This window comes from Bombina bombina, chromosome 4, assembly GCF_027579735.1.
Source record: "Bombina bombina isolate aBomBom1 chromosome 4, aBomBom1.pri, whole genome shotgun sequence".
In the NCBI taxonomy this organism is placed as follows: Eukaryota; Metazoa; Chordata; class Amphibia; order Anura; family Bombinatoridae; genus Bombina; species Bombina bombina.
The window spans coordinates 190,483,529-190,627,707 of record NC_069502.1 but is presented as its reverse complement, the minus strand read 5'-3'; positions in this window follow the sequence as shown (position 1 = coordinate 190,627,707).

Sequence of the window (144,179 nt, the reverse complement as noted above, 5' to 3'; positions counted from 1 at the left end):
CTTCACTGGCTTCCTCTTGCCTCCAGGATTAAGCACAAAATTCTCACTCTCACATACAAAGCCCTCAACTGCACTGCTCCCCCCATATCTCAGACCTTGTCTCCAAATACTCTCCCTCCCGACCCCTTCGCTCTGCTCATGACCTCCTACTCTTCTCCTCTCTTGTTACCTCCTCACACTCCCGCTTACAGGACTTCTCCAGACTGGCTCCCATCTTGTGGAACTCTCTGCCTCGCTCCACAAGACTCTCCTCTAGTTTTGAAAACTTCAAGCGCTCCCTAAAGACTCTACTGTTCAGGGATGCATCCAACCTACACTAACCTTTCTTTATACCGTTTCCTCTCCTCCATTGCTATCCCCTTGAACCCCCTAAGCATGTAAGCCTAAGAGCCATGCTGTTTGTAGATCACCTTCTTTAGAGCTGACTACAACAATGCGACTCTTGGCAGGGCCCTCTACCCGTCTGCTTCCTATAAATGTTTCCTTGTATTCCGCCTATGTTTACAGCGCTGCGGAATCTTTTCGCGCTCTACAAATAACCGATAATAATAATAAATAATAATAGATAGATAGATAGATAGACAGATGTATTGACCATACAACATGTGACCTATTAAAACCCCTCTGTAATGGATGTGTCAGCAAATCTCATCAGCAAAACCTAATAGCTCATCCATCTTTGTATGGCTGTAACTGGTCATATACTGTATGCAGTAAAGTGTTTCAGAAATAAAAAGCTACTATAAAAAAAAAAGAATCTAGAGACATCTTTAAATTAATCTAAGAAGTATAGGGCTGCAAATTCTGGCAAGATACTGATGTTTGCCTTATATTTATATTTCAAGTAAAAAAGCATGGACAAATATCAATACAGCTTTACAGGTAGAGAAGAAGTGTTCTAGTCCATTCAGTATTATGCATAGATAAAAGCCTGATTTCTTACTTGTCTGCTGCAATATTTTACTTGTCAGGGACTAGTAGACAGGAATTATTTCTCAGTAGTACAATAATATAATCAAATTTTTGTAATTTACCATATGCATAGATATTCAGTATGTCACTCAACAACTGCAAATCTTAAAGGTTAAAATGTTATCATTGAAAACAATTAAGCTGTACATGCCTCACATCAAATTATGAATTTTATAAATTAAACTCATAAGGTATTGAGTTCTTAAGATTTCCAGAGATACTTTTGTATTCAATTTTGTATTTCCTCTCAAGCTAACATATGCCTAAAGTATTGGGATTCCTTTCCAAATTGGTGAGGATGGTTATTGTTAGGTTCAAATTAATAAGAAAGTCTGATGTTGTTTTTAGGAAATATTCAATTGTAATTACAGGACTAAGGGGAACCCCCCCAAAAAAATTTTTTTTGTGTTCTACCATTGGATCCCCATCTGAAACTTAGATGATAAAATACATATTATTGTTTGATCTCCTTGACATCCCCTCTTTAAAAGTTGGAGTATCAAAAACTTGAGTAAGGAAAGAGAGTCAGTTCTAGGAGAATTTTGTATAGTGATCAGGATTTCAAGACAGGAAGAGCAGTATTTGGTTGGAGTGAGATTAAACATAGGAATGGTGAGTGGTTTGTTACAAGCACAAAAGCGTCAATAGTATGTTACAACCCCAGCATAATTTACATTGCAATATAAAGTATATGTTTTAGCCTTTTTTTTTTTTACCTTAGAGATCAACCCCCAGATCTCAGAGTACACTAATAATCACTAGTGCTCATGCTCTCATACATGAGGTTAATTTGCAGGCAAGCAAACCCACAGTGTGTACACACAACCTGTATAGGATTGAATACTGGGCCAGGTGTACGTACAAATTGCTTATCTTAGAGTTTTTTGTTTTTTTTTAAAACAAACAGTAAAGTCAAAATTAAACTTTCATGATTCAGATACAGGGCCCATGTTTCTGGTGAGCCTTCAGACTCACCAGAAACAGCAGTTATGAAGCAGCGCCATAACCCTGTCCGACTGCTGAGCAGGCGGACAGGAATTGCCGGAAATCAACCCGATCGAGTACGATCAGGTTGATTGACACCTCCCTGCTGGCGGCCCATTGGCCTCAGGCATAGTACCCCAGAACTGGCGTTAAACTGATGTGGAACCAGTCTTTGAAAAGGGAAGCAGGGCTAATCCAGGAAGCTTTAGACCAGTTAGTCTGACATCTATAGTGGGGAAGATACTTGAAGGGATTATAAGGGATTATATTAATGAGTATATTTGTGTAAACAATATTATGAGTTCAAATCAGCATGATTTTGTGAGAAATAGATCACGTAAAACTAATCTAATTCGATTCTACGTGGAAGTAAGTAAAAATATAGATAAAGAGAAGTCAGTTGATGTGATATACTTTGATTTTGCAAAGATGTTTGATAAAGTGCCACATGAGATATTAAAGTACAAAATTAAGGGACTGGGAATAGCTGCAAATGTTAGCTCATGGATAAATAATGAGATAAAAGATAGGGAGCAACGAGTTGTAGTAAACAGATCATACTCAGATTGGACAAAAGTAATCAGTGGAGTCCCCAGGGATCTGTACTGGGCCCTGTTCTTTTTAATATTTTTTATTAATAGCTTGGAGCAAGGATTAATTTTCAACATCTCTATTTCTTTCATGTAATTAGCAAGAGTCCATGAGCTAGTGACGTATGGGATATACATTCCTACCAGGAGGGGCAAAGTTTCCCAAACCTCAAAATGCCTACAAATACACCCCTCACCACACCCTCAATTCAGTTTTACAAACTTTGCCTCCTGTGGAGGTGGTGAAGTAAGTTTGTGCTAGATTCTACGTTGATATGCGCTCCGCAGCAGGTTGGAGCCCGGTTTTCCTCTCAGCGTGCAGTGAATGTCAGAGGGATGTGAGGAGAGTATTGCCTATTTGAATTCAATGATCTCCTTCTACGGGGTCTATTTCATAGGTTCTCTGTTATCGGTCGTAGTGATTCATCTCTTACCTCCCTTTTCAAATTGACGATATACTCTTATATGTATACCATTACCTCTGCTGATTTTCGTTTCAGTACTGGTTTGGCTTTCTACAACATGTAGATGAGTGTCCTGGGGTAAGTAAGTCTTATTTTCTGTGACACTCTAAGCTATGGTTGGGCACTTTTTTATAAAGTTCTAAATATATGTATTCAAACATTTATTTGCCTTGACTCAGGATGTTCAACATTCCTTATTTCAGACAGTCAGTTTCATATTTGGGATAATGCATTTGAATCAATCATTTTTTTCTTACCTTAAAAATTTGACTTTTTCCCTGTGGGCTGTTAGGCTCGCGGGGGCTGAAAATGCTTCATTTTATTGCGTCATTCTTGGCGCAGACTTTTTTGGCGCAAATTTTTTTTCCTGTTTCCGGCATCATACGTGTCGCCGGAAGTTGCGTCATTTTCGACGTTCTTTTGCGCCAAAAGTGTCGGCGTTCCGGATGTGGCATCATTTTTGGCGCCAAAAGCATTTAGGCGCCAAATAATGTGGGCGTCTTATTTGGCGCTAAAAAAATATGGGCGTCACTTTTGTCTCCACATTATTTAAGTCTCATTATTTATTGCTTCTGGTTGCTAGAAGCTTGTTCACTGGCATTTTTTCCCATTCCTGAAACTGTCATTTAAGGAATTTGATCAATTTTGCTTTTTATGTTGTTTTTTCTATTACATATTGCAAGATGTCCCACGTTGCAACTGAGTCAGAAGATACTTCTGGAAAATCGCTGCCTGGTGCTGGAGCTACCAAAGCTAAGTGTATCTGCTGTAAACTTTTGGTAGCTGTTCCTCCAGCTGTTGTTTGTATTGAATGTCATGACAAACTTGTTAATGCAGATAATATTTCCTTTAGTAAAGTTCCATTACCTGTTGCTGTTCCGTCAACATCTAATACTCAGAGTGTTCCTGATAACATAAGAGATTTTGTTTCTGAATCCATTAAGAAGGCTATGTCTGTTATTCCTTTTTCTAGTAAACATAAAAAGTCTTTTAAAACTTCTCATTGTCCAGATGAATTTTTAAATGAACATCATCATTCTGATTCTGATAATGGTTCTTCTGGTTCAGAAGATTCTGTCTCAGAGGTTGATGCTGATAAATCTTCATATTTATTTAAAATGGAATTTATTCGTTCTTTACTTAAAGAAGTCCTAATTGCATTAGAAATTGAGGATTCTGGTCCTCTTGATACTAAATCTAAACGTTTAGATAAGGGTTTTTAAATCTCCTGTAGTTATTCCAGAAGTTTTTCCTGTTCCTGGTGCTATTTCTGAAGTAATTTCCAGGGAATGGAATAATTTGGGTAATTCATTTACTCCTTCTAAACGTTTTAAGCAATTATATCCTGTGCCATATGACAGATTAGAGTTTTGGGACAAAATCCCTAAAGTTGATGGGGCTGTCTCTACTCTTGCTAAGCGTACTACTATTCCTACGGCAGATGGTACTTCCTTTAAGGATCCTTTAGATAGGAAAATTGAATCCTTTCTAAGAAAAGCTTATTTGTGTTCAGGTAATCTTCTTAGACCTGCTATATCTTTGGCGGATGTTGCTGCAGCTTCAACTTTTTGGTTGGAAGCTTTAGCGCAACAAGTATCAGATCATAATTCTCATAGCATTATTATTCTTCTTCAACATGCTAATAATTTTATCTGTGATGCCATCTTTGATATCATTAGAGTTGATGTCAGGTATATGTCTCTAGCTATTTTAGCTAGAAGAGCTTTATGGCTTAAAACTTGGAATGCTGATATGTCTTCTAAGTCTACTCTGCTTTCCCTTTCTTTCCAGGGTAATAAATTATTTGGTTCTCAGTTGGATTCTATTATCTCAACTGTTACTGGAGGGAAAGGAACTTTTTTACCACAGGATAAAAAATCTAAAGGTAAATTCAGGTCTAATAATCGTTTTCGTTCCTTTCGTCACAACAAGGAACAAAAGCCTGATCCTTCATCCTCAGGAGCGGTATCAGTTTGGAAACCATCTCCAGTCTGGAATAAATCCAATCCTTTTAGAAAATCAAAGCCAGCTCCTAAGTTCTTATGAAGGTGCGGCCCTCATTCCAGCTCAGCTGGTAGGGGGCAGATTTCGTTTTTTCAAAGAAATTTGGATCAATTCCGTTCACAATCTTTGGATTCAGAACATTGTTTCAGAAGGGTACAGAATTGGCTTCAAGATAAGACCTCCTGCAAAGAGATTTTTTCTTTCCCGTGTCCCAGTAAATCCAACGAAGGCTCAAGCATTTCTGAGATGTGTTTCAGATCTAGAGTTGGCTGGAGTAATTATGCCAGTTCCAGTTCTGGAACAGGGGCTGGGGTTTTATTCAAATCTCTTCATTGTACCAAAGAAGGAGAATTCCTTCAGACCAGTTCTGGGTCTAAAAATATTGAATCGTTATGTAAGGATACCAACATTCAAAATGGTAACTGTAAGGACTATCCTGCCTTTTGTTCAGCAAGGGCATTATATGTCTACAATAGATTTTCAGGATGCATATCTGCATATTCCGATTCATCCAGATCACTTTCAGTTTCTGAGATTCTCTTTCCTAGACAAGCATTACCAGTTGTGGCTCTGCCGTTTGGCCTAGCAACAGCTCCAAGAATTTTTACAAAGGTTCTCTGTGCCCTTCTGTCTGTAATCAGAGAACAGGGTATTGTGGTATTTCCTTATTTGGACGATATCTTGGTACTTGCTCAGTCTTCACATTTAGCAGAATCTCATACGAATCGACTTGTATTGTTTCTTCAAGATCATGGTTGGAGGATCAATTTACTAAAAAGTTCATTGATTCCTCAGACAAGGGTAACCTTTTTGGGTTTCCAGATAGATTCAGTGTCCATGACTCTATCTTTGACAGACAAGAGACGTCTAAAATTGATATCAGCTTGTCGAAACCTTCAGTCACAATCATTCCCTTCGGTAGCCTTATGCATGGAAATTCTAGGTCTTATGACTGCTGCATCAGACGCGATCCCCTTTGCTCGCTTTCACATGCGACCTCTTCAGCTCTGTATGCTGAACCAATGGTGCAGGGATTACACAAAGATATCTCAATTAATATCTTTAAAACCGATTGTACGACACTCTCTGACGTGGTGGACAGATCACCATCGTTTAGTTCAGGGGGCTTCTTTTGTTCTTCCGACCTGGACTGTAATTTCACCAGATGCAAGTCTTACAGGTTGGGGAGCTGTGTGGGGGTCTCTGACGGCACAAGGGGTTTGGGAATCTCAGGAGGTGAGATTACCGATCAATATTTTGGAACTCCGTGCAATTTTCAGAGCTCTTCAGTCTTGGCCTCTTCTAAAGAGAGAATCGTTCATTTGTTTTCAGACAGACAATGTCACAACTGTGGCATACATCAATCATCAAGGAGGGACTCACAGTCCTCTAGCCATGAAAGAAGTATCTCGAATTCTGGTTTGGGCGGAATTCAGCTCCTGTCTAGTTTCTGCGGTTCATATCCCAGGTATAGAGGTATTTCTTCAGATTGTTCAAATGTGGGGACTTCCAGAAATAGATCTGATGGCATCTCATCTAAACAAGAAACTTCCCAGGTATCTGTCCAGATCCAGGGATCCTCAAGCGGAAGCAGTGGATGCATTGTCACTTCCTTGGAAGTATCATCCTGCCTATATCTTTCCGCCCCTAGTTCTTCTTCCAAGAGTGATCTCCAAGATTCTGAAGGAATGCTCGTTTGTTCTGCTGGTAGCTCCAGCATGGCCTCACAGGTTTTGGTATGCGGATCTTGTCCGGATGGCTTCTTGCCAACCGTGGACTCTTCCGTTAAGACCAGACCTTCTGTCGCAAGGTCCTTTTTTCCATCAGGATCTCAAATCCTTAAATTTAAAGGTATGGAGATTGAACGCTTGATTCTTAGTCAAAGAGGTTTCTCTGACCCTGTGATTAATACTATGTTACAGGCTCGTAAATCTGTATCTAGGAAGATATATTATAGAGTCTGGAAGACTTATATTTCTTGGTGTCTTTTTCATCATTTTTCCTGGCATTCTTTTAGAATTCCAAGGATTTTACAGTTTCTTCAGGATGGTTTGGATAAAGGTTTGTTTGCAAGTTCCTTGAAAGGAGAAATCTCTGCTCTTTTCTGTTCTTTTTCACAGAAAGATTGCTAAACTTCCTGATATTCATTGTTTTGTACAAGCTTTGGTTCGTATAAAACCTGTTATTAAGTCAATTTCTCCTCCTTGGAGTTTGAATTTGGTTCTGGGGGCTCTTCAAGCTCCTCAGTTTGAACCTATGCATTCATTGGACATTAAATTACTTTCTTGGAAAGTTTTGTTCCTTTTGGCCATCTCTTCTGCCAGAAGAGTTTCTGAATTATCTGCTCTTTCTTGTGAGTCTCTTTTTCTGATTTTTCACCAGGATAAGGCGGTGTTGCGAACTTCTTTTGAATTTTTACCTAAGGTTGTGAATTCCAACAACATTAGTAGAGAAATTGTGGTTCCTTCATTATGTCCTAATCCTAAGAATTCTAAGTAGAAATCATTGCATTCTTTGGATGTAGTTAGAGCTTTGAAATATTATGTTGAAGCTACTAAGACTTTCCGAAAGATTTCTAGTCTATTTGTTATCTTTTCCGGTTCTAGGAAAGGTCAGAAGGCCTCTGCCATTTCTTTGGCATCTTGGTTGAAATCTTTAATTCATCATGCTTATGTCGAGTCGGGTAAAACTCCGCCTCAAAGGATTACAGCTCATTCTACTAGGTCAGTTTCTACTTCCTGGGCGTTTAGGAATGAAGCTTCAGTTGATCAGATTTGCAAAGCAGCAACTTGGTCTTCTTTGCATACTTTTACTAAATTCTACCATTTTGATGTATTTTCTTCTTCTGAAGCTGTTTTTGGTAGAAAAGTACTTCAGGCAGCTGTTTCAGTTTGAATCTTCTGCTTATATTTCAGTTTTTTTCATTATAAATTTAAACTTTATTTTGGGTGTGGATTATTTTTCAGCGGAATTGGCTGTCTTTATTTTATCCCTCCCTCTCTAGTGACTCTTGCGTGGAAAGATCCACATCTTGGGTAGTCATTATCCCATACGTCACTAGCTCATGGACTCTTGCTAATTACATGAAAGAAAACATAATTTATGTAAGAACTTACCTGATAAATTCATTTCTTTCATATTAGCAAGAGTCCATGAGGCCCACCCTTTTTGTGGTGGTTATGATTTTTTTGTATAAAGCACAATTATTCCAATTCCTTATTTTTTATGCTTTCGCACTTTTTTCTTATCACCCACTTCTTGGCTATTCGTTAAACTGATTTGTGGGTGTGGTGAGGGGTGTATTTGTAGGCATTTTGAGGTTTGGGAAACTTTGCCCCTCCTGGTAGGAATGTATATCCCATACGTCACTAGCTCATGGACTCTTGCTAATATGAAAGAAATGAATTTATCAGGTAAGTTCTTACATAAATTATGGTTTTTGCAGATGATACAAAGTTGTGGAAGGTCATTAGGTCAGGGCAGGATGAATTTGCTTTACAAGGGTAGCTGCAAAAATTGGAAGAATGGGCAGGTAAATGGAAAATGAGATTTAATACTGGAAAATGCAAGGTTCTACATTTTGGAAGTAAAAATAAGCAGGCAATCTACTATTTAAATGGGAGTAGACTTAGCCAAACAGAGGAAAAGGGATTTGGGAGTTGTAATATGTAACAAGCAAAATGGGCACACCATGCAGGGCAGTGGCTTCTAAGGCTAATAAGATACTAGCATGTATTAAAAGAGGCATTGATGCAAGGGAGTAAAGCATAATTCTGTCACTATATAAATCCCGGTAAGACCTCACCTTGAGTATGGAGTGCAGATCTGGGGACCGATCTCAAAAAAAGAAATTGCATACTTAGAAAAAGTTCAGAGAAGGGCCACAAAGCTAATAAGAGGAATAGGGAATTTAAGCTATGAGGAGAGGTTAGCCAAACTGGGCCTGTTTTCTCTAGAAAAAAGGTGTTTGAGAGGTGACATGATTACTTTATATAAATATATTCAAGGCCCATATACATAAATGGCAGAAACTCTGTTTATTCCAAGAAAATTGTTTGTGACAAGAGGTCACAATTTAAGGCTGGAGGAAAGAAGTTGTAATCTCCTGCAACGTAAACATTTTTTCACGGTAAGAGCAATAAAATTGTGGAACTCATTACCTGAGGAGGTAGTAAATGCCAATACTTTAGATACAATTAAAATAGTTTAGATGCATTTCTTGCTAGAAACATAATTTAGGAATATTATTGCTTGGTTAAATGGGTCAACTTTTTAATGGGATTAATTTACGCTCAACTGGAGCTTTTTTTTTGTAAGTATATTAGATTTGTATAGGTTGAACTCGATGGACTTCTATTTTTTTTAATCTCATCTACTATGTTACTATATTTTAAATATGCAGTTCAGCTTTGCTTTTCTATGCAATGCTACATTTACTTTCAACTAATGGGTTACTATAAATTATTTATGAGACTTCCTTGTACGGTGCCAGGAAACTGATGAAGTCCAGTTCGAGGTAATATAGGAGGAGGCAGGACTCAATAGACAAAATACTGTACATCATGCTCCTTGCTGTACCAACCACTGAACAGGAGGGTTGCCAGGTGTCCCGTATTTAACCAGACAGTCCAGTGTCATAACTGGCTGTCCATTAAAATGTAAGCAAAAAAGGGACACTTAAATGATTGAATTTCATTTGAAATTGTATGTGTTAGGAGTCTACTTTTCTTTAATCTCACAATACTTTCCCTGATTTATATTTTTAAACATAAAATATAAGCAGAGGTACAATCAGGGGGAAAATTGTAACATTTCAGCAGCATGATTGGCAAGCTAACTGCCATAAGGCCAGATGTAGAATTTGCTTTGAAGCATCTCATCCTGCATGCCATTTTGGGCTCCCAACAGAGATGTAAAATGGACTCAGTTGGAAGGCAAAGGCTTATAGATAAATTTACAGAAGAGGGGCCTGGTCCATAGCTTGGCACAGCGAGTAAGTGTTTGTCTGAAATTTGCATACCAAATGAGTCCTGTTTCAGCTTGCACCGATACTGAGACTTACTTATCTAAATCATTGTTTTGCATTGCAGGAGACTGGTGCTAACATAAAATGTATGCATTTGCCCAGAGGTATTCTGCTGTTCTGGTTAAATCTAAATTCTGTGGAATGATAATGTGTTGACACAGTGTGTGATGCTGGGATGAAATTTAGTTTGTTGAAACTGCTAGCACCGTGGTTATGTAACTAATTTGACAACAGAAATGATTCAATGCTACATTCATTTAGTTGTATCCTTATATAAAAAGGGCAATCCCAGGAGGCATTGGCTCAACACTGGCTCTTTGGGAAATAGCTAACCAGATAGCTTTGAAACTAGTTATAGATTTACTTATACATTTTTAGAAAAAAGTCTGTTTTGATGAAAGAAACAATGTAGACATATTTGATCTAATATATTAAATGATAACACAGGAAAAAAACACAAGCATCATGTTTTTAACAATAGAATACTCTATAATCCTAATTTAAAAAGATGAACCCCAACATTATTCTTTCATTATTTAGATAGAGCATGCAGTTTAAACAACTTTCTAATTTACTTCCATTATCAAATTGCCTTGTTCTCTTCGTATCTTTTGTTGAAAAGCAGGGCCGTAAGTTCAGAAGTGTGCACATATCTATACAGCAGCAGTTTTGCAAGAATGTTATCCATTTGCAAGCACTATTTCCTGCTCCAGGCACGTACCTAGGTATCTCTTCAAGAACCACTACCCAGGGAACAAAGCAAATTTGATAAAATAAGTCATTTGGAAACTTTAAAAAAAATTGTATGTTCTGTCTGAATCACAAACGATTTTTTGGAGTTTCTTATGCCTTTAATTTATAAATAGCCAGAGATAATATGAAGCCAGTTTTATTTTATTCACTAAAAAACAAACAATTGTTCTTTCTGTATACAATCTGACAATATCAAAATCAAATTATTGGCAAATAATCTATTGTTAAAAATGCATTAATGGTTGATTTATTTGAAATTAAAAAAGCACCATTTTTAACATCAAATACTATGTAAAATAAATTTCATACATATTAAAAATTTAAACAAATATTATAGATAGTGTAATAGATAGATAGATAGATAGATATTCTATGGATTATTTAGTTTACAGTATCTATAATAATTTTCAATAATTATGAATAGTTTTTAATATTTTATATTTAATATTTCAAGAATGCGCTTTTAGACCTAAAACTTATAGAAAAACATTCAATATTTATTATTAAATATATATTTATATATATATATATATGTATACAGTACATATATATATATATGATTATTTTTAATTTAAAATAGGTATCAGATATAGGATATAGGAATATATATATATATTTACAATAAAAATAACATTGTCCTGGTAAATGGAAAATACACAGTAACATACATACACACACACATATATATATATATATATATATATATACACACACATATTTAAATTTTAAATCAGATAATGTTTAAATGATTGTAATTGTAATTTTCAATATATTTATGTAGTTTTAAGTACAGCTTATTTTTAATGCACTACCCTTTACGCAAGGTTTTTAGTCGTGCAAACTCGATGAGCGTAAAATGAGATTGTGCTCTCGCTATCGCATTTACTTTCAACGTGTGATATGAGTGCTCTTTCTATTGTGCACAAAAATCCAGAATCGCTGGTGCGCATATGTTAGAGCACCACTTGTAATCTAGCCCCATCTTCCAAAAGTGCCTCTAGTTTACAGAAAAACCCAAGCAACAAAAAAAAAACAAAAAAAAACAGAATGAGTGAAAGTGATTTCTGGTGTTTTATTGTTGTGCCTAGGTTCTGACATTTTGTTTCAATGGCAATTTATTTTGGTAATACAAACCTGTACTTAATTATGTGAGCCCATCATTTTATCATAAAACAAAAAAAAAAACTTTCTGCCACTTTAATAATACTGTTCTAGAAGTCTTCTCCTCTTAAGCACACAGCAATAAGCTCTCATGGATATCCTCACTATATTCTGGTTCTTCTAAGGGCACACTCCTTTATTTTTACAAAACAAATTGCAATCCTGATTGGTTAATAAGGCTTACCAATCAAATTTGTGGATGGATGGGCTAACTGTAGAACTAGCGCTAACCAATATTTCTGAACTGTTAATAGGAAGACTGGAAGACGGAACATCCTTCAAAAGGCTTAAGGATAAAAAAAATCTTTACAGCATATAACAAAGGATAATCCAGACAGTGCTTCCTTGTTAAAAATTAGCTTTTATTGATACGTCATAAAAACAGCATAAATTCTCTCAGAGTCCAGGGTAAAAAACAGGGGCAATGCAGTCAGGCTGACGCGTTTCAGCTCAGCAGAGCCGTACTCATAGACCTCTGATGCATTGCCCTAATGATCACCTTATATACACAGATCCTAAGGTTCAATTAAAAACATGTAGTTCCAATCCTGTAATTAACCCTATACTTAATAGCTAATTACTACATTAAATCTTGCTATTCTGCTATGTATTAAATATTATACCATATATACTCTGTCTCGTTGTTATATATACATGCAAAAAGGTGTGGAATAAGAATGCTTATTCTTAAATTCACATGTGTCTATAGTACAACATATATGTCTGTATATTACAAATGCAGACTCATCCCACCAAATACTTAAATTACATGTGAATTATATAGTGCAAACAGACCTTGAAATATACCCTGCTTACTTCTCACGGCTATAAACCTGCTACATATCTGTCCTTATTTGGCTTTAACTGATAACAACAGCAAAACCATTCACTTTATACTAAATTTCCAACTGTAGCTACCCTTGTTGTCTGCAGATTAAAGCCCAGATTTGTGCCTCCAAATAAGGCAAATGGTGTGTGGAGTTTGGCTTCTGAAAATAATGGCAGAAAAAAGGATCTTAATTTGTTTTAAAAACAATAAAGGGACATTAAACACCAAGTCCATTTTATAAGCATAGTATTGAGGATATACCCCTTCTCCCACAATCTTAAAATTTGCCTTTCATTGAATTCCAATGCTGAAGTGTTTCCACTTATGCAGCAAACCTTCTTCAAATACCTGTAGTTCCAAAATAGCGACACCTATGATTAGAGGGACAGGGTTTTAGTGTCCTTTTAAGACTTGGCTGATATGTTATTATATAGCAACACAGCAGAAATGTCTTATAATTACAAGGTGTTTCCCTTTAATTAAAATAATAATCTGAAAGTAGAGAATACAAAATATAATGGTACATCTTTTAAATCCATTAATAAACCTAAAAAAGAAAAAATAGACTACATTTATCCAATGTGTCCATAACCTTTAGCAGATCTAGGATCAAATTGCTTTGCTCAGATAGATATGTAGACACTTCCTAACATTTTGTAAAAGAGACAAACAACATTTTTGTAAACATAGCAGCCTTCTAGGTGATGTTAACTTTGTCTGTCCTTCAGTAATCAATGCTTAAATGCAAAACACACTTGGGACTCTAAATCAGACTTAAGAAGATTAATTGCTTTGGTAGAGCTGGCATGTAAATGAATGCATCCATGCCTATAATATTAAACATTTGCCAGAGTACAGGTAAACATAGAATACATTTGTTTGAAAACGTATGTAATATTCTACTCTGCACTATGTGCGTGTGAATATTTATAGTCCATAACGTTCTCCTCTTACCCGATTTCTATACCATCTTACAATAAAGAAGATTTTAAAAATGCCCCAGTTTTTCTTTCAGTTAAACTGATATATTAAACAGACCTTTGCTTTCCTAAGCCCAAATAGATTTACATTAAATTAAAGGGCTATGAAACCCACTTTTTTTTCTTTCATGATTCCGAAACATTTAAAAATAACTTTCCAATTTACTTCTATTATAGATTTTGCTTCATTTTCATGGTATCCTTTCTTGAAGAAGCAGCAATGCACTACTGGGACCTAGGTGAACACATCAGTAAGCCAATCACAAAAGGCATAAATGTGCAGCCACCAATCAGCAGCTAGATCCCAGCTCCAGAGCCTAACTATGTATGCTTTTTGACAAAGGATACAAAAATAACAAAGTAAATTAGATAAAATAAGTATACAGTATTGGAAAGTTGTTTGAAATTATATGCTCTATCAGAATCATGAAAGAAAAAAATTGGTTTCATGTAAAATAGTACTCCAATTATGGAGAACAAGAGACTGTTCAGCATGGTGTAAAATGTATTTGTAATTATGTTGTGTGTAAGCATGTATTGTATTTGCTTTTGTGAGTATGTGTCCCTAAGTAAACCTTAACTACCATCTCACTTAAGCTGACAGGAGACAGGTGACTGCTATGATCCAATGAAACTGAAACATGGAACCATCGGTTGGATAATTTTATCCAATAGAAAATGGTAGCTGGTTATTTTAAAATGGCACAGTTGTGTTAACTTCTTAATTTGAAGATTTTTGATCGCTATTACCCTTTTTAACTGTATATTGTGAATACATTTTAAAATGAATACAGTTTTTTACTGTCATAAAATGAGTGCACTTGCAGCTTACTTACTGGATTGGATTTGACTAAACATTTACATAAATTATGTTAAAAGATCAAATTGTTCATTTAAAAAGATAATAAGTATTAAACTCTGAAAGGTAAGATTACACTTTAACAAGTAAAATTATGCAGACTACAATAATATTTCTTTAGAGACACCTCTGATGCTTTAACTTATGAGTGTTTTTTATGGATAGGAAATCGAACAATAGGTCCTCGTGCTATGAAATCACCTTTCTCATAATAAAATGTTTTATATTTTTTTTGCAGAACTGGCAGATTAAGAGAACCCGCTTAACAATTTTAAAATAATATTATTTTGTCATTTAAAAGTTTATACTGTAAGCAGTTGACAAGAGATAGGTCACTAGACTGCATTCCCATCAAGTGATGATTTCAGGTATAAGACACTATGGGGTCAACTTATTAAGGGCCGATTGGCCCCTAATGCTGCTGTTTTCGCATGTGCCTTCAGGTTCACCGGAAACAGGAGTTAAGAAGCAGCGGTCTTAAGACCGCTGCTCCTTAACTTGCCTGCTGCCTCTGAGGCACGATCGGGTTGATTGACACCCCCTGCTAGTGGCCCTGCAGGGGCGACATTGCACAAGCAGTTCTCCAGAACTACTTGTGCAGTGTTAAATGCCGATAGCGTATGCTGTCGGCATTCAGCGATGTCTGGTGGACATGATCCACTACAGCTCTGATATTCAAAACCTCTCTGCTCAGGTGAGATATTCTAAAATGATCCTCCATACAAGACTAAGGACTTCACATAGGCAGACTCACTGAATTTTCTAAGAAAAGGGGAGGAACCTGTTAATCCAAGAGGGATGAGAGATACCTTCTATAGAAATTAACAAAGCTCTCTTGGATACAAAATTTCACATGGGAGAGAAAAGGTAACTGGAGAACCCTTGGGGCTGATATAAATGGCCCCATGTATAAAGTGGCATGCAGACAAGCTTCTCAACTTAAGAAGTTGTCAGCACGCCTTCACTGCATACGGGAAGTGGATATGTTCGTCCGCTGGCCTGTATGCACTCCAATGAGGGTGTAATACCCACCCCTTCTCTCACACGGTCAGTTGTGCAAGAGAAGGATCTGTCAATCACCCCGATAAAACAGTGTAAAAAGCAGTGGTCTAATAACTGCTGCTATTTACATAGCAGGAAGCAGGTTCGCATGTGCGAACCTGGCCCTCAAGGGCTCCGGAGAAGCTTACACTGCTTTGCACATGTTTACATTAATTCCAAATTAAATACACAAAAATAAAATTATTAACCTGTTAAAACACAAACCATAATAAGTCAAACAAAAAACAATGTGTTAGTGCAAAAAAGGATATGTCCAAAAAAGTAAATTGAAGATTAAGTGACAACAACTACAAATGTGCATACGTGATCCAAGGATTACTTCTCAGTGGAAACAAATGCTGCAGTCAAACTCCAAGGGTTAACATCAAATAAAACAGTTAATTCACATGCAAGTTGTATACTCACATACTGCAGAGCTTCACATCAAGTTCTAGATATAAACACAATGGGAGACTCCAGCAGGAGCAGATAGAAGTGAACTCAGATGAATGTTTAAACAATTTATGAAAATGTGTTAAAATCACAGGGGTTTACAGAGAACAACCACAGCTAGAACAGACTGTGTATTGTAAACAATGTCTATGATTACGGTTTGCAGTTCAGAAGGTTGGTCTCCGCCCACAACGTGACATCACATGCTCAAATCCAACGATCGTAACACCAAATAATCTCTTGGCTTTTTCAAGGATCCGTACATTTCAGTCTGCGAAATATACGGATGTTCTAGTTGTGGTTGTTCTCTGTAAACCCCTGTGATTTTAACACGTTTTAATAAATTGTTTTAACATTCATCTGAGTTCACTTCTATCTGCTCCTGTTGGAGTCTCCCATTGTGTTTATATCTAGAGCTTGATGTGAAGCTCTGCAGGATGTGAGTATATAACTTACATGTGAATTAACCCTGTAGTCTCACAGGACTTCACTATTGGCAGCATCTGTTTTATTTGAGGTTAACCCTTGGAGTTCAACTGCAGCATTTGTTTCCACTGAGAAGTAATCCCCGGGATCACTTAAGCACATTTGGAGTTGTCACTTAATCTCCAATTGACTTTTTTTGGACATATCCTTTTTGCACTAACACATTAATTCCAAATTAAACTGAAATGTTTTCGCTTCAATATAACTTGCTTTTGTCTAAATGTTAGTATATATTACTTTTCTGTTTGTTAAAATAAGTCTATAGTGAATTTTGAGCAAACTTCACCTGTATACAGCTGGCGAGACAAATCAGTGAGACCAGCTTGTTTAAAATGCTTAGAATTTGTGAGAGTTTTAGACATACCCTGGGAACTACCCTGTTCAGTCCAAGGAACTGCCCTTTCATTACCACTTTCTGAAAGTGTCGATTTTAGTTTGCAATGCAGCAAATTCAAGGTGCAATGTAATTTGTATATTTAAACAGAAATACACAAAGTATAATCCTAATTTGTTAATGTGACACAGAAGTGTAACAAAACTCTCATATCACACAGTGCTGTATTGTACTGGTCTTGTGTCTCTTTCATATACAGAAAACATAATTTATGTAAGAATTTACCTGATAAATTCATTTCTTTCATATTGGCAAGAGTCCATGAGCTAGTGACGTATGGGATATACATTCCTACCAGGAGGGGCAAAGTTTCCCAAACCTCAAAATGCCTATAGATACACCCCCCACCACACCCACAATTCAGTTTAATGAATAGCCAAGAAGTGGGGTGATAAGAAAGGAGCGAAAGCATCAACAAGGAATTGGAAAAATTGTGCTTTATACAAAAAAATCATAACCACCACAAAATGGGTGGGCCTCATGGACTCTTGCCAATATGAAAGAAATGAATTTATCAGGTAAGTTCTTACATAAATTATGTTTTCTTTCATGTAATTGGCAAGAGTCCATGAGCTAGTGACGTATGGGATAGCAAATACCCAAGATGTGGAACTCCACGCAAGAGTCACTAGAGAGGGAGGGATAAAAATAAAGACAGCCAATTCCGCTGAAAAAATAATCCACAACCCAAATCAAAAAGTTTTAATCTTATAATGAAAAAAACTGAAATTATAAGCAGAAGAATCAAACTGAAACAGCTGCCTGAAGAACATTTCTACCAAAAACTGCTTCTGAAGAAGAAAAACATCAAAATGGTAGAATTTAGTAAAAGTATGCAAAGAAGACCAAGTTGCTGCTTTGCAAATCTGATCAACAGAAGCTTCATTCTTAAAACCTCAGGAAGTAGAAACTGACCTAGTAGAATGAGCCGTAATCCTCTGAGGCGGGGATTTACCCGACTCCACATAAGCATGGTGAATCAAAAGTTTTAACCAAGAAGCCAAAGAAATAGCAGAAGCTTTCTGACCTTTCTTAGGACCAGAAAAGATAACAAATAGACTAGAAGTCTTTCTGAAATCTTTAGTAGCTTCAACATAATATTTTCAAAGCTCTTACCACATCCAAAGAATGCAAAGATTTTTCCAAAGAATTCTTAGGATTAGGACACAATGAAGGGACAACACTTTATCTACTAATGTTGTTGGAATTCAAAACCTTAGGTAAAAATTTAAATGAAGTCCGCAAAACCGCCTTATCCTGATGAAAAATCAGAAAAGGAGACTCACAAGAAAGAGCAGATAATTCAGAAACTCTTCTAGCAGAAGAGATAGCCAAAAGAAACAATACTTTCCAAGAAAGTAACTTAATATCCAGAGAATGCATAGGCTCAAACTGAAGGAGCCTGTAAAGCTCTCAAAACCAAATTAAGACTCCAAGGAGGAGAGATTGACTTGATACGAACCAAAGCCTGTACAAAACAACGAATGTCAGGAAGATTAGCAATTTTTCTGTGAAACAGAACAGAAAGCTCAGAGATTTGTCCTTTCAAGGAACTTGCAGACAAACCCTTATCCAAACCATCCTGAAGAAACTGTAAAATTCTAGGAATTCTAAAAGAATGCCAAGAGAACTTATGAGAGAAACACCATGAAATGTAAGTCTTCCAAACTCAGTAATAAATCTTTCTGGACACAGATTTACGAGGCTGCAACATAGTATTGATCACTGAGTCAGAGAAACCTCTATGACTAGGCACTAAGCGTTCAATCTCCATACCTTCAAATTTAATGATTTGAGATCCTGATGGAAAAACGGACCTTGAGATAGAAGGTCTGATCTTAACGGAAGTGGCCAAGGTTGGCAACTGGACATCCGAACAAGATCCACATACCAAAACCTGTGTGGCCATGCTGGAGCCACCAGCAGTACAAACAAATGTTCCATTAGGATTTTGGAAATCACTCTTGGAAGAAGAACTAGAGGTGGAAAGATATAAGCAGGTTGATAATTCCAAGGAAGTGACAACGCATCCACTGCTTTTGCCTGAGGATCCCTGGATCTGGACATATACCTGGGAAGTTTCCTGTTTAGATGAGAAGCCATCAGATCTATTTCTGGAAGCCCCCATATCTGAACAATCTGAAGAAACACATCTGGGTGAAGAGACCATTCTCCCAGATGTAAAGTCTGGCGACTGAGATAATCCGCTTCCCAATTGTCTATACCTGGGATATAAACCGCTGAAATTAGACAGGAGCTGGATTCCGCCCATGCAAGTATCCGAGATACTTCTTTCATAGACTGAGGACTGTGAGTCCCACCTTGATGATTGACATATGCCACGGTCGTGACATTGTCTGTTTGAAAACAAATAAACGATTCTCTCTTCAGAAGAGGCCAGAACTGAAGAGCTCTGAAAATCGCACGGAGTTCCAAAATATTGATTGGTAATCTCGCCTCTTGAGATTTCCAAACCCCCTGCACTGTCAGAGATCCCCAGACAGCTCCCCAACCTGAAAGACTCGCATCTGTTGAAATCACAGTCCAGATTGGACGAAGAAAAGAGGCCCCTTGAACTAAACGCTGGTGATTTAACCACCACGTCAGAGAGTGTTGAACATTGGGATTTAAGGATATTAATTGTGATATCTTTGTATAATCCCAGCACCATTGATTCAGCATGCAAAGCTGAAGAGGTCTCATGTGAAAACGAGCAAAGGGGATCGCGTCCGATGCTGCAGTCATGAGACCTAAAACTTCCATGCACATAGCTACTGAAGGGAATGATTGAGACTGAAGGTTCCGACAAGCTGAAACCAATTTCAGACGTCTTTTGTCTGTTAAAGACAAAGTCATGGATACTGAATCTATTTGGAATCCTAAAAAGGTTACCCTTGTCTGAGGAATCAAGGAACTTTTTGGTAAATTGATCCTCCAACCATGTTCTTGAAGAAACAACACAAGTTGATTCATGTGAGATTCTGCAGAAGACTGAGCAAGTACCAAGATATCGTCCAAATAAGGAAACACCGCAATACCCCACTCTCTGATTACAGAGAGAAGGGCACCAAGAACCTTTGAGAAGATCCTTGGAGCTGTTGCTAGGCCAAAAGGAAGAGCAACAAATTGGTAATGCTTGTCTAGAAAAGAGAATCTCAGGAACTGATAGTGATCTGGATGAATTGGAATATGAAGATAAGCATCCTGTAAATCTATTGTGGACATATAATGCCCTTGCAGAACAAAAGGCAAAATAGTCCTTATAGTCACCATCTTGAATGTTGGTACTCTTACATAACGATTCAAAATTTTTAGATCCAGAACTGGTCTGAAAGAATTCTCTTTCTTTGGTACAATGAACAGATTTGAATAAAACCCCAGACCCCGTTCCAGATATGGAACTGGCAGAATTACCCCAGAAACACACTTCAGGAAAGCCTGAGCCTTTACTGGGTTTATTGGAATGCATGAAAGAAAGAACCTTCTCACAGGCGGTCTTACCTTGAAACCTATTCTGTACCCTTGAGAAACAATGTTCTGAATCCAATGATTTTGGACTGAATTGATCCAAACATCTTTGAAAAATCGTAGCCTGCCCCCTAACAGCTGTGCTGGAATGAGGGCCACACCTTCATGTGGTCTTCGGGGCTGGTTTTGATTTTCTAAAAGGCTTGGATTTATTCCAGACTGGAGAAGGCTTCAAATTGGAAGCCGTTCCTTTAGGGGAAGGGTCAGGCTTCTGTTCCTTATTCTGACAAAAGGAACGAAAACGGTAAGCAGCCCTAAATTTACCCTTAGATTTTTTATCCTGAGGCAAAAAAGCTCCCTTCCCCCCAGTGACAGTTGAAATTATAGAATCCAACTGAGAACCAAATAATTTATTACCTTGGAAAGTAAGAGATAGCAACGTTGACTTAGAAGTCATATCTGCATTCCAAGATTTAAGCCATAAAGCTCTTCTAGCTAAAATAGCTAAAGACATATACCTGACATCAATTCTAATTATATCAAAAATGGCATCACAAAGTGAAATTATTAGCATGTTGAAGAAGCTTAACAATGCTATACACATTATGATTTGGTACTTGTTGCGCTAAAGCCTCCAACCAAAAAGTTGAAGCTGCAGCAACATCAGCCAAAGAAATAGCAGGCCTAAGAAGATTACCTGAACATAAATAAGCCTTCCTTAGAAAAGATTCAAGCTTCCTATCTAAAGGATCTTTAAAAGAAGTACTATCTGCCGTAGGAATAGTAGTACATTTAGCAAATAGCATCAGGAACTGGAAAAACCTCTGGAATAACTACATGAGGTTTAAAAAACGAATTTAAACATTTACTGGTTTTAATATCAAGAGGACTAGACTCCTCCATATCTAATGCAATCAACACCTCTTTAAGTAAAGAACGAATAAACTCCATCTTAAATAAATATGAAGATTTGTCAGTGTCAATATCTGAGGCAGAATCTTCTGAACCAGATAGATCCTCATCAGAGATAGATAAATCAGAATGTTGGCGGTCATTTAAAAATTCATCTAATTTATGAGAAGTTTTAAAAGACCTTTTACATTTATTAGAAGGTGGTATAACAGACAGGGCCTTCTGAATAGAATTAGAAACAAATTCTCTTACATTAACAGGAATATCCTGAACATTAGATGTTGAAGGAACAACAACAAGTAATGGACTACTACTAATGGAAATATTGTCTGCTTTTGAAAGTTTATCATGACAACTAACACAAACTACAGCCGGAGGAACAGTTACCACAAGTTTACAACAAATGCACTTAGCTTTGGTAGAACCGACATCAGGCAGCAGCTTTCCAGAAGTAGATTCTGATACAGGGTCAGATTGCGACATCTTGCAATATGTAATAGAAAAAAACAACATATAAAGCAAAATTATCAAATTCCTTAAATGACAGTTTCAGGAATGGGAAAAAATGCAAACAGAATAAGCCTCTGGAAACCATAAGCAAAACGAAACAAAGACTTAAATAATGTAAAAAAACCTGGCGCCAAGTATGACGCCCACATTTGACAAAAAATTTTGGCGCCAAAAACGTCTGCAACAAACAAGAGCTTCATAGATGACGCAACTACGTGAAAACTCTCTGCATCAACTACGACGCCGGAAATGACGTCATTAACATCAACAAACGTAATTTTCGCGCCCAAAAAGTCTTGCACCAAAAATGACGCAATAAATTCTAGCATTTTTTGCACCGCGAGCCTAACAGCCCGCAATTTAGAAAGAAAAGTCAATTTGAAAAATTTTCAGGTAAGGAAAATATTTATTCATATGCATTTCCCAAAAATTAAACTGACAGTCTGTAAGAAGGAAATATACTGATTAACCTGAATCATGGCAAATATAAGTATAAAACATATATTTAGAACTTTACATTTAAAGTGCCAAACCATAGCTGAGAGTGTCATAAATAAAATAAGACATACTTACCAAAAGACACTCATCTACATATAGTAGATAGCCAAACCAGTACTGAAACGAGAATCAGCAGAGGTAATGGTATATAAGAGTATATCGTCGATCTGAAAAGGGAGGTAGGAGAAGAATCTCTACGACCGATAACAGAGAACCTATGAAATAGATCGCCGATAGGATGACCACTCATTCAATAGGCAATACTTCCTTCACATCCCTCTGTCATTCACTGCACTCTGAGAGGAAAACCGGGCTTCAGCATGCTGCGAAGCGCATATCAACGTAGAAATCTAGCACAAACTTACTTCACCACCTCCATAGGAGGCAAAGTTTGTAAAACTGAATTGTGGGTGTGGTGGGGGGTGTATTTATAGGCATTTTGAGGTTTGGGAAACTTTGCGCCCCTCCTGGTAGGAATGTATCTCCCATGCGTCACTAGCTCATGGACTCTTGCCAATTACATGAAAGAAATGAGAGCTCACAGTGCTGGAGAGTTCCACCCTTTTTTTTAATATTCAGTGAGTTCAGCCTCTGTGAAGTCTGAACTGCAATTTCTCTCCAAGCTGGAGAACCTCTGAATATCAGGGCCTTTGTTAGCTGACCCAATAATCCTTTTATTTTGTGACAGACCATAATTCTTAGTATTTCCTAACATTTGGAGCACTAAACAATAAAAGTATTCCCAGTGATGTTGCGTCAGGCATCGCACGTTAGGTAACAAATAGTGCAGATAAAATCTAATTTACAATTTATCAGATATTATGTGATCTAGTACAATACATTTATATAGGCTTTGCAGTGAAAATACAAATATGAATACAATATCCTTAAGCTACTATTGCAAGTTGGATAATGTTGCTGAAAGCTTACAGGAAAGTGATTAGTTTAAAGAGATAGGAAATCCAAACATTTTCTTTTGTGATTCAGTCTTGTTCTTTTTTTTTAGGTCATGCCAAACTTGAACTCTGCTTTTACAAGCAAAATGTAAATATTGTAAACAAAACTATATTTGTATGTTGTATACTGTAAATGACAATATAGTGTATGAGAAATTGTGCCAATCATGTCTACTTTTAAGTGACATATGGTTTAGTAGTGGTGAGGAAGGAATCACTTTGCAATAAGTTAAACTCACATGTGTAAATGAGCATTTCCCTTAAGCAGTGAACAATAGGGTTAATTCAAGAGCACTTTATTGTAACCTTAAGGGCTATTGCATATGTCAGTTTCGGATGACTTCCCAGGTTCTTTCCCGATAACAAGTACTTAACAAACAATAAGGCCTTTTTAAGAACTTTTCTTTTGAAAAGACATTGGCAACTGCAGGCTTTTAACGCATGGATACATTTTGCATTGTGACCAATTTTTCCAGAAAGGAAATAAACATTTGGGGAGAGAATCACAAATTGTGATCAACCCCATAATTTGAAAAGTCAGCCCTGTGTTTCAATAGCCACAACATTAGTACAATAATTTTTGTTCCTGAAATGTTAAAGGGACAGTCTACACCAGAATTTTTATTGTTTTAAAAGATAGATAATCCCTTTATTACCCATTCCCCAGTTTTGCATAACCAATACAGTTATAATAATATACGTTTAACCTCTGTGATTATCTTGTATCTAAGTCTCTGCAAACTGCCCCTTTTTCAGTTCTTTTGACAGACTTGCAGTCTAGTCAATCAGTGCCTGCTCCCAGATAACTTCACGTGCACGAGCACAGTGTTATCTATATGAAATACGTGAACTAACACCCTCTAGTGGTGAAAAACTGTTAAAATGCAATCTGAAAAGAGGTGGGCTTCAAGGTCTAAGAAATTAGCATATGAACCTCCTAGGTTAAGCTTTCAACTAAGAATACCTAGAGAACAAAGCAAAATTGGTGATAAAAGTAAATTGGAAAATTGTTTAAAATTACATGCTCTATCTGAATCATGAAAGTTTATTTTGGCCTAGACTGTCCCTTTAAGTAAAAGCATTTTACGTTGAAACTAATGCTGAAGTATTGTTTTTGTTCATTTGTTTCCTATGAACCCGTGGTGGCCAATATGGACAGCTTCCTCTGTTTTAGTAGAGGAGAGGGATAGACTTTTTGCAAATGTGATTAGAAAACTAGTTTATTCAGGACATAAACAAAATGTATTTTTGTTTTATTTTTTTTTGTTCACTAAAATAAAAAACTGAAATACATTTTCATAGGTCTTTTTTTATGAAATATAGAAGAGGGTGACTGCTTTCAATTGCATCCAAAAAATATACAAGTTTAGATTTATATCTTTAATATTCAAGTCCTCACTGGGACATAAAACATGTATAACCGCAATCATCATCACTAGCAGTTAATTATCATCACTTATACTGGAATCATATTGTGAGCAAGGGAATAGTTAGTCATTCACAGGTGGATTCCCTGAAAACTGCCATCATTCTCGCATAAAGGCGAACACAGATCCATGAATAATCTCTTCTTCACAAAATAATAAAGAAAACAGTAGATTAAAATGTCATTGCTAATGTCCACTGTAGTTAAATAATACTTAGTGCTCGGCCTTCAAATTAAGCACAGGATACAGAGGGCTTATGGATGCTGCCGACCTTTAGATTCCTCAAAGATTTCTCTATCCAGATACTCCATACCCCAGTACAGCTGATCCTCAAACTAAACTGCTAATGTAAACAACTATAGCAATGAAGTGGTAAGTCAATACTTATTAAATTGCTGAAACCACTGTTAAGGAACATCAAATTCCAGGACTATAAATAAATTGCTTATTGGCTACAACGTCGATCTATTATAATTATTATTACTATAATTATTATTATTTTAAACCCTTCAGGATGGGGCAAGTGTGTGATATCAGAATAAAGTTTCAAAGTAAACATTTGAAGGAAACAGGAAACTCCAACCTTGGGATTGACTTCTGGGGGACCGCCTACAATGTTAGGCACTTCCTGTAGTTGGATTTTTCATTTCCTCAAAGCAGGAGGGAGCAATAGGCTGCAAATTTTAGGATGTTTCATGCCGTCCTAATGGTGTAAAAGCCCAGTGCTGTTAGGATGGAATGGAGTGTCCGAATGGCGTCAAGAGGTTAATTTTGTACAGTCAATTTTTTGCATAATTTTTGTGTATTTTACTTCTGAACATTGCGCTTTCTCTTCTCCCCCACCCCACCCTAGAAAGAGGCAGCAGTCCATACTGCATTCTTAAATAAGCTGCAGTTAATCTGACCTAGATATATTCTACACACCAATTGATCAGTACAGGAGTTCATTTACATTTGGCCTCTGATTGGCCAAAGCAAAAGAAAACCAGATCAAGATACGTAAGAGCATATTCAGTGGGTGTATCCTAGTACTACTCTGGCATTCCAGCTTTTTCTAACAAAATGACAGCTGTAAAAGCTATTAAAACATTTAGTTTATTTGCTAATATTTAACAATGCAGTGCTTAAAGGGACACTGAACCCAATTTTTTTTCTTTCGTGATTCAGATAGAGCATGCAATTTTAAGCAAATTTCTAATTTACTCCTATTATCAAATTTTCTTCATTCTCTTGGTATCTTTATTTGAAATGCAACAATGTAAGTTTAGATGCCGGCCCATTTTTGGTGAATAACCTGGGTTATTCTTGTGATTGGTGGATAAATTCATCCACCAATAAAAAAGTGCTGTCCATAGTCTGAACCAAAAAAAATCAAATAAAGAAAGCAAGTGAACGAAGACAAATTGATAATAGGAGTAAATTAGAAAGTTGCTTAAAATTGCATGCTCTGTCTGAATCATGAAAGAAAAAATTTGGTTTCAGTGTCTCTTTAAATTATAATAAACACTCTCCATGAATATAAAAAAATCACATGCAGTAATTTAGAATTTATAAATGAATAACTAATAAACGGCTAGATTACGAGTTTTGCGGTATAGGGGAAAAAGCAGCGCTAAGGCTCTTTTTCACTATCGCTGGTATTACGAGTCTTGCAGGTATTTCTGTACCGCACACTTTTTTGGCCGTAACGCAGCGTAACTACTGCAGCTTTATAGCGCCGGTATTACGAGTCTGCCTGGGAGGCCAAAAAGTGAGCGGTACAGCCAATACCACCAAGCTCCGTACTGTAAATTGAAAGTCAGTAGTTATGGGTTTTGCGCTACAAAGCTGTAGCATAAAACTCATAACTAAATTGCTAAAAAGTACACTAACACCCATAAACTACCTATTAACCCCTAAACCGAGGCCCTCCCGCATCGCAAAAACTAAAATAAAATTATTAACCCCTAATCTGCCGCTCCCGACATCGCCACCATTATAATAAACATATTAACCCCTAAACGGCCGCACTCCCGCATTGCAAACACTAGTTAAATATTATTAACCCCTAATCTGCTGTCCCTAACATTGCTGCAACCTACATTACTGTTATTAACCCCTAATCTGCTGCCCCCAAAATCGCCCCCACTTTACTAAAGTTATAAACCCCTAAACCTAACCCTAAGTCTAACCCTAACATCCCCTAATTTAATATAATTAAAATAAATCTAATAAAAACTTCCTATCATTAACTAAATAATTCCTATTTTAAACTAAATATTTACCTGTAAAATAAACCCTAAACTAGCTACAATATAACTAATAGTTACATTGTAGCGTGTTTAGGTTTTATTTTTATTTCACAGCTAAGTTTGTATTTATTTTAACTAGGTAGACTAGTTAGTAAATAGTTATTAACTATTTACTAACTATCTAGCTAAAATAAATACACATTTACCTGTAAAATAAAACCTAAACTGTCTTACACTAACATCTAACCTTACACTACAATTAAATAAATCACATTAATTAAATCCAATTAACTAAAATACAAAAAAACAAACAAACACTAAATTACACAAAATAAAAAAATTATCAGATATTTAAACTAATTACACCTAATTTAATAGCTCTATCAAAATTAAAAAGCCCCCCCAAAATAAAAAAAACCCTAGCCTACAATAAACTACCAATGGCCCTTAAAAGGGCATTTTGCGGGGCATTGCCCCAAAGAAATCAGCTCTTTTACCTGTAAAAAAAAATACAAACAACCCCCAACGGTAAAACCCACCACCTACACAACAAACGCTCTAAATAAAATCCTACCTAAATAACATATGCTCCCCATTGCCCTGAAAAGGGCATTTGTATGGGCATTGCCCTTAAAAGGGCATTTAGCTCCTTTTCCGCCCAAACCCTAGTCTAAAAATAAAACCCACCCAATAAACCCTTAAAAAAAACCTAACACTAACCCCCGAAGGTCCACTTACAGTTTTTGAAGACCCGACATCCATCCTCAACGAAGCCGGCAGAAGTCCTCAACAAAGTGGCAGAAGTCTTCATCCAAGCGGGCCGAAGTCTTCATCCAAGCCGGCAGAAGTCTTCATCCAGACGGCATCTTCTATCTTCATCCATTCGGCGAGGAGCGGTTCCATCTTCAAGACATTCGGCGTGGAGCATCCTCTTCTTACGACGGCTCTTCTCTAATGAAGGTTCCTTTAAGTGATGTCATCCAAGATGGTGTACCTTGAATTCCGATTGGCTGATAGAATTCTATCATCTTGGGGCATATTTATCAAAGTGCGAGCGGACATAATACGATGTAGCGTATCATGTCCACTGCACATCGATGAATGCTGACAGCATACGCTGTCGGGATTGATCATTGCACAAGCAGTTCACCAGAACTGCTTGTGCAATATTGCCCCCTGCAGATTTGCAGCCAATCAGCCGCTAGCAGGGGGTGTCAATCAACCCGATCGTATTCGATCGGATTGATTTCTGTCCGCCTGCTCTGAGGTCTTTAGACTGCTGCTTCATAACTTGTGTTTCCGGAGAGCCTGAAGGCTCACGTGGAAACAGGGGCATCAAGCTCCATACGGAGTTTGATAAATCGCCCCCAATATCTTTGACACTATGAAAAGCTAGAGAAAAGATTGTTCCTACCTAGACTAAGTTGTAAGAAACCACTGATGTTCCTTGTTGTACTTCATAAACTTCATATGTAATTCACAAAACTAATTCAACTCTATTGTATTGGAATGAGATAGAAAAATAAAAAAAAGAGAAGAGTGTGCAGCTAGATGTAGTTTGTTTATATATTTAGTAAATCATTTGACACTATAACACACAACAACAAACTCATAAACTGTGTCACCATTGATCTAGACTCAAAAATAGTTATTGGTTTAAAATTAGCTAAAGAAAAGTAAGCAGAGTGTTTTAAATTTATCAAGGATGGGGCAAGTCACAGTTATGTGCTTGTGCTTTTTTTGTTTTATCATATTTATCTATTACATCAATAGTGGGTTACAAATGGACGTCTATTTCTTTTTACAGCTGCTGAACATTTCCTTTTTGGATGTCCAACAGGCTGGAAGGCCAAGCAGTCTCAGTTTTCAAGTGACAACCGATTGTCATGCTAACGGTGGGCTTCCAGCTTCTGCTTTCATATGGTAGCGGGCCACAATCGGTTTGGGAGGGATTAGGGAAATAGGAGATGTCAGGTGGGTGGGTAATCTATACCCTTACCAGCTAACTAATTAACCCCTTCACTGCTGGGAATTTAGAAGTGGGGTGCACAGCTGCAATTAATGGCCTTCTAATTACCAAAAAGCAATGACAGAACCATGCATGTCTTGCTATTTCTGAACAAAGGGGATCCTAGAGAAGCCTTTTACAAGTTATGATTGCGCAAGCAGAATGTAAATAATTTCAGGTTAGAAATTCAAAGTTTTGTGAAAAAGTTAACTTTTTTTTTTTAATGTTATCTCATTTGGCAGCGAAATGAAATGGGGGGCATGAAATATACCAAATGGGCCTAGTCTTGGGTTGTCCACTTAAAATATATATATAGTTTTGATAGGTAAATAAAAAAGGCTCTATTTCTGTTTAAATTGAGTGATAGCAAAAAAGTTTTCTCTAAAATCCTAGTTCGCGAAGGGGTACATTTGAAATAAATGGTAGAGTATGTGTCATTGCGCCTGGGGGGGGGGGGGGGAATTGTATGTAAATCTGTTATAGATGATTTGTGGAAGATATAACTATGATCACAAGATGGCAGTAGGTACTTGTCTACAAACAAATTGTTTTAAAGGGGACATAATCTACGTGGTCTAAATGGACCAAATCCTAATTAATCTGTCCGTTTGAATATACAGTGTACAATTATAAAAAATAAAAATAAAATAATTAAAAAAATCTTTCCAGTTTATTTCAATTTTCAAATGTGCTTCTTTTTTGTTGTTGAAACTCAACTTCATTTCCATGAGTTTTCCCTGAAATTACTAGTAGCGAAGGGGTAACTTTGAAATAAATAGATTATGTGTCACAAGGGGGGGGGGGGGGGGTTGTATGTAAATCTGTTATCAATGTTTTGTGGAAGATATAACTATGACCACTAGATGGCAGTATGTACTTGTCTAAATGCATATTCTTTAAAGGGACATCATCTATGTGGTCTAAATGGTCCCAGTCATAAATAATCTGTTAGGTTAAGGATACAGTTTACAAAAAAAAAAAACAACAACAAACAATGTGCTTCTTTCTCTTGGTTTTCTTTGTTAAAACTTAGCTTGTTTCCATGAGTACATACTGTAATAGGCTCAAGAGCATGCATGCGTTGCAAATATGTGTCTTGAATACTATGGCTTAGATTACAAGTGGAGCAGTAGTTTGCGCTCGCGATTCACGCTCATATTACGAGTTAAAAGTAAAAAGTTTGTGCTCTCGCGTTCACAAAGTCGTAGTAGCAAATAGACTTTGAGAATTTGCAAAGGTAAAATCGCATTCCCCCATAGACTTCAATAAAGCCGAAAAAGTAAAAAAAGAACTAACACCACAAGTCTGCAAACACGATCACAGTTATTTAAAAGTGCAACATAAGAAGATAATATTGTATATTTCATAATCCAGTGTTTTGCACATAGCAGAGATAGGTACTATTTATTCATAAAGAGATTTTTGAATATATATCCGAAGGATTTTTGCACAAATATATGTTTATACCTATATATATATATATATATATATATATATACAGTATCTCACAAAAGTGAGTACAGCCCTCACATTTTTGCAAATATTTTATTATATCTTTTCATGTGACAACCAAGAAGAAATTACACTTTGCTACAATGTAATGTAGTGAGTGTACAGCCTGTATAACAGTGTAAATTTGCTGTCCCCTCAAAATAACTCAATACACAGCCATTAATGTCTAAACCGATGGCAACAAAAGTAAGTACACCCCTAAGTGGAAATGTCCAAATTGGGACAAAAGTGTCAATATTTTGTGTGGTCACCATTATTTTCCAGCACTGCCTTAACCCTCTTGGACATGGAATTCACCAGAGCTTAATAGGTTGCCACTGGAGTCCTTTTCCACTCCTCCATGACAACATCACAGAGCTGGTGGATGTTAGAGACCTTGCGCTCCCCCACCTTCCATTTGAGGATGCCCCACAGATGCTCAATAGGGTTTAGGTCTGGAGACATGCTTGGCCAGTCCATCACCTTTACCCTCAGCTTCTTTAGCAAGGCAGTGGTCATCTTGGAGGTGTGTTTGGGGTTGTTATCATGTTGGAATACTGCCCTGTGGCCCAGTCTCCGAAGGGAGGGGATCATGCTCTGCTTCAGTATGTCACAGTACATGTTGGCATTCATGGTTCCCTCAATGAACTGTAGCTCCCCAGTGCCGGCAGCACTCATGCAGGCCCAGACCATGACACTCCCACCACCATGCTTGACTGTAGGCAAGACACACTTGTCTTTGTACTCCTCACCTGGTTGCCGCCACACACGCTTGACACCATCTGAACCAAATAAGTTTATCTTGGTCTCATCGGACCACAGGACAGGTTCCAGTAATTCATATACTTAGTCTGCTTGTCTTCAGCAAACTGTTTGCGGGCTTACTAGTGCATCATCTTTAGAAAAGGCTTCCTTCTGGGACGACAGCCATGCAGACCAATTTGATGCGTATGGTCTGAGCACTTAGAGGATGACCCCTTTAACCTCTGCAGCAATGCTGGCAGCACTCATATGTCTATTTCCCAAAGGCAACCTCTGGATGACGCTGAGCACGTGCACTCAGCTCAGCTGAGTGTAACCTATCCTGTGAAACTGTTGTATGGTCTTGCCCACCGTGCTGCATCTCAGTTTCAGGGTCTTGGCAATCTTTTTATAGTCTAGGCCATCTTTATGTTGAGCAACAATTATTTTTTTCAGATCCTCAGAGAGTTCTTTGCCATGAGGTGCCATGTTGAACTTCCAGTGACCAGAGAGTGTGAGAGCAATAACACCAAATTTAACACACCTGCTCCCCATTCACACCTGAGACCTTGTAACACTAAAGAGTCACATGACACCGGGGAGGGAAAATGGCTAATTGGGCCCAATTTGGACATTTCCACTCACTTTTGTTGCCAACGGTTTAGACATGAATGGCTGTGTGTTGAGTTACTTTGAGGGGACAGCAAATTTACACTGTTATACAGGCTGTACACTCACTACTTTACATTGTAGCAAAATGCCATTTCTTTAGTGTTGTCACATGAAAAGATATAATCAAATATTTACAAAAATGTGAGCGGTGTACTCACTTTTACAAGATACGTTATATATATATTGGGAACTTTGCAGCTGTCTGTCAGTGTTCAGGGCTGTAGAGTTAACAGTGGCTTAGGATGTGTACCCAGTCCAGTCTGTGAGTGCGGTCCATTTCTGTGTTTTTGTATTTACATAGGGGAGATTACAAAAGCCTGTGTCACCCTGGGAGGTTCCCAGTTGGTTTGTTTGAAAGTATGCATTTTGTGGGTGCTGGTTTAGGGTCCCAGGAAGGGGGAGACTTTGATGTGGTCCTGGGCTTGATCCTTTGGCGCCAAATGTAACTGACTTCGCCCAGTTTTGCTTTTAAACATTACTGAGTATCTGCTGGTGAGTGCCAGGTTTTCTGTGTGTTGTGTTTATAATGTTTGTAATGCTTCCCTGCGGCCCGTCACCCAGGCTGTTCAGGGGTTAACTGCCTGGGTTGCTGGGAATTGTGCAGCTGTCTGTCAGTGTTTAGGGCTGTGGAGTTAACAGTGGCTTAGGATGTGTACCCAGTCTAGTCTGTGAGTGCGGTCCGTTCCTGTGTTTTATATACTGTATATATATATATATATATATATATACACATGATTATATATTGGTATACATATATATATATATATATATATATATACAGTATATATATATATATATATATATATATATATATATATATATATATATATATATATATATACAATATATATATATATATATATATATATATATATATATATATACAATATATATATACAATATATATATATATATATATATATATATATATATGAATAGCTTTTTAAAAATAAATAAAACATATTCCCCTATGTGTGAAGAACATTGAAATGGGAATTATTTACAGTAAATACATAGTTAAACACTTTATTGAATATGAATATTGTATAAATGTGATTTTTCATGTTTTCATCTACTTGACTGCAAAGGGCTCCAATGCATATATATATATATATATATATATATATATATATATTTTTTTTTATATATATCTGTGTGTGTGTGTACATATGTATGTATGTGTTTATATCTGTATTTATGTCTGTAAACACATATATACACATATAAATACATATCTATACACACACATAAATATGTATATATACAGGGAGTGCAGAATTATTAGGCAAATGAGTATTTTGACCACATCATCCTCTTTATGCATGTTGTCTTACTCCAAGCTGTATAGGCTCGAAAGCCTACTACCAATTAAGCATATTAGGCGATGTGCATCTCTGTAATGAGAAGGGGTGTGGTCTAATGACATCAACACCCTATATCAGGTGTGCATAATTATTAGGCAACTTCCTTTCCTTTGGCAAAATGGGTCAAAAGAAGGACTTGACAGGCTCAGAAAAGTCAAAAATAGTGAGATATCTTGCAGAGGGATGCAGCACTCTGAAAATTGCAAAGCTTCTGAAGTGTGATCATCGAACAATCAAGCGTTTCATTCAAAATAGTCAACAGGGTCGCAAGAAGCGTGTGGAAAAACCAAGGCGCAAAATAACTGCCCATGAACTGAGAAAAGTCAAGCGTGCAGCTGCCAAGATGCCACTTGCCACCAGTTTGGCCATATTTCAGAGCTGCAACATCACTGGAGTGCCCAAAAGCACAAGGTGTGCAATACTCAGAGACATGGCCAAGGTAAGAAAGGCTGAAAGACGACCACCACTGAACAAGACACACAAGCTGAAACGTCAAGACTGGGCCAAGAAATATCTCAAGACTGATTTTTCTAAGGTTTTATGGACTGATGAAATGAGAGTGAGTCTTGATGGGCCAGATGGATGGGCCCGTGGCTGGATTGGTAAAGGGCAGAGAGCTCCAGTCCGACTCAGACGCCAGCAAGGTGGAGGTGGAGTACTGGTTTGGGCTGGTATCATCAAAGATGAGCTTGTGGGGCCTTTTCGGGTTGAGGATGGAGTCAAGCTCAACTCCCAGTCCTACTGCCAGTTTCTGGAAGACACCTTCTTCAAGCAGTGGTACAGGAAGAAGTCTGCATCCTTCAAGAAAAACATGATTTTCATGCAGGACAATGCTCCATCACACGCGTCCAAGTACTCCACAGCGTGGCTGGCAAGAAAGGGTATAAAAGAAGAAAATCTAATGACATGGCCTCCTTGTTCACCTGATCTGAACCCCATTGAGAACCTGTGGTCCATCATCAAATGTGAGATTTACAAGGAGGGAAAACAGTACACCTCTCTGAACAGTGTCTGGGAGGCTGTGGTTGCTGCTGCACGCAATGTTGATGGTGAACAGATCAAAACACTGACAGAATCCATGGATGGCAGGCTTTTGAGTGTCCTTGCAAAGAAAGGTGGCTATATTGGTCACTGATTTGTTTTTGTTTTGTTTTTGAATGTCAGAAATGTATATTTGTGAATGTTGAGATGTTATATTGGTTTCACTGGTAAAAATAAATAATTGAAATGGGTATATATTTGTTTTTTGTTAAGTTGCCTAATAATTATGCACAGTAATAGTCACCTGCACACACAGATATCCCCCTAAAATAGCTAAAAGTAAAAACAAACTAAAAACTACTTCCAAAAATATTCAGCTTTGATATTAATGAGTTTTTTGGGTTCATTGAGAACATGGTTGTTGTTCAATAATAAAATTAATCCTCAAAAATACAACTTGCCTAATAATTCTGCACTCCCTGTATATATATATATATATATATATATATATATATACATACACATAGATATACATATTTAGACATATATATGTATGTATCTCTATGTTAAAGCCCTTTGCAGCCCTTTTTAAAAAAAAAATGTTTTTATTAGATAGTGTTATTATGAGTGTAATTGTACTTTTAAATGTATTTTTGATGTGTTTTTGTGACACTTGTTTGACTCGCATAACAGTTAACCAGAGCTCTGAAGTTGGGGTAATCATTCTAGCGTAAATCGTGTTCGCATTTACTTTTAACGTGTAATAGGGGTGGAATTTAACTTGTGCGCAAACGGCCTTGAAAACCCAATATCGCTTGCACGCAAATCCTAGCGTGCAATTTGGAATCCAGCCCTATGTGTATAACATTGTTATAAACATTTTCAACACCCCAACCATATAGGATCAGATTATAAGTGAAGAGTTAATTAACGTCCTCACTCGAGCATTAACTGTGCTCATATAACAAGTTGAAGGTAAAAAGTTACTGTTTGTCGTGACCTATGTGATTACAGACCCTCCGAGTGATATATATGCTGTTATTAAATATTTAGAGGAAAGTGTTGAGCTCAACATGTATATTGTAAGTGTAATTAAAAATAAGTGCGCATACAAGCAGCAATAATAAGTTAACTGACAATTTAACGTATGATTGAAATGAGTAAACCGGGGTATGGCATGTTTAGTTGGCATAGCTCATAGCATAAAATGATAATTCAGAGGTGCCCCAGGCAATTCTTAAATTAGTAATTTCATAAACAGAATGTATAACACAAACAATAAGGCAAGAAGTTTTTTTCGCTACAATTTGTTAACCACCAGTGAAACTGTAATTGAGATTTATTGACCGTTTGGGGCTATAAAGTTTGTTCAATTCTTTTAGAAACATCATCCTAAATTGCTGCCAGAAAATATCCCAAAACTGTCCACAAATTGAATATAGTTAATTAACAGATAATTAACAGATAAGAATTGCACCATCCTATTCAGACAGTTTATTGGTCTGTATATGCTTTTTTTGTTCATTGCCCCATTTAGCAAAAGGCAAACGAACCTGTCTGAGGCAAGCAGGCAGCATATGCTGCCATAAATTAATATTGCACAAGTGTCTGCTTCTGCAATGCTGCCCCCTGCTTGAACTCAGCCAATCACACACAAGCAGGCGCTGTCAATTATCCAGGTCCAACTAGTCTGGCGTGAATTTCAAACGCCAGCTCGGAGTTGGCGTCCAAGTTAGGAATCAGCAGGTCATTGCTGCTTCTTAACTATCCGCTGCAAGCACGCTCATGTGAGCCTGCACTTAACGCACTCCAAAGCTTTATCCACTGCTTGATAAATAGAGCCCTTTGTGAATACTTATTGCGCAGTACCAAAATGATTGGTCTGAGTTATATTAAAGGAATATCCATTGAGAGTTCAAGAAAGCCTCTTTCTATCTGATTAAGGGCTAGATTATTATTGGCACGCTAACTGCTAGACAAAAAAGTTATAAGGGCTCAAAGTGAAAGATATGAGGTTTCAGGATTTAAAAAAAAAAAAAAGACAGGCAAAGTGCTTTAACATTGAGATACATACATATGCATCCCTATATATATATATATATATATATATATATATATATATATATATATATATATATATATATATATAATATATATATGGATTTATATGTGCATATATGTATTTAAAGACACATATACATATATAAACACATAAATACATATGTCCACATACATAGACATATACACTCACCGGTCACTTTATTAGTTACACCTGTTCAATTGCTTGTTAACACAAACTGCTAATCAGCCAATCACATGGCAGCAGCTCAATGCATATAGGCATCTAGACGTGGTGAAGACGACTTGCTGAAGTTCAAACCAAGCATCAGAATGGGGAAGAAAGGGGATTTAAGTGACTTTGAACATGGCATGGTTGTTGGTGCCAGACAGGTTGGTCTGAGTATTTCAAAAATTGCTGCTCTACTGGGATTTTCATGTACAACCATCTCTAGGGTATAATGTGAATTGTGCAAAAAAAGAGAAAGCCTTGTTGATGTCAGAGGTGAGAGGAGAATGAGCAGACTGGTTCAAGATGATAGAAAGGGAACAGTAACTCAAATAAGCACTCGTTACAACCAAGGTATTTAGAATGCCATCTCTGAATATACAACACGTCGAACCTTTAAGCAGATGGGCTACAGCAGCAGAAGACCACACCGGGTGCCTCTTCTGACATCTAAGAGCAGGAAACAGAGGCTACAATTCACATAGGCTTACCAAAATTGGACAATAGAAGATTGGAAAAATGTTGCCTGGTCTGATAAGTCTCAATTTCAGCTGCAACATTCAGATGGTAGGGTCAGAATTTGGCATGACCAACATGAAAGCATGGATCCATCCTGCTTTGTATCAACGGTTCAGACTGCTGGTGGTGGTGTAATGGGTTGGGGGATATTTTGTTTGGCACACTTTGGGCCCCTTAGTACCAATTGAGCATCATTTAAATTCCATGGTCTACCTGAGTATTGTTGCTGACCATGTCCATCCCTTTATGACTACAGTGTACCCATCTTCTGATGGCTACTTCCAGCAGGATAATGCATCATGTCACAAAGCTCAAATCATCTCAAACTGGTTTCTTGACAATGAGTTCAATGTACTCCAATGGCCTCCATATTTACCAGATCATAAAACAATAGAGCACCTTTGGTATGTGGTGGAATGGGAGATTCGCATCATGGATGTGCAGCCGACAAATCTGCAGCAAATGCGTGATGTTATCATATCAATATGGACCAAAATGTCTGAGGAATGTTCCCAACACCTTGTTGAATCTATGCAACGAAGAATTAAGGCAGTTCTGAAGGCTACCTGAAGGCTGAAACTTGGTTGTAGCAAGGAGTAAATAAAGTGGCCGGTGAGTGTATATATAAGTGCATTGGAGCTCTTTGCAGTTAAGTAGATGAAAACATGTAAAAGCATATTTATTCAATATTCAAATTTAATAAAATGTTATACTGTGTGTACTGTAAATATTTCACATTCCCATGTTCTTCACATAGGGGATTATATTTTTAAAAAGATATTCCTATATACAGTATATCTGTATATATCTATACCTATATATAATCATGCATATATATATATATATGTATATGGGCCGGTGAGTATATGGGCCCATGTACTAAGAGACGGGCGGACAGCTTCTCAACTTGCAAAGCTGTCGGCCCACCTTCGCTTCTTATGGGCAGCGGATCTGTTTGTCCGCTGGCCCGTATGTATCATTACTCATCACAGTGTGTAATGCCCGTCCCTTCATTTGCGTGATCAATCGCGCAACTAAAGGGGATGTCAATCATCAAGAGCAAGCAAGCTCTCTGTGATTTTCCCTCTAATCACCACTGCTTCTTACATTGCGGGAAGCAGGCTCACATATGCAAACCTGCCCTGCATGTGCTCTGGAGCAGCTCTCACTGCTTCGTACATGGAGCCCTAAATATATATTTTACCAAAATACCATCACATATATATATAGAAATGTATATTTAATAATAAATAGATAATATTCTTCTGTGTGAAGAACATTAGAATGGGAAATATTCATTATTTCATGATGGGTTAGCACACTTGCAAATATGCGATCAGGTTAGCGTTCAAGTAGGATGTTAGTTTTCTTTTCCCACTATTTTTTTCTCCATTGATTTCTATGGGGAAAAGGTTATCATGTGCGCAATATTCTAAGTATAATTTTTTTCCAAAGTGTGGGGTTAGCGCCCGAGCAAAGACTGTTTACTTTCAACTTGTTATATGAGCACAGCCCGTTGCACGCAAAAAACTTACTTCTAGCGCAGTTCACGCATTAAGTAGCGCTCCACTTCTAATCTGGTCCTAAATGTCTATTTGCTGCTGTCTGTTGTGGTCTTTTGTCTTTTTTAAGGTAATTCCTGTGCTAACTGAAACAATGTTTTTGTCTACTAATAGTTTTGTGGGATTGTCCTTTATAAGTCGAAAGGATTTAATCACATGGGCTGCCCACAGGCATGCATTTCCTGTTAGTTTGACAATCAAATTAAGCAGCTAAATTTTAATCATTTTCTTGCAAACTACATGTTTAAATTGTGTTTTTTAAGGCATGTTTAAAATGTCTTAAGTTTAATGTTCCTTTAAACAGTACTTTAGATACACTTTGTTCACTAAAACATGATTTATTCCACTTCTTAGTGAATTATTTCCGTAAGGTAAAATAGAAAATAGAGATACATCAATACCGATTGTAGATACTTGATAAGGGAGTCTGAAGTGTTTTGAATATTTAATATAGTATTTCTGAATGTTATAGAAAAGTATTGAGGCTACTAATGCATTGAATGTATTGATAACCCATCAGTAACAGAAATTCATTTTTTGTTGTAAGTTCTGGTAACCTTTGTTGAAAAGTGATTGCCTTTCAAACAATGGGTCCGGTGGGTTTATAAAGCTTAATAGAGCTGAGACCAAGGTGTTTGAATAATTACCTCACCAGCAGCAAAGGGGTTAAACAGATTTTGCACCAAGTTGATACAGTTTAAAATTGGATGTTTACAAAATAAAAAATCAGTAATGCTGGCTGTTTAAGGATTAAGTCCAGCAGGGTCACATGATATAAGCACATAATATACAATGCACTAGCAGAAACTGCTTTTATAAGCATTAGCATATTGTATATAGGGTTGCACTCTTTAGAGCATCTATGTGACATAAAAAGCCTTATGTAATTTTAGGTCTACAACTGAGGTTTCATCCATGTACCATGTGTCATAATTACCCTACATACTACTTCCGTAGGCGCTCAATAATATTGTTCTGTTCCTTAGGCTATACACGTGAGACTAAAGGTTGACTTTTCAAACTACTTTGAATTTTACTGAGCTGACTTAGAGAAATGTATCCAAGTTAGTTATTCTAACCCATGTTAGTTCATAGTTGTGCATACTCATACAGCTATAAATAGATTACAGCAGTTTCAGAAGAGAGAGAACAGCACTCCTGAGATACAACAAAAGCTAGAATATCTTCCATGCCTGTTCATTTCTATTGCAACTCATGGTGCGTTTTTTTTAGCACCACCTATGCCTTTCACAGAGAAAAAATATCCTGTAGCATATCATTCTGACCCTGCCCAATGACAGTCCAGTGCCGAAAGTACCAGGCAAATACCAGGCAATTATTCTCTTGAACAAGAGAAACAACAACCCCAAGACGATCGTTTCGGCCTTCCGCTGCTCTCTCTCTTCTGAGATTACACAGTTTGTCTGGCCAAATAAAAAAGTCAAACCTCACTTGTAAAATGTTTTATTATTTTGATAATGTGGGTTTTAGTAGAAAATGTAATTTGCATTGTACATACTTAGTGCATTCTAATACATGAAAAAGCACCTTAAGGAACATTAAAGGCTTCAGAAACCTGCAATGCACTACTCAGAGCTAGCTGCTGACTGGTGCTGCACGTATATGCCTGTTGCATTGTCTTGTCAATATTTTCAGTTTTATTTTATTTTTTCAGTTTTTATTTAAATAAAGTTTTATATTGTGTATTTATTGTAGAATTATTTCACATTCCAATGTTCTTCACATAGCAGAATATGTTCTATTTATTTATAAATATGAATTCCTATATATATATAATATATATATATATGTATATATCTATACCTATATGTAATCATGTATATATAGTATATATATATATAGGTAGTAGAAAAAAGGATGTACTTGCCAGATTTTAAAATCGTTACCTTTATTTTCTTGTAACGCTTCGGGGTGTTAACCCCTTCATCAGACACCAACAAAAATAACAACCATCTACTTACCCGCAACAACCATCTACTTACCCACAAGTGCTCCAGAACCGAGCAGCAATCAGAGGTGCCACTCCCACCGGCTGACATCATCAGACAGCAACCGGTAACCAGACTCCCTAGTGTCAATAAACAACCCAACTTATGTGACTAACAAGGTTTTAAAGTACTATAAGCACCAACAACCCAAACAGGCATGGAAACAAACATGAAACAAACTTAGGAATATGCCCCACACTGGATCGTCACCAGATCAGGGTGATTGACTCTACCTGCCAAGACAGCATAATATAGCTTTGTCATGGCAACCCTCATATAAACAACCCCCACGATCATAGGATCATCTGCACGGGGTAGTGGCTAGAGCAGCCAATCCATCCTAATCAGGTCCGGTCCTCAGATGCAAAAAGATCTCCAAGCTAAGGCAAGAAACATAAGGGCATCGACAACAAACAAATATAGTTAAAGCTACAAAAAGCAAGAAATAAATTTAACAATAAAATAATTAAAATAACAAACTGAACGAGGCTCCAAAATCATAACAGAAGGTCAATGATTGTACTAAGCATAGCAGCACTTAAGAAATACAGTCAAAATTCATGCAAAGTGACAATCAAAAATGTGCACAAAATTCACCGATATTCACTAGTGGGCTATTCTGCAGAATACAATGCAGACACAGGGACATCATGCCAAACCCTATGCCCATAAACCAACTAACCACTAGCATAACTTTACACAAAGAGAGGAAAAAGGGGAAAGAACAAAAACACAAACAGGAGCAAAAACTAATAATACAAATAGCAAAATAAAGCAAAAAAACAAAAAATGGGCCCCATCGTACGCCAATCTATACATGGCCGAGTTTGAGACCAGTGATGACAGCCTCTTCAGGGACAAGCATGTGATATTCTTTAAACGCTACATTGATGACCTGATATTGGTCTGGGAGAGGGGAACAGGGAGTCATTGGATGAATGGTTTCAGTAATTTAAATCTGTGAACCAAGCACTTAAGTTAAAATTGGAAAGCTGACAAATTAAAAATCCATTTTTTGGACATCTGCCTATACAAAGAAGGACCTTACTTACACCAGTGGACATCTGCCATCACTCATTACCCAAGTCTCAATTCAAGAGGGTGTATCGCAACAACTCTGATGAGGACTAAGGCTGCAGCCCAGATGATTAGATGTATATGAGTTCCACAAAGTGGGTATCCATCGGGGATTTTGGGATCAACAGGTTTCAAACTGACAATGATCAAAACCAAGACACAGCAGGAGCAACTCACTTTTGTCACCACATTTACGAGTGACAAGAAAGACATAAGAATGACCTTGGACAAGCATTGGGACATAGTGAAAAGTGATCCTACCCTTCCGTTTGGGACAGATAAGAGCACCGCAAATAGGATATAGAAGAGCAAGATCACTGCGTGATATGTTAGTGAAAACAGATCCTAGGTCCAGCTACCAGAAGAAGACCTGGCTGGACACTTGAAACCTAGCTGCTTTAGTGCCTTGGGATGCAGCACCTGCAGTGCTCTGCAGACGTACCAATATTTTACACATCCAACCAAGAAAATGAGGTACAAGACTTACCTGCACTACCACACATTGGGTTTATCTTCTACATTGTCCATGAAGCTTCTTCAACGTAGGGAAAACCACAGATGATTTGAGGACTAGAATGGCCAATCATAGGTCGGCCATAAGATTGGCAATACAGAAAGGGACCTCAGACCAACCGGGTGGCCAGACATTTTGTCCAGAAATGGACATATGCTGGTTAACCTTAAGTATACCATTTATTGACCATGCCCCGCACCTACCACAAAGGGGAGGATTGGGGTAAGGTCCTGCTTCAGAAGGAAGACAGATGGACGTACAGGTAGAGAACTATGACACCGAATGGCATGAATTCACACCTGGATTAGCATTGCTTCCTTTGAGGACATATTGTAAATTGTGTCCTTGAGTGGATACTCCACTATCTAAGGCCTGCCTGCTGTTGTGGTTGTTGTGGGATTTTATATATTTATTTATTTATTTTTATGAATTTTTTTGTCTTTTGTCTTTTGGCTTTATTTTGGTATTTGTATTATTACTTTTCTCCACTACCTATACTTTGATCTTGGAAGCACCCTGGGTGGATGTTTGGTAACCGTGAGTGCTGGCCCTTTGCTTACTTATATATATATATATATATATATATATATAAATATATATATATATATATCTGTATAAATATATATTGTACGAAAAAACATCAGATATATGTAGAAATATTTATTTATGAATATATAGAAAATATTCTGTTATGTGAAGAACATTAAAATGTAATATATTCATCTTTTCATGTCGGGTTAATGGGGGAATACTTGAACACGCAAGCGATAATCTAAGTTCGTCTTTTTTGTGCTTTGTCGAGTTAGCAGAAAAGCAAACAGTTTTCTTTCAACTTATAATAAGAGCGCAACCCGACTAGAGCCAAAAAGCTTACATCTAGCGCAGTTAATGCTCGAGCGGGAGTGTTAATTAGCGCTCCACTTGTAATCTGGCCCTTTGGGTTTTATGTTTCTTTAAATGAGCTAATGCTGTTCATAATAATTACTTAAGGATAGTATTCTTACATGATCTGTGCTTGTTAAAAAAGGCACTCAAAAGTTGTAATGCAATCAAATAATTGCAACAGTTTTGGATAGGAGTGTAATTCAACTTAGGAGTGTCTCTTAAATTTTTGTAAATGATTCTACAAGTATAAAATATGTAAATCCTAATAATATTCATTCAAAGGTTTTGCCAGGTTGAAGCTTGAGCCACTCAGCACTACATAAATATAGAAAATAAACCAAAAATAGATTGTGTGCTACTTTAAACACTGAACATCATTATGATATGTAGAGGTTTTTTTTTGTTTTTTTTTACAGTGCCAATTATCCACGTCTATCTGCATCTGGTTATTTGTATAAAATGAGAATTCAAGCGCACAATGCATTATTGTTCTATTTAGTTGAATATAAGTTGTAATTGTGCTAGTGTGTTTGCCAGATGGGCCAGCAATTAGCAACACAGAGGTTAAAAGAAAAATACAGAACTGTAAATCACGTGTGACTGGAATCGAAAAAATTCCCAGCAAGGCACTGTGAAGAGAACCCAGCGCATAATTACTGTGAACCCAGACTAGAGTTTACCTGTAGTGCAAGTCAGTTCAATCAAGCAGCTGCAGTATCTTTTAGAGCACGAGAAGAGAAGAAATGAATCAGAAAAGCTTGGCGCAGGAATCATGCCAATACATTATAGATTGTTATTTTTATTAATTAGTTAGCAACATCCTAGCATCAAACATGAAATGTACAATATTAACATCAAAATAATTTGTGAAAGAGACATTAAAGTAATTTGTATATGTATAGTTTATATGAGCAATTAAAGGGACAGTTAACACCTTGAGATTGAAATATAAACTGTTTAGTTATGTGTCGTAAACAAAATATACATTTATTTTTCCCCATTTTCATGTAATGTAGCTCTGAAAATTGTAGATTTGTCAGTTTTAGAGTTGTCAATGCACCCTGCAGACCTCTCAAGGATAACTCCACTACAATTATTTAGCTTATTGTCTTTAGCGGATAACAGACTAAAGAAGATTCCACTTTATACTAACTAATGAAATGGATAGACTTGTTGTCTTCAGACTCAAGCATACATCATCTCTTTCAAATATAACAAGTGGTGTGTTGAGTTTGGCTATTGAGAAACAATTGCAGCAGACAAGAAGATAATTTGTTTCAAAAATGTTTAGACGTGGCTGATATGTTATTCTAAACTACAGAACTGTCTTGTAATTACAAGGGCCAAGATTACAAGTGTCTTGCAAATTATAGCTCATATATGTCTAAATATGTGTACAGTATGTGTGTGTGTGTGTGTGTTTGTGAGTGATAAAAAATTAGCAAACGACTTGTAATCTGGCCCTTACTCATTATCTCATGATTAGAAGTTTAGTTACAATAAAAAGCTATGTTTAAATTGCGGACTACCTAAAACCTAAAAGTTTAACTTAGGCTTCCACATTATTCTCATTGATATAACAACCATACTCAAAGCAGTTTTGTACCACTTTCTTTACCTACAATTGCAAACTATTGAATAAAAGTAAGGTACACATGCCTACAGTTTGCCAAAGTGTAAATATCTAAGTAATATAAAAGATCACTTCACTAAACTAAGACATCAATCATTCTTTTAGAAAATGGTTAATAGGGCTTTGTTATCATATGAAAAGCACTTATTAATATTGACAATGACCATAATCAAATTTAGTAAACAAACTTTCTTCTAATGCTCATTACATAGATGGGTTTGATACACAGAGTTCATTAGTTACTAAAATAGGAGGAGAGTTGTCAGAAAGGTGGAGGGATGTTGGTTAATAGGCATGTGCATTCAGCAATTTGTTTCTCAAACAAACGCTGAATATGTGTAGCAGCATTCAGCTCTTTTTGGTGCAGGATTTATTTGTGAGGAAGTGCAACACGCTAAGATCTGTATAAATTCAGGTCTTTGTCTGTTGCACTTTCACACTAATAAATAAGCTATCGGACACCTTCTAGAATGTAAGTTCCTATACGAATAGGGCCCTCAATTCCTCCTTTATTTACATTTTGTCCTGTCTCTTAAAAATATTATATCATCATGGTACTTTTTTCTTTTGCACCCTTTGACAGTCTTGCAGAATTTTTTTTTTGGCGATTTTATAAATAAAATATATTATAATAATAATGATAGGACTTATAATAATAATGATAGGACCATAGCTGTAGAGTTTAACAATAGAACAGTCAGAAGGTTCCATTATGGAAAGTGCTTGTATTCTGGATAAACTATAACCTCAAACTCTGGCACAAGAACAATATTATTAATTCAAATTATTGCTTCAGCTAGAAGCAATGCATTTGGTATTAACTTGTACAAGGAAAACTATGTATTGATGTATCAAGCAAGAAGCAGGAAATGAATTGCAGACTTGTCATTTCAATCAATAATGTTAAGAGCATGTTATATTAGGTTCATTCTACCTGAAATTTCTTGATGTTATAATTTCTCTTTAGTCCACTCTTCACAACTGGAGACTATCGACACAGTGATATTTCCAAGTTGTCTCTAATTCAAAATGTTTCCACCAAGTTCATTTTCTGAAAAATAAAATGATGATATTTAGTGACAGTGTGCAAAATTAGATATTTTATACTAGTGACCCATAACTGATTAGGTAAAATGTTATCAATGATAAAAGGTAGATCAGATCATAGCGTTAGATGCTAAACCAGGCATTTTATAGATACAGTTTATTTTCAAGAAAGTCAGCCAGTTGTTATGGTTTTGTATATGTTAAATATTCCCTTAGCTGCTAAGTCTATGATTAATTTACCATGGGTTGGCAATTGCCAAACTTTTCACATTCAAATAGTAGTATGAATGTAGCCCATAAAATTTGTTATGCCATTTAAATTTTTCTATAGAAAAATTACATTACGTTTGAACATTGATTCCCATAGACTTACAATGAAGTCTATAATAATTAAGATCCACATTTAAAATACTTATATAAGGGTTAAGTACAAATATATTGAGTAAAGACATTATCAAGTTACAAGTGTATTAGAAGAAGGCATAAATCCATTGGCAAAACAAATAACATGAATAATGCATAGGTGATTGAGTGGTTTAATGACTAAGTATGAGGAAAATAGTTGTAAACTTTTGAAAGTTAAAACCACTAAAGTCAGACACAATGTTGAAGTTCAGCAGACATACATTTGGAACAAATTTGCTACTTATTAAATGGATATTAAACTGATGGGTACATCTTCCCTAGAATAGTTACTACTCATTATGTTATTGTTTTCTCTCCTGCTTTGTTGCTAACTTAACCCCTGAAATTTTGTCCAATGGTGACACTTCACCTCTTTGTACTGGGGGCTGCCATCTTGGAGCACAGATATCCTCACACACTTTGACTAAAGTAGTATGCATTTACATATCGATGAGGTTGTCAACTTTGACAACTGCATAATGTTCCTCAGTTTAGAGTGTATGCTACAGAGCAGAAGCTGTATATTTTTGCAGTCGCTGCTTTTCTCCATATTATTGTTGAGTGTTTTTTTTAAATATATTTTGTGTAACTGTAAAGATTTGTAAAATATGCAAAAATGTAAAGCTCACATGATTTATCATACGCACTAACGTCAAGTAAATGATAAAGCTGTATCATTAAGCTGTAAAAAGTGGCCAATATTCCTGATCTGTGAGTTTGCACTGCTTTTGTCACAGGCTGTGAGAATACTTGAGCTTTAAGATGGCGCCACCCAGTATGAGGAAGCAGAGCTTCAGTATCTGGTACCTTTAAGCTATTAAAACAGGGAAACTGATTTGAAAAGAGCTGCAGAAACAGGATAACATGCAATAATATAGTGAGTAGTTACTATTATTTTGTAGTTGTGCACAGCAGTTTAGTGTCCATTTAAATATGTAAGTACAATTTATGTATATTGACATTGCAATTCTGACCCTCTTTGCATCTTAAAAAATTGACTGAATTGTTTAATACAACAAAAGTGGATCAGACTTGAGCAAACATTCTATTTTTAAAATCACAGGGAAGTCAGAATGAAGATTTCATGATTCAGACTGAACATACAGCTTTACAATTTCCTTCTATTCTGTGATAGCATACCCAAGTAGGTTAAGGAGTGTGCATGTGTTTTGAGTATTATATGACAATGTTTCTAACAATTGCCTTGTTTCGTAGTGGCTTATGAAATTCATCAGGGGCATTACTGTGAAGACAAGATAATACTTGAAATTTATTGAGCTTTGCTGCACCAATATTTCCCATAGATTTGTTAGTGCTTACTCCATCCTTTAACATCATAGTTGTGTGAGGTACCCAATACATGAAAGCTCTTGCTAAGTGGAAAAATAGGTTGCAACCGCAACTTTATCAGAAAGATTCTTGAAACACAGGAAATGTAAATATTTGTACAGTAGTACAGTAGTAGCTTTGTTAGGGGAAAGTAGTCTCATTGGATAGAATAACAAGTGTCTTGAAGATCTTCTAGACATAAATGAAGGGTTGGACATTTGCATTCTATGATGTTTTATGCTTGTGCCCCCATAGGCCCCCATTTAGCAAATACTGGGAGGACAAGGTTTGCTCCTGAGATCCTGTCCTCTCAACATTGCAGCAAGTGGGAAGTAGGGATGGGCGAATGTGTTTATATCCGAATTCGAATGTTAGAATGAATGTTATTGTAGAAATTCGATTTGCATAATAGAATGTTGATAACAACTAATATTCTTAAAAAGTCAATTTTCGAATGTTATTTACAGTTTTCAAATGTCACATTCGAATTCGAATGTCACATTCGAATTCGAATGTCACATTCGAATATCACATTCAAATTAGAATATTACATTTATAAAACACAATTGTAGACTAGAAACACTATTTCTATTTTGAATGTCACATTCAAATCTGATATCACATTTGAATCGAATGTCACATTCAAATTTGAATATTACATTTATAAAACACAGTATTAGACTAGAAATACTATTTTGAATTCGAATGTGACATTCGAATTTGAATGTAGCATTCGAATATTACATTTATTAAACACAGCTGTAGACTAGAAATACTATTTCAAATTTGAATGTCACATTCGAATTCGAATGAGACATTCGAATTGGAATATTACATTTAGAAATTGAATGAATACATAGCTAAACATTCTATTATTCGAACGAATATTTTAAAATTTTATTGAAAAATTTGAAAACAAAAATTTGAAAATAGAATGTTAGAATGTTATATAAACATTCGAAATTCGATTCGAACGAACGAATGTATCAAAATTCATTTTAAATTCGAATTTTTAGAAACATTTGTCCATCCCTAGTGGGAAGCCATATCTCTTGACTTCACACAACCAATTGTGTGAGAGCAGTGCTTGTCAATCATCCAGGTCAGATTTAACTCCATCACTTTGTGTGGTATCCAGGTTCTTTCTATGTGCCAAGCACTGAAAGTTAAAATTATAGATGCTTCTCCATTGATTTTAGTGGTGAGTGAAAATTTGCAAATGGGTTTTATTGAATGTAGGCCTTTGATATACATCTATTGCTCAAGACACATGCACGTTCCTTAGCCTACCTCAGCATGCCCTCATAGATAATAGTCTTAGAAAAGGATACCAAAGTAAATTTCATAATAGAATTAAAATTGATTTTTCTTTCTGAATCATGAAAGATTAATGTTGACTTCTATTTTCCTTTAATTCAGTTTTTTCAAATGATTATAACTATTGAACAGTTAAGAGTTTCTTTGTTGTTTTTTTTGCTGACATTTAAATGGAACTTACAATTTGAAGCAAATCTATTTGAATTTTTGAGTTATGAGGAAAAGGAAAATGTTTTGGTGTGTTAATATGAAGCTTTTATTCATTAGTACAGCCAAAACTGCAGTGTCAATATTTAGGAGATTTGATAGGGAAATAATAATTTAGGGTTTCTTCATTTATTCATTGAATATTTGTTATGTAGATGTGGCAATATAAAGCTTCAAAGTTACCTTACAGTTATTTAGATGTATGTAGTAGAAAACATAACCAGCAACATTCCCTGTTGCCTGCAAGTGCATAAGGGCTTTTTGCTTTTCATTACCATATTCTTTAGGTACTATTGAATTATGAAATATGATCAGTTTAGGGACAAAACTTACTCTGATTCTTAAGCTGCAGATGGGGAATTTTAAATCTGATATATCAGCCCCATTTTAACTTACAGAGACATGAGACCCCTTATTTGAAACAATGGAGTTGAAATGTTTTTGATTTCTTTTTACTTACCTCTATTTATGCTAGAGGTACAAGTGACCCTCATTTAAAGGGAGAAACCCCCCACAAAGATATATGTGATTACTATTAAAAATGATGACTACCTGTTCCACTAAACACCCGGTAATTTCCCTTTGATTTAGGTGTGAGACCCTGTTTGGACAGAGGGGGTCACTTTACAGATCTGTTACTAGTGTATAGGGATGAGAATTTGCTCTCCACATAACGTAAACCAAATATGGAAAGCAAGGAACAAATTGAGCTAGAAATATGTTTATTTATGTGGTTAGTATTTAATAGAATCATAATTATTTTTTTGTAATGATTTTTCTAAATATTAAAGGACTCCTGTATTTGTTGTTGGATTTAGGAAAAAAATAATAATTTTAAAAAGATATATTCTAGAATATAAGGATATATAGAATCTGCTGACCAGATGGTTTATCCAAGATGTGCAATATAATTACTTGACGTGTCTGGGAATATTTTTAAATGTGGGTTTCACAAGGAAAAGAATAAAAAAAATAACATTAAATATTTATGAGAAAATGGCCAGACATTGCCTTCAATTTCAGTCACATCAGGTGGGAAAGAGAGTGGATGTTCAGAACTATGAAATGTGTAATACTGGGGACCATTGTAATCTGCTAGATGAGCCAAGTGTTTAGTGTAGTTTTAAAATTCAAGGCCATTGCAGATTATTAGAAAACCATTATAAACCCTGGTCAGATGTTTCCTAGTGGCGTTACAGTGCCTTAACTTCATCAATACTTTGCATTGAGGAATCAGAAAACACCTTTCAAGAAGATTTTTTGGGTGGTTAGTTGAAGAATTTGTCTCTATATAGGGAATAGACTTTTAAGGAAAAGGCTATAGGAAAATATTACTCAGCACGTTCCCAATTTGTTGTTATCCGTATTATGTCCACATTCTATTAAATACATCAACTAAGATTTCAATCTCCATTATTGCAGGAACACTGCCTCTTAATGTGTCATTTATGTCTCTAATTTTGCTTGCTTCCTATTTGGCTACGTGTACATTAAGATAACTGTCATCATAACGTCCAATGAATGTCTTGCATTCGTATCCCAGGTCACATGACTGTTTATTAGCCAATCCTGAGCGCTTTATGTTACATTTTATCAAGACCTTACTATTGTTACTCTTTGAAAAAATTGTTATCTTGGATTTAAAAATAAAGATTTATAACATTTTCTTTTGTTAAGTTGTCTATTTTAGCCTCTGCAATGTACAGCTCTTTTTCCCATATAACAATGTTACCCCCCTTATCCGAAAGTTTTATCAGGACATCATCCCAGGTATAAATTTCATTAAGGGCTGTTATTTCATCCTGATTCAAATTGGAAAGTTGTCTATCCTCCATTTTTAGTAAATAATCTTTGACTACTTTTAGAAAAACTTCTATTTGTGAAGATTTATTTAGGCGTGGCATGAAGTGAGATTTCAGTTTCAGCTTCTTATTTAAAAATGCTCTTGGTTAAGAAGGGGTTAATCCTTTGATGCCACAGGGTATTTAGCGTTTCAATTTCTATTTCTATGGGACCCTAATGTTTCATATACATTTTTTTAAGAGCTAATTTTCTACAGAACATATGTTAATCCTTAATTAACTCAAATGTATCTACATGTGGAGTTGGGGGAAAAAAATAAACCTCTAGATAACACCTTATCATGATTGGTTGTAAGTTCCCTTGAAGATAAATGTATAACCTGTAATTCATCCTTTCTAATTATCATCTGGGTCTTTTTGACCAATCGTCATTCCTCCTGTATCTGTTTTAACGTTTATTACTAAAGGTTACATTTTATTTTGGGTCATTGTCGTCATTTGAGTGATATAGAATCAACAAGTGAGTGTTCTGTAAGTGCTTCTTTTCTTTTTTCTGAATATATTTATATTTCTACCTACGGTATTTTGGTACAATATATATCTATACCTATATATATATATATATCATGATTATATATTTGTGAAGGTATATACAGAAATAAATTGGAAGCTATTTAAAAATTTAATTCTCTATCTGAATCATGAAAGAAAAAATGTGGGTTTCATGTCCCTTATAAATACTGCTTCCTCATGGGAGGACAATGTTAAATGTATTATTATTTTTTTCCCAAAATTTTTTTATTGAGGTTTTCTTCAATTACAATTGTGAACTAATGTACATCAAATACAAGGAATGGCACATTGATGATAATTACAATGTAAGGATATCTTAACAATAAGAAACTTTTAAAACCGTAGAGAGTTTGTAGTACATATGAGAACGTGAACCTCTTTTAAACCAATGTACTGTCCTCCACTACCAAGAATGGTTAATTATCAACCTAGTAGAGTGTAAATACTGTAGTGGAGGGATGTTTTCCTATATATGAGTAATATGATGAACTATATTGATATGTTGCGGTGATTTAAACAGAAGCTAAAATTTAACATGGGAAAAGAAAAATGATAGGCTATCTTGCAAAGCTGGAGAGGGAAAACAAAGTCAATAATGAGGTATGCTGCAAGATTAGCTAATGAAAAGTATAAATAAGGTGCGGCATAGGCTAGATGAGCCGCATATTTAACCCTCCTTGCATAGGGGGTATATTATATGTGTGTGTGTGTGTGGGGGGGGGGAGGTGGTAATTTAAATAAAATAGTACACACGAGTTTCAATAAAACCAGGCAGTATATCTATGTGGGAGGTCTTACGGGCAAATGGGTCACTGAGGCATATATGGAACTGGGTCAATTGCGTGTCGAATCATTGTTGTACCTGGCACAGAAAGGACTAAAACTCTAAGACAAAAGATCTAACATGGGTTATGAGGCACAGCAGTGGTATTATGAGGAGAGAGGTTATATACGGTGGCAATAGTGCAGGTCCAGCCCACATTAAAATAACATATTGAATACTGAGATGGAGTGCAGCGCATCATAAGACAGGGATGGTCAGAATTACCAGTAGGTAGCTTAACACATAGTGAATATAAAAATAAAGGGACCTGCACATGCACATATATGTGTACACGTGCTGTCTGACCTGCCACTACATTCACAGAGTTTTCAAAGTATCATACTAAGCACTAAGAGTCAACAGGTATTTGGAGCTATCCACAGAGGTATAATCACCTAGTAAAAAGTAAACATTTTTAATCCTAGTTTGCCACGAGGTCCCCCTACAGCTTACATGCTAGAAACTTGGAAGGCTCAGACATCTCGGCCGCAGATATCCAAGCCTCCAGTAACATTCAACATAGTAGGGAACATCATAGTAAAAATCCTCTTAGAAGGGTATGCATATCAGGCTAGCACATATAGCAAACATGAACATAAACTAGTAGGATTTGGTAAATAATACAGCATTCATGCAAGATAAATTATCCTGAAGTATCAGGAAACAAAGTAAATATATATAAACCTTACTTTAGAATTTTAAAGTAATAAGAAAAATAACATTAGGAGCATAAGGCATCCGGTATAAAACAAACCAGTTTATAAACTATAATATAAGCATTCTGTTCATGGAATGAATAAAAGAATGTAACCCCGTGATAGTTTGATATATGTCCACATTTATTGCTGCACTATCTACTTAAGTGAGCCTCCAGTGACTGCATACTTCAGGGTAGTCACCCTACACCCAATAGCCAAAGTGAGGAAAGTCTGCCCCCAGGATCGTGAACTAACTCCAGACTTATCTTCAGGTAGCGTCTAGGTGTTTGGCCAGAAGGATAGCTATGCATAGTCAATGTCTCTTGGTATCTGAGCTGTGAAGCATGTGCCCCCATCGAGATCAGCTCACATATAGGAGTGCTAGATACTTGCGTATTCATGGCCTGCGGCAAGTGAGTAGCGAGGAAGCTGCACAAAAAAGGTTTGGACTCTGGCACCCAGCCTTCAGCTCCATCTTCGTGGGACCTACACTGATCAGGCGACTGGTCTCCAGCGGCTGTCACAGCTATTAAGTCTGAAAATATTTGAGGATCCACACCACCTAGTTTAGTCAAGCGTACCTTTTGGGGAGCATTGTCTCCAGGATAATATATTGGAACAGCATTTGTTGCCAAAAGCTTCTTTACTGTACGGTCGTTTTTTTGGAGTATCCCATACCCAGACGGTTTCGTTGAGATTTTTAATGCATGCAATGAATGCTGGGGCCTCAAAGCATCACCGCCATTGTTACTGTTGTCGGCTGGGCTTAGAGGTACCTCCTCTCGCAATCCATCGATATCCGCATGCTCCTGGGCTCTGTCCAAGACTGGAGCAATAGTAGGTCTATAAGATACCAGGAGTTTGTTCAGTTCGGCCAAAATCCACCATCCACCATCCACCATCCTAGATGTAGAGGTTTGTGAACAGACTTCTCCTCTCTGGAGTATGGTATAAATCTTAGTTTTTTCTTTCTTGAAAGGCTTCTCCTCTCTGGAATATGGTATAAACTTTATGTGTGGAACTCAGTTTACACACAATTAAAGTGGTTGTGGGCGTTCTCTGCAGCAAATCTGCCCAGATGGGAGACAAATGGTTTGGAAGAGATGCAATGAAACTGGTGTAAAATCCGTAGAAACCGGAACAAATAGTTGCAAGAGCTGATGTAAGTACAGCTAACTGAAACAGGTGTAAAATCCGTGGAAACCGGAACAAATAGTTGCAAGAGCTGATGTAAGTTCAGCTAAATGTTGAGTCCAAATAGTTTTTAGAGCTCTGGGTAGCTCACAAAGTCCAGATGGCTGTGGATTGAAAAGCCTGTCAGTGACAGGGTCCGATATTGAAGATAGGAACACGGTCTCGCTGGACTGGAAGTGACGTCAAAAGTGGGCGTGCCCTTACGCATTTCGTGAACAGCGTTCACTTAATCAGAGGGTATGCCCACATAGCAGTGAGGAGCGATTATATAGCGTTTCAGAGCTGTTAATTGATCTTAATTGAATTAAAATGTACAAGTTTATTGAAAAGCTAATATCTGTTTTCATTTTAAATCCGAACTTGCTAATTTCGGTTTTTGTTTGAAACCTATACCCTAACTCAAAAATGAGTATTTAGAAACTTTAATAAGAACTTTAACTGTTTGGAATCCTTAAATAGATACTTAAATTCTTTGGTAATAGTGAACTTATTTAACACATCGCTACAAAGATTTACCTATGTGTTAAATCATAAGTTAGAAAAACACTATATGTTATTTTCAGTGGAAGTGTTTGAATTGTACAAATATCTTTGATGTGTAATGCAGAACCCGATTCTCTGTGGCCGGTAAAACTGTTTTGCCTGGGAGTTATATAGATTTACCTATGTTTTTATTCATGTATAAAAAAAGGCACTAAATGTTAGTTTCAGTGTGGATACCTGAATAATACAAAACAATTAAGATGCCTATTGCAGAACATTGTTCTTTGATACCGGTAAAGCTATTTTTTACCTGGGTGATATATAAATTTACCTATGTGTTTATCTGTATGGGGCTATGTTTGATGCCTATTTCATCTGTATCACGTGAAAGAATGCATAGAGGAAGGAAATGTATCATATTAAAAAAAAAGGAAGTTGATAAATTGCCAACTTAAAGTAAATACATTTCCACAAATTCTGTATTGGAAATGCTATGTACTTATAGTGAATGCTTTTAGAACATACGGTAAATGTTTTATACAGAATATTAATCTGTGTGTAATTCATAGAAAAGTACTTCTCAGAAATAATTTTTTAAAAATCTGAAAAAAGTGTAAAAGAGTACTCTTAGAAATTAGAGAAATGCAGCCAGGTCTATGCAGCCAGGTACGAAAGAAGCTTGATGGCCCGTGTTTCACAAAGACCGCTGCTCCATAAGCTGTCCACCTGCTCTGAGCAGGCGGACAGACATCGCCGTAAATCAACCCGATCGAGTATGATCGGGTTGATTGACACCCCCTGCTGGTGGCCCATTGGCCGCGAGGCTGCAGGGGGCGGCGTTGCACCAGCAGCTCTTGTGAGGTGCTGGTGCAATGCTGAATACGGAGAGTGTATTGCTCTCCGTATTCAGCGAGGTCTGGCGGACCTGATCCGCACTGTCGGATCAGGTCCGCCAGACCTTGTTAAATAGAGGCCAGTGTCTTTATTAAGACCTATTGGATGTAATTACATCCAATGTTCTGCAACAGGCATCTTAATTGTTTGTATTATTCAGGTATCCACACTGAAACTAACATTTAGTGCCTTTTTTATACATGAATAAAAACATAGGTAAATCTATATAACGCCCAGGCAAAAAAGTTTTACCGGCCACAGAGAATCAGGTTCTGCATCACACATCAAAGATATTTATACAATTTAAACACTTCCACTGAAAATAACATATAGTGTTTTTCTATTTAAAGATTCCAAACTGTTAAAGTTCCTATTAAAGTTTCTAAATACTCATTTTTGAGTTAGGGTATAGGTTTCAAACAAAAAACGAAATTAGCAAGTTGGGATTTAAAATGAAAACAGAAATTAGCTTTTCAATAAACTTGTACATTTTAATTTAATCAAGATCAATTAACAGCTCTGAAACGCTATATAAGGGCTCCTCACTGCTATGTGCACGGGCATACCCTCTGATTAAGTGAACGCTGTTCACGAAACGCGTAAGGGCACGCCCATTTTTGACGTCACTTCTGGTCTGGCGAGACCGTGTTCCTATCTTCAATATCGGACCCTGTCACTGACAGGCTTTTCAATCCACAGCCATCTGGACTTTGTGAGCTATCCAGAGCTCTAAAACTATCTGGACTCAACATTTAGCTGAACTTACATCAGCTCTTGCAACTATTTGTTCCGGTTTCCACGGATTTTACAGCAGTTTCATTGCATCTCTTCCAAACCGTTTGTCTCCCATCTGGGCAAATCCAGGAGGATTTTATTTTAATATATACTTTTTAGGATATAGAAATAAAGCTGTTTTTTATCAGTTATACATTGTGTCCCTGAAGCATCATTTTAAAGCATTGCAGATTTGCTCCAGAGAAAGCCCACAACCACTTTAATTGTGTGTAAACTGGGTTCCACACATAAAGTTTATACTATACTCCAGAGAGGAGAAGCCTTTCAAGAAAGAAAAAACAAAGATTTATACCATACTTCAGAAAGGAGAAGTCTGCTCACAACACTGCTCCACGGATCCCAAAAAGAGAAAGTTTCTTGCCAAGAGGGACTACTCATCAGTCAAAAACAGCTTTACCACAGATAGGGATTATATCCCCTCCACGCTTCCAACATACCTCACATGTTTGAGGTCATAAAAGGTGAGCAAGTCTTATCTCTCTTTTTTGCCTTGTTGCCTCAGTGCTGACATACTGCACCATAATTTGTTTTTTTTGTTTTCTCCCTTCTATGAGCGCTGAATTCTGAAACCCCAATCTTCACCCCCATATATACTGTATATATATAAATTTATATATATATATATATATATATATATATATATATATATATATATATATATATATATAATCATGTTTATATATATATATATATATATATATATATATATACAGTATATAGTTACAGATATATATTGTACCAAAAAAACATCATATATATGTAGAAATATTTATTTAAGAATAAATAGAATATATTCTTCTACGTGAAGAACATTGGACTGTGAAATATTCATATTTTAATGAAAATGAGAATATGTGATCGGGTTTTTGAGAGAGTGGGGTGTTAGGTTTTTTCCACTTTTTTTGCTCTATTGAATTCTAGGGGGGAATAAGTGGATGCGCATGCAATATTCTAAGCTTGGCTTTTATCTCTCGTCGGGTTAGGGTGAGAGCACAAACATTTAACTTTCAACTCATAATGCGACCTCAACCCAATGAGAAAAAACAGCTTACTTCTAGCGCAGTTAACGCTCGAGTGGAAGCGTTTATTAGCACTCCACTTGTAACCTGGCCCTTAATATTATTAGAGATGTATTTTAGAACTGTGAAATATATCCATTGTATATACCAATGGTGTGCAAATTAAAATGCCTGATAAAAAATAATTGTGCTTTGGTATGACAACAATACTAAAAAATGTAATGGAAAATGTAAAAACAAATATTCATTGCATAATATTTACATTTTGGGTTAGGATTCTCTTGTCAGCATTTTACTCAAAGAGGCTAACAGATTTTGCATGTGTAACATTAGTTTGTGTGGGAGTTATTATATAACAAAGTAAATCAGTGTGATGAAGCATAGAAAACTGCATGATGGCTGAACCTTGCTAAGTGTCACAATAAGCGCTTGATAAGGTGTCTACGGAATGCTGCAGGCCATGTTTGACACCTTAGATTCTTACAGCAAAATACTAAATATATAACAATCACGTGCATATATACAGTTTCCCAATACATTGCAGGATGAGTGCTATTTTTTCCCTATATATTTGTGTGAATACTACTACATCTGTGTATTTGTAATTTAGACACCAGGCAATATTTTGCTGTGATGGTTTTCAAGAAATCTGCCTAAACATTTAGGGCTAGATTACAAGTGGCGTGTTATTAACTTGCACGTGTATTAGAAGTTAAAGGTTTGCTTGAGCACAGACAAAATAAGAACACGAATGGAGAATTAGCATAGTTGTTAGAAAAAAAATAATGTGCACCAAACACAACATAAATACATTAAAATAAAGTGTTACACTCATATATACACTTTCTGATAAAAAAAAAAAAACATTCATATAAATATAAAAAAGGGTTAAAAGGTATATCTTATATGACAAGGTTTTTGAATGGAAAATGCTATATATATATATATATATATATATATATAAAATATAATATATATTATATATATATATATATATATATATATATATATATTATATTATATTATATTATATTATATATAAGGCTAATACCCTTCCACAAAGACCATTCCTGATCAAGATTTTTGGAACGGAAAGATCGTTCAACTATGAAGCTAAGCGAAAAGAGAAAATGATGGGATAGCGCTATGAATAGCTGAGAGGTGAAAAAATTTGATAATATAATAAATATTATAAATAATATCAATATTAAAAAGTGTGTAAGTGGCTGAAACGCGTAGAATTTGCTTACTGACCTTGGATACTTATTAATTCAACCACCGGTGTGGTATTGTTAGTAGATAGGACAGGTACATTGAGCAGTTATGAAACTTTATCCTGAGCTGTCTCTGTATGTGTAATCCCTTTCCCAGGACCTACTTATACGGAACAACCTTGTTTGATCATTTGTCTGAATACCGGGTTAAAATAAAGCCTCAAAAAAAAAAATAAAGCCTCAAGAATAGAGGTTTATCTGAATGGAACTATTTTGAACTCTAACCCGGATTCGATTTCACCACAGCGAGGAACATTGTTCTAACCGTTTGCCTAAAACGCTGAATACTCATTGTGCTGGACGGACCACAGTGCAGGAACAGGTTTACGGAGAAAGTATCAGTTTTTCACATCAGTTCCACATTCATTGTTTTACCATCAGGAACCAGAGAATAAATTTGAACCTGTATACGGATCATCTTACTGCTATACAACATTGTTGCGAAAACCATAAAAGATACAGGTTTCCAACATATGTGTTAACATCCCATTTGATACATTAACTGGTTACTTTTGTATTTACACCCTGCCTTATTTTATTAACTTCATTGCCTTCTGTCTAGTATTGATTATACACGGTTTATTAATAATTTATCATTGTTTTTATCCTTGTAGTTTAGAATACGTATTTTATTGATGCCGGCATCACACTTTTAATTTATCTAGTATTAATTTATCTAGTATTAATTGTTAGAATATTCGTAAATTGATTGTCATTTAATAATTTTATTACATGATCCAATATATCCAATTCATTCTTTGAGCTCCACTGGCATTATCGGATGGTTTATGGTAGTGATCATTTTATCATCTTGAGAGATATTGTAGAATATTATCTATTTTCTTTTTAAACAAATTTTTTTTGTTCGTCTCTTTAAACATATTTTCTATTGCTGTCCTTTGTGGCGCTTACACACTTTTTAATATTGATAGTATTTATAATATTTATTATATTATCACATTTATTCACCTCTCAGCTATTCATAGCGCTATCCCATCATTTTCTCTTTTCGCTTAGTTTATGGGTGGACCTTTGAGGTTGGTTCATTTTTATTGGGATTAGCTTTTGAGAGATAGAGTGTAGCATCTTTTAATCACACCCCTGCACCCATCCCTATGAAGCTGCCAGATGCTAAGCTAGATCCCTGCAGGATGTCTTTCGGTCTCTCAAAGAAGAAACTCTCCTGATTCTTCAAATTTCTTTGCTTGAATACCACATCTTGAGTATCCAGTTTGTTTGCTGCTTACCTTTTTAAGAGCAGCCTTGCTGGTACTAAAGTATGATTTTATGTCTGTCATGTTCTGTGATCTTTAGCATTTTGAATGGAATGATGTGATTGAAAGTTGGTCTTATTAGCAAGAGTCCAATTAATTAAATTCATACCACATGTGTATGTAATGCTCAAGCATGTCTTGCACAAACCTGGTGTAATAGACCTTTTTCACCGTAGTCATTTTGACATGAAATAGTAGGACAAATACAGATGTTAGCAATGATATTAACCCCTTAGTGACCAGAACAATTTTCTTACCATTAAGGACCAGCGCTATTTTTACATTTCTGCGGTGTTTGTGTTTAGCTGTAATTTTCCTCTTACTTATTTACTGCACCCACACATATTATATACCATTTTTCTCACCATTAAATGGACTTTCTAAAGATACCATTATTTTCATCATATCAATCATATCATTTACTATAAAAAAAATATAAAATATGATGAAAAAATTGAAAAAAACACACTTTTTCTATTTTTGACCCCCAAAATCTTTTACACATCTACAACCACCAAAAAACACCCATGCTAAATAGTTTTTACATTTTTCATGAGTTTCGAAATATCCAATGGCACGAAGTATAAGTAGCACTTCCAAACCATTTTTTTTTTCAAAATTAGCGATAGTTACATTGTAACACTGATAGCTGTCAGGAATCCCTTAATAACCCTTCACATGTATATATTTTTTTAGTAGACAAACCAAATTATTGATCTAGGCCCATTTTGGTATATTTCATGCCACCATTTCACTGCCAAATGCGATCAAATAAAAAAAATTACTTTTTCAGAATTTTAGGTTTCTCACTGAAATTATTTACAAACAGTTAGTGCAATCTTGGCACAAATGGTTGTAAATGCTTCTCTGGAATCCCCTTTGTTCATAAATAACAGACATATATGGCTTTGGCATTGCTTTTTGGTAATTAGAAGGCCGCTAAATGCTGCTGCGCACCACACTTGTATTATGCCCAGGAGTAAGAGGTTAAATAGGTAGCTTGTAGAGTTTTAGCTTTAGTGTAGAAATAAGCCTCCCACCTGACACAGAGTGGCTCTCTCAGCATCAGTGGCTAAAAAATGGTAATGTAGGATGCCTCAATATTGAGGCATCACTACAATAACCTGAAAGCGCCTGGAAGCGATCAGGATCGCTTCCAGCGCTTGAAACCCCAGAAGACGTGTCAGGCACATCCTTGATCATTAAGGGGTTAATTAGGGTTCCATTCCATTTAGGTTTATGAGAGCCAGGTTCCTGATATTGCTCAAGTGTAAGGGGAGGTTACACTAAATACTTGTCACTTTAGCCTATAGAAGCTGGGGGTTTGTTTTGGGTTTTTTCAGTTTTTTTAATTCTGCATACAAATATCCTATATTTTCTGTTTTTATTCTGAGAAATAATGATATATGGTCATCATACCATTGCTAAAACAACAAATCTAATGGTGGCCTAAGACTTTTTCACAGCAGTATATATATATATATATATATATATATATATACAGTATCTTACAAAAATGAGTACAACCATCAAATTTTTGTAAATATTTTATTATATATATTCATGTGACAACACTGAATAAATGACACTTTTCTACAATGTAAAGTAGTGAGTGTACAGCCTGTATAACAGAGTAAATTTGCTGTCCCCTCAAAATAACTCAACACACAGCCATTAATGTCTAAGCCGTTAGCAGCAAAAGTGAGTACACCCCTAAGTGGAAATGTCCAAATTGGGCCCAATAAGCCATTTTCCCTCCCCGGTGTCATGTGACTTGTTATGGTTACAAGGTTTCAGGTGTGAATGGGGAGCAGGGGTGTTAAATTTGGTGTTATCGCTGAGTGCTGCCAGCATTGCTGCAGAGGTTGAAGGGGTGGAGGGTCAGCCTGTCAGTGCTCAGACCATACACTGCACACTGCATCAAATTGGTCTGCATGGCTGTCATCACAAAAGGTAGCCTCTTCTTAAGACGATGCACAAGAAAGGAAAAGCAGACTAAGGACATGGATTACTGGAACCATGTCCTGTGGTCTGATGAGACCAAGATAAACTTATTTGGTTCAGATGGTGTCAAGCATGTGTCGCAGCAATCCTGTGTGTCTTGCCTACAGTCAAGCATGGTAGTGGGAGTGTCATGGTCTGGGCTTGGATGAGTGCTGCCGGAACTGGGGAGCTACAGTTCATTGAGGAAACCATGAATGCCAACATGTACTGTGACATACTGAAGCAGAGCATGATCCCCTCCCATCTGAGACTGGGCCGCAGTGCAGTATTCCAACATGATAACGACCCCAAACACACCTCCAAGACGACCACTGCCTTGCTAAAGAAGCTGCAGGTAAAGGTGATGGACTGGCCAAGCATGTCTCCAGACCTAAACCCTATTGAGCAACTGTGGGGCATCCTCAAATGGAAGGTAGGGGAGCGCAAAGGTCTCTAACATCCACCAGCTCTGTGATGTCGTCATGGAGGAGTGGAAGAGGACTCCAGTGGCAACCTGTGAAGCTCTGGTGAACTCCTTGCCCAAGAGGGTTAAGGCAGTGCTGGAAAATAATGGTGGCCACACAAAATATTGACACTTTGGGCCCAATTCGGACATTTCCACTTAGGGGTGTACTCACTTTTGTTGCCAACGGTTTAGACAATAATGACTGTGTGTTGAGTTATTTTGAGGGGACAGCAAATTTACCAATGTACACAGACTGTACATTTACTACTTTACATTGTAGCAAAGTGTCATTTCTTCAGTGTTGTCACATGAAAAGATATAATAAAATATTTACAAGAATGTGAGGGGTGTACTCCCTTTTGTGAGATACTATAAATATATATATATATATATATATATATATATATATATATATATATATATATATATATATATATATATTCTAAAAGTCTACTGATCTTCTGATTTGCTGGCTACTAGCCTACAAAGTGTCATAAGTACCACATAATTATCTGCTGCTAATATCCCGCTCTATACATCCAAGCACCCTGCTTTACTATGGCATTGTTTACCAAGTCCCCTTCCTCTTTTGTTGGTGTTAATAAATGGCCATTGTGCCAATAATTTGGTTAAAAGTATACTTTTCAGTTTGTGATGACCACTACTATTACCACTCATGAATATGTTAAATATGCCCCTGTTTTTAAACAAATTATATTAAGAGAACGAAGAAAATTGCTAATAAAAGTATATTAAGAAGTTATTTAAAATTCTGTTATCTATCTGAATCATGAAAGACAAAATGTTGTTTTCATATCCCTTTAAATGAGTTTTCATTTATTTTTTCAGCACTGAAGTCAAACTCATAGGCCTAAAGTTACTAGAGATATCGGTACTGTCATTTTTATCAAGAGGTATTGCATTAAAATTCTCTAATCATCTAGAACAACGAATGCCAACATTGATTTATTAAACCTCAGCTAGTGAAAATAAATGTTCACTTAAATCCCCTGAATGAATATTTTCTTTGCCCAGATTTATCTACTTTTTATCTACTTTTTATAATGTCAATAAATTACAATCTCCTGTATATAGAGAAGTTTTAGCAACATTACCATTTGTAGTAGCATATTTTTTTTATACAGTGAACTAAAGTAATCATTAAGGAAGTCTAGTTTTTCCATTATCTTCTTCTTCTTCTTCTTCAAATCTTTGCATGATTGGTCCTTGTCATTTCTAAATAACTGTTTAGCCTGTTTAAAGGAATCTCCATATTTTCACTTGACTGAGTTTGTCTGTTTTTTGTATGAGCAATCTTTGTTTGTCTTTACAATATGACACTTCCCTGGAGAATAAGGTTGGTTTGTTTTTGATTTTTTACTTTGAGGAACATGCCTAATGCAGTGTACAGCTGGATCTAAAATAGCTTTGTTCAAATATTATTATTGTTCCTGTGCTCCCTCATTTTAGCCTTGTGTGTCTATTAAAAGATTTGCTAAGGTATTTCCTCATGTAACAAAAACACATCTTTCTAAAACCTAAAAGGTTGTTGTTTTTTTTTAGTATAATTGAACAATGCCTTTACTATCTATTAATTGGGTTCTTGTAAAGCGCGGCTATTCACCCGTAAGAGTCTCAAGGCACTGTAACTGGACAATAAACCATATATGATGATAATAAACAGACTCTTAGCCCTAACCAACAGACACATGATTCTACATCACTGTTTGTAAGGATAAAACCTAATATTGCCTTTTCACCAGCTGAAATTGTACCAAAATTGCTCAAGTGATTCTTCCTGCAAATATTCAAAATGATACCCAGCATTGCCTGCTGTTAAATGATCTTGCAACAGGTACCTTAGTATATGGCCACCATATATCAAGTTCCAGGTGCACAATGTTCACAGCTAGGGAACCTGTTCGCTTAGATTCTATTCAAGCAAACAGCATCAGCTGTCCATATTTAAGATTATACAAATGTTTGTGTAGTCACGCCCCTGCTGTCGTGCAACCAATCATACTAGAGAAGGCCTTATCAATCATCCTGCACGGATGAGGCGGCAGAAAGATTATAAAGCACCACTGTGTCTTAACTTTCATTTTGCATGATTGAATGAGCAAGACTGCCCTGCAAAGGCTCCAAGCAGAATTTGTACTGTAGCCTTATAAATGAAGCCCTGTATCTATTATATTGAAGTATCCCAGAAATATAACTTTGTCATTCATATTCATTTAGTTACTTTTAATTTTTAAAAAAAATCTAACACTTCACCCTGCACTGAACACCTCAATATGCCTTTTATTCTAAAACCATGCTTTTCTCTGTTTTCTACAGTGGCTAAAATAATTTCTGTATTACCAATAGTTTAAAGAATTTCAGTCGCCTTTACAATTGCATCTTCTCCCAAAATTTAAACAGATATAATAACTTTATATACCAGTTAATGTTACAGCTACAAAATCCATATTTTCACTAATCATTATGAAAATAAGGTCATGTTACACATTAAACAAAGAATATTGCTCCTACTAATATATTATTTTAATTTGTCTGTGCGTCTCTGCTTTTTATAATATTTGACTTGCTACTATGCAATATATGGTTCTTATTGTTATACAACTAAGGGGTTTCAAATACAAAGAATCCATCTTCTATCCCAATATTTATGTGTTTTGAAATCAGAAATTGTATTGATTTATCTTCAAAGATTTCATTGACATGTTCAAAAATAGCATTCTTATGTTGTTACATCTATTCTATTTTTTTACAAAGAATTTTAAGAAAATCCCCATTGTAAGTTCAGAGCAGATATGTCATTACCAATGACATGTTCAGGATTGGCAAGATTAATAATTAAAACAGCCAGTTCCTTCCAGATGTTGATTGAAAATGAAGGAGAAAAAATGCACCTTATAATAAGTCAAGGAAAAAAATAGAATAAATAAAAGATGAACATACTCATATCCCTATTGGAAAAAATATTCTATTAAAAAATATTAAATAAAAAAAATTCATACAAAAAAAGTTTCTAGTTGAACACCTTTTTACACATCCCTTGTAGTGACCCTGTTTATAAACCTGTGATTAGATATAAATGTGTGCATGTTTCCCTAGTCAAGCATTTTTTTTCTTTAGCACGCTCTACACTCTTATTTATAGCCAACGCCAAACTCAGGTGAAACTCAGGCAAAAAATTCTCAAAAATATCCATCAGTGCTATGAGGACTTTCACTGAACTCTCTAAATGCAAATTTTACTGTGATAGATGTGTATCTGACTAAACGGAGTAACCTACATTTCTGTTGACACTTATACATTACAGTATAGCACTCAATTAAACATCAAATTGAAATTGAAAGTACTATGTAAAAATTAAAGCACACATTTAAAAAATTATCGGCTAGATTACGAGTTTCGCGTTATAGTGAAAAAGCAGCATTATCAGGTTATAACGCTGCTTTTTCACTACCGCTGCTATTACGAGCAAATTGCGTATAGTCTTTTTTCTATGGGACTTCCATAGCGCCGGTATTACGAGCTTGTCCTGGGAGGCCAAAGAGTGAGCGGTGCACCCTATCCTGTCAAGATTCGTACCGCATTTTAAAGTCAGTAGTTATGAGTTTTACACTACAACGCTGTAGCATAAAACTCATAACTAAAGTTCTAAAAAGTAAACTAACACCCATAAACTACCTATTAACCCCTAAACTGAGGCCCTCCTGCATCGCAAACACTAAAATTAAATTATTAATACCTAATCTGCCGCTCCGGACATCGCCGCCACTATAATAAACATATTAACCCCTAAACCGCCGCACTCCTGCCTCGCAAACACTATTTAAATATTATTAACCCCTAATCTGCTGTCCCTAACATTGGAGGACCACTTCTGCCGGCTTTGTTGAGGACATCTTGCCGCTTGGATGAAGATTTCTTCCGGTAATTGGATCTTCGGGGGTTAGTGTTAGGATTTTTTGAGTGTATTGGGTGGGTTTTATTTTTAGGTTAGGGCTTTGGGCCGCAATGCCCATTCAAATGCCCTTTTCAGGGCAATGGGGAGCTCAGGTTTTTTAGTTAGGGTTTTATTTGGGGGGTTGGTTGTGTGGTGTGTTTTACTGTTGGGGGATGTGTGTATTTTTTTTTACAGGTAAAAGAGCTGATTTCTTTGGGGCAATGCCCCGCAAAAGGTCCTTTTAAAGGCTATGGGTAGTTTAGTTTAGGCTAGGTTTTTTTTATTTTGGATGGGCTTTTTTTATTTTGATAGGGCTCTTAGATTAGGTGTAATTAGTTTAAAGATCTTGTAATTTGTTTTTTATTTTCTGTAATTTAGTGTTTTTTTTGTAATTTAGCTAATTGTTTTGAATTCAGTTAATTGTATTTAATTTAGGGAATTTATTTAATTGTAGGGTTAGGTTAGGTGTTAGTGTAACTTAGGTTAGGTTTTATTTTACAGGCAAATTTGTATTTATTTTAGCTAGGTAGTTAGTAAATAGTTAATAACTTTTTAGTAACTAGTCTACCTAATTAAAATAAATACAAACTTGCCTGTAAAATAAAAATAAACCCTAAGCTAGCTACAATGTAACTATTAGTTATATTGTAGCTAGCTTAGGGTTTATTTTACAGGTAAGTATTTAGTTTTAAATAGGAATTATTTAGGTAATGATAGTAAGTTTTATTTAGATTTATTTTACTTATATTTAAGTTAGGGGGTGTTAGGTAGGGATGGGCGAATGTGTTTATATTCGAATTCGAATGTTAGAACGAATGTTAATGTAGAAATTCTATTTACATAATAGAATGTTGATAAGAACGAATATTCTTAAAAATTTGATTTTCGAATGTTATTTACAGTTTTCGAATGTCACATTCGAATTCGAATATTACATTTATAAAACACAGTATTAGACTAGAAATACTATTTCGAATTCGAATGTCACATTCGAATCGAATATCACATTCGAATCGAATATCACATTCGAACAGAATATTACATTTAAAAAACACAGTATTAGACTAGAAATACTATTTCAAATTCGAATGTGACATTCAAATTCGAATGTAGCATTCAAATTCGAATATTACATTTATTAAACACAGTTGTAGGCTAGAAATAATATTTCGAATTTGAATGTCACATTTGAATTTGAATATTACATTTCGAAATCAAATGAATACATAGCTAAACATTCTATTATTCAAACGAATATTTTCGAATTTTATTGAAAAATTCAAAAACAAAAATTCGAAAATAGAATGTTAGAATGTTATATAAACATTCGAAATTCGATTGGAACGAACGAATGTATCAAAATTTGTTTTAAATTTCGAATTAGGATTAGGGTTAGACTTAGATTTAGGGGTTAATAAATTTAATATAGTGGCGGCGACGTTGGGGGCAGCAGATTAGGGGTTAATAAATGAAGGTAGGTGGCGGCGATGTTAGGGACGGCAGATTAGGGGTTAATATGTTTATTATAGTGGCGGCGACATTAGGGGCGGCAGATTAGGGGTTAATAAATTTAGGTAGGTTGCGGCGACATTGGGGATGGGAGGTTAGGGGTTAATAAATATAATGTAGGTGTCGACGATGTCTAGAGCAGCAGATTAGGGGTTAATAATATTTAACTAATGTTTGTGATGCGGGAGTGCGGCAGTTTAGGGGTTAATATGTTTATTCTAGTTGTGCGCGATGTCTGGAGTGGCAGATTAGGGGTTAATAAATATAATGTAGGTGTCGGCGATGTTGGGGCGGCAGATTATGGGTTAATAAGGGTAAGATTAGGGGTGTTTAGACTCGGGGTTCATGTTAGGGTATTAGGTGTAAACATAAATTTAGTTTCCCCATAGAAATCAATGGGGCTGCGTTACTGAGCTTTACGCTGCTTTATTGCAGGTGTTAGACTTTTTCTCAGCCGGCTCTCCCCATTGATGTCTATGGGGAAATCGTGCACGAGCACGTATAACCAGCGCTGGTATTGGAGTCCGGTATGGAGCACAATTTTGCTCTACGTTCACTTCTTGCCTGTTAACGCCGGGTTTGTAAAAACCTGTAATACCAGCGCTGTAGGTAAGTGAGTGGTGACAATAACGTGCAAATTAGTACCACACCCCTCATAACGCAAAACTCATAATCTAGCCGTATATTAATAGAATGCATTACATTTTTATAACAATAACAAACATCAAAGTGTGAATTTATATTATGCAGTATAATTCTTATTTAAAGTACATAGGGGTAATCTTATTTAAAGTACACTATAAAAATTGTATTTAACATATAATATAGTTTCAAAATATAAAATTAACCCCTTCAGTATCGGGAATTTCAGAGAAGAACAAACTACCAGAGAATTGTTAGCATTTTTGCTATCAATCCATTAAAACAAAAATAAAGTCTTGTTTTATTTATTTACCTGTTAAAACTATATATTTTTAAGTAGACAACCCAAGGTATTGATCTAGGCCCATTTTGGTATATTTTGTGCCACCATTTTACCACCAAATGTAATCATTAAAAAAAAAAGTTAACTTTTTCACAAACTTTAGGTTTCTCACTGAAATTGTTTACATATCACTTGTGCAATCATGACACAAATTATTTTTAAAGCTTCTCTGGGATCCTGTTTCTTCACAAATAGCAGACATATGTGGCTTTGCCATTGTTTTTTGGTAATTAGAATGCCGCTAATTGCAACTGCGCACCACACTTTTTATTATTCCCTGCAGTGAAGGGGTGTATCAGGTAGCTTGTAAGATTAATTTTATCTGTAATGTAGATCCCTCCCAAAAAACTCATCCCCCCCACCCATGCACACTCATCCCAACCATCTTTGGTACTGGCAGTTTGTTTTTGTTATTAATATTTTATATATTTTTTTTTTCTGCAGTGAAGTGATCATGCTCAACCCTCCCACCTCCCTGATCCCCCCAAATAGCTCACTAACCCTTCCCCTCCCACTAATGACGGCATTCTTTAGTACTGGCAGCTGTCTGCCAGTACAAAATACACACACACACACATTTTTTCTATTTTTTTTATTTTTTTATTTATTTTTCTTTAGTGCAGTGGTCCCCACACTTTCCCCCTCCTATAGGGCATTGTATGTCTCTTTAAATATATGTCTAGAATGATTACATAATAGCTATATCTGGAAGTAGGTATTGTGATCTGTTTTATGCCATGCACATTGACCTGCACTATCTACTTAATCAAGTAAAGGAATTATCAACACACACTGTTATTTTTCTTAAAGGGCCATGATACCCAAATGTTGAAGCATTTGAATGTGATACAGCATAGCTGTAAAAAGCTGACTAGAAAACATCACCTGAACAACCTTATGTAAAAAAGGAAGATAGTTTACCTTGAAATTTCTTCAGTAGCTACATCCCATTGTAAAGTAACTTTAAGCAGCCAATCAGAATGCTAGTCCCAGAACCTACAAGGGAGCGTGCATCTGGCATGTGCAGGTCATGTTATTTTCCTATTCAGTTAAGGAATTTTACTATGAACTCTCACAAGGTTTCAGTGAAATCTCATGAGATCACAGAAAAGCAAAGCATGACCTCAGCATTAATAATGATAATTGGCTGTTGTTTTTTTGTTCATAGTGCACTTAATCTGGTGAGCTGAAGCCATTTTGATGTAAAATTTCTTTCTTTTTACATAGAGATGTTAAGGTGATATTTTTCCCCCCAGCTTTTTACAGTTATACTGCCTCACTTTCAAGTGATTTAGCACGTGGGTATTATGTAATTTTAACACACAAGTATTTGATATATATACTATAAATAAGGGACACTCAAACTATTGCCTACAGGTAATTTTCTAATTGATTAAACAATTCACACATCATTAGTCTTGAAAATTTGAGTAGTGTATATGTAACATCTAATTTCCAATGAATTTTAATTAAAATATGATTATACTCTCATTTTATTTTCAGATGTTTTCTTTAGCATAAGTGTGGGTATAACGTAAGGCATAACATGTGCAAAAAAAGAAGAATCACAGTAACGAGTCCAGCAGGGTTAAAAAAATTTTTTATTAGAGAACATACAAAGTTACAGGGTCCAGTGACCCCCCGGGTTAAAACTGGGTGAATAGTAGAGAAATAAAATACTGGCTGGCATGTTTCGGCTCACATGCTGTACTCCAAGCCACGTGTAAAACTTTTTACGTCGCAATCGGTTAAAATACCTTCCCTACATTCTCATTGGCCTGCAGGTTCACACCTACATTCTACAGGCCAATCACGTCTCCAGTAGTATCTGTGGTTCCCATTGGACCAATGGATCACACCTACTATTCTCTGAACCAATCGGATACTATTGGAGAACAGAACCTAAACAGATTGTGCTTATGCACTATGGACTCATAGAAAGAACAGTGTGTACTTAGTTACAAAAACATTTTCGAGCATAATATCAAGTGATCTCCTCATATCGAGTAATCTTAATGAATTTGTCCTGCCCCAGGATCACATTAATTTCAATAATAATGGGGGAACCATTAAGAATTAGCCCTTTCTTCTATTAGCCAAATAGACCTCAGTAGTTAAATTGGCTTCTCTTTGTAATGAGAAATACCAAAGGTTAAAGTACAGGTCGTGTAACAGAATACCTGCTCATAAATAAGGCATATGTATTTAACCCTGTATCTACTAGTACTATATTCAATTTACTAAAAACAATAAAAACATTGATTGTACTAGATGTTGGGTTGTCAGGGACTTATAGCTGCTCATAAAGCAATGTACTTAACCCTATGTTTACTAGTGCTCTGTTAAATTTTCTGAAAACAATTAAACCATTGGTTATACTCAGTAGTGGGTTGCCAGGGACTCGTGATGGTGAATAGCAACAGCTAGACTCATAATAAGTTGTAAAGAATTTCTGATAGAAATATGGTGATATTAAAGAATTGCACTACGTCAAATTTTAGGTCAAATTTCTTATTAAACCATTGACATCCAATAGAGTTGGATGTCAATGGTTTAATAAGAAATTTGACAGTCCAAAAATTCTTTGATTCTCAAAGATATGGAACATCAGATGAGAGACATGATACCATTCCACTAGAGTCAGAACTTGAGTCTATTAGGGATCCTGTAGAGAGTAAATCATTAGATTTTCATGAGTATTGTGATGCAAGAGTTATAGAGTCATTACAAGACTCAGCACTCACAACAGGGTCAGATAGACCCAACAAACCAAGTATGAGATTGAAGTCACGTTTTTACCCAGTTCAGAGTAGAGGTTATCTACTAGAAAAGTTTCAGAAAAGGATTGAGGAATATCTTGTGAAGTTACAATACACCACTATAAGGGACCATAACCAAAACATAAATAAGTTAAAGAGAGCAGCAATAAAGAGTCTTGGAGATAATGAGGAAATCGTGATAAGGGCTGCAGATAAAGGAGGTGCCATAGTGGTGCTAAACAAGGGAGATTTAATCAGTGAAGCACATAGACAGCTCAAGAATTAAAAGGATTATACACAGTTAAGGGGAGACCCAATGAGAGCATTCCAAAAACAGTTGGCCTCCCTGGTGGATGATGGAGTGGAGTTGGGATTGATTGATCAAGATACTAAATTGTATTTGCTGGTGGAGAATCCATCCATTCTAACTTTCAACCATCTACCAAAAGTGCACAAGTCCACATTAAATGTACAGGGTAGGACAATTGTCAGTGGAATTGGTTCCCTCCTGGAACATCTCTCAGAATGGCTGGACCGTATACTGCAGCCATTGGTAAACAAGCTCTGGAGTTACCTTTCTGACACCAAACATGTTCTCAACCTATTAGGGGATTTGGTGTGGCAGGAATAGTATAGGTGGCTCGCTGTTGACGTTAGATCACTATATTCTACAATACCTCATGACAAGGACCTTGAGGCAATCAAGTATTTTATTGACATGGAATATGGAGAGGATCAAGGGTATGTTGAGTATGTGATCAACGTCACAACATTCTTGTTAACCCACAATTATTTCGAATTTGGTGGGGTTTTCTACCTCCAGAGACGTGGGACGGCAATGGGGGCCAAGTTTGTCTCATCCTACGCGAACCTGTTCATGGGTTGGTGGGAGCTCTCCCACGTCTTTGGGGGTGGGAACCCCTTCAGAAACTAGATATTGTGGTATAGACGGTATATTGATGACCTCCTCTTCATTTGGAGGGGCTCAGAGATTGGTATGAAACAGTTTGTTCAGTTTCTAAATCCCAATGAAGTAGGCATTAGCTTTACCTCTGAGTCCCATAAAGATGAAATTAACTTTTTGGATCTCAGGTTAACAGGTATAACTAATAGGCCTGTTGAGACGAGAGTCTTTTGTAAGCCAATATCTGGTAACTCTCTCCTTCATGCCTCCAGTATCCACCCACAGAGAGTTTTTAAGGGTGTGGCTAAGGATCAGTTCATATGCCTCAAAAGAAATTGTAGTTCTGAAGAGGAGTTTGAAAGACAAGCGAACAACCTTACTGAGAGACTGAAGGAGAGAGGTTACAGAGCATCTACCATCTTGGGAGCCAGATGAAAAGTAAAATTACTGGACAGGAAACAACTTCTGTAAAAGAATTCATCCAAAAAAAATAATGACAACACAAAAGAGAACAAAGTTGTTTTTATTACTGAATATTCCCAACAATATCCCCAAATATGCAGTATTATTAGGAGACATCTTCCCCTCCTATCAGCCGATGATGGGCTACTCAATATGGTAAAGAAAGGAATTAGATTTGCATATAAGAGGAGTAAAACAGTGGGTTACATGATGGCTCCCACAAGGTTGGGAAGAAACACTAGTAATACATCATCTTGGTTAAATTTCAATGGAATGTATCACTGTAATTACCTTACCTGTGTGGCATGCACTAAAGCTCAACTAGGAGATAGTTTTGAGTGCTTAGCAACAGGCGAAAGATAAATAAAATTGTGCCTGAACTGTCGATCAACATTCATAGTCTATGTGATCTCCTGTACCCAATGTGCACTCCAGTATGTAGGCCTAAGTACAAGGGAGGCACGGGTCAGAATAAAGGAGCACTTGGCCGACATAAGAGTGGGTACCCTTACAACACCATTGATTAATCACTTTTCACATTTTCACAATAAAGATGTGAGCCACTTTAAATGGAACATCATAGAGAGGGTTCTCCCTGTAAAAAGTGGTGAGAACAGGGCCAGGAAATTGGCAGAGAGGGAGGCCTTCTGGATATTCAAATTAAAGACTAGAATTCCAGGAGGACTTAATTCCAAATTTGATATAATTAATTTCTGGCAATTTGTCATTAGGTTTAATATTAGTGGCTACTTTTCTTCAGATAACAGTAGTACTCTTGACATTTGAATACTGTATTTGACCTAGTGCAATTCTTTAATATCACCATATTTCAATCAGAAATTCTTTACAACTTATTATGAGTCTAGCTGTTGCTATTCACCATCACGAGTCCCTGGCAACCCACTAATGAGTATAACCAATGGTTTAATTGTTTTCAGAAAATTTAACAGAGCACTAGTAGACACAGGGTTAAGTACATTGCTTTATGAGCAACCCAACATCTAGCACAATCAATGGTTTTATTGTTTTTAGTAAATTGAATATAGTACTAGTAGATACAGGGTTAAATACATATGCCTTATTTATGAGCAGGTATTCTGTTACACGACCTGTACTGAAACCTTTGGTATTTCTCATTACAAAGAGAAGCCAATTTAACTACTGAGGTCTATTTGGCTAATAGAAGAAAGGGCTAATTCTTAATGGTTCCCCCATTATTATTGAAATTAATGTGATCTGGGGCAGGACAAATTCATTAAGATTACTCGATTTACCTTAGCCTGTTTCTACTTATATGAGGAGATCACTTGATATTATGCTCAAAAATGTTTTTGTACCTAAGTACACACTGTTCTTTCTATGAGTCCGTAGTGCATAAGCGCAATCTGTTTAGGTTCTGTTCTCCAATAGTATCCGATTGGTTCAGAGAATAGTAGGTGTGATCCATTGGTCCAATGGGAACCACAGATACTACTGGAGATGTGATTGGCCTGTGGAATGTAGGTGTGAACCTGCAGGCCAATGAGAATGTAGGGAAGGTATTTTAACCGATTGCGATGTAAAAAGTTTTACACGTGGCTTGGAGTATGGCGTGTGAGCCGACACATGCCAGCCAGTATTTTATTTCTCTACTATTCACCCAGTTTTAACCCCGGGGGTCACTGGACCCTGTAACTTTGTATGTTCTCTAATAAAATAGTTTTTTAACCCTGCTGGACTCAGTGCTCTGATTCTTCTTTATTTGCACAGTGAATTTTTGGCCATTTTTGTGAGCACGAGTTCCAACAGGCACCCATTAAGATCCTGCAAAGGGGGGAAGTACTAAACCGCAGTGGGCGACCTGGATTGAACCCTCTATCTGGTGGTGTGAACACACTGGGGAGTGGAGAGTGACTGGAGCGGTGATGTCGGAGGTAGCTGCGTCAGGAAGATAACGTCTTTGGCTACAGGAATGAATTAACCACTGTCACTACATGAACAGACAGAAACCAGATGTATGTAATACAGCCAGTGAGCTGTTACATTATACTGTTCGTTTCTTCCACTGTTGCCTATTGGATAAATTGTGTATTTATGTAATGGACTGCAATTCTTTGTTTTTTTGCCTCTTTGTGTTATCCAATTGAGAAATTCTGGCTTCTTGGCTTTTAAGCACTGACTACACAAAAAGGGATTTTAACATATCCAAAGTGAGTTGAATACAGAGTGGGATGCTCTAGTGACATAGGATTATATATTCTCATTATGTCTACAAGCAAAGTTTGCATTGTTCATTTTTGTATATGCGGTCTTGGGATCTGAGGTTTGTTACACCATACATCCTTTTGTGATCTTCTTTAAGGCATAACATGACCAATCCCACCGTTAGTGACCTGCTCACATATAAAAAAAAAAACAAAAAAAAAATATTAAGGCTTAACTGTGACAAAAAATATTTTGTGCAACAGATAAACACATATAAGGCCAGATAACGAGTGGAGCGCAAACGTTTGCACCAGAGCGATAAGGGGTTTATCACAGGGGTTTACGCTCATCTGCTGGTATTACAAGTTGAAAGTAAACGCGAGCGCTTGAGTGCAATCATGATTTACGCTAAAATGATTACCGCAACTTCAGAACACAAAAGTTGCACAAAACACATCAAAAATACATTACAAGGTAAAATTACACTCACAATAACACTATCTAATAAAAATTATTAGAATAAAATATTACTTACAAAATGTATAATGGCTCAAAGATATGCATATGTTAGAAAAAAAGGCAGGCAAAGGGCTTTAACATAGACATACATACATATATATCTTTAAAAAATATATATGTATGTGTATACATTTGTCTATATATGTGTACATATGTATTTATATGTATATATGTATTTAACAACATATATACACATATAAACACAGAAATACATAAATATACATATATAGACATACAAATAAGTGCATTGGAGCCCTTTGCAGTTAAAGGAATACTAACCCCAATTTTTTTCTTTAATTATTCAGAAAGAGCATGCCATTTTAAGCAACTTTCTAATTTACTCCAATTATTCATTTTTTATTCATTCTCTTGCTATTTTTATTTAAAAAATAGGAATGTAAAGATTAGGAGCCAGCCCGTTTTAGGTTCAGCACCCTGGATAGCGCTTACATATTAGAGGCTACAGTTAGCAAACCAATAAGCAAGAACAACCCAGGTTCTGAACCAAAAATGCTCCTAAAGTTTACATTCTTGCTTTTTAAATAAAGATAGCAAGAGAACAAATAAAAATTGATAATAGGCCTAAATTAGAAAGTTACTTAAAATTGCATGCTCTATCTGAATCATTAAAGAAAAAAATGGGTTTAGTATCCCCTTAAGTAGATGAAAACATGTTAAAGCATATATATGCAATATTAATTTTAATAAAGCTTTTAACTATGTATTTACTGTGTATATTTAACATTCCAATGTTCCGCACATAGCAGAATATGTTCCAAGTATTTATAAATATATATTCCTATATATATCTGTATATACAGGTATCTGTATATATCTATACCTATATATCATCATGTGTATATAGAAAAAGATATATATTGTACCAAAAAAACATCATATATATATGTAGAAATATGCATTTATGAATAAATAGATCATATTCTTGTATGTTAAGAACATTGGAATGAGAAATATTCCTATTTTCATGTTGTGTTAGCGCACATGAGAATATGCAATCGAGTTTGCGCAAGAGTGGGGTGTTAGTTTATTTTTTCCACTTTTTTTCTCCATTGACTTTTGTGGGGAGATACATGAACGCAAACACTATATTCAAACTTTGCCTTTTTGAGCTTGTTGGGGTAGTGCGCTAGCAAAATCAGTTTACTTTCAACTCGTAAGCTGAGCGCAACCTGACAAATGCAAAAAGCCAAACTTCTAGCGCAGTTAACGCTCCACTTGTAATCTGGCCTATAATGTTGTAATTGCAAGTGATCCTAAGAAAGGCCTAGATTACACGTGGAGTGCAACAATATTAGTGCTATTGTGTATTAAAGGGACAGTCAAGTCTAAAAAAACTTTTTTTACTTTTATCACCTATTTTACTTTGTACTCTTTGTATTCTTAGTTGAAAGCTAAACTTAGGGAGGATCATATGATCATTTATAACATGTTTTTTTATTTGCTTTTCACAACAGGGGAGAGCTAGTTCATGTGAGTCATATAGATAACATTGTGATCACGCCCATGGCTTGTGGCAGACACTGCACTAATTGTCTAAAATGAAAGTCAATAGATAATAAATAAAATGTCATGTGATCGGGGGTGTGTGTCAGAAGATGCTTAGATACAAGGTAATCACAGAGGTAAAAAGTATATTAATATAACCGTGTTGGTTATAGGGATGGGCGAATGTTTCTAAAAATTCGAAATTTAAAACGAATTTTGATACATTCGTTCATTCGAATCGAATTTCGAATGTTTATATAACATTCTAACATTCTATTTTCGAATTTTGGTTTTTGAATTTTTCAATAAAATTCGAAAATATTCATTCGAATAATAGAATGTTTAGCTATGTATTCATTCAATTTCGAAATGTAATATTCGAATTTGAAAGTGACATTCAAATTTGAAATAGTATTTTTAGTCTAATACTGTGTTTTAAATGTGATATTTGATTAGAATATGTCATTCGATTCGAATGTGACATTCAAATTCGAAATAGTATTTCTAGTCTAATACTGTGTTTTATAAATGTAATATTCAAATTCGAATGTGACATTTGAATGTAACATTCAAATTCGAATGTGACATTCAAAAACTGTAAACAACATTCGAAAATAGAATTTTTAAGAATATTCGTTCTTATCAACATTCTATTATGTAAATCAAATTTCTACAATAACATTCGTTCTAACATTCGAATTCGGATATAAACACATTCGCCCATCCCTAGTTGGTTATGCAAAACTGGGGAATGGGTAATAAAGGGATTATCTATCTTTTTAAACAACAAAAATTCTGGTGTTGACTGTCCCTTTAATATCACTTGAGTGTAGTTCTTCATGTAGTTCTGTGCTAAACAATTACATACCTAGATTTGTTTGGTCTGTTATGTTTTTGTATCTTATCACACATATTTGTCCTTGTATACCCCTATCTCTTTATCCAGTGTGATGAAATTTATACAAATACATGAAAATAATAATAATACCTCCCAACATTTGTGGCTGGTATCAGGGGACGGGATTGTGCGTGTGTCCGGGTAGTCAGTGGGTGTGTCAGGGCAGTTTGTGGGCAACATCTGGGTGTTCCTTGGTTGGGAGGTCTGATATTAATAATAATGGTTTATTTCAGGTGTTCGCTAAATTTTACAGTGGTAATTTGGATTACACTCTAGTTCAACACTTAACTCATTATTTGCAATATGAGCACAATGAGCTTGCTAATTTCGAAACCCTGAGCTATCCATTACAAGTATAAGGCACACTGAAAAAGTTTAGCTCAAGTGAAGATGCTCAGGTTTAAAATTTTTGCCATCCAATTAGCACAAGACTGAGGGTAAGATAACAAACCCTGCACTATCTATTGTGCTCCACTTGTAATATAGATCAAAATATTTAAATATGTTTAGTAATTACTCTTGCAATGTCCTTTACTATAATTCTGTAATTTAACTCTTAAAATGGTGCAACATGCTACACTGTGATTGTTTGATCTGTGTAGAACCTTGTTCACATTTGTCCCTTATTTCCAACTGCACAACAGATAAGATACCCATTCTATTTTCAAGGCATATGTCACTGGACTTTAAAATAAAGCACACTTTGATTACAAAATGTGTTTTAAATATGATTCATAGCATTTATTGTTTTGTATAATGAGGGTTTACAAGATTATGCTAACACTTCATAAAAAGGATGCATTTATCTAAAAATATATATATATATTTTCCCTTTAAGTAAATATGTTCTTTTTAACACAGCATATTAAAAATAGACATATCTTTCAAAAATGTCTAAATCTTTCATGAACTATTAAAATAACAGGAAGCACATCTTTTTTTTAAGCAAATGTCAAATGAAAATCTCTGATATTTGGTTGTGGACTTCTACCTTTCACACAAGCATTTCCTAAATCCATGTTTGATGAGCTTTTTCTACTATAAATTCTGTAAATTCCCTCTAGTCTGGAGCAGCACAGAGTGTGCTTCATGAAAATGTCATCTGCCAGTGGTGCAATTACTCACACTCCAGCAATCATGTGCACAATGCAGAATGGGTCGAATTCAGGTGAGAATGAGAACCAGCAATCAAGCCTCTGGAATTGAGAACAAAGCCATTTTCTTTCATTTGCCATCAACACAACCATCAGGACCTTAATTACAAGGCAAGTGTCAAGCCCAGCTGCTGAAAGGTGTATTATTATACAGCTCAGCTTTAAATCAGCTTTGTATTGATGAACTGCAGAAAGGGGGAAACCAAACTAGGAAAGAGACTAGGTGACAGAGTGGGTCACAGAAAAAAGGGAGCAGAACAGCACATTTTAACACTGCTGAATTTATTTCTAATACATTTTTTTTAAGAGAAACTTCTTTTAAAAAAATTTTATTCCCCCCCCCCCCCCCACAAAAGTAAAATTGCACTAGACAGGGTTTAACCATGGAAATAATCTTGTTTTAAACATCAGTACTTTTTCTTTTGTAATGCTATGAAACAATCTTTTTTTTTTTTTGCAGGTAAAGCAATTATATATAGTAAATTATAATATGCTTTGCATTTTATAAAGATGATTCAATATGCAGAAGAACCATTTCTGAGTTCTTAAAGTGAACCTGCACATTTTGTTTTTTCATCATTCATATGAAAAAGGAGCATTCAACCCTTTGATGACAAGGTTAATTTGTCTACATCGGAACAATAAGAATTCAATGATGGGATCGGGTCAGGGGGGCGTCCCTATGATGCTAGGCACGCCCTCCACGGTTAGGAAGGAATAGAACGCCATAACAGCGTTATAAGGTTAAACTTTTTTTTGCATGAAAAGAATTGTGAGATAAATGTTGTTTACTTTTGACTTAAAACGTATATGGGTGTATCATCTCCATACTTCCTGCTAAGGCTCATTGGCTGTTAGATAAAAATGCTCGTGGTCAGCCAAAGGAGTCTATCAGCCAATAAACATTAACAAGAAATACCTATCAGCCAATGAGGATTGGCCGCAGATAATGTGCTGGTTTTAGTCAGAAGGAAATATTACTCATACTTTTTACATCATTTAAAGGGACATGAAACCCAATTTTTTATTTCATGATTTAGAAAGAACGTGCAATTTTAAACAACTTTCTAATTTCCTTCTATTATCTAATTTGCTTCATTCGCTTTATATCATTTGCTGAAAAGCATATCTAGATATGCTCAGTAGCTGCTGATTGCTGGCTGCACATAGATGTCTTGTGTGATTGGCTCACCCATATGCATTGCTATTTCTTCAACAAAGTTATAAATAGTTTATAGAGTGAAGAGGCGAGCGCCACAATAGGCTGAGGTGATAAGGTAAATGGCTACGAGATGGTCTAGACTACTAGACAATTAAAATATATAATTTAATACATATCAAGCAAATAAAATACAGTACAACTCATGGATCCATGTATAACAAAAAAATATAAAAACACATATAAAAACACATATAGACCAATATGTCTTGGTATAATCAGAAAGTTGCAGTCCTGTGTGATAAGGATACCAGAGGTTCCTAATATAAATACACCAATAAAAATAGAAGTCCAAATGATAGTCCAAATCAACAGTCCCAAAAAAGTCTTATCCTGAGTGTCCGTGAATGCAAATTGCAGTATCCAATGAAATGGTGAAAAAATGGTGAGAAAATTGTGAAGTGAACATTGGAAAAAACTTAGAAAAAACTGAGAAAAAACTTCCCTAAAAATCGTTCATGAAAAAATATATAAAAATGATACATATGTGATGAAAATATATATATGTGAAAAAACAAGGTGAGAAAAAAAATATATATGTGATGTCAGAGTATAGTGGTAAGTTCCTTAATCCATTAAGGTCCGTGAATGTCTCCAATAAGTAGCTCAAGATTTTGCAAGCCACTTCAACAACAAAATTGACTCCATCAGAAGTGAAATCAGCTCTCAACATACTTCCAATCTCCCACCCCCTCAAAAGCTCACCATCACCCAAAACCCAAATATCCAAAAATGCAGCTCTTTTGCCCCTGTTAATGAGGATGAAGTTTCTGCCCTTATACTGTCCTCCCACATCACTACCTGTCCCCTCGACCCCATCCCCTCACAGCTACTCCCCTCCCTCTCTTCTACCCTCACCCCCATACTCACACACATTTTCAACCTCTCCCTCAGCACTGGTATATTTCCCTCATCTCTAAAACATGCACTGGTCACACCTATCCTCAAAAAACCTTCCCTTGATCCAACCTCCCCTTCCAATTACCGCCCTATTTCCCTACTCCCTCTTGCCTCAAAGCTCCTCGAAAAGCTGGTTTACGCATGTCTATCCCATTTCCTTACACTAAACTCTCTTCTTGACCCACTGCAATCTGGATTTCGGTCCCATCACTCTACAGAGACAGCAATTGTCAAGGTTACCAATGACCTACTTACAGCAAAATCCAAAGGCCACTTCTCTCTGCTTATCCTCCTTGACCTGTCTGCAGCCTTTTACACTGTTGACCACCCTCTTCTGCTCCAAACCCTCCAATCCTTCGGCATCTGTGACACGGCTCTCTCGTGGGTCTCTTCCTATCTGACTAACCGTACATTTAGTGTAGCCTTCTCCGGAGCATCCTCTGCCCCGTTACCACTTTCTGTTGGGGTACCTCAAGGCTCTGTCCTTGGTCCCCTTCTCTTCTCAATCTAAATGTTGTCACTAGGTTCTTTAATAAAGTCCCATGGGTTTCAATACCATTTGTATGCCGATGACACCCAAATCTACCTCTCTGCACCAGACCTACCTCCTTCCTTACTAACCCGTGTCACTAACTGTATTTCTCACATCTCATCTTGTATGTCCTCTCACTGCCTTAAGCTAAATCTCTCCAAAACTGAACTCCTTATTTTTCCCCCTTCTTCCAATGTCTGCACCCCCTAAATTTCTATAATTGTTGATAATTCCATCATTACCGCTACCCCGCATGCCCGATGTCTTGGGGTCACACTTGACTCAGATCTTTCCTTCACTCCTCACATTCAGTCCTTGGCTAAAGCCTGCCGCTTCCACCTTAAAAACATCGCTAAAATTAGACATTTCCTTACACAAGATACAACCAAGATTTTAATCCACTCTCTCATCCTTTCCCGCCTCGACTACTGCAATTCCGTCCTCTCTGGTCTACCTAGCTGCCGCATAGCTCCTTTACAATCTATTATGAATGCCTCTGCCAGGCTCATCTTCCTTACTCGTCGCTCTTCATCTGCTGCACCTCTCTTCCAATCCCTTCACTGGCTTCCTCTTGCCTCTAGGATTAAACATAAAATCCTCACCCTGACATATAAAGCTCTCAACTGCACTGATCCCCCCTACATCTCAGAACTTGTCTCTAGATACTCTCCCTCCCGTCCCCTTTGATCAGCTCAGGATCTCCTCCTCTCCTCCTCTCTTGTTACTTCCTCACATTCACGTTTACAGGATTTCTCCAGACTGGCCCCCATCTTGTGGAATTCCCTGCCTCGCTCCATAAGACTCTCCCCTAGTTTTTACAGCTTCAAGCACTCCCTAAAAATTCTACTATTCAGGGATGCATACAACCAACACTAACCTTCCCTAACGCCATTGCTTTCCCCTTGAACCCCTTAGAATGTAAGCCTATGGGCCCAGCTGTTTACAGATCACTTTATAAGAGCTGACTACAACAGTGAAACTTTCGGCAGGGCCCTCTACCCACTTGACCCCTACCTGTACACTGACTATGTTTACAGCGCTGCGGAATTTGTTGGCGCTCTACAAATACCTGATAATAATAATAATAATAAGTATGCAAAATTTTCCTTAAATAACCTAGGAAAAAAACACAAAAACAGTGCTAATAAAGCCATGTATTGGTAATAACCTTACTTTGGTTATGTCGACGTGTTTCGGCCTCTGAATAGACCTTTATCAAGACTAAATAAGCAAGGTAAGTGTGTGATATATAAGTAGTATTTTGACCAATCATTGAGTGTCAATTTTGGCGCCGTTATTTGGCTCCGCCCACTTCCTGTAGGGAGTATTCTGGGTATGGGCATACTTTCTAATAGCCCTTCTTTGGATAATTTTAAGGGGTATATGTAATGCCTTCATGTCTCTATATAGTTATGCAAAGAAATAAGCTTTAACTTGATCTTCAAAGTTGTTTTGTGTGTACAATTATACATCCGGTATTATGGTCTGTGACGTCACTTCCAGAATGTGCCTTCTGGTTTCGGGTAGATGAGTGGCGTCACTTCCGGGATAAACATTTCCGGTTTAGTTTCTAACCGGATGTTATAATATGGGAGGCAAGATTGAAAACACTATCAACACTCATTGTAGCTATACTATAATCGCTACAATATTGTGAGTCTAAACAGTAAGATCAAACTAAGTGGAATGTGAAGGGGAAAACTAGTATCGGACAAACTATAAACATTTCCGGTTTTGTTTCTAATTGGATGTTATGATTTGGGAGACCATATGAGTTAGACTGATGTAAGCCAAAGGAGTCTTAGCAGGAAGTGCCTATCAGCCAATAAACATTAACAAGAAATACCTATCAGCCAATAGGATTGGCAGCAGATAATGTGCTGGTTTTAGTCAGAAGAAAATATTACTCATACTTTTTCCATCATTTAAAGGGACATGAAACCCAATTTTTTTCTTTCATGATTTAGAAAGAATGTGCAATTTTAAACAACTTTCTAATTTACTTCTATTATCTAATTTTCTTCATTCACTTTATATCCTTTGCTGAAAAGCATATATAGATATGCTCAGTAGCTGCTGATTGATGGCTGCACATAGATGTCTCATGTGATTGACTCACCCATATGCATTGCTATTTCTTCAACAAAGGATATCTAAAGAATGAAGCAAATTAGATAATAGACGTAAATTGGAATGTTGTTTAAAATTGTATTTTTTACCTGAATAGATAGAATAGAGAAAATTCCCGAGTATCACATTTAGGTGATAAATAAATGTTCTAATATTGTTGTCTTTTCCCTATTTTCTGTTTAGTGTGACACAGGATGAATCTTCCAAATTTAGCTGCACTCTAAATTTTAAATTAATTTAAGGTTATAGTTAACCTTTTAGTTGAAAATGTTATTATTCCTATAATTTATTATTATTATTATTATTATTGTTATTATTATTATTGCTAATAATAATAATAATAATAATAATAATGTTATATCCTAATTTAAACATTTAAATTAGATTTAGTAATGCAACTATTACCTTTCAAATGGCTTAATAGTAAATATATACTCTAATTTCTTTCTGTTGATTTAAATTTGGTTACAGTAAAAATATGAAATGCAAGTCTATATATAATAACAGATATGAATTTTATTAAACAGGTTAACAAATAGTATGAGAACATCCAATAATAATTCAAAGCAGGCTAGAGGTATACCAATGTGAAACCCTTTACGTATATATAGTCCAGATAATTAAATAGCAACTTTTTGCAGGAAAAAGTAAAATAGAGCTATTTAGTAACGTGACAAAGAAACAACAGCAAACAATAATACACAGTTGTAATGGTCTATATTATGTTGCCATTTACCGAACATGCAGTCAGCCCTAAAACTGTAACATGTTTCTAATAACTAGAAAGATGTCTCGTATTAGGTGAAGTCTCAAAGACAGAACAGTTGTCTTTTATTAGTAAGTCATCCATGCAATGCTAGTAAAATCTAAATAGAAAATAAGCCATACTTAAAGGGATACTAAACCCACATTTGTTTCTTTTATGATTCAGATAGAGCATGCAATTTTAAGCAACTTTCTAATTTACTCCTATTATCAATTTACTCCTATTATCAATTACCAATAAACAAGCGTAATCCAGGTTCTGAACCAAAAATGTGCGGCTTCTAAGCTTTACATTCCTGCTTTTAAAATCAAGATAGCAAGAAAACGAAGAAAATATGATAATAGGAGTAAATTAGAAAGTGGCTTAAAAAGGCATGCTCTATCTGAATCATTAAAGAAAAAAAATGGGTTTAGTTTCCCTTTAAAGAGAATTTGCGATGTAAAGTCTTCTGTGCTCTAGAATGATTGGCTAAGGAATTTAAAATATGGCGTATTTAAAAGTAAATAAATAGTGCTGCTTAGGCAAAAAAAAAAGGCAAACACCCCCGAAAACGTGGTACTTGTCTGCACCAATCAAGTGCTTAGAATACTCCAAGATCAGAATCTAGGATGAACTTCTGTACCAATCTTGGAGTTCAAAATAAGCGTAATCAGTAAGTAGTGAATTTATTGAACATTTCTTCTGTACATTAAAGGGATAGTATACACCAATTTTCATATAACTGCATGTAACACACAATATTATAAAGAAGAATATGCACAGACACTGATATACAAATCCAGTATAAAACCTTTTAAAACATACTTAGAATCTCCTAGTTTAGCACTGTTGATGAGGTTAGGCTGGGTCCCCAACTACCCCTTCCCTGCATTTGAAAAGACCCTTTATACAGACAGGAGCAAGCTGGAGTCTGTAGACATCAATATGCATCTAAAAGTTTGGGGCTTGGTTAGGAGTCTGAAAATCAGCACAATGTTATTTTAAATAAGCAAAACTATATGTTTTTACAAAAACACCCCAGATGGGCTATATAAATAGACCATCTACAAAACATTTATGCAAAGGAAAATCTAGTGTACAATGTCCCTTTAACAATCACACAGTCATTAGTACTTACAGTATTGGAACTGGTGTTTAAAACTTTAGGAAGTTTGACCCTCAAACACTGAAAAAGACATGCACATGCTGGAAAATACAATCGGGCGCAGGAGCAAGTGTACTCACAATAATACAGAGATTATTTGTGGGGAAAAAATACATTTTGCATTTCTAAGCAATATTATAAAATTGTGCCTATTAAAAATACATAGTGTAGGACTAATGTACAGTATGCATTTCTATAACAATAAAAGGTACATCAGTATTAGCTTCAATAGTAGAAATGGGAAAACATCTGGTAATCTAGGATTCCCACCCATGTTTTCCAAGAGCTTGCGCTTTTTAATCCGCTTATAAAGATGCCATCCGTTTGGTACTAAAGCATTACATGTTGCACTAATCTTGTGTAACGCTATCAAAATACCATGCTGGATAATGAGTTTCAGCATTATTTGATTCTATGATCCAATCCATATGACAAATATCACAAAATAAATATAGCTGATATCAGCAGATTTTTTTCCAAAATACATTACTAAAGACTTTATAAAGAAGTTTTATTAAAACTGAATGGCATAAATGAGTTTCATAATTAGACAAATCAGATCCATCACGAGCTGGGTAATCTGACAGTTTTAATTGGACATATAAATCAGGTGAATATGTTTTTGCAAAGTGTGTGAAATTTTTGTCTTGGTTGTAAGAAAGCTGGTTATATTAGTTCATCAGTTTACTGAAGTAAAACATCTGCTGCCTCATAAACAATCTTAAATAAAAGGACATTGTAGGATCCAGAATTGTGCACGTTTCTAAAGGAGGATTATTTACCAATGATAAGTTTTCCTCAATTGATATATTTAGGACATAAGTTTCACACCATGGGATAAAGTTTAGTGGGCCCTTAGTAACATAGAAAAACTAATTTGTGCAGCTAAGAATCAAATTCATATTTGGGCCTTGATCATACTATAATTGTAAACAACTGCTAATAACAAAAAAATGTTTTTCCATTATTGTATACGGATATTTAACTTCAATTCACAACCGTAATGTAATTGAAACAATAGTTTTCCGGTTTTCTTACCTAAATTGTTGGTTTGTGTTAGCCCCAGGAATCTTCATTGTATAAATTAGTCTTTCTGAATTCTATTTTTTGTGTTTGACACCACCATAGCTATCTCAAAGCTATTACATTTTTATTTACATTTTAAAAACACTTTTAGACCGATAACATGACAGTTTAGCAAGCAAAATAGAGTTCTACACAGGTATTCAAGGGGCATGAGTGGCAGCATTATAAAATTAACTCAATCGAGTATTCAGATAGGTTCATATACAGGAATCCAGACAGCACGAGGGCATGCAATAACCTCAGTATGGTGAAGTGGTAACAGGAGACATGCACAGAAGTAAGCAAAATAACACAAAACAAATGTCCAAAGAAGTATGTGGGATCAAATTTTAAAGAACATACCACGCAACAGATTAATATGAAATCATCTGACAAATTAAAAACCTGTCTTATAGATCCAAAGAAAGTGTCAGTAATCAGAAAACATAGTGTGACTCCTTATTTATTTATTTTAACAACAGTTGCTTTATTTTGTTTGAGAAATATAGTCTTCCTACTCTTACGCAATATTTTAGATGAGATCTGAGCTGTTTTTCTGATAATGTCACCAAACACTGTATTGATATATTTGGTAAACTCCTGATTCCTTTATTGTATATAACTATTTCAAGAATTCTTCTGAAATTGAAATTTTACATTTATTGATTATCACTTTTATTACGTATTAACACAATGAGATAATTTAGACTGGGTCAACTTACACTTAAAACTGTAGCACACTCCACTAATGATGATCCCTTTTTAAACTTGATACTACAATAGAGGAGAACACATTATTGACCAAAACCTGATGGCACTTTAGATGCAAATCTTGCTACACCCATTTATTATAGTGAAGGTGGGACCAATGACTATGTCCCATAATTTCCTATATAAAATAAAACTGTAAAAGAAATATCAGAAAACACATTAATTTCCGATGAGCCTAGAGGGGGCAAGTGGGCACTCAGTCAAAATATGAGCTTCACTATTTTAACCTAATGGGTCCTTTGTTTCTTTTGCTCATACATTGATAGAGACAGGTGCTTCATGTGAGTCCTTAACCAAAATGATAGCTTGTGCTGCAGGTGATCGCTAGTATTACAGCATCCTAAAGGAACATGTGATGCCCCATTTAAAAAAGCAATCTCTTCCATTCAATTGAAGATCTAAATCTGCCACTGGGCACTTTCTTACGGCATGTGATAACATCATGTATGACATGATGGTGAAGAAATGTAGATACTGCTAGGGGATAATGGGGTTTAATGATTTGATATGTGGTTAAAATTCAGTTCTGACATTTGAAAAAAATATATATAATCTTATTTTTTTTTTATTTAATTTAACATATATTACTAACATGCATTTTGTTAATGTAGCACAAACTTCCTCATCATTTTTTCGTAAATTTACAAAATATCTAAACCTTAGCTTATCCTACTAAAACTACCTTAAAATTATGTTTTAGTGACTATTGAAGTGAATTTTATGCCAAAAAGCAAGGAAAAGTCTTATTATTTAAATGAGTAGAACCTTCAGATTTTAGGTTTTATATTGCATTTAAACTATCCTATTTAAGCTAACCAATCTAGATAATGCTGGTGTATGAAAGCATCAATACGAATATACAATAAATATGTATTAAACCCAATCTAAGTGCTTGTTTCCATTGAGCCGTAATTCGGTTTGCCAGAGGTCGCAAACTGATAAATATGCTGTCGGAAGCAATTTAGTTTATCAACTGTTTCCTATGGCGCGTTATACCTCAATATCGGCAGTCAGGGTCCGGCTGTCAAAAATATTTTCGTATCCCATAGAAAGTATAAGAAGCCATTAAGCGATAACTTATACCAGGTTTCCAATGAAAGCACAAACCATTAATACACTGTCAGAGGCTGTCGATACATTGGAAAAGATTACACCCAGCTCATCTAGGTGTAAAAGAGGAAAAATTTGCTTTTTGAGACCTATTTCCCAATTAAATATTAAAACTTGCTAACAATGCAAGTGTTTCAATATAGAAAGAAATTGTAATATATAATAGTTATTGTTGTCCCATGTATAAGAATAGTTGCACTTATGTTCTTATATAAAATTTATGAAAAGCACATATCTACAAAATTCCAATTAGACCTATGCCTAGGGCAGAAATACATATTACATATATGAATGAAGTGGAAAATATAATTATAATTAAATTAGTATTTGCTTATAGTTAAAATAATATGTATTATAAATAAGTGTTTCTTTGTTCTTGTTTTTCTTTAGAGGTGATCACAGGTAAGAAGCACAGATGTTAAACGCACAATTTAAAGTTTAAAGTCCGGTTACCATAACAACTTATTGATTTTCAAGAAATCCGATGTCAGGTGGAAGCGTCAACACAATGTGAACTTACACCTACATGAAAAGAGCAACTGCACCCAATGAGCAAATATTTAAATTAAAACCTGGTACTAAAATGGAGCCTGTAAACTACTTTCAGCTGTCGGCCACTTTGGTAACTTATGGCTCAATTTTTTATGTCTCAATGGAAACGAGTCCTAAGTCTGTTGATAATAGGATTTCAGTGCTTTGCAGAATGTGTGAGTTTGAGAATCTTGAGAATTCTTCCTCCCTACCAGGGAAACATGCCAAGTGTGTTCTGACCCCAGTTGTTTTATCATATGAAAGCTCTTTGAAAGATATGGATAAATAATTAAAACAATGGCAATGTTCAAAATTTACAATTTTACAGGATCCATGAACATTATATATATCATCATATTTTACTGTCATTCAATGCAATGTTTGTACAATCTTAAAAATTGTAGTAGGCAAAATAATACAATGAAAAATATGATGAAGTGTAAACAAAACTGTACATGAAAGAAAAACATTACAAATTACACAATGGCCGGGATTTATTAAGCTGCGTGATGCCGCTTTAGAAAGCTTCAGTTATCAGACCAATGCTTCTTAACCTTCTTAACCTATACACCGCCTCTGAGTTGGCAGTTTGCATTCAGCTAGGACAATTCTAACCAAGGGGAATTACAGGCCAAATGTAGCCCAAGGGGAATTACAGGCCAAACGTATCTTATATTAAATGTGGGCCCACTGGCCATGATTTGGTGTGGACAGGTTCTTAGGAGCGGTCATTGTCCTTCCGGCCCTTACTAAATCTCAGACAATGTCAAGCTGAGTAAAATGATTGCACACTTACCAGAGTTGGATTATTTTATTATATGACCATAATTTTTTCAAAACACCACAGTCCAATGTATAAGAACAAGGTAGTTTCATAATACATAAATCTACTATGTTTGGACAACTTCCACACATATTCTAATATTGTTATTTAATTTTATTCACATTGATTGCACAGATAGTATACATGTTGGAGTTGAATTACATCTAATAATGATGATTTTGTACTGAGCATAGAGATAATTATTGGTTCAATAGGAAAATAGTTATTTTCCCCTTGTACTTTTAGGAAGTATGCCTCCTCTGTTGCATAGGACAAAAAATTATTTAACCTCTTAAGGACATATGACGGAATTTTTCCGTCATAAAACAATTGAGCAAACTGAAAGCTGTGTCCTTAAAAGGTTAAAAGCTTTGACAGGGAGGAAAGTGATAGGAAGGCAGCATAATATTAAAGGCATATGTTACACAAATACTAAATCACTTGAACGTAATACAGCACATCTGTAAAAAGTTGACTATAAAACATCACCAGAATAAGTGCTCTGAAAGCAATTATCTTAAACAACAGCTAAGCAGCAGCATCCGTGTTGAGGACACACTTTTCTGTAAAGTGTTTTTGAGGGATTTCAAAATAATCTCCCACAATTTCGTAGCAAACTTCCTTAAAATGTATAAGGAAATAAAGTGATTGTGCCTGTCCATGCCAGATGCACACTCTCTTCTGAGTCATGGGACAAGAATGGGATGTGACTACTCAGGATTTTAGGTAAAACCTTCCATTTTTCCATAAAGATGCTCATATGATATCTTTTGAGCATTTTTCTTTTTGCAGGTATGCCCCTTTAAGAGCTTTGCAGATTACTTCCATCAATTAAAGACACTATTAGAAAAGGAGGCTAGTTATGCTAAAACTAATAATTATTGTTTACAGAATGTTGTTAATATGTTGAAGGTTCCATGCAGTTTATTATTCCAGATTTCAGAAGATGTATCCAACCCTTCCCACTGGTGCCTAGTTGATATATAGAAAACATGTTTTACATCCTGTAGGTGTAGTATGAGGATGACATGTAAGCCACTTTGACATTTGATACATGAGCGTGAAATGAATAAAGCTTAAGGTCCAAAGACTGCAACTCACATACCCAAATTGTGTATAAATGGTAAACATACTAGCACACAGACCATTAAAGTGTTTGTGTGATCTACAGTATTATGACTCCAGTAAAAATGTCTTTCTGAAATTGATCTCCAAGGACACAAGAAATTACAGTCTAGATACATAGACAGCAGATAAATGATAATAACTACTGTAAAAATAATAATATCCCTGACCTGCCATGACCTCTTGTGCATTATAGTGGTTTTGTACATCTTATAAACAAAAGGGCAAGTTGCTTGCATTTAGCCCAAGGCATCTATCTGCAATAAGTTTTATCTCAAAACTATGACAATGGATAACACATATATATTATATATATTACTGGAACATATAGAAATCCTTTTCATACAAGGTCTATCTTGCAGAGGTCCATGCCTCGCTCTCTTATTTCTTGATAGAATTAGTTAATGTGTACAGGATTTAAATAACACACAAGCATTATGCTCTAACATTCTATTTACAAAATTACACTATGTCCATTGATTGGTTAAAGGTGTCCAACATTGAACAAATTATTACAGAACATTGCAAATTGGCATCAGCAAGACAGTTGTCCACCAAAGTTCATTCTTGAGAAATAGTACCTCTGTATCTTGTAAGTTCATTGAGAGAAAGAGCTTCTACTCATTTGATCTTTAATACTGATTATTTTTACACAGAGGTTACACTACAGTCAAAATGTATGAAGGTATGAACTGTTCATTTGACTAAAAGCTTATGTTAAAGTGCAAGCATAAATTACTATTCAAAATTATTATACTTTCTCCTTTACATTCCTCTACAACTGCATGAAATGCAAATATTTTTCTTGCAAATATGGTCTTATTTGCTTATCGCTGCTCCTGTTTTGATAGCTATCACTTCTTAACTGAGTGTTTTTGACAGACAATACCATTGTAGTATTCTCTCCATTATTTGATTATACTGATCATTTGATTTGCTTCCATACCACATTTTTACAGAACTGTAGGGTAGTCCTAGTTTTACCACCTATCAACCCATCACAGTGCTAAAATACCCTTTGAACCAGCATCATGTTCTGCTTTTGGAGTAAATTGTATGTTGTTTCTAGATGTGCGCAATCAGATCCTTTGTGAAGATCCAAATGCAGAAGAAGGGAGCTGCTTATTATTTTCGGATATTTTTGTAAACAGATTGATTCCTGTAAAAGATCCCCACTCTGGATTTGCACAGATCTTACAGTGGGTATCTTTTACAGGAATCAATCCGGCAATGAAAATATCTGAAGGGAATGAGCGGTTCCTTACTTTTGCATTTGGATATTTACAAAGGATCCACATTCACTCTTGGTCTTCTTGAGTTCAATGCTACAGATGCAATAATTTAACAAAAATGACAAAATGCTAAGAATAATAAGCCCTAAGGTACCAAAAATCATCAACAAAAGCTACATTTCCACACCCATATTTGTTTTATATATGATGAAATGCCCTGATTTTCCAACAGTAATAACATTTTAGGTTTAACTTGGATTCATGTGAACAATGAAGCCATGAAACCAAGAATGGTTTACGACTATGGCACAAAGGGTTTTTATCTACATTTTCTAATTTATGTATTTGGTGGAATTGGGTAATTAAAATGTATTTAGCATAACATGAAGTTTTAGACCTTACTAACTTTTAGTAAAACAATATTCTAGATATCCCACACTCATTCTAAGCAACACACTACCAAGCCACTGTCCCTTTTACAATGTAAATTATTTAAATTATAATTTGCCATCCACAAATCTGTAAAAATAGTTGCATAGATGCTACATAGAATTGCTTATAATACTGAAAATTCATTGTATCAAAATTCTTAAAAGCAATATTTATCACACATACTTGAGGTACCATACATTGGTACGTACATAGATTAGAGAAAATATAAATTTAAATAAATGATATAACAATAAAAAGGTGGCATACATGCATTATTGTGGTCTAAGAAAAAATAGGAATCACTGATACTTTCTTGATTAAGATATGATTATCATTACAGGAAATAATGAATTGTTTTGAGATTACTGACAGATTCTATTTTTATACAGTGAATGTCCATTTATATGTTTCCTTCAAGAAATATATTCAGTATATTACGTGTCTGTCTAACAGCGCCGGGTTTGGAAAACACATTATAGCTGAGATAGAGGAAACCAGCTTTAAACCTTCATAATAAATAATTTACAGACACAAATAACTGACAGGCTTACTAATGCAATTCAATGTTAAGAGTGCACATCCTTGGTACCTTTGCTGCATTATATGAGAAATATCTCTGTACCCATTTAAAATGCCAGGCCAAAGAAATTACTCATATATCGCCTGCTAGTAGATAAAATCATGTTTTAAAAAAAGAATATTGAAAGAATATTATGTGATGTTTAGAAAGAAATTGAGTTAATGGCGTAATGTCAAGAAAAAACCCCCCATAAATATATCTTTACAAAGTAAAAAGTGATATTTTTCTCAGATAATATTACTCTCGCGATAAGCAAGTTAAATTAAAAAATATTTAGAGTGAAACTAATATCAATACATTTTTGTTCAGTTAAGATTTCTTAATAAAAAAAGAAAAAAATTCACAAAAATATACACATTTATTATTATTCATTTCAAAACCTTGAGGTCCTACTGTTCTAGATGAATAAGTCAGACCGGCCCTTCTTAACTTTCAATTGAGCAATTCTTCTCCGAAAAGGTTTATAAGCTGATTAACAGTTTCAAAAAGTGGGGCCCTTAGTCTCAATGGGCTTTGCTATGTTTTAACTTAGGTATTCCCTAGATTTAAATGTCTATTAACTTACCCTTTGTGCTGAGGCATTTTATATAGGAGATACTAGAGTAAAAATTTCACAAGGGTCAATCACTCTTTAAATATCATGCATTTATATGCAGTGGTTCTTAATTAGCAACAGTTTTTCGTATGAGAAGTCTGAGGAAGGGGAAGCTTTGTCCCCGAAACAAATGACCAGAGAGTGCAAGTCTGTGTTTATTCTTGAATTTATGTATTGCTAGCACCCTGGCTGCTGTTTGATGGGTGAGAGTGCACATCTTGTTAACCTACATATATATAAATATATATATATATATATATATATAAAGTGTATATATATATATATATAATCTATTAGAGAAGAGGACTGCACTCACTGGATTTGGTATATAAAATAAATTTTTTTATTAAGGTGACGTTTCGGGGTACGCAGACCCCTTCCTCAGACCAGGCAACAGTGCAAATGAACAGTGTGCAATATAAAGCAACATAGCCCCTCACATCAAACAATTAGTGAAATTGCGCCAAAACCTATGTAACCATGACAACAGGTGAATCACCTAATTAACATTATTCCTACCTTTACTAATGTGATAGTTAAAAACAGTATAATTGTGCAAACCATATAAGTGTATCTTAAAACTATTCTCAAACAATAAATGACATGACATATGAGTAGCACCTAAAACACTCAAGGTGCACACAAAGAAATAAAATGTCCCCCTACAATGTGATGTGTGACCTACTGAAATAGCTACCACGAAGAAACAACTTAACATCGATAAAGGCAGTCTATAGGAAACAGCGCTCAATAAAAGATAGTTGCAGGACCTAGGCAGTATATCAGCATTTAAACATTAGTGTATCAGTATCTCTCAGTAAAACATACTTCTCAGTAAACAAAGGACAAGTAGAGAACAAGGACAAGTAGAGAAAAAGGGCTCAATAAAAGATAGTTGCAGGACCTAGGCAGTATATCAGCATTTAAACATTAGCACATCAGTATCTCTCAGTAAAACATACTTCTCAGTAAACAAAGGACAAGTAGAGAACAAGGACAAGTAGAGAAAAAGGGCTCAATAAAAGATAGTTGCAGGACCTAGGCAGTATATCAGCATTTAAACATTAGTGCATCAGTATCTCTCAGTAAAACATACTTCTCAGTAAACAAAGGACAAGGAGAGAACAAGGACAAGTAGAGAAAAAGGGCTCAATAAAAGATAGTTGCAGGACATAGGCAGTATATCAGCATTTAAACATTAGTGCATCAGTATCTCTCAGTAAAACATGCTTCTCATTAAACAAAGGACAAGTATAGAAAAAGGACAAGTAGAGAAAAAGGGCTCATAGCCAGAAAAACACGTATGTCAAGATTTAGGCAAGCATGTAGATGTGTGTGTCAATTGTTGAACATCAGTAGGTATATCGCATAGCATCCATAGACTAATCTTAAAGAGAAAGAGGGTGTCATCACACCATCACCGAATACTGAGCCTAAGGGGTAATATAGATAATTTCAAAGCAGTGTGATTGCAATACATACAAAGAGTCAGCAACGTAAGATCGCTATTTATATCTCAAAGGGTAAAAAATATATATATCTCTACCAGCCAGCACTGTCTCTAGTTCAGGTAACTTACTTGGCATGAGATGTGATAGATACTGTCAAAGTGGTTGCAGCGTGTTGCAGAGAGGGAGCTGGAGACAAGATATGTCAGTTAGAAGTTTCAAAAACAGGCGCGGATCAACACAGTCCCGCGTCTGTGTCAACGGTGTCAGCTAGCATGGCTAATTTGCATAGCCGTCTGACATCATCAGGGGGGTGTGTATCAAGCAGTCAGAAAACATAGATGACAGCTAACCGATGTTAGCCGCAACTGCTGGGGCAAGCCAACAAATGATTGTACATACCTACACTTGTAGAAAAGGGGCAAATTGTCTAAACATCTGAGTATATATCACAAAAACAACAGCATAACATGCGTCTATATTGCTTGTATACTTCTATCATATCCCAAAAAGGCTAAGAGAAGCCGTTAGACTTGCAGATAGTTGTATGGATCTGAGAGCCTTAGTCTGCCCAAAATGTTTTAATGTATGTTATGAGTACCATATCTATCCAGAGAGCCATATGTGTACGAAACAGTATAGGTATAGGGTTAGTAAATGTACTTAAAGAGAGCATAGTCTACCAGAATTTTGGTGCTAGAGCTAATCATGATACAAAATAAACAACCAAAAATCCTATACTGGTAAAACATATGCCAGAGTCTTGTGCCTGAGTAACATGTTACTCTTACAGTTGGATCTCAGTGTTACAATCATAGATCCCCTGTTACAATTGGCAATAAAGTGTGGTTATATGCAAAAGATAAAATCAGGGTTATATTAACAGCGAGCCATGGTATCCAGATAAATCAATAAAGCATATGCATAGTCAGTGGGCAAATTTTGGAAGTAAAAGTAAAACATCCTATCACTATGAAAACAGATATTGATGATATGGCCAATGTATGTTCTTGCCTAAATCAGGAAACCTTGCCATATAGGGTAAGGTATCATGCACAGTCCGAGGAAGGACCATTGCTGGTTACACAGATATTATAGGAAACAGTGCCAGTCATTGGACATATTAAGTCCCCTCGGGTATAGGGTGTCAAGTCTGTGTATCCACTTGGTCTCCCTCTGCAGGAGTATTCTATTCCGATTATCCCCCCGCCGTAGCGGTGGGACGTGGTCAATGAGGATAAAACGTATGTCTGTTACCTTATGCTTGGCCTGTAGGAAGTGTCTAGCCACTGGTTGGTCTGCTGTTCCCTTATCCAAAGCAGTACGAATTGCTGAACGGTGATTTGCCATTCTTATCCGTGCGTTGTCAGATGTTTTACCAACGTAATATTTTCCACAACAGCAGCTTAGAAGGTATACAACGTGACTTGTTGTGCATGTGATAAAGTGCCTTATGGTGTACTTCTGTGTGGTATGTGGGTGTCGAAACACCTTGCAGGGGATCATGCCACTGCAGGTGGTGCACCCCAGGCATCTGAAGCAACCTGTTTTAGTGGATTTTAGCCACTTCTTTGTGTAGCTTTGCTCGGGGTCCGTCTGCATCAATAGATCCCTGAGGCTTCTGCCACGTCTGTATCCCATGATTGGTGGGTCCAAGTGTCTAAAGGGGAGAGTTTGGTCGGTGCCAAGGATTTCCCATCTGTTTTTGATAGAATCAGCCAAGACCTTTTTCCCTTTGTTATAGGTGGTTGTAAAAACCATTCTTGGTTTCTTGTCAGCAGGGTTTGTTCGTTCGTTTTCAGACATTAATTCTTGTCTTACTTCCTCTAACAGTTCAGGTGAGTAGCCCCACTGCAGGAATTTGTTGGACATTTCATCCATTTGGGTTAACCTGTTGGTTGCCTCAGTATTGTTCCTCATTACCCTGATCATTTGGGATTTCACAATAGCCCTCCTGGTATGTGGCGGGTGGTTACTTGTTGCCTCAAGTAAAGAATTCCGATCTGTGGGTTTTGTGTATAAAGTTGTAGATAGTTTCCCTTCCTTCTTGTATATTCTTAGATCCAGAAAATCTATCTGTTCTAGGTCAAAATTTAGTTCGAACTTGATGGGACAAGTTAGAGCATTAAGTTTAGTTACCCATTCAGTGAGTAAATCAACAGGGCCACACCATATTAGGAAGACATCGTCGATGTACCATCTGTAGTGTTTAACCATTTCATGGTTATATACCTTCATGGTGTCCCTTTCATACTGCTCCATGTAGAGATTCGCGTAGGACGGGGCTACGTTAGATCCCATCGCCGTTCCGGTTAATTGCTGGTAGAAGATGTTCTCAAAACGAAAATAGTTAAGTTTCAAACACTTGTCAAGAATGTCAAGAATAAAGGTCATTGGAGGGCCCACATAGGGGTATCTGTCAAGTGCTGTAGAAATAGCATCTATTCCCTCGTTGTGCGGGATCACTGTGTATAGACTCCTCACGTCCATTGTCACAAGTATGTCCTCACTTGTGATACCTTCCACAGAATTCAGAATCCTAATGAGGTCACCAGAGTCTTTAATGTAGGAATCCATAGATCTCACAATAGGTTGCAGGATGGCGTCCACATACTGGGCCAAAGGTTGTAGCAGCGAGCCCCTGGCAGATACAATTGGCCTGCCAGGGGGATTAAGCTGATCCTTATGGATTTTAGGCAGAGTATACAGTATAGGGTGAATGGGGTGAGTGCACTAAGTTGTCACTTAGTTGTCGTAGGACTTCAGTGTGATATTGGGCGTAGTCCATAATGACAATGGCACCACCCTTGTCGGCCGGACGTATGACAATGTCAGCATCAGAGGCTAGAGATTTTATAGCCACTCTCTCTGCCTTTGTGAGGTTTGGGCGATGTTTGTCCATTTTAGCATTGTCTGAATCATTTGAGATGAGCCTGGTGAAGGTTTTAATGCTTGTTCCACATGTATTTGGCTCAAATTTGCTTTTAGGTTTAAATCTTTTAATCTCTGGGGTGCTGTTTGAGTCCCTAAAATGTTCCTTGAGCTTTAGATTCCTCTGAAATCTGTGTATGTCCAGAAAAGTGTCAAAGTCATCATTGCTGAAGGTTGGAATAAATGTGAGGCCTTTATTGAGAAGGCAAATCTCTCCTTCTGTGAGTGTCCTGTTGCTGATATTAAAAACAATGTCTGGGTTCATTACCTTGGTGGTAATGGAGGTCTTCTTGCCACAATAGTTCCCCCTCCTCGGGTGCGGCCTCGGCCTCGTGTGTTGGCTGATCTTGTTGTAACCCCTAAAAAATGGGTATTGGATGTGGTGGGTGCTTGATCCAGCTGTCTTTGTTCTTGGTAGCCAGCTTCGTTATCGGATCCTGAACTACTGTCCACTGTGTTTAGGAACCTAGAGCGATTTTGCCTTTGGCGTCGTGGGCCTCTCTGTTGGTTGCTACCATATAGCCAGGAATATATCCTCTTGTCTTTGTAGTCATTGTCCACCGTGATTATTTTCTGATTTTTAAATGCCATAGGCTCCTTCTTATAGTCGTTTACTTGTTTACTGAGTTTCTCCATCCAAGCCTCACTGGAGTCATCCCTCAGGATATGTAGTTTGTTATTGTTAAATTCAGTCAGCTCCTCTCTCACAGTTGCTAGGATGTTAGTACATTCCTCAATGACCAGAAGGATTAGGTCCATTGAGCACTTGTTCAAGATTTGACACCAGCGTAGGCAAAAACTTTTGTTGTTTCTACCAATGGTAGGCTGATTTCTGACTCTGAAACCTCTTGGTATTTTGTTGTTTTTATAGTACTTAGAGAGGTACACAGTATGCAGTAAATGCTGATATACTGCCTAGGTCCTGCAACTATCTTTTTTTTTTTTTTTTGAATAATTTTTTATTGAGGGTTTTTCATAATGACAACAAAAAACTAATAACAATATAACAGGCAAACAATAAAATATATATAATGAATGCCAAGATACATCTGAAAACCTCATTTTGTATTTTTATATGATAATATGGGTAGCTATTATTCCAGGCTATAGTGTTAAAAAGGCACTCTGAAAGAGCACTGTAGCTACCATATAGACCCATTTTATTCTGAACTGATTTGCACTTGTACGCTTCGCATTGTTAAGGTCAGGGTCATAATGTCAAGAGTTTCATAAAAAGCAAGGGGGAATTAGGAAATTGTCAGCGGGTAAGCACCGCTTATACAGGTAATTTGTCTGTATAACAATATTATAGCATACTTAAATTATTTGATGGGAATAGAAGCAATAGCACTATAAATGCAATAGAATAATAGGCTGAATAGTTAGAGATCAGAAGTCGACTTTATGGGTTAAGTAGAGTAGTCAGATGGACGGCTCTTATGAGCTACAAAACCTAGCTAGGTAAATGTATAGCAATTAACACAACAAAGGATCAAAATTGCCAATAACAATCAGCGGGTAAGCACCGCTCAAAAAGTTAGTTATTGGGCTAGAATATTTAGTTTAGCACATGAGTTATAGGGAGGGTAGTAGTTCATAACTAGGGAGAAGAGTCAGCTATTAGTATTTATGCTTTAGCATGACCAGTCTAAGGAGTATATGGGTAGAAGGGGGAATATGCAATGTGGGTAATTTAATAACAGAGGATGAATAGGTGATTGCTAGGATTAAGTACTAAGCAGGCCATACAGTAGAGCGAAAATATCCAGTTGCTAAATTAATCACAATCTATATGGGACAGCAGAACCAGCCAGGCTACTTTCGTGTAGTATATTAAGCCACAGTACAGAGGGTCTTCTCTCAGAGCATACTAACCTACCTCTGATCTAGGAGAGCACATTGTTAAGGGGGCTCCTGTATGTATATAAAAGACCTGCGTGTTTAGACCCTTATGAGCTATGCTGTGTAATTATAGATGTTATTTAGTGTAATACCAGAAGGGTCACCTTATAAAAGAGGACATTAAGAAAACTATGATATGAACTATCCTAGTAGAGGGATCTATTAGGAGCTGCTTATAGGAGATAAGATTGGACCCCGTCCTAAGAGTCCTATAACATATTAGAACTATGAATAAACTAGCTTGGCCAACCACTATGACAAGAACAATAATTAAAGCTGTACTTTATAACCTCATCAGCTCTTAATATACAGACTGAGATATAGTACCAAATAGATCTAAGGGAGATATTCTAATCATTTGATATCCGACATAACCAGCTAGGTGGAAAGTTAGTGGTGCTAAAATCGGCGTATGGTCTTAGTTATAGAAAAGTTTAGCCTTAGTAATGTTCTTAATAATAGGACACAGGAATGGTTTGAACATAATAAGGATCAGTAAGAGACAAAACAAAATAAAGTCAGTGGGCTGCCTAATAGAGTTACTATGTATACCCTTCATATGGTTCACTGTAATGACTCGTTGTTTAGCCTACACCTTGAAGAGAGAACTGCTGGTAAAAGGCTGTCTGGTTGAAGTTGTTAGTCCCTTGTATGAGGTAGTTTAGCCGAGAGGGGCCTTTCATCAAAACATCGGGAGCATCTCGGAGCTGGAAGTTTTTAAAATGGAGAAGTCTGTGCTTGCATCTGGGGGTAAGTGACACTTGGCTGGGCGGTACTCCAACCGCCGGTTTCACAGCTATGTCCGATCGAGCCTTCTGTCTCTGAGGGAGTGCAGCATGCTGAGGCCTGGAAACAATAGACACCGCACATGGCCCTCTGCCAATCTTCAGCTGACGCCGTGCAAAACATCTCTGCACCTTTAATCCGGCCGCCACAATCGTAGTCGGGTCCACCGTGGAACAGTTAGATTGTGCTGTGTTACCCCAAGCAGGGTAAATTGCACTATCAGAAAGCTTTGTATCATCAGCACTTTGTGCGCTCAGCGAAAGAGTCCCCAACGCCACCTCGCCTATAGTAAGGGGGGTAGTGTCGGCTCCTAGCTTGACTGATTCACGGATGTCAGAAATAAGCTGGAGGTAACTAGCAGTCATCGCTTTATCAAAATCTTGTAGGAGAGTTATCAACGCACTTAGATCTTCCCTCATAATGCCTTTTCCACGGCCCAAAAGGGTACAGCGATATATGAGAGGGTGTCTGGAAGTAGCTGACTCTAACTCCCGTAGTGTTCTAAATAGAAATAGCTTTAGATGCTTCTGTTTTACCCGGGAAGCCGGGGGGGGGGGGGGGGGGGGGGGGAGATGTTGAAAGCTTCTTGAGTGGCCGCGGCCTAGAAATGTACAGTCCGGAACAGATCAGCCAGAGTGTTTTGCCTTGAGATAAAAGTTCATTTAGGTAGAGAAGGTCTTCAGAAACCGGAATATAATAGGCAAATAGAGCAGTCCTGAATTATCGCCTCAACATTCGTTAAGTTAGCTTGGCATTTCTTAGAGCTCTACTTTTTTCCGTCTGTAATGGCTGCCGTCCGGACACGCCCCCCCTGCAACTATCTTTTATTGAGCCCTTTTTCTCTACTTGTCCTTGTTCTCTACTTGTCCTTTGTTTACTGAGAAGTATGTTTTACTGAGAGATACTGATGCACTAATGTTTAAATGCTGATATACTGCCTAGGTCCTGCAACTATCTTTTATTGAGCCCTTTTTCTCTACTTGTCCTTGTTCTCTACTTGTCCTTTGTTTACTGAGAAGTATGTTTTACTGAGAGATACTGATGTGCTAATGTTTAAATGCTGATATACTGCCTAGGTCCTGCAACTATCTTTTATTGAGCCCTTTTTCTCTACTTGTCCTTGTTCTCTACTTGTCCTTTGTTTACTGAGAAGTATGTTTTACTGAGAGATACTGATACACTAATGTTTAAATGCTGATATACTGCCTAGGTCCTGCAACTATTTTTTATTGAGCGCTGTTTCCTATAGACTGCCTTTATCGATGTTAAGTTGTTTCTTTGTGGTAGCTATTTCAGTAGGTCACACATCACATTGTAGGGGGACATTTTATTTCTTTGTGTGCACCTTGAGTGTTTTAGGTGCTACTCATATGTCATGTCATTTATTGTTTGAGAATAGTTTTAAGATACACTTATATGGTTTGCACAATTATACTGTTTTTAACTATCACATTAGTAAAGGTAGGAATAATGTTAATTAGGTGATTCACCTGTTGTCATGGTTACATAGGTTTTGGCGCAATTTCACTAATTGTTTGATGGGAGGGGCTATGTTGCTTTATATTGCACACTGTTCATTTGCACTGTTGCCTGGTCTGAGGAAGGGGTCTGCGTACCCCGAAACGTCACCTTAATAAATTTTTTTATTTTATATACCAAATCCAGTGAGTGCAGTCCTCTTCTATAATGGATTATTGATATACCTGACTTGGCACCCTGGTTGATGTCCCTATTGCATTGTGAGTGCAGACACACATGGAAGTATATATATATATATACACACAAGTATCCATAGAGGGATGCACTCGCCAGGAATTTTAAATAAAACCACCTTTATTCAGTGTAACATTTCGAGGGGTTTCACCCCCTTCCTCAGACAGTAAAAATTGTGACCAAATTATCACTGTCTGAGGAAGGGGATGAAACCCTGAAACTTCCCACTGAATAAAGTGGCTTTATTTAAAAATCCTGGCAAGTGAATCCCTCTATGGATACTTGTGATTTCTGAATAATCTCTTGGAAGCACCCTGGGTGGCTAACTTTGAATCAAGAGTGTGTATATATATATATATATATATATATATATATATATATATATATATATATATATATATATATATATAAAGTATTAATCCATCTTTTTATCTATTTATCTATCTATCTATCATCTATCTATCTATCTTTAGGAAATCATAATTGCCTATCTAATTAAATAATATTTCAGGTGAAGCATGTTATTTTATCTCTACCTGAAACAGTCTTTCCATGCATGGCCCCAAAGCCTACATGCCTAGAATCCTAATACAACATATAGCAGATATGGCAGAATATAAACAATAGTATAAATTATTAATAAAAAAAAAAATGGAAACGAGATATGAAATGTGAAAAGGGGAACAAGGTGATAAATGATAGCAAGAAAGTAAGAAGTTAATTAATATATTTGCAGCACCTACTTCACACATTCTGTCCCAAACACATCACTATACACTATATCACACAGCAACAGTTACCTTAAAGGGACATAAAACTAAAAAAAAATGTTCTTTCATGATTCAGATAGAACATACAATTTTAAGAAACTTTCCAATTTACTTCTATTATCAAATTGTCTTTGTTTTCTTGTTATCCTTTGTTGACAAGCAGGGATGTAGACTCAGGAGTGTGCACGTGTCTGCACTTTATTGTAGCAGTTTTGCTATAATATTATACATTATCACTATTTCCTGCTTCAGGCATGTGCACACTACCTACTTTTTTTAAATTATTTTTTTATTTATACATCGGCAGGGTACAGAAGGCAAAAAAGGGAAAAGGGATACACAGAATATTATAATCAGCCTTATAGAACTGTTAATATAAGTAGTTCATAATGCCTTAAAATCTGTGTTACAGATTTACACATTAATTGTACTTTCTATCCGAATTTCCTTTTAGAAAACTATTATTTAACAAATGTCTGTCGGACCTTATCCGACAGTGCGGATCAGCTCCAACAGACCTCGCTGAATGCGGAGAGCAATACGCTCTCCATATTTAGCATTGCACCAGCAGCTCACAAGAGCTGCTGGTGCAGCGCCGCCCCCGCAGACTCGCGGCCAATCGGCTGCCAGCAGGGGGGTGTCAATCAACTTGATCGTACTCGATCGGGTTGAATTGCGGCGATTCCTGTCCGCCTCATCAGAGCCGGCGGACAGGGTTATGGAGCAGCGGTCTAAAGACTCTTTAGACTCGCCAGAAACACGGGCCTTCAAGCTCCATTCGGAGCTTGATAGATAGGCCCCAAAGCCTCAAGAAGGAGAGAAAAAAAAGAGAGAGAAAAAAAAGAAAGAAAATGGAAAATTTCCCCTCTCTCTCTTTCTTAATATACCATCCATGAATCCTACCATAGACCAAGTAAGACTAAGGCATCTACTTATCAAGCCATCGACTTTCTTGCATTCAACGGCACCAATACGCTTGCCTAACATCGCGGCCGCAGACCTGAATACGTTCTCCAAAGTTACCAAAAAAGCTGTCAAAAAGCCACGCACCAAGTATGGGGCGATGAGCAATGGACTGTTGTTAACTAACAGTCATCGATCTCGCAGCTCTTCGGCTTTTTCTCAGCTTTCTTGGTACCCTATCACTAAACACCCACACTATACTACACTATTTACCCACTATACCGCTGCCACCGGACCCCGCCGCACCTAAATAAAGTTATTAACCCCTAAACCGCCGCTCCCGGAGCCCACCGCAACTCTAATAAATGTATTAACCCCTAAACCGCCGCTCCCGGAGCCTACCGCCACCTACATTATACATATTAACCCCTAATCTTCCACCGCCTATACCGCCGCCACCTACATAAAGTTATTAACCCCTATCCTGCCACTCCCGGACCCCGCCGCAACTAAACAAAGTGTATAACCCCTAAACCGCCGCTCCCGGACCCCGCCGCAACTAAATAAAGTGTTTAACCCCTAAACCGCCGCTCCCGGAGCCCACCGCTACCTACATTATATTTATTAACCCCTAATCTGCCCCCTTTACACCGCTGCCACCTACATTATATTTATTAACCCCTAATCTGCCCTCCCTACACTGCCGCCACCTACATTATATTTATTAACCCATAATCTGTCCCCCCTACACCGCCGCCACTATATTAAATGTATTAAACCCTAAACCTAAGTCTAACACTAACCCTAACACCCCCTAACTTAAATATAATTTAAATAAATCAAAATAAATTTAATGACATCCGACGACTGAATGACGGTTCCTTTAAATGACATCATCCAAGATGGTGTCCCTTGAATTCCGATTAGCTGATAGAAATCAGCCAATCGGAATTAAGGTAGGAAAAATCCTATTGGCTGATGCAATCAGCCAATAGGATTGAGCTTGCATTCTATTGGCTGATTGCATCAGTCAATAGGATTTTTCCTACCTTAATTGCAATTGGCTGATAGAATTCTATCAGCCAATCGGAATTCAAGGGACGCCATCTTGGATGACATAATTTAAAGGAACCGTCATTCAGTCGTCGGATGTCATTAGAAGAGGATGCTCCGCGTCGGATGTCTTGAAGATGGACCCGCTCCTCGCCGGATGAAGATAGAAGATGCCGCCTGGATGAAGACTTCTGCCCGTCTGGAGGACCTCTTCTTCCCGGCTTGGATGAAGACTTCTGCCCGTCTGGAGGACCACTTCGCCCCCGGCTTCATTGAGGACTTCTGCCAGGTTGGGTGAAGACGTCTCAAGGTAGGGTGATCTTCAAGGGGTTAGTGTTAGGTTTTATTAAGGGGGTATTGGGTGAGATTTAGAGTAGGGTTGGGTGTGTGGGTGGTGGGTTTTAATGTTAGGGGGGGTATTGTACTTTTTTTTACAGGTAAAAGAGCTGATTACTTTGGGACAATGCCCTGCAAAAGGCCCTTTTAAGGGTTATTCGTAATTTAGTATAGGGTATGGCTTTTTATTATTTTGGGGGGCTTTTCTTATTTTATTAGAGGGATTAGATTAGGTTTAATTAGTTTAAAAAACTTGTAATTATTTTATTATTTTCTGTAATTTAGTGTTTGCTTTTTTTATACTTTAGATAATTGTTTTTAATTGTATTTAGTTTACTTAATTTATTTAATTATAGTGTAGTGTTAGGTGTAATTGTAACTTAGGTTAGGTTTTATTTTACAGGTATATTTGTATTTATTTTAACTACTAGTTAATAACTATTTAATAACTATTCTACCTAGTTAAAATAAATGCAAAGTTGCCTGTAAAATAAAAATAAACCCTAAGCTAGCTACAATGTACACGTTCCCATAGGAATCAATGGGATATCAGGCAGCAGCGAACATTAGCTCTCGCTGCTTTCTGACTCCCATTGATTCCTATGGCATCCGCAGCATCCAGGGCAGCGGATTGAAAACCAGGTACGCTGGGCCAGAATAGTGCTGAGCGTACCTAGTAGGAATTTGATAACTTCCAAAAGTAGTCAGATTGTGCCGTACTTGCGTTCAGAACATCTGTAGTGACGTAAGCATCGATCTGTGTCGGACTGAGTCCGGCGGGTCGTATGTTACGTCACTAAATTCTACTTTTGATGGTTTGGGTTTGATAACTAAGGTGAATCAGGCTTGCCACAAATATGCTGCGAAATTCCACCATATTTGCAGTTGACGGCTTGATAAATACATGCCTAAGTCTGTATTTCTAAATGGAAATATCATAATATCCTGTTCTTCCTTAGAAAGTGATTTAATGAAGATTGACCATTTCCCCAAAAAAAGACCGCACTTGTGATTCTACATTGGTATCTGTATCTCTCTGTTCAATTATGCATTGCTTTTTAATAAAACTCATAATTTCTGTGAATGTAGGTATTTCCTAATCTTTCCACTTATGGAAGATGAGGCTTCTTTTGCACAAAATGAAAGAGTTGATAAGTTTATTATTGGACAGGACGATATTGTAAGGAAAGAGAAGGACTATATTATGCTTGGAAAAAGTAAAAGGAGATATTTTTAGGACCGTGTTAATCCAATATTCTACCTTTAGCCACAGTTGCTTTATTTTCGGACAATCCCATAACATATGAGTTAAATCAGCTCCTAATAATTGACATTTGGGGCATTTATTAAAATCTATATTATACCACTTATATCCCTTATGCGGAGTATAATATGTCATATATAAAAGTTAAAAATGTGATTCTCTCCAGGAAGCTGATAATGTGGTTTCACGTACCATGTTAATAGAATACTTTATATCATGAGTATGAAGATTTGCAAGTAAAGGTTGCCATTTATTGAAAATGTAAGTTAAATTATCTTCTCCTCTATGTCCCGCTAACAATCTGTACCAGGGAGAGATAGAGAAGAAGCCATGTTGAACTAATTTAATACAGGAGTCTAATGTTGCCCAGTTCCACCCGTATAGGGTAATAATATTAGAAATATAATGTCTTATCTAAAAGATACTGATCTTCTGCCAAGCAAGCAGTAAATAATATATCGAAGTTAGGTTTTTGACTTATCTAGGAATGGTTTTAAAATTACAATGGAGAATGGCTATAGGGGAATATGGATATAATACATTTTCTTCAAGTTCTAACAGGGAGAAGTAGTTTGAAGCCCCAAGCCAACCTACAACAAATTTCACCAAAGAAATGAAGCTATATAGTTCCAGGTTGGGAAGCGCCAAACCACCATGTTATTTTCCCAAGAATAATCTTTTCAAAGCAATTCTAGAATTTTTTCCTTGCCATATAAAGTATGATAATGATGAGTAAGAAGTTATAGAGATTTTTTTTTTTTTTAATAGAATTATAGGAATATTCTGAATTACATAAAGAATTTTAGGAAAAGAGATAATTTTAAACAGAGCAACTCTTCCTGAAATGTTTAATGGCAAATTATGCCAGTGGAGCAGGTCTTCTTTAACCTTAGAGAGTATTTTTTAGAGTGTATGTTCTCTGTGAGTTGGCCATTAATTAACAAAGCTGTTTTAGAAGTGTTATAAATATTCTTTACAAAGTGGAAAAAGAGCCCGTGTACACCAAATTTCTGCAAAAAATGATATGATCATGTTGCACCGAGTCGAACACCTTCTCTGCATCCAGTGACACTACAGCCATGTCCTCATACATTTTGAATGATGCAGTAGACATAGTTTCTTTTGACAGAAAATAATCTATAATAATTCTCTAATCTTAAAGGGCTCTGCAGTCTATTAGCAAAAATAGTAGTTTAAATTTTATAATCAGAATTTAATAAGACTATTGGTCTGTAGAAACCCATTTACAAATAATCTTTGCCTTTCTTTAGGATCAAGGTGGTCCAAGATGCAGAGAAAGCGTCCGAACATGGTGATTTATTTATGAAATCCTAATTGAACATGTTTTTTTATATAGGGGATAATATTAGATTTCAACATTTTATAGAATTCATTGGGGAATAGATCTGGTCCTGGGGTTTTGTGTAAAGTTATAGAGTCTATGCTATGCACAATTAAAATTATCAGTAATAGGGGCATCAAAGTTAGTAAATGTTCTGGACATCTCAGCACCAAAATACTATCCCAAAATTCTGCTTTGTAATCTAAATTAGGCTCTTTATATGAATACAGATCCAATTAATAAGAAGTAAAATATGATAAGATCTATTTAGAGTCTTTTTAAATATTACCATTTACTTGAATCGCTTCAATACTTTGAGAGCTAGAAGAATTTTTAATTATCCTGGCCAAAAGTTTGCCCGTCTTGTTACCGTATCTGTAATATTTAGCCTGCATTTTTAACTCAGTCAACGTTGTAGAGTGAAGAAGTAAAGTATCTCGTTCTTTTTTAGCATTCAGGTATTTGACAAAATTTTCATTGGAGGAATTTAAAAGATAAGCATTGTATGTATTAACCAAATGATTTATGGTTTCTTTTTCTCTCTTCCTAAGCCTCTTCATATTGATCATATAAGAAGTGTTATCACCGGTCAGGACTACCTTGGCAGTCTGCCAGAACAGCTCAGAATTATCTATATGTGCTTGATTGAAAAGGCAATAATCCTCCCATTTTTTAACAAGATAATTTCTGAATTTAAGATCATTGAACAGATAGGTAAGAAAATGTAAACGGAAAAAAATATAATTAAATGAAAAAAGAGAAACTTCCAATATAATAGGTGTATGATCCGAAAGGCAGAAGGGAGAAATTAATGTATTAACTCCCGTGTTTATTAAACTATTACTAATAAGAAATATATCTATCCTGGAGAGAGAATTATATTTTTTTGACATACATGTATAATTTTTAATGTCAGGGTTTTGTTTCCTCCAAACATCTCTAACCCCCAGGTTACAGAAAAGTTTTTTTATTCTCTTGTTTGTCTCTATTGGTCTTAGAGCAGTTTTTGCCCTGTCTAAACCCTATCTAAGGCATATTGAAATCTCCTCCTAAAATAAGATGGCCCTCCACTATTTTTAATATCCTGGTTCGTAGGAGATTCCAAAATAATAAATTAAAATCATTGGGTGCATATATGTTACATAAAGTAAGTAAACCATTTATAGTTTTTATTTTTAATGTAATAATTCTCCCCTCAGGGTCAATATACGAATCAACAATCTCGTATTTAAAAAGTTTTCCAAGAAAAATAGCCACACCTGTTTTCCTTACTAGTGAAGGAGAGACCATAATCTCACCTACCCAATGAGTCTTAAGTTTCAATCCTTCTTCTAATGATAGGTGAGTTTCCTGAAGTAAAGCTATATCAGTGTGTCATTGTGTGTCAGTGTGACGAAGAATGGCCTTCCTTTTAAGGGGGGAAGTAATACCCCCTATGTTCCAAGATGATGTAATAAGTTTCCTATTTTTATCCATCTCTTAGTTTATAGAGCCATGGAATATGCCAAAAAGAGAGCAAGAGGGGAAGAGAAAAAAAAAACACACAAGAAAACAAAAACCCAGTTGAGCCCCATTGGAACAAATCCAATAGAGCAAATAATAGGAGCACCAGACAATCGTAGTGGTGAAGATAAAACTTAGCTTTTATTTTGCTTACAAGCAATTTGCAGCAATTGCAATAAAATGTATATACACATCTCAATATTCATACAGCATGGTATGTCAAAGGCAGTGTTCCAGCTTACGCGTTTCGGCTATCGCCGTAATCATAGCTTGTTGGAACCTTGCCTGTGAAACCTATTTAAAATAAGTACAAAGCTTCTATTGGTTAATTGAAACAAGTCTGAAGGCAATTAACATGATTCTCTTTTAGATTTAAAGAACTGTTTAGCTTCTGTTGCATTATCAAAAAAAAATATTGTGTTCCCATCAGAGACTTTAAGCTTATCTTCATAATCATTTGATTCAGGGATTCCAACTAACCTGATATTATTCCTTCTACTACAGTTCTCAAGGTCTTCTAATTTTGTTTGCAATTTTAGAGTCAACGTATGATTATCTGTCAGTTGAGTTTTCTGTAAGACTTTAATATCTTCCAGGTCAGACACCCGTTGTTCTAATTCTGATACTCGACTAGTATATTCTCTAACCTCCTGTCTCAGAGAGAATATCTCCGATTTAAATTCTGTCTTTAGAGAATCAAAGTAAGCTAATAAAGATTCAATAATATATTTTACTAACAGTTGTCTAAGTAAAGGGTTATTCGATGTAGATAAAGTAGTATCAGAGTGTACTTCAACTTAGGTCTCTGCAGATTGTTTTTCTTTTCTCTTTTAGTAGCCATTAATGGAGATTTTGCTCTAGCCAGCAAAGTAGGGGAAAGACATTTCTCCATATAAAATAATTTAAATAACAAAGAGTGATAAGACCCTTCATATGTAAGATCAATTAATATGGAAAAAGACACTGTTTGATTTAATAACTACTACTGGGAAGCAAAACTAGGATATGCTTCTGAGTTTAATAAATATTAATTCTATCAAGAAAGCCTAGCTTAAATAAACTACAAATTTCACATTGTTATGCATATCTCAAAAATTTACTCAATTCTCTACCTAAGTAGACTTATAGGTTGTAGAAAAAGTAATAGGGTCACTAAAGATTCTGCAAGAATCTTCTAATCTTATATGAAATCAACAGTAACAGCCAACGTAGCTTGTGTATCTAAAATAACATGCAAAACATATACAGCAAGAGATATTTTCACAATCAGGAAATGAGATTCACCAATATACAAAATAAATAAACCAGATAGCAGATATCCAACAAATAAGGAATATCTACACAGGAATTAAGGCCAGATATTGAAATACAAATATAGAGATTTATATAGCTTCTAAAAAAAAAAGAATTTATGCAAAAATGCAAAAAATCTTTCTTTCCTATGAATGATACAAAGCAGCAGTCAGTGTGGCTCTTGAACCCACTAAAACAGCAAATATATATAGGAATCACAGATGGAATGGAGTTTTCAAGTTAAGAGTACACACATTCTCCTGTGTAAATTCTTATTGAAGTATAGATTAAACTCTTCACCGGGATTAAGCCAAGCAGGTGTGAGTTACCACAAATTAGTTGGTTTCTTCACTGGGGTGACAAGCCAGGAATGAAGAGGTAAATATAGGCACTTGGACAAACCATACTTGTATACACCAGACAGCAGAAACTATTGCAAGTATCACACCCAGACTCCTTTACCAAGCATGTATGAAAGTCACCGGTGAAGTAAAATTTTCCAGCAGGAGAGATAAAGAAGATTTTCCAATTAGGTATTTTCACTCAAAACAAGCCCAACAGATGTAAAGTCACTTTAAGTGTATGGGTATCTTCACTGAGGTAACAAATCCAAGATGAAAAAACAGAGATAAGAACTCCTACACTCAGATTGGTTTACCAAGCATACATAAAAGTCACTAGAAAGAAAATCAAGCCAGACATTGCGAGTGCTGTGTGTAATTTAATGTGTTCACTGGGATTAAACCAAGCAGATTTTGACACGTATGATACCCTGAGAGGAATATTTAAATTTTAAGCAGAGTGAGAAACAGCAGACAAAAAAACCTCTCACAGACACAGGCTAGGTTAGTAAATTCCTTGCAAAAGCGTAGGCAAAGGCCTCTTTAGTCTAAATGGTTTTCCATACCAAATAACAGGGTTTTTCAAAGTGACAAGAAATTAGAACTTCACCTGGATTGGTGTCTTCACTGGGGCTAGGGTGACAACAACAAATGCGTGGCTACAGAATATAAATATAAATTCAAAGAGTAAAAGCCAAAATCAGCATGCCCAACATACACCTCAGACTCCCAGACTTAAATACCTAACCACAGGGCTTACTTCCTCCTTCAGACTCATAAACCCTGTTGTAACTTCAGGCATCCAGACTTTGAAAAGAGCCCAAAGAGCGAGTCTTCCCCTTGTACCATGGGGGTGTCAGCGTAGTCAGTGCGAGTCGAAGGCACTTCAAAGGTAGAGTGGGTCAGTAGGTGTCCGGTCGGATTATTCTCCTGCCTCAGCAGGCACCAGGCATTAGGCCCCATACCAAAGGTACAGCCACGTGTAGGGAACTGATCCTAATCGCAGCGCACACAGGAACACAGGTAGTGCGTATGCGTGCGTGATTGCTCCTTGATTCCGCCCTCTTACTACCTACCTTGGTATTTCTTCAACAAAGAATAACATGAACGAAGCAGATTTGACAATACAAGTAAATTGGAAACTTTTTAAAAATTGTATTCTCTATCTGAATAATGAAAGAAACATTTTGGGTTTCATGTCCCTTTAATGAAGTTACACAAAACTTTCCCCTTCTGGTGAACCGCAGCCGTCCCACAGTCTCTCCCAAGGTCTGTGTGAATAGATCAGGTGTGCTAGCTGGAGGCGCTGGTTCAGCTTAGTGCAAACTTGTATCAGTCATTGGTGTCTTCCTTTCTTTCCTCGGTTGTATAACTCTAGGTGCAAAATAGTGGTGCTGAAATATCAGGCAATACACCATACAAAGGTGAATATCTACTCACAATGTATATTGCAGGTTACCGGCTCCTTCCCAATATGAAAAGACAATATCACAGATTCAGTAAAATAGTGTGTCTTTATTTGGCTCTTAAATACCTCTATATTGGGACCCTTTATGTGACTTGAGTAAAATCTTGAGGGGTTTTTAAATTTACTTCTTAGACTATCTTGAGGTGGTATATATTGTACAGATGGCTGTTTGGCAAAGAATCTTTTTACCGTTAAATTTCTCACAAATTTTTGTGCATCTACAAAGAGTTGAAAAGAATTAACTTTTTGTGTGGGGATAAATTTTAGTCCCCTGGATAAAACTGATTTTTCATTGTCACTTATGGTTTTGGATGACAGATTAAAGATCCCCTGTGTTACTGTCTCCTCTTTCTTTGATTTCCCTCTTCCTCCTCTATTTCCTCTATGTTTGGAGTTCTTCCCCTCTTTTTCTGAGGATGATCTATCCTGATTGGTGAATATTTGTTTTGATGTGTCCAATTTTCCCCGTGTGAATGTTTCTCTCTCTCTCCCATATGATCCTCTTTCTGGTATGTGTAATGATGAGGGGGTCTTGAAAAACTTTCCCTCATTTCTGTTTTGTATTTCTCTTTTGTTTCTCCCTTCATAAAAGGAGATTGTGGTCTTTTATATTCTTGGTGATGTGCACGTGGTGTTTTTGGTGTATAGTGATAATTATGTATATCTTTTTGATAATAATCTTTTTGTTTTTTATATTGATTTTGAGCATTGTGTGGAGAATCGTAGTTCCTGTGATCATTTCTTTGTGTGTATTCTCTGTGTTGTGACCTGTGTCTTTGATTTCTTTCATTGCAAATAAAATTTTCATTTACCAGTTCTCTATTGTGCGATCTTGGTCTCTGATTTCTATTTAGATATGTGTACTGATTTCTACTAGTGTCTGTGCTATAATTTCTGTGCATGTGACCGTGATTTAGATCTTTTCTATCTCTAGAATATTCATTACTGTGATATACATTTTTTTCTATTGTGATGTGCATAATTATTACCATTATTGGTTTTTGTTCTCCCCCTTTCATCAAGTTATTTGTTTTGCTGTATAGGATTTTTTTGTACATATTGTGTCCCACCTTGAAAGTCTTCATTATCTCTCATATATTTTTGATGTTTTTTGTCACCTATTGTTTTATCAAATTCTTTTTCTTTTTCTTTAATGTATTCAAACTTATCTTTACATTTCTTGTTATCTAAATAACCACTGAGTTCTTGTTCTAATGTATTAATTTCTTTCTCTAGAGATTTCAATTGTAAGTCTTGCATCTCATATAGTAAGCTGACTAATTCTAGAGAACATTTGTGTAAAGCTGCGTTCCATTTTTTGCAAAAAAAATATCATCCTCTAATCCAAATGCTGGAATTTTAAATACTCTAAGTCCTCTAGGTACAATACTTTCATTAAGGTATCTACTAAAATGTTACTTCCCACCATTTTTTGGCTTCTTTTGTGTATAGTTTTTGTAATTTAAAAATTATAGACTTTTTAAGTAGATACCTTAATGAAAGTATTGTACCTAGAGGACTTAGAGTATTTAAAATTCCAGCATTTGGATTAGAGGATGATATTTTTTTGCAAAAATGGAACGCAGCTTTACACAAATGTTCTCTAGAATTAGTCAGCTTACTATATGAGATGCAAGACTTACAATTGAAATCTCTAGAGAAAGAAATTAATACATTAGAACAAGAACTCAGTGGTTATTTAGATAACAAGAAATGTAAAGATAAGTTTGAATACATTAAAGAAAAAGAAAAAGAATTTGATAAAACAATAGGTGACAAAAAACATCAAAAATATATGAGAGATAATGAAGACTTTCAAGATGGGACACAATATGTACAAAAAAATCCTATACAGCAAAACAAATCACTTGATGAAAGGGGGAGAACAAAAACCAATAATGGTAATAATTAATCACATCATAACAGAAAAAATGTATATCACAGTAATGAATATTCTAGAGATAGAAAAGATCTAAATCACGGTCACATGCACAGAAATTATAGCACGGACACTAGTAGAAATCAGTACACACATCAAGAAAGAAATCAGAGACCAAGATCGCACAATAGAGAACTGGTAAATGAATATTTTATTTGCAATGAAAGAAATCAAAGACACAGGTCACAACACAGAGAATACACACAAAGAAATGATCACAGGAACTACGATTCTCCACACAATGCTCAAAATCAATATAAAAAACAAAAAGAATATTATCAAAAAGATACACATAATTATCACTATACACCAAAAACACCACGTGCACATCACCAAGAATATGAAAGACCACAATCTCCTTTTATGAAGGGAGAAACAAAAGAGAAACACAAAACAGAAATGAGGGAAAGTTTTTCAAGACCCCCTCATCATTACACATACCAGAAAGAGGATCATATGGGGAGAGAGAGAAACATTCACACATGGAAAATTGGACACATCAAAACAAATATTCACCAATCAGGATAGATCATCCTCAGAAAAAGAGGGGAAGAACTCCAAACATAGAGGAAATAGAGGAGGAAGAGGGAAATCAAAGAAAGAGGAGACAGTAACACAGGGGATCTTTAATCTTTCATCCAAAACCATAAGTGACAATGAAAAATCAGTTTTATCCAGGGGACTAAAATTTATCCCCACACAAAAAGTTAATTCTTTTCAACTCTTTGTAGATGCACAAAAATTTGTGAGAAATTTAACGGTAAAAAGATTATTTGCCAAACAGCCATCTGTACAATATATACAACCTCTAGATAGTCTAAGAAGTAAATTTAAAAACCCCTCAATATTTTACCCAAGTCACATAAAGGGTCCCAATAAAGAGGTATTTAAGAGCCAAATAAAGACACACTTTTTTACTGAATCTGTGATATTGTCTTTTCATATTGGGAAGGAGCCGGTAACCTGCAATATACACTGTGAGTAGATATTCACCTTTGTATGGTGTATTGCCTGATATTTCAGCACCACTATTTTGCACCTAGAGTTATACAACCGAGGAAAGAAAGGAAGACACCAACGACTGATACAAGTTTGCACTAAGCTGAACCAGCGCCACCAGCTAGCACACCTGACACAAAACTTGCAAACAACTACACACAGCTATGGAGTTTTCATTCACATTTCCACCCTCACTGTCAAAGTATTAAATTTCAGGAACTTGGGGGGGGGGGCGGAGCCAGCCGGGAACCAGCATGGTTGCAAAATTGTGAAACTCTGTGAGGCTTTCCCCTTGAAAGTCCAAATGAAGGGATGATAAAATGAATAGTTAGCCAGCACATCACCCATGAGTGGATCAACTACCGGAGATCATGAATATACAGGGAGTGCAGAATTATTAGGCAAATGAGTATTTTGACCACATCATCCTCTTTATGCATGTTGTCTTACTCCAAGCTGTATAGGCTCGAAAGCCTACTACCAATTAAGCATATTAGGTGATGTGCATCTCTGTAATGAGAAGGGGTGTGGTCTAATGACATCAACACCCTATATCAGGTGTGCATAATTATTAGGCAACTTCCTTTCCTTTGGCAAAATGGGTCAAAAGAAGGACTTGACAGGCTCAGAAAAGTAAAAAATAGTGAGATATCTTGCAGAGGGATGCAGCACTCTTAAAATTGCAAAGCTTCTGAAGCGCGATCATCGAACAATCAAGCGTTTCATTCAAAATAGTCAACAGGGTCGCAAGAAGCGTGTGGAAAAACAAAGGCGCAAAATAACTGCCCATGAACTGAGAAAAGTCAAGCGTGCAGCTGCCAAGATGCCACTTGCCACCAGTTTGGCCATATTTCAGAGCTGCAACATCACTGGAGTGCCCAAAAGCACAAGGTGTGCAATACTCAGAGACATGGCCAAGGTAAGAAAGGCTGAAAGACGACCACCACTGAACAAGACACACAAGCTGAAACGTCAAGACTGGGCCAAGAAATATCTCAAGACTGATTTTTCTAAGGTTTTATGGACTGATGAAATGAGAGTGAGTCTTGATGGGCCAGATGGATGGGCCCGTGGCTGGATTGGTAAAGGGCAGAGAGATCCAGTCCGACTCAGACGCTAGCAAGGTGGAGGTGGAGTACTGGTTTGGGCTGGTATCATCAAAGATGAGCTTGTGGGACCTTTTCGGGTTGAGGATGGAGTCAAGCTCAACTCCCAGTCCTACTGCCAGTTTCTGGAAGACACCTTCTTCAAGCAGTGGTACAAGAAGAAGTCTGCATCCTTCAAGAAAAACATGATTTTCATGCAGGACAATGCTCCATCACACACGTCCAAGTACTCCACAGCGTGGCTGGCAAGAAAGGGTATAAAAGAAGAAAATCTAATGACATGGCCTCCTTGTTCACATGATCTGAACCCCATTGAGAACCTGTGGTCCATCATCAAATGTGAGATTTACAAGGAGGGAAAACAGTACACCTCTCTGAACAGTGTCTGGGAGGCTGTGGTTGCTGCTGCACGCAATGTTGATGGTGAACAGATCAAAACACTGACAGAATCCATGGATGGCAGGCTTTTGAGTGTCCTTGCAAAGAAAGGTGGCTATATTGGTCACTGATTTGTTTTTGTTTTGTTTTTGAATGTCAGAAATGTATATTTGTGAATGTTGAGATGTTATATTGGTTTCACTGGTAAAAATAAATAATTGAAATGGGTATATATTTGTTTTTTGTTAAGTTGCCTAATAATTATGCACAGTAATAGTCACCTGCTCACACAGATATCCCCCTAAAATAGCTAAAACTAAAAATAAACTAAAAACTACTTCCAAAAATATTCAGCTTTGATATCAATGAGTTTTTTGGGTTCATTGAGAACATGGTTGTTGTTCAATAATAAAATTAATCCTCAAAAATACAACTTGCCTAATAATTCTGCACTCCCTGTATATGACTTGATGGCTAATTGCTTTCAAAAATGACCTGCTAGCTCTCCATAACTACACAAGAACGGACAAGGAGGTGCATCTTGGCTCTAAGAGACCGCAGCACTCCCGGAGTTGTAAGAAAGGCCTGTGATAAAGGCACTAAAATCAATGGAGCGGAGATTCAAGCAAAGAGTCAGTAACATCACAAACACCCGCTACGAGCGAAGCCCCTGATAAGTGCGTAGAGCAACAATCAGTGAGTGCTGCTGAACCGGCGGGCTATTCCAGTACCTGCTTAGCAGAACGGCTACTCCTGTGACAACAGGCCCTAAGGATACGACCCGTGCAATGGAACGACCGGGTGGTGTGGTAAGCACATTAAGATTATTTCAGGCGGCAACGCTAACAGACACCAGCTTGGGGGAAGGGAGCAGGGCATATAGGAGTCTGTATTGGGAATAAACAGTAACAGTCTGTGCCTAGAAAACACCATTAGGATCTCCCTACACTGATCCAACTGTGACTGAACGGCCTAGTATACCTGGATTAACCCTCTCCTAAACTCGCAAGCAGGCCCTTAACTGGTTTGAACTAATTTGCGCAAATAACAAGTATAAAGATTAATAGTTATCTGCACTTCTTGCCCTCTTGGATTATCTGATAAATACGTATTGATGGCTTCTAAACGTCCCCCTAAAGGGGATAAGGCTAACAAATTAGCCTAAACAACCTCCACTAAACTAAACTCCTACTTTAAAACAGTAGATGCAAGTGCTTCTATTTCACCCGGTTCTCCACACTCAAGTAGCAGCATGCAGGAAGAGGAAACTGATATTGCACAATCAGATCCTAATCTCCCCATAACAAGAGCAGACTTGAAATCCTTTCCAACAAAAGAGAATTTTGCATCCTTCATGAATCAGGTCAGCCAACTCATAAAAGAAAGCTTAACAGAAGTTAAAAGAGACATTACAGATTTAGGGAATAGGGTGCTGCAACTGGAGGAGCATGCAGAATAGATTTTTGAACCAATTAATTTACATAGCATGCAACTCCAGCACCAGACCAGAGAAATAAGACAAATGCAGATGCAAATAGAATATCTAGACAACCGCGGCAGGCGCCAAAACTTAAGGATCAGAGGAATTTCTGAAAATATACTAGCCGCTGCACTACCACAATATTTGCAGGATCTCTTTTGCTTCCTACTAGACAACGGAGAGGCTGCTAATATATCCCTAGATAGAATGCACAGGGCACTTAAATCTAAATTCCCCAGTCAAAGCACCACCGAGGGACATCATACTCCGCTGCCATAACTTCAAAGACAAAGAAAAGCTGCTGGCTGCAGCTAGAAAGAAAGCACCAATTCATAAGGATGATGACACAATACAAATCTTTGCGGATCTTAGTCCAATAACCCTCTCTAGGCGGAGAGATGTTAGATTTCTTACCATGCACCTGCAAGAACACAACATTCCCTACCGCTAGGGGTTTCCCTTTGCAATCAAAGTTGTCAAAGACAAAAAAGAAATCATATATAAAGATTTGGAAGACCTGAACCTCTTTTGCTCACAGTTAAACATTCCTTTGCCGAAACAAATCTCTCAGGCTGCTGAACAAGTAGAAGATAACCAGACAACAGATCTCCCACTTTCAAAACCCCAACAGCACAGGTGGACCACAGTAAATAGGAAACGCAAAACAGCTTCCACCGTGTCCTGCCATCCCCATGCTCCTACTACAGACCCACCATGAGAAGCAATACCAACCTGCTAGGAATCAGGAACACCTACCCGGGATCACTATTTAGAGAGGTCTTACCACCCTTTTCTGGGGTATCCTTTGCTTTAAGGACACTGAGTACTAAGACACCCTTCTATATAATTAAAGAAGAAGGAAACCATTGTTCTAATCTCCCTCACTTTTGATTACTAAATATGCTCACTCATGTAGAGGATTCTCCCATATAGACTGGAAGTCCCCTTAATAAGAATTTCATTCAAGCCTTTCTCTGGGAATGATAGCGGTATTCTATTACTGCTACTTCCCCCCCCCATCTTGCTGTCAGGAGACGGACCAATACTCCCAATCCTGAGAATAGTATTCTATTTTTCAATGTTAGTTAAAGTTGTTTGTTACTTATTTTATTGTTTATATGAGTGTTTATTGTTTTGTTACAGTGTTCTTGCAAGGTTTGGATCAACTTACTGGTTTACATGTCTTATAGATGGCAACACTGGCACACATCTCTGCTCTTAGTGGCCTTTTATAACACACAACATTGGTAGGTCCCATCAGGAGAATATAGTACCGCTATATGGTAAGAAATATGCAACAAACCCATCGACAAAGCTTAAAACGTGGTATTGACATGACTCCTAGACCAATATTAATAACCTCGCAAAATACCAAGGGTCTAAATTCACCCTCAAAGAGATCCGTGGCCTTACACTGGTTTGCTAAACAGAAAAGTTCAGTAGTGTTTGGTCAGGAAACACATTTTCCTAGAGCAAACGAGCCCAAATTTTCTAATAAAACTTTCCCATTAGGATTCTTTAACGCTCATGAAAAGAAAAAAAAGGGGGTGGTAATCCTCCTCCATCATTCTCTGCCCTTTAAACTGCTTCACACCACATCAGACAAGGAAGGTGGAATCCTTATTATAGAAGGCCTCATAAACAACAGACAAATCACATTAATTAATGTATATGCCCCCAATTCACATAATAACAGATTCTTTAATAAACTTAAATCAATGATACGAGAAACACGCAAAGGTACAGTTGTTACCGACCATAAAAGGAGGGCTAGGCCTACCCAAAATTGAGGAGTATTACCAAGCAATGACATTACAGAGGGTGTTGGACTGGCACAGGAAGCAGTAATGCAAAGCATGGGTAACACTAGATTCACACATACTTAAAGCACCTCTGGTGCATGCACTTTGCTGAGTACCAAACGACCTTAGACCCCCTCAATGCCGACACCTTAATATACATAAACAGTTATTTAAAAATTGGGACCACATAATTGCTACTAGGCCACACATCTCCACCAATAGATCCCCCCTATTTCCAATCGCATTAAACATGAAAATGGTAGGCGGCCTAGACAAAGGATTCAAAAGGCTAACTGAATGGGATTACAAATTTCCACTATTCAACTTCATAGAAGCGGGCAAGCTTTTGGAAAGAGATAAACTAGTTAACATAGCTGATGGTAGATTTACCAACTGGTTGAAGTATACCCAACTACACCATTACATTCACACATCTCCATTCAAAATAGACCTCCTGAGAAAACTTACCGCATTTGAAAAACTATGCCATAACGGAATAATACCAAAGGGAACACTTTCTATATCTCGTAAACAACCTTCACAAAACCCTCCCACCATACACTACAAAGTGGAACCTAGACCTAGCAGAACACATAGAGCAAGACAAATGGGACAATATATTTAGATCAATCAAAAAATTTTCGACGTCCCCTGAGATACTAGAACTAAATTTAAAAATTCTCCTCCAATGGTACTTAACTCCGTCGAGGTTGAACAGCATATATCCAAACATGTCTGACATGTGTTGGCGAGGGTGCGGAGAACATGGTGGCTTGATACACATGTGGTGGCACTGCAATATAGTTCGCCCTCTATGGAAGGCTTTAGAATTACATTACAAACAGTGCATTTCAGCTAAATTCGCATTGAGCCCAAATATAGCCTTATTAAATGACTTGCCTAAACTGACATGTCGCCTAAAATTACTAATTTTACAGATAGGCCTCAATAGTGTGAGGAAATTGGTAGCACGTCATTGGAAAAACCCCATAACTCTTACTAAAGCAATGTGGTTAGATGAAGTAGAGGATAAGTTTTCCCTGGAAAAATATGGTCACCTTTGCCGCAATAAAATGGATACCTTTTTAAATGCCAGGTTTATATGGCAGGAATCGCTTCTGAGACCAACCGCTTTGCCCATTATATATACCTCTCACATCCCCCATACTTAAGAGCAAGTGGATACAATCATATAGGGGCCATCTCCACTGATAAGCAGATTAGAGGTGTGATTTCCTACACAAGATCCCCCACATAAAAGACAGAGTGTGCCAGACCATCATTAACCTCTCAGGTAGTTGCCTTCCGCCAAAGGGCGTTAATATCATAAGATCCAAACATGACTTAGAGGATACTTTGCAAAGTTTGATTATTTGTTTCCTTTTAATTTATTTTCCTTTTCTTGGTTATTCTTTCTTGTTGATATTCCATATTTGATAAGTGTACTACCTGAATCAGCAAATGCCTTGTCTACTTGGACTATTGAAAGCTAACATCAAGGAACTGGACTCATGAGGAAGACTTGGCTCTCTTTGCTGTAGCAATTGAATGCATGGACATCAGCTCAACATAGTTTACAAGAACGCTAATGTATCATTGTATTGTTGATGACCAGCAAAGCTTGTATTATTAATAAAAATAATAAAATAAAAAAAATATATATATATAAAAAAAATCAGGAACTTAACAATGTGTTGCAGCAGTCTCTAACACCCATGGGGTTATAGATTAAGGTAATACATTCTATGATATTTTAAATATTGTGTGTGGTATGTGTGTGTTGTATAAGAGTGTGTGGTGTGTGTGTTGTATGAGAGTGTGTGTGGTGTATTAGAGTGTGTGGTGTGTGTGTGTTTTATGACAGTGTGTGTGTTGTATGAGAGTATGTTGTATGTGTGTGTGGTGTGTGTGTTGTATGAGAGTTTGTGGTGTGTGTGTTGTATGAGAGTGTGTGGTGTGTGTGTTAACAAACTAGAATCAGTAAAAAACTGATATTTGGTACACCTTGACAGCACTCACATTCCTGAAAGCTCTTATATATGAGCAAGATAGTTCAACACTTTTATTGGTAGGAGCGCAAAGCTTGAACAAAATAAAAATTAACCTTTAATAGATAAATTTTAAAAATAATCACACAAGGACACACATTTAAAATATACGTCTGATTTCTATATGTAAATATATACTAGAATCAAACACAGAGAAATTTGTGGATTGAAGTTTACACTGTGGTATAAGCACAGGAGTATCGATATAATGATTGGAGTATTTTCCAAAACTAGTTAGGCACTATTGTGGTATATAATATAAACCATTGAGGCTAAATTAGGTTAAACACAATTAGTATGCTTGTATGTTATTTGTTCCATTGTCTGGGTTAATTAGGCATACTGTATTGCAATCATGTGAGCTAGGATTGCCATATTCAGATATTTTATACAATCATACTATACTAGGAGTGTATTTAGTTCTGTAGCTTTGTTTACTGGACTTGGTTTACACTTTCAGTGTCTCTACAAAATATTCGGCTTATTTCCTATATATTTATATCGTATGTAAATAATTTTAATTCACCTGATCTCTATGAAGGAAATTGCACTTGCGTGTGAATTACCATAGACATTATACTCGTTGAGCCAATGTTGTTATATGTATCTGAGTTACAGCGTAATCGCTTATCCCCAAGATGCTTCTATCATATGTAAATGATTCTAGTATCCATTTGGGAGATTTCACTTCTTTAGTGAATTGGCTATACCAACTGATAGTAAATATAATCAGATATTATTACCTTTGCCTCTATTGCAGTAAAATGGATTTATAATTTGCATATGCTGCCGTTCGTACTTGTATGTATATTGTACTACATGCTTAATATTCTGAGTTGGATTGTAAATTTATGTAAACAGTGGTAGGAACATTATATGCTAGGTTGGAAATATATATCGTAACCACTAATACTATACCGGCCTATACCGCTGATTCTATAGGATACTCGATCTATACAGATTCTTAAAATTCTCTGTTTAAATATAGGTTTGTATAGACATGAGTAAGAGCATTATATGTTTGATTGAAAATATATATCCTCGCCACTAATATAGTACCGGCCTATACCGCTAATTCAGTTGATACTTAATCCATACAAATCTTTAAAATTCTCAGTTTGATTATAAGTTTATATAGCTAGAGGTAGGAGCATTAAGTGCTAGATTAAAAATATATTTCGTAACCACTATTGATGTACCGGCCTATACCGCTATAATTGATTGCTTAATCCATATACACAGAAGCAAATATACTTGTAACTGCCTATATTATAGCGAGTTCACAGTCCCTCATAGTTCTGTACTGAGTTGTTGTTTACTAACATATGCTTCGTTCTTACACGTGCAAATACTGCAGTGTGTCCACAATTTCTCTGTTTTAAATTCTTATATGTAGCAATAGCGGTTATATATTGAGCATTTTGTATTAACAGGTGATTAAGGTAACACCTTGCTTAGTTAAATGAGGATATACCGGCCTATACCACTAGCGAACTTATATATTCAGACAAGCTAAAATCACATACTGCCTAAATCCCCTGTATGAGAGTATGTGGTATGTGTGTGTAGTGTGAGTGTTGTATGAGAGTGTGTGGTGTGCGTGTTGTATGAGAGTGTGTGTGGTGTGTGTGTTTAATGAGAGTGTGTGTGGTGTGTGTGTTGTATGAGAGTATGTGGTGTGTGTGTTTGTCGTGTGTGTGTTTTATAAGAGTGTGTGTGGTGTGTGTTTTATGAGAGTGTGTGTGGTGTGTGTGTGTTGTATGAGAGTGTGTGGTGTGTATGTGTGGTGTGTGTGCTGTATAAGAGTGTGTGGTCTGTGTGTGTGGTGTGTGTGTTTTATGAGAGTGTGTGTGTGTGTGTGGTGAGTGTGTTTTATGAGAGTGTGTGGTCTGTGTGTGTGGTGTGTGTTTTATGAGAGTGTGTGTGTGTGGTGTGTGTGTTTTATGAGAGTGTGTGTGGCGTAAGTGTGTTATATGAGAGTTATATGAGAGTAAGTGTGTGTGGTGTGTGTGTGTTGTATGAGTGTTATACGAGTGTGTGTGTGTGTGTGTGTTATTATCTTTTTTACAACACTTTGAAGTTTGACTACACTCAGGAATAAAGTCTGCAAACATTTTAGTCACTTTACCAAAAATTGCAGCTATCTTGTATATTACTTCAGAATTTTTCAGACCAAGCAAAATAGGGTTGCAAAGGTCTGTTGTATCATGGCACTGGGTCTTGGGGGAAAAAGTTTGAAGAAGCCTGTCTTACACTATATATATATATATATATATATATATATATATATATATATATACACACACAGTTTATAAATGCAGTATATAGATAGATACATAGTAAAAAAATATATTTATCTAAATGTAGTATATAATATATATGTATATAAATGCAGTGTGTATATACAGTATATATATATATATACTATATATATATATATATATATATATATATATATATTTATTAATATATATATACATGCATGTTATTTGCAGAATTATGCATAGAAATATTAAGACCTTACATTGCTTAATTTTACTTTTGAATTGGATTAAATAAATACTTGCCTTATCTAAAGCTGGACAGTACCTAGAGCCAATACAACAGTAATTCATGGCTGTGGGCATTTGGAAGTTATTGGAAAGCATCAGAGGCAGTGATGCCTTAAGAGTTTTCAGGCAGAACATTCTGCACTTTAAGATACAGTAAGCTTATTTTCTTCTAATGCCAATTATTTATAAAATAAAGAGTTTTATGTCTTAAGGAAGTGGATTATTACATATTTAAAAAATGTTAAAAACAAACAAACATAATGAAAACTACAACATGATAAAAATACATATTAAATGGACACTCAAGTCAAAATTCAACTTTCATTAATCAGATAGAGAATGCAATTTTAAACAACTTTCCAATTTACTTCCATTAACAACATTTGCACAGTCTTTTTATATTTACACTTTTTGAGTCACCACCAGCTCCTATTGAGCATGTGCAAGAATTCACAGAATATACATATATGCATTTGTGATTGGCTGATGGCTGTCACATGATACAAGAGGAGTGGAAATTGACAAAAAAATCTTTTCATTAGATGTTTAGACTAAGAGCTATTGAATTGCATTTTTATCACGCATTTGCTGATTATGCAAATCTACTGTATTTACTGGTCCTTTATTTGCTTTCAGTGGAGATTAAGGGGTATATTTATTATAGTGCGGATGGACATGATACGATGTAGCATATCATGTCCGCCGCACATCGATAACTGCCAACAGCATACCCTGTCAGCATTTATCATTGCACCAGCAGTTGTGAACTGCTGGTGCATTACCGTCCCCTGCAGATTCGCGACCAATCAGCTGCTAGCAGGGGGTTTCAATCAACCAATCGTATTTGATCGGGCTGATTGCTGTCCGCCACCTCAGAGGTGGAGGACGAGTTAAGGAGCAGCGGAACTGAAGCGGAGTGGGTTGGAAGCAGCATCCGCTGCTTCATAAATGGACCCCCAAGTTTTTCATATTAACACCAACTGATATTTACTTTTTCTTTTTTTTTACTATATTTGCATTAATATTAACAGTCTTTTTTGCAATGCAGATATGTACAATATCCCAATGTTGTGTGAAAACCATACAAAAAGATTTTGCACCAGATGGTACAATAATGTTGACTGCATTTGTATGAAACTTGTGTTACAGAGCTTGCATTAGCAAAGAGCAAACATTCTGTCTGAGCACGATTTGCTGAATGGACAGCTCCGGCAGCAGAGAGATCATTACTGAGTGAAATAACGTACAATGGAAATGAGTTTCATTAAAAAGGCATCACAATGTACAAACCAACTTCTTAAACAATGGCTTGTAACACTGAATGCATCTGTCTAAGAGAATGTTGTCTAATGGAAAGAATGTTAAAAATTAAATCCTCAAATTTTTCAGTCCCTCTAGATGTCAGCATAGAACTTCTTTATCAGCACACAAGCTTAGATATGCAGGCCTGGAAATTTACAAGCTGCACATGAAGTCATTCTGCGTGGAAACAAAGAAACGGATCTATCAAATTTTGCACAGGGTGCCTCCCTTATAACTGGGGTTGCCAGCTGTAGCAGATGCCATCAAGATAAGACTGTTTTCCAATTAGTGTAGTTAGGCATATTGTCAACATAGGCTAGAGCACGGTACTTTAAAGTGCAGTCACTTAATGATAAATTGACAGCATGTTATTTTACAATCTCCATAAATCTGACAGATACTTGAACTTTAAAATTGACTATGCCCAATACATCCCTATTTCTATGGCAAATATTGGTATATTGTGGTATTGGACAAGGAGTTTGTCCATGTCTAGTAAATGTCTAATTTCTTCTGTTATGTGTTATGGATGCTCACCTAGTAATTGCCAAATATGACAATATGTGTGTGTGTGTGCGTGTACATATGGATTTATGGATTTATACGTATATATATATATATATATATATATATGTATTCACAGACATATATACACATATAAACATATAAATACATATGTACACACACACACATATATATATATATATATATATATATATATATATATATATATATATATATATATATATAAAAGTGCATTGGAGTCCTTTGCAGTTAAGTAGATGAAATTATGTAAAAACATATTTATGCAATATTCGTATTTCATAAAGTGTTTAAATAGGTGTAGACATACATTGTACCAAAACTCCATCAGATATATGTAGAAATATGTATTTATAATTAAATAGAACATATTCTGCTATGTGCAGAACATTGGAATGTGAAATATTAATATTCTCACGTCAGGTTAGTTTTACGCGTGCGTAGGGTTTTTCCACTTTTTTTGCACCTTTGACTTCTATGGGGCAATACAATGAAGCACACACAATATTCAAAGTGTGGCTTTTTGCACGCATCGAGTTGGCGCACATGCAAAACTGTTTTTTTTTTTCAACTTGTAATAGCAGCACTACCTTACACGCGCAAAAGGCTTACTATGTGCGGAGTTAGTGCATGAGCAGTAGTGCAAAATACCACTCCACTTGTAATCTGTCCCGATGTCAGTAAGGTCCCCAAAACAATTATTATCTAATTGTACTTTGATAATTGAATTTAATCCATGCTTTTATCTGTGTATGCCATCATCAATGACAATTTCAGTGGCATTGCGGATAATATAACCATCAGTAGAGTTTTGCTAAAACTGCACGTTATAATTTAATACTAACAGGGCACTATACACATACATGTACATCCAAACAATAAAACTGCATTGGGACACCTCACTAATGCCTTGAACATTGTATTATGTTCCAACATTTCCAAAGTAGGCTGCCTTATTAATGAATTTCCATTTCTGCTACCATTTGCTGTCCAACCGAATACCTCGTCACCCAATACACATTACCAAGACCTCATAATAACCACTGCCACAGTTCAAAAGCTGAATATTGCATTTCAACTACTATAAGTATCCATCAAAGGGACATCATTGATCATTTTGTCTTTGTTTCATCTGGACAATGAAATTCTTGTCAGTAGAGATTCTTATTATTAGTAGTAATTAGAGTTTTCTAACTCTATTCAATTGGTATGCATGCAACAACAAAATTGTAACTGTTATGGAACCCTTGTATCAGTGAGATGAATCAAACTATTGGAATGTGATCTAGCTATAATCTACCTTGTGTCTGTTTGTACAAAACATAATGACGCAGATCCAGCTATGATGATCAATCTGTTGCCATCTGATAATTTATAATCTATGATAGGAACATGTGCTCCTGGGTTAGTAACGAAAGCCACATATTTCAAGTTATCCAATCAGCGTTTAATATTATTTAAGCATAGACTGAATTTATTTGCACAACATACTTTATGATAATACTGGCTGAAATTTTTCCTACTTTGATTGGCCCATATTTTTAATATTTAATCCCACATACGATTGCAGTATTATACTACCCCTCATATTTTACATAGAGCTTATGATCAGCATGGTTCTTATGGTGCCACACGTCCTTCGATGATGCTCTGATGTGTATCGTTGAGAAGTAACAAGGGAGGTTGCTGCCACTGACCTGTAACTACAGACTTGGGGTAACCTTTTCTTCTTTAAAATGCTCAAACTAGGTGTAAGGGTTTGATCACTAACCACACTGGCAAAGGCCTCTCTGTAGGACTGAAATGCATTTGTGCTGATTGCCTGCTTACATGATCCTTACTTGCCCCATCTGACACTGAGATTCCAGTTATCAGCCAGGAATCTGGGGGGGGGGGTGATTTTATAAGGGAACTTTTGTTTTTTTTATTTTTAAAGTTTTGTATATAGGGTCTATTTTATTTTATTTATTTTTGACCACTATTCATTTGCTAAAAGGTATATGAAACCCAAAAAAATTATTTTGTGATCCAGACAGAGCATTCCATTTAAAAAAAGTTTCCAATTTTATTTCTATTATAAAATTTCCTTAGTTCACATGATATTCTGTGTTCAAGAGATACCTAGGTAGGCATTTAGAGCACCACATGGCAGGACACAGTGTAAATGGATAACATTCTTGCAAAACTTCTGCCACATAGTTCTCCAAAAATGGGCTGGCTTCTAAGCATACATCCCTGCTTTTAAACAAAAGATACCAAGAAAACAAAGAAAAATTGATAATAGAAAACAATTAGAAAATAGTTTACTATTGCATGCTCTATCTGAATAACGAAAGAAAATCTTGTGTTTCATATCCCTTTAAATAAAAAAAGGGGGGGGCGAGCCAGCTAGCAGAGAGGTAGACATGTCTGAGCTGAGCTCCTGCTGTAAAAATCATATTAAAGTTTTAAAAAGGGACCTACCACCATAAACACTTAACAGTTGCCTAACTGAAGAGACCCCATAACATCTGGGTTCCAATAGAGACTTTCTGGGGGAAAGTTTGAGGAGGCAAAATGTAAAGAAGTGCCTGGTGGGCAATCAGCCTCACAACTAATACCTGTGGCCTACACCGGATACTGCCACGCAGTGAAAACTACACAGCTCCAATGTTCTTCAGCATCGATCAGACGTGAGGAAACTCCTTCCCTGAGCAACCACATACCGGACGAAGATACAAAGCCATCTGCTGTATACCACCTCCGGGACATATACAGCGCTTACCGGAGGGCGGCAGATTAACTTAGCTGCCGAGCCCGACTCCGCTTGGCGTGGTGAGGACACTGCAGTGGGAGACAACCTTGGGGTGAGAGACCACGCAAAACTTAGCGGGCTATGGCGGAGGGTATGGATACAGACTGCCGCCATCTTGAGAGCTAAGTAAGTGCGCAACACTCTGCCCCACACGCACAGAATACCTCGCCAAAAAGAGACAGTATATGGTGGTGGGCACTGCTGTAGTAGCAACATCTGGCCCACATAACAACTCACACAATCTGCCAAACTCACCTTGCCTTCTTTTGTGACTGGGGGAATAACATAATGGACTGTTAATCCGCCCAATGAGAGAGGCTCCTAGCTAGACCTGAAGAGGCACGGGCCTAATATTTAACCCCCCTAGCAGCTCATTGAAGTTCCCTCAATTTATACATTGATTAGGTCGACTAGACCAACTAGTACGCCTACTACTACTAGCATGTAGACCCTGGAGGAAAATACTGGGGAACACCTGCCTCATCACAGATAAAAAAGATGCAGTAAACTTCACTTGTTGGTCATATGAATAAAGCTTATTGAAAGGTACCTACGCAACTATCGTTACTGCTCCAATTCTATCAAATTCTGGACCCTGACTACAGAGGTTCCCTTATCCACCAACCACAAAGACATATCTTGGGGGGAGGAGAGGCGAGAATCTTTATCTTTCCCAATCCATACATAAATCTGCCCCGAACCACTGACATAAACTGCAGTTGAAAGATGAGGTACTTGAACCACCAGAGAGATGGCTACTAGGAGTGGGGTGAAAGGAGACAAAACAGAAAATTCTAACACACCTTCTACAATGTCCTTCTTTTTAAAATCCTCTCAACCAACTAAAACCAATAAAGATATGGAGGTAGAAGAGGAACTGGTTCAAAACCACATGCAAAGCACTGAAGATAATTCCCCCATCACTATAGCGGACTTGCAAACTCTAGTATCCAAGAAAGATGTAAGTAGAAAGCAGAGACAGGCGCAGCCCGATTCAAGTGTAGTAAATTTTATTAGGCGTAAGTGCACACATACAAATGGCTACTTACAAGATAGAAGGGATAAAACAGCATATAAAAAGGTCTTTACATCCAGACTGTGCTTCACTTGTGTAAAAGAAGATGTCCTCTGTATAGACTGACGGCCCAACTTGTTAGCAGGAACCAGTAATAACAATAGGCTACCCGTTTGACCGGATAGGCACTAATAATGTAACTGGAGTGTTTAACCAGCAATGATAGAGTCTCTATGCATTTCGTCTGAGGACGCTCAGACTTCTTCAAGAGAAAAATTGAAAGTATCAAAGGAAGGGCTCCTACCGGCTTTTTAAAAGGAACCAATAGTTGCAAAGTTAGGTTATCAGCCAATCAGTGCCTAGGTGAACTTAATTATTAAATTGACTTTGAACAAGTGTTTGATTACATAGTTTCTTAGCACTATGACATACCTGAAAAGCATATATTAGTTTACTCAGCACAATAACCTCATAGACAAACCACAGTATGAACATAAGCAAACTGTTGTTAAATGAACAGAGCTGGAAAAAACATTGAAATTATAATAAAAACATTAAATATTACTTTAAAATGTTAAAAATTAAGCATGTGTACATATTTGTATACCATAGATCATAGTTTAGGTACCAAACACAAGAAAGATATAGCGGATACTTTTGAAAAGCTATGGGAGAAGATAGATTCAATAAATACTTCCATGACATCTAGCCTAGCTGAAATTAAATCCGGCCTCACAGATATGGGAAACAGAATTGATATATTGGAGGACCAGAAAGATGCAATGGTGGAAACTGTAGATGAATTAGCACAAACAGTTTCTTCCCAACAGCAACTGCTACAGGAAATCCAAGACAAACTAGAAGACCTGGAGAACAGGAGCAGGCAGAATACTGTCAGATTAAAAGGGGTCCCGGAAGACGTAGTTAGCAAAGAAATCCCAGCATACATTGCACAACTCTTCAGTCAACTAACGGGGTTACCCCTGTGTACACATTCCATGTGGAAAGAGCACACAAAGCCCTCAAGGCTAAAATGAAAAATGGTATACCTCCACAAGATGTGATCGTCAAGTTGACCTTTTTTCCAGACAAAGAAAAAATACTTCAAGCTTCAAGGAAAAACCCAACATTCAAATTCCAGGGGAACATAATTCAATTCTACCAGGATTTGAGCTTGTGCACCCTACAGAGGAGGAGCTCGTTAAGACCCCTGACTAACATTCTATGAAAACAACAGATTCCTTATAGATGGGGTTTCCCCTTTGCTCTAACCATCATCAAGGACTCCAAAACAATCAAGATCAAGGAACCGGAGGATATACCGGAGGTGTGCAGGGTCTGGGCCTAGAGATCCCGGTCCTTCTGGAGCAGAATATCCCATAACTACAGAAAGGTACCACCACAACCTCTTCTGCCCAAATGTCCTGGCAGAAGGTCAACCACAAAATTCAGAAAACAAGGTAGACCAGAGAAAAGGTATCATGACTTTCTTTAATTCTTCCTCTGAGATGCAAATCCAGGTACTGTAAGACACACTATTGTGCCCTGTAAATAGGTGACACAAGTGATTATGGAATTAAAATAGATGAGGAAGCGACCCCTCTCAAACTCATTCTCTAATTATATTCAGAGACATGGGTCAGAAAGACTTCCTCACAACTACTGACCGCCTTAGACATTGTTGAGGTGAGACTGCTTCACAGTCTCTGTCGCAACAAAGACACTGATTTGAGGCAGAAACTTATCCCCCACAGCGTGGGGTTGACTGGCGAGTTTTTGGCCTCTGAACTACCTTACAAAACAGACAAGTTGTCCCATTGTTGGGGACCAGTTAATTGTTGATTTGTTAATAATTTGTTATGTGTCCCTGTTCTTTCTTTCCCCTCTCAGTGATTCCTTCAGGGCGCAGATCTACATGGTGAACAGCTATCCATTAGGCCACGAGACCTGGGGTAAGATTGCCCACCTACTGACCTCCACACACACAATTGAGGCACAGTACACAATACAACACAATAGAGTAACTTCCTATAAACACTAAAATCAAATTGATATCCCATAATGTAAGGGAATTAAATATGGATATTAAATGTAGAATGGCATTGAATCAGTACAGGGGATTGAAAGCCAATCTGGTGTTCTTACAGGAAACTCATCTTCTCAGGGAAAATATACCAAAATACGGGGCTAAACACTTCACTACCCACTTTCATTCGACGGCACCCAATAAGACTTGTGGGGTCTCTATCCTTCTCCACTACTCTGTGAGTTATTCTCATGACAGCACAATAGCAGACCCAGAGGGGAGGTACCTGATAGTGAGGGGGAAAATTTTAGAAACTGAAGTAACACTAAGTAACATTTATGCCCCCAATGACAACCAACACACATTTTTTGCTCATATTGCCCATCTCCTGACGCAGTGGTCACAATCTAAAATTATTTTAGCAGGGAACTTTAACATAACTATGACCCCACTCCAATCATCAAATGACAAACCACTAACTCGCAAAAACTACTGTCAAAACCGTATTGTCACATCCATACAGGGCACACTTGCACCACACTCCATGATAGACACATGGAATACGCTGTATGGCACGACCACAGATACAACATTCTACTCAGCTGCACATAACACCTATGTCAGGCTAGACTACATATATATTAGCCAGATACTGCAACCTATACTACACAGTTCGAGCATACATAGTTGCGTGTGGTCAGACCATTCCATAATTTCGGTTGATTTAGAGGGCCTAAGGGATACAAATAGAAGTAGGACCTGGACATATGATAACACACTTTTAAAAAACATTCAGGTTCACAACGACATACTGTGCTCCATGACAGAATATTGGTCGATCAATACAGACTCTACAACAAATCCAATGTCCTTATGGGCGGCTCATAAAGCAGTACTTAGAGGGCTGTTAATCCAAGTAAAAGCCAAAATTAATAGAAGAAGCAGAGTCCACATTGACCAACTCCATAAAGAAATTGAAACATTGGAGAGACAACACAGACTGGCCAAAAAGACAGCGACATTACGCACCCTACAAGACAAAAAACATACACTGACAACAATACTTAGCTCACAAGCGGCGAGAACAGCACATCAGCTTAGGTCACAATATTTTGTCTATGCGAATAAGCCAGACAAATTTATGGTGCATAAGATAAGGGAAAGATGCAGGGCATCAGCCATACCCCTAATAGAAACAGAGATGGGAGGGTTAAACTCCCACCCTCAAGAAATAGTTGACACCTTTGCAAACTTTTATGGCAAACTATATGATTGGAAAAAAGTGGCCCACAATGCAGGGACAGTAAACCAGACTGCAAATTTTTTTGGTGACTTCTCACTGGATTCGCTGATGGCGGAACAAAGAAATATCCTCAATGCCCTGATATCCCTGGTGGAGATCCTGGGGGCTATTAAAGACTTAAAGCCGGGTAAAGCGGCGGTCCCCGATGGCTTGCCGGGGGAATATTATAAACTCTTCAGGAGCACACTAGTCCAGCATTTTGTAACTTTATCCTAGAGGGCAACCCTATCCCCCCAGAGCTATTATATGCGAGGATAGTGGTAATCCCCAAACCTGTCAAGGATCATAGGAAGTGTCAAAATTATCGCCAAAATTTAATTAATAAAGCAAGACCTTAAGATTTTTACCAAAATCGTAGCTAACCGCCTTAAACCGATTATGCCAAATTGAATCCACCCTGACCAGGTGGGATTCATTCAAAATAGAGAGGCCCCGGATAATATACGGAGAGTGATTAATCTGGTCCATCACCTGGAGGGCTCGAGAACTCCTTCTCTGCTCCTCTCGTTGGATGCGGAGAAGGCATTTGATAGAATAGATTGGAGGAACATGCAGACAACCCTAAAGGAGATGGGTTTCAACGGATCCTTCATAACAGCCTTACAGGCAATTTACTCAACGCCCCATGCTCAGGTGACGTTTGGAGGTTACAAGTCTAAGGTCATTACCATACTTAATGGTACAAGTATGGTACCATTACTGTTTGCCCTATGTATTGAACCCCTAGCAGCAAAAATCCGGGCACACCCAGACATATCGGGAGTCCGGATAGCTAACTCAGAATATAAATTAACCTTATTTGTGGACGATATCCTGTTAACCATCACCAAACCACTCATATCACTCCCCAACTTGTATACGGTGCTGCTGGACTTTTCAGATATTTCGGGATACAAGATAAATACGGAAAAAAGCAAAATCATCCCTGTGGCGATCCCTCCCCAAACCCAAAAAATTATCGAACTAAACTTCGAGTTTAGATGGGTCAAACACACAATTAGGTATTTGGGCATTAACTTACTGGTACAGATGCAGCTTCTGTACAAACATAACTACATCCCACTCCTTTATCAGTTTACAAAAGACCTCCTGAAATGGAAAAAACTTAACTTCTCCTGGATGGGGAGGTTGGCTATAGTGAAAATGAATATTCTCCCATGCATTCTATACTTTTTAGGGCCCTCCCCATTAAGATTGTTAAGTCAGATCTAGAAAGACTGCAGGCTGAAATATTAATGTTTATTAGAGGGCTGAAATCTGTGAGAATCGCGAAACAGATGGTCTGCAGGAGTAGAGCTCGGGGGGGGGGGGGGGGAGCCCCAGATCTGTTGGAATATTACAGAGCTGCTAGACTCTCCCAGGAATCCACTCTCCTGAGGAGATAAGAGGAAGCCACTTGGGTGTTCTTGGAGAGGGATCTGGGGTGGGTGGGAAGAGAGAGACTCAATACTATGGAATATACATTCTCCACACACAGGCAAAACATATAATAAGACCCACACATCAGATCTGACCATAAAGACTTGGACGAAGGCACTCAAGAGGGGAGACTTGATTCATAAATACTCTTTACTGACTCCAATTAGATGCCTTCTGGCAGGCGATTCCCGCATATTGGTTAGGAAATGGGAAAACAAAGGGCTTTATAGAGTGGCAGATATAGCAGACAGGAGACAATTACCTACACCCAGTTGCAGACACAAATCATGCCTGTCAGACTTCACTGGTACCTCTACCTTCAATTAAGTTCCTCCATGCATTCTTTCTTGAGGAAATCCCTGGATGGAGGAATAACGATTCTGGAAGAATGCGGAAACAGCCCTACTAGGGCCAAACATTCTATATCTAGGATATACATAGCATTACAATCCCCTCCAAATAGACCCAAGTCTACAGTAATGATAGCATGGGAGCAGGACCTGAATATACTTAAAGGGGTACAAGAGTGGGAGGAGTTGTTCCAGGGAGCTGATAGGGGGCTGGTCGGTATGAATCTAATAGAAGATTCCATGAACACCATATTTAGATGGTATCTGACCCCAATGAGAACTGCTCACATGCACCCAAGAGGCAGTAACTTATGCTACAGAGGATGCGGAGAACCAGGGTCCTATAAACATATGTGGTGGGACTGTGAGATGATACAGGGGATATGAAAGACACTTTCTACTCTCATTAGTCAGATGTTGGATGAGGGGATTACTCTCACTATACAGCAGACGCTACTACACAAAAACATAGACAAATTTCACAGATATCTCAACACCTTTATTAAAATCCTATGTACCGTAACGAGGATTTGCATAAGCAAAATATTGGAAGGTGGGATGCCCCCCATGGCCAGAGATATATAATAAAATACACCACACATATACTATGTATGAAACTGCAGCCGACATCCTAAACAACAGGGCTTCATTTCATAAGATTTGGTACTACTGGATCAGTAAATCAACTCCTCTTAGAGGAGTACACAATATACACAATAATTGATGCTACACCGTTGCCCCTAACAAGGAAACCATGAGAAACTCTTATATTACGGACGGGCAATTACTAAGAAGAGGGACATCACCTTTGTTTTTTCTCCCCCCCCCCCCTCCCCCATTCTTCCAAAAATTTCGATTTCCTACAGATACCATGTGATTAACCCTTTAAGGACACAGCTTTCAGTTCGCTCAATTGTTTTATGACGGAAAAATTCCGTCACATGTCCTTAAGAGGTTAAAGGAAGCATATGTAATTGTTTATGTGTATGTTCCCATGTTTAACACTTCATTTGTTTATTTTAATGTTCACAACTTATCAGCATCATAATACCTTTAAAAACAACAAAAGACTTTGAGATATACAAAGGTGAACTCCATGATGACATGGAGAGAGAAGAGAATAAGGAGAGGGTCTGCGGACCAACACCTAAGTGTATATGCTGTATTGTCTCTCACCATACTAACGTTTACATTCCATTAGAGCATGTTGATATTCAATTTGTAATATATGTGAACCAGAAATAAACATAAATAAAAAAAAGTTATATTTGATATAGCAGTGTAGTGTAGAGAAATAATTTTTTTCTCTTTGATTTTTTTTACCCTCTTTCTACTATAAGCCAACATTTTTAGAGGTGTATTTCTCTCCCCAATAGAGATGTGGGCGTTGTTGGCAGTGATTATTAGAAGTAAGTAAACAACTTACAAATTTTTTTTTAAAGGGATACAAATGTTCTTTCATGATTCAGATAGAGCATGCAATTTTAAGCAACTTTCTAATTTACTCCTATTATAATTTTTTTCTTCTTTCTCTTGCTATCTTTATTTGAAAAAGAAGGCATTAATGCTAAGGAGCCAGCCAAATTATGGTTCAGTACCCTGGACAGCACTTGTTTATGGGTGAGTGAATTTAGCTACCAATCAGCAAGCACTACCCAGGTTGTGAACCAAAAATGGACCAGCTTATAAACTTACAGTCTTGCTTTTCAAATAAAGATAGCAAGAGAATAAAGACGAATAGATAATAGGAGTAAATTAGAAAGTTCCTTGAAATAGCATGCTCTATCTGAATCATGAAAGAAAAAAAAAATTGGGTTCAGTGTACCTTTAATATAAAATTATTTTGGTTGGTATATGATGTTTTAAGGGGGTGTTCATAGATATTTAACCAATAGTCATTACAGTTGAAGTCAAACATGCTTCCATTGCTTGGTGCATTGTTAAACAATTTGTATATATGAGAAACTTATTAAGATGATTAAAAAACATACTAAAATATTCTTGGAATCTCACTCATTATTTTAAGTCTGTATTGCTGTTTCATGTATTAAATTTCCTTGCAATAGATGAAAAAAGTATCAAATTAAAAATACAAATCTAAATAAATTGAATAATTAAATTGATGATCCTGTTTGTGTTATATTTAAGGTACTCTTTATACATATTCCGGCATTAGTGCCTGCTACTTCAAATTGAAGTCTCGTTCCCAGAGCTTTACTTGCACTACCATCCGCTGATCGATAACCCTGTCCACCGGCTCTGATGAGGCGGACAGGAATCGCCACAATTCAACCCTATCGAATACGATCGGGTTGATTGACACCTCCCTGCTGGAGGCCGATTGGCTGCGAGTCTGCAGGGGGCGGCGTTGCACCAGCAGCTCTTGTGAGCTGCTGGTGCAATGCTGAATACGGAGAGCATATTGCTCTCCGCATTCAGCGAGGTCTTGCGGACCTGATCCGCACTGTCGTATCAGGTCCGCAAGTCCTTTCATAAATAGGCCTCTATGCCAGTGATTACATTTTAAATAAAATTGCAGCTCCAAAGAGAACAGTATTATAGGTAAGGTTAGTATATATTTTGGGGTCTTAAATGCTTCATTTATTTTCTTTTTTACAGGTATGACTAGCCTTATTTTACATAATTCTACACATACACATAGTGCAGGAGTATTTAGCATTGTTTTCTGCATTAAGTGCCGCTTTAAAGGGATAGTAAACCCAAATGTTTTCAATCATGATTCAGATAGAGCATGCAATTTTAAGCAACTTTCTAATTTAATCCTATTATCAATTTTTCTTCCTTCTCTTGGTATCTTTATTTAAAAAGCAGAAATGTGTGTTTAAGAGCCAGCCCATTTTAGTTTTAGAACCTGGGTTGCACTTGCTTATTGGTGGCTAAATATAACTAACCAATCAGCAAGTGCAACCCAGGTCTGAACCAAAAATGGTCCGGCTCTTAAATATACATTTCTGCTTTTCAAATAAAGATACAAAGAGAAGGCAGACAATTTCATAATTGGAGTAATTTAGAAAGTTGCTTAAAATTGCATGCTCTATCTAAATCATGAAATACATTTTTGTTTTTGTTTACTATCCCTTTAACTTTTAAGAGCTTTCTCTATTAACGTGTTGTCTGCAGACCTCTAGGCTTTGGCTGTGTATAAATGTGTGACTTAATAAATGCATTTTATTTCAGGATATATAAAATTTGGTTACACCATTAATTATTTTAAGAACTAAATGAAAAAATGTAATTTGATATAAGTCCTGCAACATATCACTCTGTCTGTTAGTTCTCCTCTGCATGGAGAAAAAGAAAAGAATGCTCAGGACTAGGTCATTTTGTGTTCATGAGCCCTGCAAGATGCATTTTATCTGCACAGGTGTACTGAACAAGGGATCAACAACTGGATTACGGTATAAACCTTACGGTGACTAATCCTAAGGCTGTTACATAAAAAGAATGTAAGAAAAACTTTGACTGATGTGGTCCTCTATTCTGAGGGCTGAGAGGGATTATTTATACTTTAATGAGGCAGCTGTACACTTCCTTGCTTATTAATAAAAAATGCATTCATAGGGGTTTGGATGATAGAATATTGGCACAATAGAGATTAGATGCATTTTGATTTAGAAAGCACTGGTTTTATTACATATTCATTTTCTCTTCAACTTGGATTCATTGAGAATCTTTTTTTTTTTTAGGACAGAGGAAATGTTATTTAAATCTTATCATGTCTAATGACACGAAAAGTCCTTTCAGTGTGACTAGACTATAAAGATTCCAAGGTCACATGGGGTAGTGTCTGAGATTGGAACATACCAGACATTGCTGTAGTCATTTCTCGGAAAGATGTCAAGACACATATTCTCCATCTAAAGCAGGTCAGACAATGCACAACAATATTTTTTTCTCTAAGCAGAATTCACTATATTTGTAGCGCTACTACTGTAATATCAATTTGCTTTCTTTGCTCCACCAAATATGATGAGCGTAAGCATTTGCTTGTTTTATTTTGCAAATTAATGATTTTAACAACTACCACTTACTATATGAAACACACACACACACAAATTAGAATGCACCTAAACTTCAGATCATTTACATTTGAAAGATGAAGATAGATAGATGATAGATAGATAGATAGAAAGACACACAGATATATAGATAGATAGATAGATAGATTATAGATGGATATAGATAAATAGATAAATAGATGATGATAGATAGATAGTTGATAGATTATAGATAAATAGATAGATTTTTTTAGCACAGGAAGATAATTTTAATAAAATATGACTTTAACATCCCTTTAAAGATTTCGGTATCTTTCAATACTGGCTGAGACAAAATGTCTTGGAAACGGGGGGGCAGAGCTTACATCCGAAGCGGCAAGACGCGTCTCTGTGAAGCTCCTGACTTCAGAGTTGATTTTGGCTAATAATATATATATATATATATATATATATATATATATATATACCTATAAGTAACCCCTTCAAACCTGCCTACATGAAAATAGACATAAGCTGTATACCAATAGTTGAAGTTTGGAGCTGATATCCGACTTCAAGTCTAGCCTAAGCGTGGAACTACACTACCAGAAGACTGTTGTTTTCGTTCGTATTGCAATTCTCCCACAGGTAACTGGGTTACAGAGTACGCCTGATACTTCAGTCAAATCCTATTTCAAGCGCCATCTCAAAGAACCAGTTTATTGTTGGCTTGGGCCCTAAGTGATCCTTTGGTTGCATAGAGGTCTCAGAAACGGAAGAGCTATTATAGGCCTGTCGAAAACCCTCCTTTCATTATGTATGTGGTAACCAAGAGAGAAAACACTATTCTGCAGTTGATAAGCACCAATTTTCTGGAAATGAAGAGAAAGCTAGACTCTCTGATATTAGCTACCTACAATTACCCTCTAACAGCGCATCCACCTCAGGATCGGATGATGCTTGCTTGCAAGCAACAGGAGTCCTCTGCAGAGGTCTTACATGCTTGCAGCAGCCTACCGACATGTTCCGCTCGTCAAAACCCCTTGAGAAGCCGAAGGGAGATCATGTGGCAAGTGGGACAACTGAGAACCCTGATCTCCGGATTGCGAGGGATCGATGCGATGTGAAGAGGAAAAGGATGCAGAGGCCTTTTAGAACCCTAATCATGCCGTTATTGGAAGTCTCGACAGAGGCAGCTGGTCCTGCCGTGGGAAGGTGCCCCTGGGGTGAGATCAACCTTCTTCCAAAGAAGTCAGAGTCAACTGAAGCTGATCTGGAGGTTGCTACCAACAAAACAGTGTACCGCAGTTCTCAACAAAAGAAGCCCACTTGGGGTATACTAGACACGCAGAAGGTGATGAGAAGAAGACATGGTGGATCAGATGTACTGTATTGTCTGTTAATCGAAACAGGCTTTGCATACGAGAGGAGGGACAGTCTGTTTGGGCCTAGTCTTGGCATTGATCTTGACTGTTTATCGTACCCTTATCCTGGAGTCCGCACACAAGGAATAGGCTAGATACATCTTACCATAACTGTGCATACTATAACTTGTTTAGTATAGCCGTTAATTAGAACCCTGAAATAACTGATCTAACTACTTAGCCCTGAGATGTTTTGCCAAACATGATTGTACATTTATTTGCAGGGCAATTCCTGTTAATGTTAGCTCAATAGTGGTTTGTTTCTTTGGTCCCACTGTTTCTTCTTTTTTTTTTCATTATCTGTATAAATATTGCCTCTTGTGTAGCCAAAAATAGAAAAAGAGCCAGCGAGTCATCCAAAACGCTCAAGAAGTAAAATATAAAATTTTATTCAAACGTATTCAAGGAAAGACAAGTAAAAGGAAGCAGACAATGGGATGTCTTACACGTTTCGGCCTTCAGGCCTTATTCATAGACATGTGCTACCATAATTAACACAACATTTAAATACCATAAAACAAAAAATGATTGGCTGCTGCAAAAAGGGAATTAATTGATACCACCAGATTAAAGTGACACTGCAGTTCCTAAACCTGAAAGTGCTTATACTCAATAATGAATGCTTAAAGTGTCAGCATTAAAAAGTAGCAGTGCAATTCCTAATCATTAAAGTATTTATACTCTCTAATAAAAGCTTATATTAAGGAATCAACATTGAAAAAACAGAATTAATTCAAAGAATTAAATTGCTAGTAGCTTATTACAAGTACCAGTATGGGGATCATAGAGGTAAATAGTAAACATGATGTAATTTTATACATAAAGAATGCAGGAATGAAAAGATACTTTAAACTATTCTTTTAAACTTAACCTTCCAAAATTATAAATCTTAAGCTAGTTGTGTATGATCAATTAATTATTTACAGGGATAAGGACAGTTTTAAATTCATTTTTCAAATTATCCTACGGTTACACGCTAGAAGTAGCCACTTTACACGCTAGAAGTAGTCACTCTAGCCATACTGGCTTCTGTGTGGCCAAAGGTAATTTCAAGCGTATTTGTTCAGAGAAGTCAGATTTCCTGTAAGAGAGTGAGAAATGAAAGAGCTGTGGATACACAGAGGGTACAAGTTGAAAACCCTGAATAGAGCACTTTTAGAGGTCTCATGTATTGAAAGACAATCCTTGATGGGTAATGTTAAAAGCTGTTCTAAAAATGTATTTGATAAAAACAAACCTCCCTTTTCAACCACTTTTAGTCCACAATTTAAAAAGATTTGTGGTATAATCTCTAAACATCAGACCATAGTTACAGCTGAGGATGGTCTTAAAGACTATGCCTCAGGTGGATGTAATTTTGTGGCAAGGAGAGGCTGAACTATCGGCAACATGGTAGCACAGAGTATGCTTAAGAAGTCTAAGGCAGTAACAAGCAGTTGGTTAACTATGAAAGGACATTTTAAATACCACTATGGCAAGTGTATTGCTTGCTCTCACACTAAAGTTGGATCCCAATTTCAGTCAAGATGTACATAGAAAGTTTATAATCTTGACTGTTGTTCCAACTGCCGCACTGCCTATGTGTTGTACTTAATCGAGTGTACCAGTTGCAAGGTACAGTACACAGGTTGTTCTACCAGAGAAGAGAGGAACAGAATTAGGGAGCATTTAAATGACGTTAATAACGGTAGAGAATGCTCAGATCTGGCCAGACATTTTATTCCTTGCCACAATCAAGATGTTTCCACTTTCAGTTGGCAAGTCATTGAACTTGTCCGCCCCAAAGCAAGGGGAGGTAATAGAGAGAATAGACTATTGCACAGAGAGTAACTAGCCATAGAACAAGCTATTATGCTATTGTTCGTTCCCAGGTTGAGCGCTTCTCTCTTTTAATTTATTGCACAGAGAGGCCTTTTGGATCTTCCTACTGCAAACTAAGAGACCAAAGGGTCTCATTATCGATGGTGATATAATTAATTTCTGGCAACGTTAGATCACTTACCTGTTCCATTCAACTTATATAAATTAAATCTAAGATACTTAGGTCATCTCCAATAATTCACTAACATATACTTTATGCTTTTTCATATTGGTTGAATTATAGGAAATGGTTTGTGAGCAATAAGATCATAGATATATGTTTAGCTAATTTATTTGTGTATTTTACAGTTACATTATGATTTGAAAAATGAATTTAAAACTGTCCTTATCCCTGTAAATAATTAATTTATCGTACACAACTAGCTTAACATTTATGATTTTGGAAGGTTAAGTTTATAAGAAAAGTTTAAAGCATCTTTTCATTCCTGATTCTTTATGTGCACTGTCACTTTAATCTGGTGGTGTCAATTAATTCCCTTTTTGCAGCAGTCAATCATTTTTTGTTTTATGGTATTTAAATGTTATGTTAATTATGGTAGCACATGTCTATGAATAAGACCTGAAGGCCGAAACGCGTAAGACAGCCCATTGTATGCTGCCTTTTACTTGTCTTTCCTTGAATCCGTTTGAAAAGCTTATATTAAAGAATCAAC